Source organism: Artemia sp. Qi Xiang Cuo, chromosome 9, assembly GCF_049724085.1.
Source record: "Artemia sp. Qi Xiang Cuo chromosome 9, ASM4972408v1, whole genome shotgun sequence".
NCBI classification, from domain to species: domain Eukaryota; kingdom Metazoa; phylum Arthropoda; class Branchiopoda; order Anostraca; family Artemiidae; genus Artemia; species Artemia sp. Qi Xiang Cuo.
This window is the reverse complement of record NC_142802.1, coordinates 61,593,511-61,714,727: the sequence shown is the minus strand read 5'-3', so window position 1 is coordinate 61,714,727 and position 121,217 is coordinate 61,593,511. Positions and strand designations below refer to the sequence as shown.

At 35.7% G+C, this 121,217-nt stretch overlaps 1 protein-coding gene across 1 annotated transcript; it reads left to right on the top strand.

The window, feature by feature from the left end:
- The first annotated feature begins 28,134 nt into the window (after nucleotides 1-28,134).
- Nucleotides 28,135-117,714, top strand: LOC148948907 (uncharacterized). Its single transcript, XM_089094134.1, has 14 exons — nucleotides 28,135-28,927; nucleotides 31,798-31,910; nucleotides 36,330-36,435; nucleotides 41,161-41,378; nucleotides 47,226-47,526; nucleotides 60,271-60,361; nucleotides 69,118-69,395; nucleotides 74,832-74,941; nucleotides 84,397-84,591; nucleotides 87,788-88,021; nucleotides 92,906-93,013; nucleotides 101,658-101,810; nucleotides 108,104-108,306; nucleotides 117,577-117,714. The coding sequence occupies exons 1-14, from the start codon at nucleotides 28,846-28,848 to the stop codon at nucleotides 117,587-117,589; spliced, it is 2,205 nt and encodes a 734-aa protein (XP_088950260.1). The 5' UTR covers nucleotides 28,135-28,845; the 3' UTR covers nucleotides 117,590-117,714.
- The last annotated feature ends 3,503 nt before the right edge of the window (nucleotides 117,715-121,217 follow it).

Sequence of the window (121,217 nt, the reverse complement as noted above, 5' to 3'; positions counted from 1 at the left end):
CTATTTAAAAATAGAATATTAATTTTTCTCTCTGTCCTAAAGAACGTTTATCCCTCAGACCTAAGATTAAAGAAGCCTTAATGTTTCTTAATTCCCTCTTCGTGAATCAACAATTTCCCGCCGATTATGTAAATCAAGTTCACAGGTCAGGCCTAAAGATTAAAGAAACCTTAATGTTTCTTAATTTTCCCCTTCGTGAATCAATAATTTCCATAGCGATTATGTAAATCAATTTCTCAGGTTAAGCTAACCAAACAACAATGAAGCCATGTTTGTTTCTTAATTCCCCCTTCGTGAATCAATAATTTCCCCTAGCGATTATGTAAATCCACGGAAATTCACTTCCCCCTCGAGTCCTAGATCAATAACACTGTTCCCGTTAGAATTCAATGCGCATGTGCAACCTTCGTCCCCCCGAGTTATTACACATAGAAACAACAAATAAATCGAACTTGGAAAAAGAGGTCATTGAGCGATTACGTAATCTTTCCCCCTAGGGACTCTATGACCATATTGTTTCATAATTTCCCACGCTCGTGAATCAATAATTCCCCCATCGAGTATGTAAATCACCCCTCATGTCATTCGCACGTGGCCAAACAACAACAACAACAGATCGATTGACCTTGACCCACATTAGACTCGATCGATAATCCTTGAATAAATTATGTCCCGTCAGCATTAAACTAAATTGTAGATGGCAGCAGGGGTGGGTGACACGAGAAGTTCACAGGTTATTCGAGCCAAACAAAAATGATTCGTTTAATGTTTCATAAGTCTCCCCATCGTTACTCAAAACGTTCCACGCGCTAGTAAGAAAATTCATTTCCCTTAAATTAAAAATTTCGTCACCGCGTCCGAGAATTTTTCCAAGGCGCATGACATGCGAATGGATCCCAGTTGTCCCCCGAGGTCGAAGACAGAGAGACATCAAATAAATCGATCTTGGAAAAAGAGGTCATTGAGAGATTACGTAATCGTTCTCCCGAGGGACTCTATGACCATATTGTTTCATAATTCCCCACGCCCGTGAATCAATAATTCCCCCATCAATTATGTAAATCACCCCTCAAGCCATTCGCACGTGGCCAAACAACAACAGATCGATTGACCTTGACACACCCACATTAGACTCAATCGATAATCCTTGAATAAATTATGTCCCGTCAGCATTAAACTAAATTGTAGATGGCAGCAGGGGTGAGTCGTGGGGGTTATAGGGTCACTTCTACTAGCAACATTGAAACTTAAAACGAACAGAAATTATTCCATATATGGAATGGGCTGTTCCCTCCTCAGCGGCTCGCTCTTTACGCTAAAGTTTGACTTTGTCTCACAACTTTTTTTTGTATTTTTTAAAACAAAAAAAAATCTGTAGCGTAAAGAGCGAGGCGTTGAGGAGGGGACAGCCCCTTCCATATATGGAATAATTTTTGTTCGTTTTAGGTTTTAATGTTGCTCCTTAAATTCAGTTAAAAAAAATGTTTTTTTTATTTAATAGCGTTAAGAGCCATGTGTTGAAGACATATTGAAGACCACCTCTTATACATAATGGTTTCTGTTCGTTTTAAATTTTAATGTTGTTCCTTACTTTCAGTTAAAACTAAAAATTGTTTTTATTTAATTTTTGATCCTTTTTAAATAAATCCGGCTCCACTTCTACCGAAAACTTCCTTTCTGAGCGGAAAGATCCTCTAGACAATTCGATCCCGAAGAAAACTTACACCGGACAATTACCCTCAACATCTCCACGCGTAAAATTGAGTTGGCAAAGAGAAAGTAAGAAAAAAAAATGAATATCGTTCAGGAATTCTGGCAAATTCTCTTGAAAAGCTCACCCACCGGAAAACTCCCTCCCCTTCGAAAACTCTCCCCTCAAGAAATTCTACTTACAAGTATACTTGTAACTCGCCTGATGGTGTAACACGAAATGAAATAGACCATATCCTAATTGCGAGGCGCAGGCGACGATGTCTAGAGGATGTTAGAACCTTCCGAGGTGCCGACTGTTATTCCGATCACCAACTTGCTGTTGCCAAGTTCAAGTTGAAACTAAAAACTGTGACAAAGCCCCAGCGGCCAGTGAAAACCTTCAATTTGAGGAAATTGCAGGACCCGAACGTATTGCAAAAGTATACTACAGCTTTGTCAAACAAGTTTTCCCTTGAAAGGGACGAAGTGTCGCTTGATAGTCAGTAGTAAAAAATTGCAGAAACTGTGAAAGAGGTCGCACAAGAAGTTGTGGGCTACAACAGGAAGAAGAAAGAGCAGTGGATATCTGAAAGTAGTTGGGATATTATTAATCAAAGGGCACAACTCAAAAGCCTCGTAGATAAGTATGACCATAGCACGACTTGTTCTAGAGAATATATAGATAACCTGAAAGTACAGTACAAGCGTCTCCATAAGCAAGTCAAAGCAGCAACCAGGGATGATTAGAGGATGTATTTAGAAACTATGCCCCAACAGGCTAAGGCAGCCGCTAGACGGGGAGATAGCCGTACTGTGTAAATCATAGCGAAGCAGTTAGCGGGTATTTCAAAGGCGTCGTCGACCCAAGTTGAAAGCAAAGATGGCATCTTATTAACCCAGACTGATGACATAGTCTGATGCTGGAAAGAGCATTTTAGCGAGATACTAAATCAGATACCTCCCACAACTACTTTAAATATCCCTGAAGAACCACTGTTCGATCTCGGAATATGTTCCGGACCTCTTATGCTTAGTGATGTCAAGGATGCCCTAAAGACTTTGAAAAACGGAAAGGCTGCAGGCAATGATTGCATATCACCAGAATTACTGAAGTACGGTAGAAGCGCCCTAGCCGAACCCATATTTGAACTTCTTTCCCGTGTTTGGGATGAAGAAAAATTCCCTAGTGAATGGTCGAAGGCAGTAATTGTAAAACTCTTCAAAAAGGGACAAAAGACTAAGTGTGATAATTGGAGAGGTATTGCTTTACAGTCAGTTGGCAGCAAAGTCCTGTGCCAAATAATTCTTAACAGGATTCTAAGTAAAGTGGAGAAAGTTCTGAGAGATGATCAGCACGGATTCCGCTAGAATAGATCATGTTGTGACCTGATATTTAGCCTGAGAGTCCTGCTGGATGAATCCAATGAATGGCAAGTTCAGATACTTATATTATTTATAGATTTTCTCAAAGACTTCGACTCGATACATCGCGGAACCATGTGGAAGATTTTAGTGCATTATGGAATTCCGACTAAAATTGTAAATATAATTAAAGCGCTATATCATGATATCATTTGCGCAGTACAGACAAAGGGTGGCCTAACGGAGTGGTTTTATGTTCAGTCAGGTGTAATGCAGGGCTGCATTCTATCACCATTACAGTTTGCCATAGTGATAGATTTTGTTCTCCGTGGATGCAGTTTTAGTGGCGGTCTACAATTAAATCCACTGAGAGAACCCGATGATGGTGATTTTGCTGACGATGTTGCACTTATTACCCACGACCCAGAAGATGTGCAACGCAACATTAATGAACTCGGTCGTATGGCAAATGCAGTCAGACTCTCCATAAATGCTAACAGGACCAAATCAATGTCGAATGCAGTCATGCCTGACTTAGCCGAAGGACTTTTGGTTAACAACGAGGAAATTGAGGAAGTGATAGAGTTCAAGTATCTCGGCAGCATTCTTAAGCAAGATGCCAATTCCGAAAAAGAAATACTGTGCCGAATAACATTGGCTGGGTCTGCTTTAAGCTACCTTAGAAATGTTTGGAGAAATAATAAATATTCCCAGAAGTTAAAGCTTAAAATTTATAATAGCAATGTGTTCTCTGTCCTTACGTACGGCTGCGAAACTTGGAGTATCACTGCTCAGCTAGAACGACGACTCCAGGCATTCGACAATAATTGCCTAAGGTCTATCCTAAATATACATTGGACGGAAAGAATACGAAATGATTAAGTCTATCGTATGACAAATCATACCCCCATCCTTGATCTCATTAGAAAGCGGTGATGGATGTATTGGGAGCATATGGTGCGAATGGGGGATGGGAAGCTGCCGCACAACGCATGGTGTTGGACACCCCCCGGTCTCCGCAAATCAGGGAGACCGAAAATGATCCTTGGCAGGTCGCTAATGAAGGAGGCGAAGCTGGCGAGGTCCTCGTTAGAGGAGCTATGGTTGAAGGCTCAGGACAGGTCGACTTGGCGAACCACTGTTGCTTCCTTATGCGCCCCCAGGCGTAGGAGGACCTAAACTAAAACATAAACAAGAAATTCCCCCAGAATAAAATCCATCCCTCCACCTAACAAATGGATACACACTTCCAAATTACAAATACTATACGAAAACAATGGGCAAAAGTTTTATTTTTAATATTTTCCCCCAGAAGCTGTGGAGGGGGGCCATTTTTCCTCGAAAGGCACAACTATTGGGCCTTTCAACTATGTTGAACAAATGGCTATCTCAAAATTTTGATCAGATGATGATGGGGAAAAAAGAGCCCAGAAGGGGGCCTAGTTACCCTCAAATCTTTTTGATCACTAAAAAATTGCACTCAAGATTTTAATTTCCCTTCTAAGGAGCCCTCTCCCGATTTTCTAGCACCATTGGTTCCTTGCGATAACCCCTGGTAAAAAGAACAACGACAACAAAAGAACACAAATAAACAAGCATCCGTGATCTTCGGCAAAAAAAAAACAACATTCCACATTTTTGCAGATAGGACCTTGAAACCACTTCAGTAGGTTCCTCTGATACCCTGGATAATGGAATAATTTTCATTACGATTATTTGACTTTTAAGGGGTGTTTCCCCCCTTTTTCGAAAACCAGGCAAATTTTTTCAGGTGAACAGACGTAGCCATTGATGGGTAACACTAAACTTAAATATTAATTTTAAATATTTAATATTTGGAATCTTAAATATTTGGAATCAATTCTTCAATATATTTATTGATATTAAACTTGGAAAGTGGAAATTGGCAGTATGGGGAAACCACGCAAAAACATATTGGCAAATATATTTGAAAACATTTTGAGACATGCATCAAAGTTCGAAGTTAAAAGACTTTTAATAGCTCCTGTGAACTATTTAATGTTTATTATGCTGTTATTCATAAAATTATGTATTTACAAGCTATAAAATAAAAAACGAGTTTTATCTACTGCAAGTAAGGAGCAACATTAAAACTTAAAACGAACTGAAATTAACTTGTAGATAAGGGTATTCCCCCCTCAATACCCCTCTCTCCATACTACAGATTTTAAAGAACTTTAAAAAAGGTTCAGATTCTAAATACACAGCCCCAGTGTTTGAGCAATCGTTCTTAAAGAATTGAGACAAAAGATCGAACTTTAGCATAAAGAGCAGGGTATTGAAGAGGGGGCAGTTCTCCTCATATACAGAATAATTTCTTTTCATTTTAAGCTTTAGTGTTACTCCTTACAGTAGAAAAAAACTTGTGTTTTTTATTTAATTTCTGATCGTTCTTCAAATAATCCCAGGAAATCCGCTCTACTCCGTGGAGAATCCCCCGTTAAAAAATTTCCCCGTAGAGAGTTCTTCCCATTTATATTCTTCCGCCGGGAAATTACCCAGGACAATTCCATCCTCACTACGATTTCCCGGCAGAAAATTTCTTGCTTAAGATTCCACCTGAAAAAGCAGTAATGCCTATATTAATACCACGGCAGCCTTTCGGGTGCTCAATTAAAACCACGGCACCCTTCCCAGTGCTTCCATTAATACCACGGTAGTCTCCCCGGTGCCTCTATTAATAACACGGCACACTCCCTGGTGCCTCCATTAAGACCACGACATCCTCCCCGATGTCTCCATTAATACTAAGGCGCCCACCCCGGTGCCTGCATTGATAGCACCTCCGGATCCGGAATAGGCAATACTGACACTGACCATGCTTGCATTGTTAGAGGGCAATGAACTGATGATTGGCTAGTTACCACTATTCCTGTTTTTCCTCTTTACTATGTTAATGGTATTTCGAGTAGGCCCACTCCTTTGTAGGCCTGCTCGAAAGTTCTCCATTGTTCACTAGCCCGCCAGTAACATTTTTTACATTTAGTTTTTTCTACGAGATTTTTGACTGCTATAAGAAACTGCTGCTGGTTAAAAAAGCTGTCACCTAGTCGTTAGCTTAATCCTCTTAAGAGGGATATTCGCTACCCAGGTATTTGGAGTAATTAGATCCACATGCTAAAACTAAGGAATTTACAGAAGAGGTGTTTCGTAACAAAAATTATCGGGACATATTTTGAATCATGGATCGTATATCTCATCGTATCTTGTATAACTTCGCTTTAAATTTCGCTTGTATAATCTACCTTTTTTCAACCGCTTTTTCAACCATCTTCTTTTTCTACTATCTGCTTTTTCAGCCTTATTTAGTGTAAATTTGAAGTTCTAAGGGGGACAGCAGCCCCCCTGCCCTCTCCTCCGTCCGCCCATGCTCACTATCACCTTTCTTATGCAGTATTTTAATTAGGGTTTTCCTAAAATCACTAGGCATCTCCCCTTTTAAAAAATCATATTCATAATTTTCAGTACCTTAGTTCTAACCTCAGAGCCACCACACTTAAGAGACTCATTTACCACACTATCGGCACATGCACCTTATTTTTTTAATCCTTTTAGTACTTTCGCTAATTCTTCCTACACAAAACAAATTTTCTTTCACATCCAAGGTATGAAAAAAACATTCATTTTCCTCTAAAGCTTTTCCATCCACTCCATCTAGGTTTAGCACCTTCTCAAATCGTTTAGCCTATCTCTCTTTAACTTTTTCCTTACTACTAATTGTGGTCCCGTTCCTATTTTTAATGGGGACAAGTCCGGATTGACAACTCCCTTTCAACTTATTAATTGAAAATTAAAAAAAAAGGGTTTAATCTAAATAAAGCAGTGACAAAGAACAAAATGAAAAAAAAAACAACAATGAAACATTAATTAAAAAAACATATCGAATATTTCAAATCCATATCCGGGAACCTTTATCAACGGGAAAAATAAAAAAAAGGAAAAAAACAGTTAAATCATCGAAAGAAAAAGACAAAAAACAACACACAAGAGACAAAAACAAAAGACAAACATCTAAATGAAACTCACATCTTAATAAACTTCTAAAATACGGCAACATTCAAATTCTCACATATGTGCCTTTCAATTAGGAATGCTTAGTCTTGACTCAAAGAAACTAGCTTTCTCCCTGAATAGATTATAAAATAATGCTTAATATGACTTTTCACTGTGTTTTGCAAGAAAATTATACAAGATACGTATAAAATACGATTCATGATACAAATATATGCTTTTCAATTAGGAAGGCATAGTCTTGACTTAAAAAAATGAGCCTTCTCCCTGAGTAGCTAATAAAATAGTGCTTAATATGACTTCACTGCGTTTTGAAACAGAATTACACAAGATACGAAGAAAAATCGATTCATGCTTCAAATAAGTGCCTTTTATTAATAATTCTTAGTCTTGACTATCAAAAAGGAGCCTTCTGCCTGAATAGCTGATAAAAAAGGGTTTAATATCAATTTTCACTGTGTTTGCCACCAAACCAAACATGAAACGTTGAGAAATATGATTCATGATTCAAATAAGTGCCTTTCAATCAAGAATTCTTTGTCTTGGCTCAAGGAAATGAGCCCTTTCCCTGAATAGTTCATAAAAAGTAGTGATGGGTTCCAGGTATCCACTACGCCCATAGTAGATTCCCATAGGATTTCCACGACGCCCTGTTAGGTCAAGACGCCCATAGGAATTTCCCATAGGATTTCCACACCGTCCTGTACGTCAAGACATCACTGGGAAGATTCCCATGACATCCCGTGACCAGGTGTAATAGAGGATTACGCTATCGTTTGTGACTGAATAAATTTATTTAGGATGATGTAATCATACATGGATTTATTGAGAATATCTTAATGACCGCACACAACTTACGCAAATGTTGCGTAATGATGGCACACAGGTGGGTGTTGCGTAACGATGGGACAGACGTGGGTCTTGCGTAATGTTGTCACACATCTTACGTAATGGCGGAGCACACATCAGTCACATACTACTTTTTTATGACTTTATTTTTCACCGAAACGTTCAAAGCGTTTCTTTTTTTATTCTTTTGTTTCTTTCTTTCAAGATGTTTTTTTATTTTATTTTTTATTTGTTTGTTCTTTGTCCTCACTAGGACTCGAAAGTTCAAATTCCTTTCAATGGAAGAGTGCCCCAAGCGCCGGGACTAGCCTGCTACTCTTACTATTTTTTCATATTTAACATGTGCTAGGAATAATCTATTCCACGAAACCTGAGATTCCGGTAACGTCACAAGACACACCCCCAGGATTCCGTCAACATGTCCTGTTTCAAGCGCATGCCATGTTTTCAGGACCATGTGTAACATGGATGACGCAAAACGCGAAGAGGGGAAATATTTCTAGACACTATTGTTTCCAATGTTTTCTTAGAGAATAATACTAGATAATATTATAGATTGCTCTTGATGTATTTTTACTAATAAAGGCGAAAGGAGAATAGAAGAAGCTTAAGTTATGTAAACGCTTAGGTATTGAAGATTCGTCCTAAACAATATATCTAAAACACAGACTCTGTAAATAAAGGTTTTATAAATTAAAACGGGAAAAAAAATCACTTAACAACTCGGCAAATGAAAATAAACAACAAAAACATGGGTGAATAGAAGAAAAATACATCCTAGCAATAATTTCCAGACGGTCAGGGTTGATATTAGATGCAAATTTAGACCATATTGAGGTAATTCCGAGAGCCCTTAACGTATATACAGCGCTTTCTTGAGCCAAGACTATGAATATTCGCCAAGCAGGACAATAAGCCATTTAAATAATATTTTCTCATCATGCCCAAAGACATTTTCAGACATTTCTTTTCGAAAATTATAGTTCAACCCATTGATTCAAGTTTCTTTCCAAGTTTAGCCTTTCATAATAACATCCAAAAGACATCCCACCACCGTGACATTATACGCCTGCCCCCTACCGTCCAAGTGGCATTGAACAACGGAACTGGGCATTTCATTAAAAGAACGAGATACTCCAAGCAATTTACGCCAAAGTACCAAACTATTACTGCTCTATGGCACCTAGCGACACCATCATCAACATTTTAAGTGTCTTCTAGCGTTTGAACACCCTAAATGGATATGCTTTTTCTACCGCTATTATTTTCCAACGATTCCCAGCCCTGTGCCACACTATTACTGCTCTTTGGCACCCTCTTACATCCCATCACTATTCCTAAGACATTTTTCAGACACTATTGTTAAAAATTATGCTTTAAAACCCATTGATTCAAGTTTATTTTGCAACCCTAGCCTTTCATAATGACCTCCAAAAGACACCCCGCCACTGCACAATTACACACCTGCCCCCTACCATCCACGTGGCAAGGGCAACGAAATTTGGCATTTCATTACCGAAACGTGACACTCCAAGCAATTCACGCCACAGTGCCAAACCCTTACTGCTCTGCAGCACCTTGCGACACCCGTCATCAGCATTTTAAGCGTCTTCTAGCGTTTGAAAACCCTCAACTGATATTTTTTCTATTGCTATTATTTTCAAACTATTTCCAGCCCTGTGCCACATTATTACTGCTCTGAGGTACCCTCTGACATTACATCATTATTCCTAATACATTTTTCTGACATTTCTTGTTAAAATTATGCTTTCAACCCATTTATTCAAGTTTTTCGCATGCCAAGCCTTTCATAATAACCTCCAAAAGACACCACGACATTACACGCCTGTCCCCTACCATCCACGTGGCATTGAACAGCATAACTTAGCATTTCATTACTAGAACGTGAGACTCCAAGCAATTCCCACAACAGTGCCGCAATATTACTGCTCTGTGGCACCCTCTGATACCTCATTCATCATTCTTAAGACATTTTCATACGTTTAAAAATTAACATTCAAACCAATGATTCATGTTTTTGCAAACCAGGCCTATCACGACGCTCCCCAAAACATTCCATATTATTATGGCATTACGCGACTGGTATATTTAATTACTATTAAGAGGTATTTCTAAGAACTTTTAACAAAAAAGGCACATTTCTTTGAGTCAAGACTATGAATATTTCAAACCATCGTACCACACTATTACAGACCCTCCACCAACATTTTGTAGTGTGGTTTATCCTGTCTGTGTTACCTCAGTTAATTTTTCAGAATGCATTTTGGAAGTTGTTTTTTCGTTTGAAACCTATGACTTAGGACGTTTTTAAAGTGGTGTGTCGTGGTATAATTTGTCTGTGTTACCTCCGATAATATTTTCAAAGTGCATTTTGGAAGCTTCTCGTTTCAAACGTATGACTCAAGATATTTTTTTAGTGTTGTGGCAAGCTTTATCTTGTCTGTGTTGTCTCACTTGATGTTTCATTTTGGGAAGTTTTTTTCGTTTGAAACGTATAACTCAGAATTTTCTAGTAGTACTTTGTCGTGGTCTATCTTGTCAGTGTTACCTATCTTGATGCCTTCAAAGTGCATTGTGAAAGTGCTTTCGTTTGAAACATTTGACTTAGAACGTTTTTTTATGCAGTTTTATGTCCTGGTTTATCATGTCTATGTACCTCTCATGGTACCTCTCATGTACCTCTCATTTTCAAAGGGCATTTTGGAAGTTTTTTTGGTTTGAAACGTACGACTTGGGATATTTTTTAGCGTTGTGTCGTGGATTTTCGTGTCAATGTTACCTTCGTTGATGTTTCAAGATGCATTTTGAAAGTTTTCTCGTTTGAAACATTTCACTTGGGATATTTTTGTACTGTTGTGTTGTGGTTTATCTTGTCAGTATTACTCGTCTTGATGCTTTCATAGTGCATTTTGGAAGTTTTTTCGTTTGAAACATATGACTTGGGATATTTTGTAGTGTTGTGTCACGCTTTATCTTGTCAGTGTTACCACTGTTGATGTTTCAAAGTGTATTTTTTGAAGCTTTTTTTTGCTTTTAGCGTATGACTCAGAATGTTTTTAAAGTATTGTTTCACGCTTTATCTTGTCATTGTTACCTCTCTTGATGCCTTCAAAATACATTATGGAAGTTTTTCGTTTGAACCATATGACGTGGGATGTTTTGTAGTGTTGTGTCCTGCATTATGTTGTCATTGCTACCTCTGTTAATTTTTTCAATGTGCATTTTCGAAGTTTTCTCGGTTGAAATTTATGACTTATGATGTTTTTATAGTGGTGTGTCTTGCTTTTGTATTGTCAGTGCTAGCTCTTTTAATGCTTTCAAATTGCATTTTGGAAGTTGTCTCGTTTGAAACGTATGACTCAATATATTTTTGTATTGTTGTCTCATGGTATATCTTGTCTGTGGTACCCCTAATAATACTTTCAAAGTGCATTTTGTAAGTTTATCGTTTGAAACGTGTGACTAAAGATATTTTTGTTTTAGTGTTGTGTCACGCTTTATATTGTCTGTGTTACCTCACTTGATATTTGAAAGTGCACTCTGGAAGTTTTTCGTTTGAAACGTATGACTCAAATGTTTTTATAGTGTTGTGTCGCATCTTGTCAATGTTAATCTCTCGATGCCTTCAAAGTGCATTATGGAATTTTTTTCCTTCGAAAAATATGACTCAGAAAGTTTTTTATAGTATTGTGTCCTGGTTTATCTTGTCAATGCTACCTCTATTAATGTTTTCAAAGTACATTTTGGAAGTTTTCTCGTTTGAAACGCATGAGTCAAGATGTTTTTGTAGTGTTGTGTCGTGATATATCTTGTCTATGTTACCTCACCCGATGTTTCAAAATGTGTTTTTGAAGTTTCTCGTTTGAAACGTATTGCTCAAAATTTTTTTTTAGTGTTGCATCATGCTTTTTCCAGTTTGTGTTGCCTCACTTGATGTTTCAAAGCACATTTTGGATGCCTTTCGTTTGAAATGTAAGACTAAGAATGTTCTTACAGTGTTGTGTCACGGTTTATCCTGTCAATGTTACCTCTCTTGATGTTTTCAAAGTGTATTTTGAAATTTTTTTGTTTGAAACATATGACTCAAAATGTTATTGTAGGGCTGTGTTGGGCTTTGTCTTACCACTATTAACTCATATGATGTTTCAAAGTGCATTTTAAAAGTTTTCTCGATTGAAACGTATGACTCAGGATTTTTTCAAAGTGTTGCGTCGTGACATTTGTTACCTCTGTTAATACTTTCAAAGTGCATTTTGGAAGTTTCTTGTTTGAAACGTATGACTCCTGATATTTTTTAGTGTTGGGTCGTGTTTTATCGTGTCAGTGTTACCTCAGTTGATGTTTTCAAAGTGTATTTTAGTTTTTTCGTTTGAAACAATTGGCTCAGAATGTTTCTATGGTGTGTTTTCATGGTTTATCTTGTCTGTGTTACCTCTCTTGATGTTTTCAAAGCGCATTTCGGAAGTTTTTTGTCTGAAACATATGACTCAAGATATTTTTGTAGTGGTGGATCGTGGTATATCTTGTCAGTGTTACCTCTCTTGATGCGTTCAAAGTGCATTTTCGAAATTTTCTCGTTTTGAAATATATGACTTAGAATGTTTTTTGTAGTTTCACCTCGTGGTTTATCTTGTCAGTACCATCTCACCCGATGTTTCAAAGTGCATCTTGGAAGTCTTTTGTTTGAAATGAATGACTCAGTTTGTTTTTATAGTGTTGTGTCGTGATTATATTGTCTAGGTTAACTCTCTTGATGTTTTCAAAGTACATTTTGGAAGTTTTTTCGTTTGAAACATTTGACTTATTATGTTTTTGTAGTGTTGTGCCACGGTTTATCACGTGGGTAACCTCAGCTGATGCTTCAAAGTACGTTTCGGAGGTTTTTCGTTTGAAATATATGACTCAGGATGTTTTTATAGTGTTGTGCCGCTTTTTTTCTTGTCTCTGCTACCTCTGTTAATGTTTTTAAAGTGCATTTTGGAGGTTTCTCGTTTTGAAAAGTTTGACTCTGGATGTTTCTATAGTGTTGTGTCGTATTTATCTTGTCTTTGTTACCCTAGTTGATGTTTCAAAGTGCATTTTGGAAGTTTTTTCGTTTGAAACGTATGATTCAGGATGTTTTTGTAGTGTTGAGTTGTGGTTTATCTTGTCAATGTTACCTCTCTAGATGAAAGTGTATTCTGGATTTTTCTCGTTTTAGATGAATGCAAAACCTAACCTAAACAGACTAGGTTGGGTTAAGCTAGGTTTGGTGACGCGTCATCTAACCTAACTTAACCTAACCTAGCCTTTTTAGGTTAGATTTTTTACATTTTTCTCAAACAAGAAAAATCAAAAATGCACTTTGAAAACATCAAGAGAGGTAACATTGACAAGATAAAAAGTGACACAAAACTACAAAACATCCTGAATCATACGTTTCAAACAAGAAACTTCGAAAATGCAACTTGGAACATCAATTGGGGTAACACTGACAAGATAAACCACAATACAACACTATAAAAACAACCAAAGTCACGTTTCAAAATGACAAACTTCCAAAATGCACTTTGAAAACATTAACAGAAGTAACACAGACAAGAAAAACAACGACACAACACTATAAAAACATCCTAAATCATATGTTTCAAACGAAAAACTTTCAAAATGCACTTTGAAAGCATCAGCTGCGGTGACACACATGATAAACCATGACACAACACTACAAAGTATCTTAAGTCAAATGTTTCAAGCGAAAACTTCCAAAATGCACTTTGAAAACATCATGACAGTTAACATAGACAAGATAACCACTACACAGCACGCTAGACTACACAATATAACCATTACACAAAATATATTGAGTCATATGTTTCAGACGAAAAACTTCCGAAATGCACTTTGAAAACATCAAGATAGGTAACACAGACATGATTAGCCATGACACCACACTACAAAAACATTCTGAGTCATATGTTGCAAACGATAAAAAATTCCAAAATGCACTTTGAAAACATCAACTGAGGTAGCTCTGACCCAATAAACCACGACACACACTAAAAAAAGTGCCTGGAGTCATACGTTTCAAACGAGAAACTTCAGAAATACACTTTGAAAATATTAACAGGTGTAACACAGACAAAACATACCACGACGCAACACTACCCTCCCACGAAGCAAACATCCTGAGTCATACGTTTCAATCGAGAAAACTTTCAAAATGCACTTTGAAACATCAAATGAGGTAATAATGGCAAGTTCAAGCATGATACAATACTACACAAGCATTCCGATACATATGTTTCAAATGAAAACACTTTAAAAATACACTTTGAAAGCATCAAGAGATGTAACATTGACAAGATTAACCACGAAAGTTCACTATAAAAACATTCTGAGTCTTATGTTTCAAGCAAAAAACTTCCAAAATGCACTTTGAAACATCAAGTGAGGTAACAAAGACACGATAAATCGTGAAACAACACTAAAAAAATTTCTTGAGTCATGCGTTTCAAACGAGAAACTTCCAAAACCCACTTTGAAACATCGGTTGAGCTAATACAAACAAGATATACCACAACCCAACACTACAAAAATATCTTGAGTCATACGTTTCAAGCGAGAAAACTTCCAAAATTCAGTTTGAAAACATTAACAGAGGTAGCACTGGCAAGATAAACCAGGACGCAATACTGTAAAAAACATTCTGAGTCATATATTTAAAACGATAAACCTCCATATTATAGCTTGAAGGTATTAAGAGAGGTAACATTGAAAAGATAAACCACGACACAAACATTATAAAACATTCTGAGTCACAGGGTTGAAACATCAAGTGAGATAACACAAACAAGATAAAGCAAAAATATCTTTAGTCATAAGTTTCAAACGAGAAACTTCCAAAATGCACTTTGAAAATATTAGCAGAGGTTACACAGACAAGATTTACATCAAGACAACAGAACAAAAATATCATTCGATCTAAAGGAGAAAAACTCCAGGATGCAATTTGAAAACATTAAAAGAGGTAAAGCTGACAATATAAAAGCATGACAAGCCACTATAAAAATATCCTGAGTCACACGCTTCAAACAAGAAAACTTCCAGAATACACGTTGAAAACATTAACAGAGGTAGCAGTGAAAAGATAAAGCAGGACACAACTCTACAAAACATCCCGAGTCATATGTTTCAAGTGACAAAACTTCCATAATGCACTTTGAAGGCATCAAGAGAGGTAACACTGACAAGATAAAGCGCGACAAAACAGTATGAAAACATTCTGAGTCATACGTTTCACTAATACTTTTTTCGTAGTTTGTTTTCTTATATAGAAGGTCTTATATAGCTCCTAATAAAAGGAGATAAAAACAAGAAACTTAGTTTCGATTCGGCGACCACAAAACGGATAAGAAAAGCTTCTTCTGAAATTTTCAGAATCTCTAGCAGGTTGAAAAACCGTGCTTTTTAATAACCTACAAAATTGTATCAAAACTATATTTCCTCTACCGAGCCCCCATGCAGTGTTGCATAACCTGTAAACCATGGATCACATTCGTATATTCTTTTTCAATTTATTAGTTTGACGTGGAAACTTACAACTTTAAAATTAAGATGCAAAAAGCAACAATAAAAAGGTAAACTGAGTAACGGTAACTGGTTAAAAACAGTAACGGATAAAATGGTAAGGTAAAACAGTAAAAGGCTCAACTGAGGATGGCTCTATAGGGCTCTTTGTATTCACAGTTTTCATTTTCAAATACTTCTAGAAATATGTTACAGAGTAACTGTATAAGAACATAATTTCTTAAACCAAATTGGCCTGCCATAACAGAAAGAACGAAAACGACCAAAAATTGGGTTTTTAAAGGCCAAACGAACATACTGAGGAAAAGCACAAATCGAATACTTCGGGAGAATAATCGCCCCTCTTCTCCAGGGCGAACAAAATAACATGATCAAGGAAAATGCCGAAGGAAAAAACAAAAAACAAACGCAGGAAGTCAACAAAATCAATGAAAAAAAAACGGCCAAAAAAATAAAAGATAAATAAAATTAGATAAAAGACCAAAAAGTATAAGAATTAAATTCAAATACCTATCAGCCGTAAAGTGAGTCATTCGCCAATATCCGCGATTTGCAAAAAAATCCAAAAAACACAAAATAAAAAAAAGTGAAAATGAGCTTTTCCCCTAAATAGTTCATAAAATAGTGCTGAATGTGATTTTTGTTAAATAGGAATGCTTAGAAGTTCTTTCAAATAGGAAGCATTCCTTTCAAAAAAGAATGCTTAGTCCTGACTCACAGAAATGAGCCTTCACGCTGAATAGGTCACAGAATAGTGCTAAGTGTGATTTATCACTGTGTTTTGCAACAAAAATACGCAAGATACGAAGAAAAATAAGATAAAAATATTCAAATATATGCCTTTCAATTAAAAATGATACGTCTTGACTCAAAGAAATGAGCCTTTTTCCTGAATAGTTCATAAAATAGTGGTTAATGTGGATTTTCACTATGTTTTGATAAAAAATCGTACAAAATACGAAGAAAAATATGTCAAAGATATTAGTATGTGTGCTTTTCAATTAAGAAGGCCACTTCATGAGTCAAATAAATGAGCGTTCTTTCTGAATAGCTCATACAATAAAGCTTAATGTGATTTAAAACTGTGTTTTGCGAGGAAATTACATAAGATACGAAGAAAAATACGGCGAAAATACTCAAATATATGCCTTTCAATTAAGAACGATTAGTCTTGAGTCAAAGAAATGAGCCTTTTTCCTGAATAGTTCATAAAATAGTGGTTAATGTGATTGTTTACTATGTTTTGCAACGAAATTGCACAATATACGAACAAAAATACGATAAAAATATTCAAATATATGCCTTTCAATTAGGAATGCTTAGTCTAGACTCAAAGAAATGAGCCTTCTCCCTGAATAGCTCCTAAAATAGTGCTTTGTGTAATTTTTTACTGTATTTTGCAACAGAATTTATTCAATACGAATACGACGAAAAATACGACAAAATATTCATATAAATGTCTTTCAATTGGGAATGCTTCTTCTTGACTCAAAGAAAGGAGTCTTTTCCCTAAATAGTTCATAAAATAGTGCTTAGTGTGATTTTTCACTGTGTTTTGCAACGAAAATGCACAAAATACAAATAAAAATACGTCAAAAATATCCAAATATATTCCTTTCAATTAGGAATGTTTTGTCTAGACTCAAGGAAAAGAGCCTCTTCCCTAAATAGTTTCTACAATAGTGCTTAGTGTGACTTTTCACTGTGTTTTGCAACAAAATTACACAAAATACGAAGAAAAATAAGTTGAAGACATCCAAATATATGCCTTTCAATTAGGAATGCTTAGTCACAGGCAGCGCAATCGCGCTACCTAAGTAAAGAACGATGTTGGCACAATGTATTATTTATTTATTTTTTGGTTTTGACTAGGGTACTTCGTGTCGAAGGAGTTGTCATAGAAACTTCGAAAAAGGCTCATTCAATTGGAAATTGAATGGCTATTGCCCTTTTTAATAGTCGAAAGTGATTGAAAGGCAACTAACACCCCCTCCACGCCCACAATTTCCCCCAAAACATCCAATCAAAAATTTGAGATAGCCATTTTGTTCAGCGTAGTTGATTTCCAGATAGAAATTATTTTTTTGACGAGGACACTACCATCATGCAATCAAAATTTAGAAATATCGATTTTATTCAACGAGGTTGAAAGTTATGTAAATTATGTCTTTGAGGATGATAACCCTGTCAGAGCCCTCGGGGCCAGGGTTGTAAGTTATGCCTTGGGGGCATATAAGGTTCTTATAGAAGGCGTTGTCGTAGAAACTTCAACAAAAGCTCATTTGATTGGAAAATAAAAGGGCTGGTGCCCTTTATAGTGGTCGAAAGGATTGGAGAGGAACTAAACACCCTCTCACGCGCAACTTTTCCCAAAACACATCCAATCAAAATTTTGAGATAGGTATTCTGTTCCACGTAGTTGGAAATTCTGGAAATCATGTTTTTGAGGATGACAAACCTCCTAAACCCATCAGAGCAAGGGTTGAAAGTTATGCCTCGGGGGCATATAAGTTTTTTTTATAGAAAGCGTTGTGGTGAAAACTTCAAAAAGCGCTCACTCGATTGGAAATTGAAAGGGCTAGTGCTCTTTTTTATAGTTGAAAGTAGTTGGAGGGTAACTAAGCCCCCTCTTAAGCCAACCATTTCCCCAAATATATGCAATCAAAATTTTAAGATATCCATTTTGTTCAACGTAGTTAAAAGTCCTGGAAATTAGGTCTTTGAGGATGATATCCCCCTCCCCCCCTCAGACCCTCGGGGTAAGGGTTGTAAGTTATGCCCTGGGGCCACATAAGCTGCTTATGAAAAGCCTTGTCGTAGAAACTTAAAAAAAGCTCATTTGATTGGAAATTGAAAGGGCTAGTATTCTTTGTAATAGTCGAATGTGATTGGAGAGCAATTAATCCCCCTTTTACGCCCACCTTTTCCCAAACTCATCCAATTAAAATTTTTAGATAGGTTTTTTCTTCAACGTAGTTGAAAGTTCCGGAAATTATGTCTTTGAGGATGACAAATTCCCCCAAACCCCTCAGGGCACGGGTTGTAAGTTATGCCCTGTGGGCATATAAGGTTGTTTATAGAAAGCTTTTTCGTAAAAACTTCAAAAAGGGCTCATTTGACTTTAAATTGATAGGGCTCGGGCCCTTTTTAATAGTAAAAACTGATTGGAGGGTGACTAACTCCCCTCTCAAGCCCAACATTTCCCCAAACACATCCAATCAAAATACTGACATTTTGTTCAACATAGTTGAAAGTTCTGGGAATTAGGTCTTTGAGGATGTCACCTCCCCCCCCCCCCCCTCACAGCCTTCATGGCAATGGTTGTGAGTTATGCCCTGGGGGCATATAAGGTTTTTTAGAGAAAAAGTTGTCTTAGAAACTTCAAAAAGAGTTCTTTCAATTCAAAATTGAAAGGGCTAGTGCCCTTTTAAATAGGCTAGTTGAAACTGATTAGAGGGCAACTAACCCCCCTCTCACACCCACCATTTCCCCAAACACATCCAAAAATTTTTTTTTACATTGTCATTTTTTTCAACGTTGTTGAAAGTTCTAGGTATTATGTCTTTGAGGATAATAAAACCCCCAGACCCCTCAGGGCAAGGGTTGTAAGTTATGCCCTGGGGGCATATAAGGCTTTTACAGAGAGCGTTGTCATAGAAACTTTGAAAAGGGCTCATTCAATAGGAAATTGAAAGGGCTAGTGCCCTTTTTAACAGTCAAAAGTGATTGAAGGAAAACTAACACCCCTCCCACGCCCATCATTTCCCCAAAAGCATCCAATAAAAATTTTGGGATAGCAATTTTGTTCAAAGTAGATGAAAAGTCCGGGAATTATGTATTTGAGGATGAAAATCCACCCACAGCCCTCAGTGCAAGGGTTGTAAGTTATGCTCTGGGGGCATATAAGATTTGCATAGAAAATATTCTCGTAGAAACTTCAAAAAGGGCCCATTCAAGTGGAATTTGAAAGGGCTATTGCCCCTCTTAATAGTCGAAAGTGATTGGAGGGCAACTACCTTCCCCCCTCTCACGCCCACCATTTCCCCAAACACATCCAATCAAAATTTTGAGATAGCCTTATGTCTATGGCTATCTCAAGAGGTTTAAAAAAACCTCTTATCTATACCATTCAAGAGGTAAAGATCTTGGTACTTTTTTTAGAAGTTTCGGCAGTTTCTTTTTTCGTTAAGATTAGTCAAATATTACTTGTATTTTGTACAAGCAAGTCAGAAACTAGCAGTCAACTTACCGATTGTCTACCGGAGCCACTTGAAACATTCTAGTGTTCGTACCTTTTTAATAGTCGAAAGTGATTGGAGGGCAACTAACGCCCCTCTCACGACCATCATTTCTCCAAGCATATTCAATCAAAATTTTGGATAGACATTTGGTTCAACGCAATTGAAAGTTATGGAAATTAGCTCTCTGCCAGCGTTGTCGTAGAAACTTCAAAAAAGGACTCATTTAATTGGGAATTGAGAGGCCTAGTGCCTCATTGATAGTCAAAGGCAATTGGAGGGGAAATGCGCCCCCCCCCATGTCAATCATTTTCCCAAACACTTCTGATCAACATTTTGATGCAGTCATTTTGTTGAACATAGTTGAAGGGTCTGTAAATTATGTTTTTGAGTATGACAACCCCCTCACAGCCCTCAGGGCTAAGGTTGTAAGTTATGTCCTGGGGGCATATAATGTTTTCTTATAGAAAGTATTGTCGCACAAACTTCAAAAAGGGCTCTTTCGATTGAAAATTGAGAGAGCTATTGCCCTTTTAATAATTAAAAGTAATCGGAGGGAAAACCCCCGTACGCCCATCATTTCCCCAAACATTTACGATCAACATTTAGATAAGGTCATTTTGTTCAACGTAGTTGAAAGGTCTGGAAATTATGTCTTTGGGGATAACAACCATCCCCCCATAGCCCTCAGGACAAGGGTCGTAAGTTATGCCCTTGGGACATATAACGTTTTTATAGAAAGTTTTGTCGAAGAAGCTTCAAAAAGGACTCATTTAATTGGAAATTGAGAGGACTATTGCCTTTTTATTAGTCTAAAATGATCAGAGGATAAACGCCAGCCCTTTCGACTATTATTTCCCCAAACACTTCCAATAAAAATTTTGATATAGCCATTTTTTTCAGCCTCTCAAAAAGGTTTGGAAATTATGTCTTTGAGGATAACAGATCCCCCAGCCCTCAGGGCAAGGGTTGTAAGTTATGCCCTGGGGACATATACGGTTTTTACAAAAAGTGTGGTCATATAAAATTCGGAAGGGGCTCATTGGATTTTTAATAAGACGCTCTAGTGCTCTTTTTAAGAGTCAAGGTGACCAGGGGTGACCCTACATACGCGGTTGTATTGTCCCAAAATACGTCTAATAGAAATTTCGATATAGCCATTCTATTCAAAATAATCTAAATATAATATAACAAGACTTTTTAGGTTGAAACAAACCCCAGAGATTAGGGGCAAGGGTTGTAAGTTATGCCCACGGGGTATTTAAGGTTTTTATGGAAGGAATGTTTGTTTAACTTCAGAAGAGGCTCAGTTTTTCTCCCTGGAAAAGACTATATCAATATAAAACGAACAGAAATGAATCAAACAAACTTTTTGTACAAACAAGTTTTTCAAAAAAAAAGTGAGGAACTCCATTAAACCAAAATTGAACAAAAATAGAATCAAATATTCTACCAAGCATACAACTACCACAAATCAGTCAGTGGCGGATCCAGGGGGGGCGATGGGGCGCCCCCCCCTCCCTAGCGTAGTCTAAGGAGGTGTAATTTACTTAATTAACTCAAGTTTGCGTTAATTAAACTTGCTCCTAACGCAAGTTTATTGGATCAACCTATTTTGCGCCCCCCTAACATTTTTCGATCGGATCAACCTATTTTGCCCCCCCCCCTATAAAAAATCCTGGATCCGCTCCTGAAATCAGTATCAATTAGTAAATGAAACCCAAAACAAACAGAAATTAAAATAAGTCAAACAAAAAAACGAGCAGAAATTAATCTGAGTAGGGTTCTGAGCCCTATGCTTTCTAAAAGCCAGAATATAATTTGTACTTTACTGAAAAATATCTCATCTAAATGTTTTCACTTTTATAGCTTTAAGAAATCAAAAATCAATTAAGATTTTAAGGAATAAATATCAGCATATGTATATTAAACTGACAATGCACATTTTTTTCAATAAATTCATTTGAATTTTTTTTCAGTAAAGTACATATTATATTCTGGCTTTTAGAAAGCATAGGGTTTAGATTACGTTTATGAAGGGGATTGCCCTCGACAATACTTAATACTTTTAAAAAGGCTTCCTATTGTTCTAATTACACGACCTTTGTGTTTCAGGAGCCGTTCTTAAAGAATTAGGATAAAATTAAACTTTAGCATAAAGAAGGAGGTTTTTAGGAGGGGGCAATCCCTTTCATATATGTAATAATTTCTGTTCATTTTAATTTTTAATGGTGCTTCTTACTTTGAGCTGAAAAAACTTGTTTTTTTTGTTTAGTTTCTGATAATTTTTTAAATAATACCAAGAAATTCTACCCATCCTCCACGGAGAAATCTCCCTTCCCACGAAAAAACCGTCTAGACAATTCAATCCCAATTCAAAGAGATTTCGCGAGGTCATAGTGCTAGAATAGGTTGGAAAATTAATGTTAAGAAGACAAGTCTCTAAGGCTAGGAATAAATGACGATGAAAAGGTAACACTGGGTAATGAAAATATTCATCAAGTGGACAGCTTCACTTACCTTGGTAGTATTATTAGTAAAGACGGTGGGAGTAGTGAAGATGTTAAAAGTAGAATAGCCAAGGCTTGGGGTGTTTTTCACAGTTAAAAAAGGTTTGGAAGAATAGGAAGATGATTCTACAAAACAAGATTGGAATATTGGAAGCTATAGTAATGACGGTGGTCAAATATGGTTCTGAAGCATGAGCGTTTTGAAAATCGGATGAAGATTTACCAGATGTTTTGCAGAGAAATTGCCTACAGACTGTTTTGGGTACCCGACTGACTGACAGCATTTCAAACAGTAGGCTGTACGAAAAGTGCGGTTTAATCTCGTTTTCTAGGGCTTTAATGAGAGAAAGAACAAGAGATTCAAGTACTTTCAGTTAGCCTTTAAATAAGATGGATAAAAAAAGAATTTCTGATGCAAGTAAAGAGCAAAATTGTAGCTTAAAATAAAAAGAATGTGTATTTTCAACTTACGCGACATGCATCAATAAACTGACTCAAATGAAATGACTCATTATATTTTTCTATAGTTGTAAAATTTCGCTAAACTAACACAGTACTTTAAACACAAAAAATATATGATTTCCTCGCTGTAGAAGCATACAGCGCTTGAAAGATGCTTTTAGAGCTGAAGAACTAAAGCATACTAGGATGTTTGCTTCTGAAAAGGGAGTCCAGTCCAACGAGTCTCTTATTTTTTTTTAAACTACGTATTTCACGATTATTCTGCTCACAAATCTGAAGTCAAGGTTTCAAGGCACTCTACAGGCTTACTTAAGAAATTTTCATGATATCACAGAATTATTTATGCCATAGGCAGAGATATATAGAGGTTGTATTATGGTTTATTAATTCATGTTTTTGAATAATGCTAAACTTCATCTCTGCAATTGAAATTCCTATATCATCAGCAGCCGATGGCTAGTGAGACCAACGAGTTGCTGCATTATTCAGCCTGTCAATTCAGTTTAGATTGGATCCGTCCTAGCTGAGTGGTTAGCACGCTAGACAAGACATGAAGACATGAACCCGTGAGAACAGGGGTTCGATTCCTAGTGTTACTCGTTATTTGGTTTAGGGCGGGGGGTAAGTGGCATGACTCTCTAAGCTCAGCCATAGTCAACCCAGCTTTAACTGGGTACCTTAAAAATCTGGAGAGGGCAAACATGCAGGGTATGTGAAAGAATGAAATATCTTAAGTCGGGCTGGCCAGCCATGACAAAAAAACCAACAGAGAGAAAAATCTCAATGAAAAAAAAACGAGACTGCGACCAGTGGAAAGAAAAGACAAAAATGTAAAACAAAGCGGATATTTCGCCTGTATAAAATAAGGCTTCTTCAGCACAAGCTAGAAACACAAGAAGAACAAAAAAAACTAAAAGTAAAAACAAATAAAACCACCACCAAAAAAATATACAATTAGCACAAACTAATCCACGTTTAGTAACTCTAATAGCTGTTTTTGCCTACGTGGATTAGTTTGTGCTAATTGTATATTTTTTTGGTGGTGGTTTTATTTGTTTTTAGTTTTAGTTTTTTTTTGTCTTGTTCTTCTTGTGTTTCTCTTGTGCTGAAGAAGCCTTATTTTATACAGGCGAAATATCCGCGTTGTTTTACAATTTTCGTCTTTTTTTCCACTGGTCGGAGTCTCGTTTGTTTTTTTGTTTTTGTTTTTTCATTGAGATTTTTCTCTCTGTTGTTTTTTTGGTATGTGAAAGCACAGGTTGGCTGGTCCGCAGGCCCTCCTCCCCCAGCACTCCCTGGCTTAAAGAATTATAAAACGGAGATCAGTCCCGTCGGTAGAGACTGCCAAGTCCAATGTCATATTTTTCACCTTTACCTATTCTGTGTCTTATTTACTGGTCGTGCTCTTACCAAAATAGCATTTTTTTTTTCAGTTGAGTTTTAAAAAGAATATAAATTGTGGGCTAAAAATTATCAATATAAGGAAGTTTGAAAAGCAATAGAGAGTTCTGTGAATTAGTCTTGTATTTTTTACTGGCTGCCTAAGGACTTTTGCTCCAAAAGCAGAATCCTGTGTTATATGGACTTTGATTTTTCAACGGGGGAGCACGGAGACAACAATTGCCGACGCCAACCCCCCCGTGGGGTGGTCCCTTTTTGTGATAAAATCCACCTTTGGAATGGATAGTCTAGTTTTTCCGTCGAAGAAGATCAAATTTTAATTGAGTGGTCTATGCTTCGGCGTTGATAAGTCAGATTTAAAATTGGCGGTTTCCTTCAATTTTTCCAGGTCTGGCAAGCAGAAATGTACCCAAAAGTGTTTTTTCGGGATAATCTTGATTGTCTAGTTGCAATCCGGACAGAATCCGGGTTGTAAAAATTGTGTTTTCTGTGGCAGTTTAGGTTGTCGAATACAGAATGTTATTTGGCTTGCTGAAAATGATAATCTCAATTTAGAGCAAGTATCAAAAAAAAAATTGAAAGGTAAACCACGGAAAAAGAAAATATCTTGTTTAAAATTAAAGAATATCAATCAAGAACTTTTGGTTTCCCGTGACATTCCCACAATACGAGTTGTTATTTGGCTTGCTGAAAATGATAATCTCATTTAGAGCAAGGTTCTCGATTGATATTTCTTTAAGTCAAATCGACAAATTTTGTTTTTCCGTGATGTACCTTTCAATCTTTTTTTTGAACCTTGCTCTAAATTGAGATTGTCATTTTCAACAATAATTTCAGTTTGCTTATTCAGTTTTTAGCATTATGTTTGATCATATCTTTGTGGTTAAGTGTAATTATTACTACTTTATTTTTCTAATGTTATTATATTATACAGTGAATATAATGCTTTTTCAAAATGGTCCTTAATATTTAAAGTTTTATCGCAAAGATGGATTTCTTTGTTATCTGTAATTTTCTGAAATTTTGAGTCATAAATATAAAAATACCATCAAATAACCTCATATTGTTGTAAGACTTAAAATGGTGACAGTGAGGTTTTGAAAACTTCGAACTAATTTTTTAATGTAGCATTTATTATTTTTTCCCTTACTGCACGATACTAAGGGCAATAATAATTTTTGAGACCACAGTAGATACTCTGGAAAAAAACAAGCAAACCTCGAGTAACGGATAAAATTGGGATGACTTAACAACCGGTGGGAAAAAAAAGAAACATGCAAGTATATCGGTCGAAACTATATCTAATTTTGTAATGTAGCGTTTATTCTTTTCCCCCTGATTGCACAGACCTAAAGGGCTAGGCACACGTAGCTGATTTCGGGAACCGATTTCAGCAAGGATGTATTCCACGTCAAATTATTATAATTAATGATGGTAGGAGGCGGGGCTTAGTGACGTTTTTCGGTGATTAATCATCATTAATCACGTTCTAGACAAGGAATGTCGTAGGGCTTTAGTGCTTTAGGCATGTAATTAATCGTATTTAATGATTATCGTAAATTAATGGTGATAATTCACCGAAAAAAGTCACTAAACCCCGCCTCTTAGCATCATTAATTATAATCACTCGACGTGGAATACACCCTTGCTGAAATCGGTTCCCGAAATCAGCTACGTGTGCCTAGCCCTTAAGGGCGTAAATAGTTTTTTTAGACCACACTAAATAATCTGAAAAAAAAAACAATCAAAACTAGAGCAATGGATAAAAATAAGATCATTCAATATCCAGCGGAAAAAAACAAAGAAACATACAAGTATATTGCTCGTAACCGCCGCTTAATCGTCTACAAAGAATAAAAATGAAAAAATTATATGGGACAACATAAAAAAAAAACTTCAAAAGCCCAAAATAAAAGAGAAAAACTATTTCTGATCGGCAATTCGGAAATTTGATTTTGAAAGCAAGTTATCGTGATTAGGAATTTTATATTTATCTTTAGAACAATCCTTTTTTAGGTTTTCTCTTTGAAAAACATCATTTCTTTGGTATTTCCATTGAGAAAATACTCTCTTTTAGGCTTAGAAAAATTCGTCCCCTCCCCACGTTTTTGTGAATTTGGGCCACTGTTAAAATGAATATTCGGCTAATAAAAAAGGTTTTAAGTATTTTTAAGTCAAAATGCAACCTAAATAAAAACAATAATAGGTAAATATCTAGGTGAAAAGAGTAGGCTATTCAGATAGCTAAGAAACAAAGCTAGCCTTCCTCTAGCATCAGAATTTCCTTGGTCAATATCTACCAAATCATATTATTGAGTTAGTACTAAAGTGAATACACCATTTGATGCCTTTTTTATGCTGATTACGGATATAATAAGCATTTCTATTGGAGATGAATTTCAGCCCCTCCCCCCTTTATATGCCAATTCAGGGGTAGGTTCGGTATATCCTATAGAGGGCAGGGGGCTGAAATTAATTTCCGATAGAAATGCTTATTATATTCGTAATCAGTATAAAAAAACCATCAAATGGTATATTCACTTTATTACTAACTCAATAATATGATTTTGTAGATATTGACCATTTCCTCCTATTCCAAATATGATGTTTGTTTCTGTTGGAAATTCAATTTTAACCTAACCTTATGCAATCACATAGCCCATATTATATATTTTACATGCATTTATTGATGCTAAGTTTTGTCACTAATGATTATATTTACAGGTAAACCAGTTTTAAAACAAGATTGATGCTAACATAGCCTAAGTAAAGGCTATAAGCTGGATATAAAATAAGAGAAAATGTATTATCTTTGAAGGGTCATGTAGGGCTTAAAATTGAATTTTGCAGTGAAAACAAAGGGTAACATGCATTTGCATCAGAAGTGATTTTTGCCCCCACCCCCTGTATATACCAAATCAGGGTATATATTTGCACATATAGGGTACAGGGGGTGTTGCAAGTTCAAACTTACCTCTGTAGTCAGAATTGTATCCTAAATCCAAATTTATATGTATTTGCATTGGAAATGAACTTCCTCCCCCCTTAATGTGCAAATATATACCCTGAATTGGTTTATGCAGGGTGGGAGTAAAGTTCATTTCCAATGCAAATGAGTGCTAAATTTAGATTCAGGATGCATTTACAGGATTAACTTACAGAATAACCAGTGCTATTAGGGACATGTCCCTGTTTCAGCACTCTGTAGATTACTGTCAGTTGGTTCATCAAAGTTGTGTTCCTGTGATTCAATGACTATCTGGATTCTGCAATTTAAACCAAGGGTACAGGCCTCCCTTACCCTAGTCTATGAGTCAAGTTTGTAAAAATGTTCTTCCCAAGATCAATCTAGGCCATTTGGTAAATTTGCAGGTGGCACAATAATTTAGCCAGGATAAAAGTGAATACATCATTTGATCCCTTTTTTCATGCTCTTTCATAATTCAATAATTGTTTCTGTTGCAAATTGCATCTTGAGCCCTTAAAGGGGCCCCAAAGGTATTTCATTTTTGTAACCACACAAAGAAGTTATCAACAGTTGTTAAGTTATTGAAAACTTGTTAAAAATAAATCACTAGTTTATAAATATGTTGTTCAAGAGAAGTATATTCCAAGAATACTTATTTACAACAAGTCAAATCTTAATTATTAGGCAACTCGAACATAAACCATTTTCCTACCATTTCAAGTTTTTCAAATGCTGTTAACAAAAATAGCACTGAATTTTGCAATTTGAAACTTTGCCATCAGCAATACAGGTAGTATATATTTGCACATTAAGGGGCAAGGTGGGTAAATTTCATGGTTACTTTGCAGTGGACCATATAATTAGCTAGGATGAAAGTAAAAATATCATTTGATGTTTTTTTTATGCTCTTTCATAATTCATATAAAATACCTTTGGGGCCCCTTTAAGGGTTCAAGATGCAATTTGCAACAGAACTGATTATTGAATTATGAAAGAGCATAAAAAAGGTATCAAATGATGTATTCACTTTCATCCTAGCTAAATTATTGTGCCACCTGCAAATTTACCTGCCATTTTTGAAACTTTTTAAGGTTTCAGATTTCAAAACTATTTCTGGAAGTGAGTTCTTGCCAGCTACTGCTTGGACACTCCAAAAATTGGCCCTTGGATCTATTTACTGCTATGGGTTTGAATGTTTTTTCTTTAGTTTGGTTGAACATCTTAGGACGTTTTCCAGGGTCACCAAGTCTGTTTTATAGTGGGGTCCCCAAATCACATTTCTGTACTCTATTGTAGGTCTGACAATCCTCTTGTAGAGTTTCACAAAAGCATTGTTGTCCAAGTGCTTGAAACTTTGTCTGATCAGCCCTATGAGCTGTGATGCTTTGGAAATAGTTTTCTGGGTGTGTCCATGAAATTTAAGCTGTGGATCAACAAGAATGCCAAGATCTCTTTCAGAGTCAACAAGTGGCAGTGGTATTCTACAGCCTGATTTATCATTTATTGTTAGCTGGGGCACAGAAGCAGTATTTTTCTTCCCTATCCACAGGACCTTGGTTTTTGATGCATTGAAGATGAGACCTAGGCTTTGGAGGTTTTCCATTAAGGTGTCAATGCCTTTTTGTACTGTTGTTACATCTTGAGATGATATGAACTTCTTATAGAGTTTTGTGTCATCTGCACAGATTTTGGTAGTGCTGATGATATTTCTGTTGATTTTGTTGATAAAGAGTATGAAGAGGAGATGACCAATCACAGAACCTTGTATCACCCTGCTGGTCACCTTTACTGGATTCAAGATACTGTCACCCACTCTGACTATAGGGGTAAGTTTATTTCTTAGCTACCTGAATAGTCTACTAATATAAACATCACCTGAAACAAATGTCATATTAGGATTCAGGATGAAGCTCTGATTCTAGAGGTAAGTTTGTTTCTTAGCTATCTGAATAGGCCTCTGTTAATCTAAATATTTACCCAATAATTTTAAAATTACAGTAGCTTTCATCAAGTGGAATACCCTACAAAAAATTATGGACTAAAAATTTGCAACCCTTATCTGTGCCAGAAACTTATTCAACAACTATTAGCCTATAATTGTCTTTGGTATATCAATGGCTGATGAGAAACTCTAATTCAAATCATAAGAGTTTAAGAAAAAATATATTTAAACCAAAATTAAGAAAAACATGTTGTTGTTTTTCTGAAGTTAAGAGAGGTAAAGATCTATCTATGGAATTTTCTAGGCCTCAGAAATTGGGAAGGAGTGGATGTAAGAGCTTGAAAGAATCCCTTGGGGACTAATTTAGGCTCTGAATGTATTACTGGAAATTCTGTTCTTCTAAACCAACTATTTTCCAGGATGACTAAAATCCTCTCATCTAGAACTTTATCTAAAATATTAATAAAAGTTTGGGTAAAATTCTAGACAAGCCACTTTTTGCTATCATGGAAAGGGGTTAGGTTTAGAAATGAAACTTTCAGTAACAGATCCAGGGCCAAAAACATACTCTGGGAAGGGGTTACCAAACTACTATGTTAGCCAGGATTTATGCATAGCCCCAGGCCTAGGGGTGCAAAAAAAAACATAAAAAAAAACACTGAGCAAGTTTTTTCTTGAGAAAAACTGGACTGATGTGATTTATTGTCAAAGTGTCTGGTGTAATTGGCTGCTGAGCTGCCTATTCACAGAAAAGTGATTTTGAAACAGCACAGAAATTCTGTAGCTGCTTATAAACTGTCAAATGTCTCCAAAGAATGGTAGCTGAGAGCTTGGTATCACCTCTCTCTTGCATTACTTTTGGCTTTTCATTCATCAGTGGCCTTCTGCTCAGGGCTTCCACAATCCCCAAATTTTTGGGGATTTCTCTTTAAATCTGTGTCTTCCCTATGGGCACCAGAGATTTAAATCTAGCCCTAATGTTAACCGTCTTCTGATTTCTAAGTCTTAGAAATTTGCCTACTTGACAGGCACATATTGGAATTTTGACAAAACAGTATTATACCTTATTTAGTTTCTTTTTCTCTAGTTTTAGTTCTGAAAATGTAATTCCTGTTATTTGAGTAAAATTTTAAGCAATATCATTGGGTTATTTTCTAACTTTTGGAAATGTATTTGCATATCTTTGAACCCTCATAAACTGGGATTGAGCAAAATTCTAATGCTAAAAACAGTCTTCTTGTATTTCATTCAAGAACAAAATCTATTTTGCAAGGTTTCACTTTTATAACACAAAGATTTTGAAAGGTCAGTGCACTCTAAAGGGAGAAGGAGTAAAGATAGGGACATCAAAATGCCTTTGTGGGACCTACTTTAGTCTGTAGATCTATCCCTGAAAGTTTCATTTTCCTAACCTAACCATTTTCCAAGATGTCAAAAAGTAGCTTGTCTAGAATTTTACCAAAGTTTATCAGGAAAGTTATTTACCCTAACCCTGGGTAATGACATCAAAGGGTTGTCTCTCTACAAAGGTAAAACCCTCTTAAAACTAAGATTATTAGCAGAAATATCTCTCTGATGATGGCTTTTCTGTAGGGCTACTGCTTAAAAGTCACCCAAGATGTAAATGTGCTTAAGTAGTGTCTTGATTTGCCTTTTTTGCAAGAATCATCTGACTGATTTCTAACTTAGCAGAAGGTTCAGAGTGCCAAGTTTGTTTATTCTTCAATAAATTTGCTGCAAAAACAGTTTCAACATGACCCTGTAAGGTCCATGGCCAGAAAGAACAGAGGAGAAAAAAATTACAAACAGCTAAACGTGAAAAAACATCCACTCTCCCACTTCAAAATCCCTAAAATCACAAGCTAGGCATGGGTGTAGCACATGATTTGAAATCAAGCCATCAATAAAACTCAAATAACTCATGCTGTAATGAACATCCCAAACCAATGCAGAGACACCAACTCAAGGAGAAAATAAAACTCAGTTATTAACTAGTAATTCTTTAACATTCTTTTGAATATGCTAAACAAGTAGCAGCTTTGTGCAAACTCTAGGAGTGTGTTCCAGAACAGATTATAAGGTATCAGAGAGTTGAAGCCAGACCACAATGATGGAGTATGAATATGTTCTTGGAAGTGCATAGATGATAAAATGATTAATAAAAAAATATATTATTACATAGGACAGCATTAAGGTGGCCATATATTTATAGAAAAGTGAAAAATAAAAAATGACAGAATATAAACTGATTTCAAATTAAATTAGGGTTCAATCTTTAAGAATGGTTAGTTTCCGAAATAATAGCCCTTGCTTTATTATAACGCTTGAAAAGTGGCTTCAGTGACAAGGGAATGGTTGACATCCAGGAGGGGACAGTTGCCCCCTGCCTTATAGCAAATTACGCCCCCTTGTTAAGATGTGATTTGTTTGTTGCTAATAATTGTGTGTTTTAAATTTATTCAAACTACATTCTATGTAATTAAGGAACTAAAATTTATTGATCCAAAAATGGACACGTCACCCTAATTGTAGTTTATCACTCTTTGTAGCATCCTAGTGGAAAATGGAACATTATAATATCCATACAATTTTTACCTCCACCTGGAAGTGTTTTTTGTCACTTTTAACAATATATCCATGATGTGCTCACTGGTCAAGGTAAATTCACATATATACTTAGTAGGGTCATCTTAACAAAATTTATATACAGTTTTCAGATAAAGCAAACTTATTAAAAAAAATCTGTTTTTCTAGTAAGTTTAGCATCAATGGCCAAGATTAATTTGAATATAGTTCTTGAAGATGGGATTGAAAACGAGGAACCTTGTACCAAAACACGAAGAAAAAGTGAGCGTGAAGCATCAAGAGTAAGTTAGTTAAGCTATATTCTGTGAGCCTTGTTGCAAACACTTTGAAGTTGTTACTATTTTACATAAAGGTCTTACCTGGCATTTTCAAAATAGATGTATCTTCTGGTATCTTCTTATTGAGATTAGAAACAAAGTAATTAAATAGGAATTAAGCTCATAACATTAGAGTTGATCAATCCATAAGATTAATTGAGTATTAAAAATGACCAAAAATAAAAAGAAGCAAAGAAAAAGAAAGAGAAGTGAGATCCAAAGAATGTGTTATATGTGATTTTAAAAATACTGAGTTAATTCATTTTTGAACTCAGTTAATTCAAAGAAATAGATAAATGAACTTTATCATTTGATTCATTATCTGACAAATTTAATCTTACAGTGTATAAACCAAATTGCTCCTTTTTAATGATTTGGTTTATTATACAGATAGGATGTGATTATTTTTATAGCTCAAAATTGGTGATTTGTGATTTTGTGAATATCTGTGATTTACCTTGTAAATCGTAGTTTCGCAACATTATTTTTCAAGATTCATTCTATTAAAAGTATCACTTCATACTTTTTAAGTTTAAATATCTAAATTAAAAAGGTTGCAAGATTTAGGTAATATTCAGGGAGACGCAGCTTTTTTCGTATGACTCCCTTTTTTTTCTCCACTGTGGAAGAATTCCAGCAGGTGCTTTGCATTTTACAAAAAAAAGACCATCACAAAACATTTTGCTCTGCAGAGTAATTTTGAAAAGGGACATGATTTTTTTTAGAAATATAGAATATAGTGAAACGTATTCCCTAATGAATTTATAGACTGGGTTAATTTCTCAAGGATTAAACAGCACCATTTAATAAAGCTAATAACAGTAATGCCAGAAACTGTCTTGTGGCTAAAAATTCTGAAAGAAATGTGGAATTGTGATGTGGCCGAAAAGACAAATCTTGAGCTTGATACTAGTTGCCAAATTCTGATTGTGGTTTAACTGGCCCAAATCCAGTGATGTCAGGCTAACCAAATTTCTGTCGTTTCATTTAGTAAACCTGAATTTTTCTATTTAACATCTTAATATTCAGCTTGATTAATATTTAGTAAATTAATAAAGCTTATAGAAGCAAAGTCAAAAGCTGACTTGTGGCTGAAAATTCTGAAAGAGTTGTGATTTGGCTAAGAAGTTTAAATCTTGAGCTTGATATCACTTGCTAAATAATTTCCCAGGTAAGAAAACTTCTCAGCTACATCTCTTAGCAACTAAGGTGTGTCCCCAGGTGCTGGATCGGAAAGGTCCTTTGGATATCTGGGATACCCTCGAATATCAAATAAGAAGGCTTGGACTAGGGGGGACCCAGTCTGGGGATCGTGAATAGCCGGTGCGCCCTTTTTTGTGGGATAAATGCAGACAGAAGAGGAGGTGAGCCCCTCTGATAGCAATATTTCTTGGCCCACCGACGAGTGGACATGTCCCGAAGACGGTAAAACTCACCCTCAGTAATGGGATAAATTACTTGGTGATGTCGTGACACCAAGCGGGATTATACTTCCTGCAACGACAATTACAATGAGCAGAAGACAGAGATGAGGATTTGAACGATTCTGCCTAGAAGCAGAGAGGATGGGCTTGCCGTTACTTCGAAATTCAGCCAAGAAAATTTTCCTCTATATAAATTATGATTGGGCAATTAATGAGATCATGAACTAGGGCTACCGCTTCCTAAAAACCGAAGAACAAGTTACTGTGCTCGGGGAAAACGGGAGACAAGTTACCGCACCTGGGGAAACCAATGTATTAACAGCTAACAGGGTTGGACATCTGTTTAGACAACATGTGACCAGTCCGTCTCAATCGGACGGTAGATCGGTTTTCTGTACAAGATTTATAACCAGAATCGGAACATTAAACCTTCAGACACTTGCAAAATCAGGAAAGAAAGACATGCTCTTCCACAAAGCAAACCGAAACAAGTGGAATAGCATTGGTTCCTCGGAGACTTATCCACCTGATAATAGCAAAGAACAGATAAGAGATGCAACCCTCCTACTCTCTGACAGACAAGATAGAATACACAGACAAGGAGTCGTTTCTTTGCTGACGAAAACACCAAGAAAATATTTTTTTTCAGTGGTATCTGTCTCAGAAATATGGAGGATAATCCGACTCAAATGCAAGTTTAGCAACCTCTACAGTTCCAAATAGCCTTTGAAGAAAGAATAAATGTCTCTCACAGTCTCACCCAAGAGGACGACCTCCCGAGCGCTGGCAGAAAAAATTGTGACCACTCCTTCCTAGTAATGCTTAGGACTGCGACAAACAGGGAGGTATACCGGAAATACTATTATGATGCCATTAGAGGAATTGTCCCGAATGGGTCGACCTGGCCGGATAGGAGTTAAGTAAGTAAGTAAACCAGTAATGTCATGCTGACCAAATATCTGTTGTTTCATTTAGTAAATCTGAATTTGGTCATTTAATTTCTTTATGTTCAGCTTGATTAATATTCAGTAAATTACTAAAGCTAATAAAAGCAATGCAAAAACTGGCTTGTGGCTGAGAATTGTGAAAAAGTGATGTGGCTAAGAAGTTCAAATCTTGAGCTTGGTATTACTCGGCAAATTCTGACTATGATTTAACTGGCCCAAATCTAGTGATGTCAGACTGAGCAAATATCTGTTGTTTTGTTTAGTAAATCTAAACTTAGCCATTTAATTTTTTAATATTGAGCTTGATTAATATTCAGTAAATCAATTAAGCAAATAAAATCAATGTCAAAAAGCTGACTTATGGCTGAAAATTCTGAAAGAAATGTGGAATTGTAATGTGGTCGAAAAGTCAAATCTTGAGCTTGATACTAGTTGCCAAATTCTGATTATGGTTTAACTGTCCCAAACTCAGTGATGTCAGGCTGAGCAAATTTCTGTTCTTTAATTTAGTAAACCTGAATTTTTCTATTCAAAATCTTAATATTCAGCTTGATTAATATTCAGTAAATTAATAAAGCTTATAAAAGCAATGTCAAAAGCTGACTTGTGGCTGAAAATTCTGGAAGAATTGTGAAATTGTGATGTCGCTAAGAAGTTTAAGTCTTGAACTTGATATCACTTGCTAAATAACTTTTCAAGTAAGCGAACTTCTCAGGTATACCTCCTAGCAACTAAAATGTTTCCCCAGGGGCTGGATCGAGAAAATCCTTCAGGTATCCGGGATACCCTCGAATATCAAATAAGAAGGCTCAGGGGGGATCCAGTCTAGGGATCGTGAATAGGCGGTGCGCCCTTGTCTAGGGGATAAATACAGACAAAAGAGGAAGAGAGCCCCTCTGATAGCGATTTTCCTTGGCCCAACGACGAGTGAACATGTTCCGAAGACGGTAAAACTCACCCCCAGCAATGGGATAAATTATTTGATGTCGTGACGCCAAGCAGGATTTTGCTCCCTGCAAGGACAACTGCAATAACTAGAAGACAAAGATGAGGGTTTCAACGATCATGGCAAGAAGCAGAGAGGATTGGCTTGCCGTTGCTTCGAAATTCAGCCAAGAAAATCTTCTTTATAAATTATGATTGGGCAATTAATGAGACTAGGACTATTGCGTTTGATTATGATCTAACTGGCCAAAATCCAGCGATGTCAGGCTGAGCAGATCTCTGTTGTTTCATTTAGTAAATCTCAGTTTTGCTATCCAATGTCTTAATATTCAACTTGATAAATATTTAGTATATTAATAAAGCTAATAAAAGCAATGCCTAAAACTGACTTGTGGCTGAAAATTCTGAAAGAATTGTGAAATTGTGATTCTCTAAATAGTTCAAATCTTGAGCTTGATATTACTTGCCAAATTCTGATTATGATTTAACCGGCCCAAATCCAGTTATGTCAGGCTGATAAAATTTCTGTTGTTTCAATTAGTGAATCTAAATTTGGGTATTTAATTTCCAAAAGAACTTGATCAAATGTTGATTCATATCTTTAAAGTTTTTGCAAGGATGATGGTAAAAAAAAAGTTGACTCCGTAGTGGAATTTTAGTGCCTATCATGGTAGAAGTTAACAAATTCGTCAGCATTGCTCTAATATGATGTTTAAATCTCAATGGGAAATTTAATGAACTCCACAGAATAAATAGAAAATAGAAAACCAAAAGATGTGGTAAATGTATTTAATGTAGATTTTGGGGAAAATATCTATATTTTTTGTTTGTTTTTTTTGTGCTGGAGTACACAAAATGTTCTTTAGATCATTTTAGATTGGACTTAGTCAAACTGCCTCTAAAAATTCATTTAGTGTTTAGGCAAACAGGTTTTTGTCATTTACAATATTATTTCTTGCGAGCTTATAAGTTATCAGGTGAGCAGTTTGATGCTAAAACTTTAAAAGTATAAAATGTGCACTTTTTCAGCTTCGCCTTCAGACCACTTATTTTCTGTTTCTTTGCAGGTTGCTGTAAATAAAATAAGAAATACTTTTTTATTTGAAAAGTCAACCTCTAAGTTAAGAAGACCTGATGATGCTTATGGACTTGGAAATGTTGCTGAGGTTCTCCGTGAGTATATTTGTAGGATACTGTACGTTATTATTATTATTTTTTTTTTTTTGAAGTATCAACACCTTTTTATTTTTAAGAATTCTCAGACTCCCCCCCCCCAAAAAAAAAAAATGTGTGTGTATGTGTGTTTAACGGTATCTGCTAGGCAAGGTAAAATATAAATAAAGCTCAGAGTTATATCTATTTATCTTTCTGGTGTACTGCCCGTCAATTTCCCAGGTTTTATACAATTATTGAAAATTCGCTTCAAGGAGTCAATAGAGGGCTTTGACGAAAAACTCAAATAGAGAGACGGCTCCAGGTGAACAGGCAAGCCAAATAAAGTCCTTATTAACTACTCTTATTCTTGTATTTCCTCCTTCAAGTAATTAGAACCTACTGTGTGCTGCTGTATTCTTCTGGCTGCCTGAAAAAAAGGTTGGCATAAGGAAAGAAAGCTCCTTAAAAGAGAGATTTGTGAGAAAGCTCCGGTATCAAGTATTTGTCCTTTTCTTGGCAGCTGTTGGTCCTTGGCGATGCTGCATCCTGCCATACTAGCCCGATTTTGATCCTCTTGAGCAACATCATATGAACTTTGTTAACCTCAGGATTTAGCGGGCAGGAATATTCAGTAAAAGGTGCTATCTAGGACTTAGATAGACAAATGATCGAGTTGAGTAGAAAATGGCTTATGGAGCTAACAAATTATTCTCAGATATTTTGGCATTTAAGAGTTTATATTTAAGAATTATCCTGAGCTTTCTAGTTCAAGAGGATTGGCTTTTATTGAGCTTTAATTGATGAGAATTGGATCTAATTAAGATAATGGGTCCTCTGGTATCTTTTTTTTGGATCAGTATTGGTTACTCCGTAAAACTTGATTGCATGAATAATACTGGCTGTTTTATAAACTATATCTTTTTAAAACAGGCGATACAGCTTGTACTGAACCAAAAGTATACCACTTACGAGAATGCTTTTTCTACCCTAGAGTTTGGAGATTTCATCTTTTCTTGCGATTAATTAAAAAAAAAAAAACACTTTTTCACAAAATAAGTATTTTTGAGGAAAGTAAAGAGCAAAAAATGAACAAAAACCAAAATTAAAAAAACAAAACCAAAAATTAGCAGAAATAAAGCCAAATAATTTTCTAAGCATCAAACTATCACAAATTATCATCAATAAATAAATGAAACCCAAAACAAACAGAAATTACAATAGATAACCGAGTAAAACTCAAAACAAGCAGAAACTAAAATGAGTAGGGCTGACGCCTCCCTTGCCTTCTGAAAAACCTAAACATAATTTGCACTGACTGGTGATCATGATTTTAATAGGGTCTATGCCTTTTCCCGTGAATAGTTTTTGCTACTGGAAATGGTATTTATAGCTATCATCCATTTTGCACAATAGACTTCGATATGCTAGCTCCAAAAAAGAGCAGTTATTCACTGTAAGGACTCTGAGGGGACCACAGAGCTTATTAATATCGGACAATTGCAAGTCATCCAATGAGTTTTCTTCGGAATAAGGAATCACCTTGGAAAAACTCTTTTTCTTTTTTAATTTAAATGTTTCAGCCAGTCATCTTATCCCAGGGACATATTCCACTTTCTACCGACGAATAATTTGTCTTTTCTTATTTTGTTTCAGAACGAAGCAATATTGCATGGAAAAAAGTAGAGATAATTATTTTGTTCGGTAGAAAGGGAAACTGCGGTCCCCTTCCTAGGCGTGTGCATAATCTATGCCTATATCGTATTTATCTTGGGGGAGAGCTCTTTCTGGGCTGGGAGGGATTTAGGAAAAAGAATCGACTTTGTATATAAATTATTAAAAATTGAGAAAAATCCTGAGATTTGATATTACTTTGCAGCATTTTATTTTATATGTGAATTATTTACTTTGACTTTATATGTAAATTATTAAAAATTAAGAAAAATCCCGAGATTTCATATTACTTTGCAGCACTTTATTTTCTATGTAAATTATTTACTTTGTATGTAAATTATTAAAAAATTGAGAAAAATCCCGAGATTTGATATTACTTTGCAGCACTTAATTTTATATTCGAGTGGTTCATAAGTTTGAAATACTTATTTTGTTTAATGAATTTGTTGTTTTTACTTAAAATAAAGATCAAATAACCCCTGCTATTGCACTATTTTCTCCCCAACCACTTGCCACTGAATGAGTTTCTACTGACAAGTAATTGCTACCTAATGCAAAAGTTATCATGAAAGAGAGAGAATGAAATTTGTTATAATATATTTTGAGATCTGTTTTTTTTTTTTTATTTGAATTGGGGTTCAAGAGGGATGACATCCCAGTTCATATAGCTAGTAATTTCTGCTCTTTTTGAGTTAGAGTCAAATATCCGTTTTATTTTGGGTACATTATAAATTCATTACTTGTTTCATTTTTTATTTAGTATAATATCCGTTTCTTTTAAGCTCACTGTTCATTATAATTTTTTTTTTTTTTTTTTTTTTTTTTTTTTTTGCTGTTCCCAAGACAGCTTTGCTCTTTACTTATTTAAACAAACTTTTTTTTTATTTAATTACAAATACACAACAATCACAGTTTAACAGTCAACCCAAGAAGTTAAAAAACTTGTCTGAGGATGGCAAAATATACACTAATATAGACAAAAACAATATTAATATTCAGTTTACAACACAATTCCTAATCAGCATCACAGGCCGTATTACAAACAATTATTTCAAATGAACTATTCTATGTGTATAGTATTCTATCTACATTATCAAATACATATGGAATCACCAGTTATTGCTGGATGAGTAAACCACTGTTCTTACTGAACACGTGATAGCGATAGATATTCTTTCAGTTTGATCATGTATTTTGGGTAACCCTGTCATTTTATTTGTTTTATTCATCTTTTTATAAAATTTAGAAATTGGTTTGATAAAGATCGCATAATCTACCGATTTCGAGATTTCAGCCATCGTTATTTCATTTTTTCATCGTCTTTCACACATCTAACTAACTTATAAATTTTATCCTTCTCTTTTTTTACTTAAACGTTGAGCGGGTAAAACAGGGGCTTTGTGCCCGATGTTACCCGCTCAATTTTTTTTAACCGAATTATAAAAAATATTGTGTGGATTAAATGGGGTCCGAATTCTTGTTGACAGAACATCAACCAATAGACTCGGGTTTGATTTTTTTTTTGGGGGGGGGGGATGAGAGTAAGTATCCTATTTTGGTCATTTGGGTGCCTAGACATAATTCGTCATCTGTTGAAATAGGGGGTTTTTAAATTTGCGTATTAAGACGTCTACCAGAACAGGAGGTTGAATTTTAACCAAACTTTGTAGAAATTACGAGCTAGCGTTTCTGTTAGTAATTTGGGAATCTATAGACAGTATTACCTTCTTACTTGAGAGACGGAGGGCGTGGGGGGGGGGTAAGAGTTGATGCCTTATTTATGTTTTTGGGGTTCAAAACTGATCATATCCCTATGGGTAATAGGACGGGAAGAGTAATTCTTATCATCAGAATGTCGACTAGAACAGGCACAATATTGTGTAAAGACAGAGTTATTTCCATGTTATGCCTGTTTGGGTCACAAACAGGATCTGGCATTTGTTGGGTATGAGTGGTTGGGGTTTCCGAAGTCCGTTTTATTGTCAAATGTATTAGAGTAGGCAGCTGATTCTCAATCAACCTTGATGAGATGCAACCACGAATGTTATAGCTCTGCTCTCTGGGAATTCAGGACCAATCTCGGTACCATTGGGGTAAGGTTCAGGGTTTACCTAAATTTTGGTTTTCAGGATATCTAAAATAGGCACCTGGTCCTCCACGGAAATTTCTCATAGGTAGCATTTAATGTCCTAGTAATGCTTTTTCAGCTTCAAGAATAGATTAGACCTTTTTGAGGGACAAGGCAGAAGGAGGGTCTAAATGCTTATCACCAGCATATACACTAGAAGTGGACGCCAAATCCCAACCAAAATTGGTGGGGTGTAAATAGTTAGGCTGTGCCTCTTTTTGGTTTGCACCAGGTTCAATCTCTTAATGAGAGGGCATTAAAATCTATGTATCTGCCGAACTATTACTTGGGGCTGGTGGCTTTCATATACCAACGTTGGGCAACAGATACGGTTATGGCATTGGATGTTCGTACTCTGTTAGACCTCTGCGGTGGAAGTGATTCATCCGAACTCTGGGAAATCATCCATAGGGAGGACCTATTAGACCTCAATTGAATTTGGTATGAATGGGTACACAGTACTTGAATGGTGCCTTTATGTATTTCAACTTCTACCCGATAGATATCGTTCCCTGTGTTACACCGCAACTATGACTCGTGGGTTGCAGTCTAAGATTAATAGTCAAGGTGTCCCAGTGTAAGATAAATAATCAAATGTAAATAACAGTATCACGTCTGAAAAGCTAAAATTAATTAAAATCGTGGTAGCTCTAAGCTATTGCTACAAATACAGTAACCCTTTTATGTGCCAGTAAGAAAAAAAACTACATGAAATAGAGAACTTGAAACGAAATAACCACTGCAGACTGAGACAAATGATGAATACTTATCTAAAAAATTTAATTCTTTCGTTGTATGAATTAAGATTTTCATGATCGTTCCTACTATTTCATATATTTTCTATATGATCTTGCCTGTTTGTCGGTTTGTTTTTGTTATGTTGTAAAGCCTCCCGAAATCTCTCTCCCAAAAGCTACGTAGCTGATGCAATTTTTATGTTAAAGGACTGGGTGCTGAAACCCCAACACGTAAAGGCCGTATTGAAGTGAAAAGAGCTTGTCTTCGAAAGGAAAAAGAAGATAAAGTGTTGAACAACGTCCCTCCTAGACAAAGAACTAAGAAAGTTCACTTTCAAATTGAAGCTTCTCCTAGAATAGTACAAAACATAGATGTTAGTGAGGTTTCATCAGCTGGAATTGAAGGCTCTACTACACAACAGAAGGTAAGCTATGTTGTGCAGTCATTAATACTATTTTTACTCATTTATTTTTAAATATACTGATTCTCATATCTGCTTGCTTGTCAGGAAACAAACAGTGAATAATTTTTAATTGCTAGCATGAATACTTTAAGCACATGTACTTACATGCTTAAATGAACAAATGAACAAACCTAGTATTCAGGTTATTAGTATTTTAAGGAAGCTGTTCGTCGTATCTATTCAAAGTACCAAGATTAGTGACAATAAATTCTGATTTTTTCAATAGGTTAAGCGGGAATTTACGCAACTATATATATATTTAAAAATTAGGAATCAATTGTGAATTTAGTTTCAATGAAAATACGTCCAATTATTCAGTTCTGAGTAATAGCGGGTGCCAAATTAAGAAAAAAAAAACGTGGTTAAAAAGTCAGCAAAAACAAAGCTAAAAACATATGGTCACCAATAAGGTACAGCTGAAGGTAATTAAAGGTGTAGTGGGTTTTATGAGTTGATAGATTCTTAATGTTTAATTTTTTTGACCGAATAGCATTGTTAAGTTTGACTATTCAGCTTTGTTCATTTCCACGACTCAACGTGGCAACGCTGACAAAAACGGGGTACTGCCTAAAAACTTAGTAGTTTGAAACAAACTAAAAGAAAAATTTTTGGAAATCCTAGTTTTGAGGTATGAATGGACCTAAGATAGATCTAGGGGGCAAAAAGAATTTATTTTGATTTTTTTGGTAGTTTAAGGTAAATTTTGCTACTTTTTAAGATATTTGAAGATGAGGGCCTCTTAATTTTGTAATCGGGACCATAGCGTAATGTTTGTAGCATTTGAAGCAGTAGAATGTACAGAAAAACTGCAGGGTCTTAATCTATATTATCTTAACGTATCTAAGTAGTAGTAAACTGTTTTTGGTATTTTTAGGTCATGAAATTCATCTCAGGGAAAAATACAAAAACGCAATTTTTTGTGCCACGATTTATCAGTTATTCTGGGTACCTAATTCACATAAAGATAAATTCTATTCGCAATTTAAATAATCTTTATGTAGACTGATATAATTGTAACTGGCAAATGTGACACGGTATAAGCTAAGTTGTTTCTTCTCGAATACGGAGCTTTAGCTCTTAATTCGAAATAAATTTAAGAAGTTTCATGGTGTTCTAAACCCATGAAGGAGGAGTGAGGCTCATTGCTTTCAAGGTAAATTTTGCTACTTTTTAAGATATTTGAAGATGAGGGCCTCTTAATTTTGTAGTCGCGACCATAGCGTAATGTTTGTAGCATTTGAAGCAGTAGAATGTACAGAAAAACTGCAGGGTCTTAATCTATATTATCTTAACGTATCTAAGTAGTAGTAAACTGTTTTTGGTATTTTTAGGTCATGGAATTCATCTCAGGGAAAAATACAAAAACGCAATTTTTTGTGCCACGATTTATCAGTTATTCTGGGTACCTAATTCACATAAAGATAAATTCTATTCGCAATTTAAATAATCTTTATGTAGACTGATATAATTGTAACTGGCAAATGTGACACGGTATAAGCTAAGTTGTTTCTTCTCGAATACGGAGCTTTAGCTCTTAATTCGAAATAAATTTAAGAAGTTTCATGGTGTTCTAAACCCATGAAGGAGGAGTGAGGCTCATGGCTTTCAAGGTAAATTTTGCTACTTTTTAAGATATTTGAAGATGAGGGCCTCTTAATTTTGTAATCGCGACCATAGCGTAATGTTTGTAGCATTTGAAGCAGTAGAATGTACAGAAAAACTGCAGGGTCTTAATCTATATTATCTTAACGTATCTAAGTAGTAGTAAACTGTTTTTGGTATTTTTAGGTCATGGAATTGATCTCAGGGAAAAATACAAAAACGCAATTTTTTGTGCCACGATTTATCAGTTATTCTGGGTACCTAATTCACATAAAGATAAATTCTATTCGCAATTTAAATAATCTTTATGTAGACTGATATAATTGTAACTGGCAAATGTGACACGGTGTAAGCTAAGTTGTTTCTTCTCGAATACGGAGCTTTAGCTCTTAATTCGAAATAAATTTAAGAAGTTTCATGGTGTTCTAAACCCATGAAGGAGGAGTGAGGCTCATGGCTTTCAAGTAGCTATGTTTTTTTTTTAAGCCTCCTCGACTAACGATCCTAGTTCATGCTATATCAGAGTCCGTGCAGTAGCATAGACTTGCTAATTTATGATGGGGCCGGGATACTGGTTTGCTGAAATGAAAGTCATTATATTGTTGGTAAAAATAGTCTGACAGTTAAAACTTACGGATAATAAAAACATCGTCCGCGAAAAAATAAGTATACTTACGACGATCTATTTTATCGACAAATAACGCGGGCCCTCTATCAGTCGATGAAAAGTACACCTGAAGGATTCGACTTGTTTGTATGAACTATTCGCTAATGCAGCTGGTAATTATACAATTTCAAAAATAAAGAACTATAATGAAATAATTCGTAGTACTTGATAGTGTTTAGATGAAAAAATATTGGGTATATTTTTTTACATCACCAATCGATACAATCAAATTTTTCTTTTTAGTAGCAATCTCTTGACCCTGTACACATGTAACTTCAAAGCTGATTACCAAATACTTTTTCGTTTTTTCATATTTACTTTCGAAAACAATTTGGAAGGGGGAGCATTTCTCAACTAAACTTTGAAGATTTTTTGGTATTTTCGTTGAAAAATTGACAAAAACTAAATATTTGTTTTTAAAGATTATAATCATAAAAGAAAAACTTTGAAATACATTTCCTTTTCATTAAAGTGTACAAGACGCACTGTGCTTGTTTTGGGTTACTGCTGTGCATTTTAAGCTTGACTTCATCATTCATTTAATGTTTCATCGTTTTAGGATTTACTTATTCATCCATAGCAGTATCTGTTTTCTTCATGTTGGATGTAATTATTCAGTTTAATCTCGTACAGTTTTTCCTTCCAGTTTGTTTCCAGTATCTGTTTCCTTCATGTTGGATGTATTTTTTCAGTTTAATCTCATACAGTTTTTTCCTTCCAGTTTGTTTCCAGTATCTGTTTCCTTCATGTTGGATGTATTTTTTCAGTTTAATCTCATACAGTTTTTTCCTTCCAGTTTGTTTCCAGTATCTGTTTCCTTCATGTTGGATGTATTTTTTCAGTTTAATCTCATACAGTTTTTTCCGTCCAGTTTGTTTCCAGTATCTGTTTTCTTCATGTTGGATGTATATTTTCAGTTTAATCTCATACAGTTTTTTACTTGCAGTTTGTTTCCAGTATCTGTTTCCTTCATGTTGAATGTATTTTTTCAGTTTAATCTCATTCAGTTTTTTAATTCCAGTTTGTTTCCAGTATCTGTTTCCTTCATGTTGGATGTATTTTTTCAGTTTAATCTCATACAGTTTTTTCCTTCCAGTTTGTTTCCAGTATCTGTTTGCTTCATGTTGGATGTATATTTTCAGTTTAATCTCATACAGTTTTTTACTTCCAGTTTGTTTCCAGTATCTGTTTCCTTCATGTTGGATGTATTTTTTCAGTTTAATCTCATACAGTTTTTTCCTTCCAGTTTGTTTCCAGTATCTGTTTCCTTCATGTTGAATGTATTTTTTCAGTTTAATCTCATACAGTTTTCTTCCTTCCAGTATCTGTTTCCTTCATGTTGGATGTAATTATTCAGTTTAATCTCATACAGTTTTTTCCTTCCAGTTTGTTTCCAGTATCTGTTTCCTTTATGTTGGATGTATTTTTTCAGTTTAATCTCATGCAGTTTTCTGCCTTCCAGTATCTGTTTCCTTCATGTTGGATGTAATTATTCAGTTTAATCTCATACAGTTTGTTGCAAGTTCAAATCATCATGGACTTGTTTTGACTCGTTTTGGTTTTTGAATGTGACTCTACTTTTCTCTGCAAAATTTAGTTTATGGAAAACATTTTTATTTATTTTGTTCGTTGTTTAGTTGACGTTGTTTTATTTTTTTTTTTTTTTAGCAATACTTGGTAATGTTTTTTCAGTTTTTTGGATATGAACTAAAACACTGGATTTTCGTCAAAATATTGGGCAAGAATTGAACATTCAGTGAAAATGCTGGATCAGCTATTTATTTCTGTAATAATTAAAAAAAATAAGTTTTATTACTATTTTTAATTAATTATTATTATTATTATATTATTTTATTAATATATAAAATAATATATTATTATATATAATAATATATATTATAATGTATTATATAATTATATTATTTTATTATATTATTAATATATTATTTTAATTAATTAAATAGGTTTTATTATTATTTTAATTAATAATTAAAATAAGTTTTTGGGTGGATGAAGAGGGGGATTTTAGTTCACCTGATTTGAAAATTACTGTATTTGGTCTTATATGAGGCCGAAGCCATCCTGTAAGTATTCTTGAAAGATACATGTACATCAGATCTTCATAATATACTTTGTTATAGCTACTAGTATCTTTAAATAAATACACGCCAGTGCCATTTGTAAAAAAAAAAAAATTTCGCTTGGTGATTTTTGGTCACTTGGTCACACTTTGCCAGGGAGCTACGGTTTTAATTTTCAAGATAAAGGAAGTAAAAGAAGAGAAAATAATTTGACCTTTTTGGGGCTAAGATAGCTTGGACCATAAAAAAAAACAACAAAAAACACTCTAAACCTAATGTGAAGTTAACATTTCAGAGCTATGTATTCCTCTGGTATGGGTGTATTACAATCAAATGTGATAGTCTTAACAATTTATAGATCCGAAAGCTCCGCCATTTCATATCGTTTTAATTCACAACTTTTACCGTTTGTTAATCCATTTGTATCTTACTTATGAAAACGCTTAAGAATTAGTAGAATTATAAGATTTTTAGATAGTTAAATTAATCATATTTGTTTGTAATAAATCTAGGCATGTGGAGTATATGATCATAAAGTATTAGCTTTAACATTGGATATAGAATCGACTGGTATGTTTTCAGCCTTTTTCGATTAGCAAAAAAAAAATATAAAAAAATTAGGAAAGATAAAGGGATTTAATTTGAATAAAGCTGTGAAAAAAACAAAAACAAAAATAAAACACAGCAAAACATTCATTAATAAAAAAATCCAAATATTTCGACTCCACGCCCGGGAGCCTTTCTCAACGGAAAAATAAATAACTTTATATTTAAAGAAAAAATAGGGTTTTTAAAAGAAGCAAAAAATAGGAACATAGTGTCACTTTAAGGGTCTCTTTAAGGGCTCAAAATGGATTTTGTGGCGGGAACGATAAATAAAAAGATGCGCCGAGTGGTGTGTTCATCTTCTATTCAGCAAACTAATTGTAAAAAACTGAAAATTTAACCCCTTTTTCTTATGAGTCTGTGTCTTTTCTTTTCGTTCATCTTGCGAGTTGAAGGTCGTTTTACCCAAGGTTTTTCAGATAGAATTATTAGGCCAGTCGAAAAAAAATGTTATTTTGGCCCTGGTTTTTAGTGGCCCTTATCCCCAAACTAAATTATGTTTTGTGTTTAGGGATTCTCTTGGCCCAGGAACTTGAGGATGTAAGTTTCGTGTCGTTTTTAAAAAAATAAAAAGGTTTTTTGGCCCTTTTCAGTGAAACCGATATTTTCTCAAATTTTTTGTATCTGGGCGTCTCGTGGACCAAGGACTTCAGGATATAAGTTTTGAACCGGTCAGAAAAAAAATATTGACCCGCGGCCGGATATAATAGAAAGAATATCGAACTTAGTGCCTACGGCGTTCTTCCTTAGTAGACTTTTCTTTTATGATTTTTGTATTTATATCTCATATTTTGTTATGTCTTATGTTTATTTATATATTTTTATATTGTTTTTTTGTTGATCAATGTAAAGGGCACTGAACCTGGTAAAGCCTTCGAATGCACCTCACCAAAATCTACAAGAACCAGTAAAATACAGAAAAAGAAGGCTGGTGAAACATCAATGTTAAATATAAACCCAAGTCTAATAAATGGGGTTGCTGTAAAGGTTTGCGATTTGAATAAGAAGACATTGAGATTCAAGAATGATACTTCTAAAGCTGATGATTCAAAAAGAAAAGAAGTGCAAGTGATGTCTGATATTGTTGAAGAGAAGTATAAAGCTCCACGAATCAGGACGAGGCAGAAAAAACAAGAACCAATTATCTTGGAAGGTAAATCCTTTTTATCTGTCGTTTGCCAGATAAATCGACGGAATTTGACTAATATGAGTTGAAGAAGAGATTGTATCCACCCTCATTTTATTCTTTTGCACCAGTATGATAAAAATAAATACAGTATTGCACAATTATAATAATAATAATAATATATTGCGAAAACAGGCTTGCGCCTCTATCCACAAAAATTTAAATAATCAAATGCTTTTTCACTATAATGATTGTCAATCTTGTTCTTAAATGCATTGACTGAATCTGAGTTGACAGTGTCTGATGGTAGTGCGTTCCACTCGGAGACAATGTGGTTGCTGAATGCCCATCTACCAACATCTCTTATGAAACGTTCTTCGGTTAGCTTAAACCGTGACCTCTCAGGTTATTATTCTTGAATGTTATTATCTCTTGTGGAGGGATGTTGTCGTAGTATCTGTTGCATATTTTATATACTTCAATAAGATCTCCTCTCAAAAATCGGTGTGAGAGACTTGGGAGCGACAATTTTTTCAAAGGGTCTTGGTATGATAAGTCTCTAAGTGATAGAACAAATTTAGTAGCCGTCCTTTGGATTTTTCTATTGCATTGCTGTCTTTTTGAAAAAATGGTCTGGTTGTTGTATGACCGTATTTGATCATTGGTCTCACTAACGATTTGAAGAGCGTAGAAAACAGTGCTGAGTCAGTAAGAGAGAAATTTCTTCGAATAATTCCCAAGACTTGTGATGACTTAGAGCTGATTGGCTCGTAGTGCTTGGTGAAAGTCATGTCACTGTCAATTGTCACTCCCAAGTCTTGCGCTTCTTCTTGTATAGGTATCTGTTGTCCTTCAAAGTAGTAGTGGCGAGAAATGTGTTTAGGGCCTAGCCGAACATGACAACTTTTTTCTGTATTCACTTCCATGCTCCATTTTTTCATCCATTCTGCTATTTTGTTTAAGTCTTGCTGTAGTATTTCTGTATCTTCAAAGCTTGTTATTGCGCGAGAGATTTTCGTGTCATCTGCATAAAGCAGTATCTCAGAATCTGTGTTATTTGGGAGATCATTTATGTAAATATTGAATAGTAAAGGCCCCAGAACACTACCTTGAACTACTCCACTTGTGACTTTTGTCTCATTGCTGCTCCAGTCCACACCGATAGACTGTAGTTTTCGAAGAAGTTGACTTTGTGAGACTTTATCAAAGGCTTTTCTGAGATCTAACTGCATCTACCTGATCTACCTGTATAAAATATCTACCTGCACCCAACTATCCATATAGTTTCTCCAGGCGTTTGTAGCGACAAGTAGCTGGCTTTCTGCTGATCTTTTCTTGAGAAATTCAAACTGTGCGGGTGAAATGAGGCTTCTTTCGAGTAGGTACTGTAATATGTTATCGTGGAGTGAAGATTCTTGCATTTTGCATGTGATACAGGTTAAACTGATAGGTCTGTAGTTACTCGGATCTGATTTGCTTCCTTTTTTTGAAGAGGGATATCACCGTTATGCAATCATCATGCAGACTTGTTAAAATAGTATATCGGCTTCCTGTTCCTTAGTATCCTCTAAAAATTAGCTCAATATTTGAGGCATGAGAATTGATTTTAAATGAAAAGGAAGTCCAAATTGTTTATATGTAAGGGTATTGTGTTATATGTAAGGATTATATGCAAGACATTCCGTTGTTATTATTTTTACCTGTTGTTTGTACCTTGCAAATATTTTTTTTACTAAATTTATCTATATAAAGGGATTTGTCTTAAAGCAAAATGTTATTTCTGCATTCCATTTTGTAAGGTGCTTATGCAAAACATTCTTTTAAACAATTTATAATAGTGAGGGCAGGGGCAGTACTCATGCCCCATTCCCCTCCTCCCAAACGTGTATATAGCTGAACAGGAGGACGGGTTGTATTTTACGATAATTAAAAACATATATTTAAATGTTTCATAAGAAGTAATTCTTTTTGGAGCTGTGTTTACTTGTTATTTTCCTCCGAACCTTTTCCCCTAAATGAATATTACCTTTAATAGCTAGTGCGCAGACCTCTGACTCAACGGGAAATCTCGAAGAGTCTATATATACTATTTCTTATAACGAGCAATAATTTTTTTTTTTTTTTTTTTTCAAAACGGCTCTATTTTTTCGGGAAAATTTGTATCCTGGGATATTTTGGCCTAAAAAAATGGGCTATATAGGTCAGAAGTTTGACAAAATTCGTTAGGATCCTTAATTTTGGAAAAGAAAAATTCATGAGTCAAGTGACGCCATATTTATGAATACATTCGAAAAGCATACATACGTGATGTTTGCCTCAGTAGTGGTTTTATCGTTTTCAGTGTCTATGATACAGGCAAAATTACACAAGAAACATATGATTGACAACAACAATAATATAATTGACGTCATACTTAGGAGTACATTTCAAAAGAAAATTGCATCATCCCCCCCCCCCAGGAGCAAACGTATCATTTTATTTATATGACGCATGTAACATTACAAAAGGAACATAGCTAAGATTAAAATATCAAGTATAATTAGTTTACTTAAGAAAGGCATTTGAAGTTGTTTCATAATGCCTATAGGACAAATCAACAACCTTACTATCAAACCTGCCAAGACCAATCTGAGCAGCTAAGGTAAAGGTTATTGGAAAAATGTCTAAAGTAATGATAAACGAAAATAAACAACCAATATATACAGTCAGAATACTTCCGTCTGCTACAATTACAACGAGTTAAAAACATAAGTGAATAACAAAAAACATACGGTTCGATGATAAGCGGCAGCAAGAATTAAAACTGCTCAAAAACAAAAATGAAGAAAAAAGAAATATGTGGCTAAAAGACATGCCACAGCAAGAGCAAGGAAATATGCGGTTAAACGATAAGCTGCAGTGAGGATTACAAAGAATTGCGAGAAAGCGAGTATCAGAACCTGTCAAAAATAGGGTGAAAAACAAAGAATTGTACTGTTAGAAACAAGCGACAGCAAAATTCAGAACCAGTCAAAAACAAAAGTGAAGTAGAAAGAAATTTTACGTTAGAAGAACAACGCTATCACAATCTTCGACGCCAACAAAATCTGGCGAAAAACCCAGTACAAACCTACAAAGATGTCATAAACAACGCAACTGTTTATTACAACTCATTGGGACCCTTCAACGTTCTATGTGTTCCCTGGGGAGCCCTCTATTTTCCCGTGGAAATAGTAGCAAACAAAGCTGACTCATTCGGATGTTGCTATTTACAACGAGAATCAACATATACAAGCCTACTATATGCCGAGTGCCACGGTCCGGCTTCGAAATCGGCTGCACAGTTTTTTTTTCTTAACTAGCATATTGACATTTCTGGCCACTAAAACCATCTAAAAAGGTCAAAACTTTAAAGGGAGAATTTGGATTTTGCACATGGTGGATGTATCGAATCTATGGTGACGCCATAACATCAAGAAGAGGCTCACATTGTCTGCGATTACAAGATAAGTGACAACAAGAATCAATATAGACAAGCATGTGATGCAGCCATGACGGGGCCTGGCCTCAAAATTGGCTATACAGTTGTTTTTTTTCTTAACTGGCATGTTGACATTTCTGGCGACTAAAACGATCTAAAAATGTCACGACTTTAAGGAAGAATTTGTATTTTTCCCATGGCGGTTGTATCTAAACTACGGTAACGCCATAAAATCAAGAAGAGGTTCCCACTGTCTGTGGTTACAAGACAAGTGACAACAATGATTAATATAGACCAGCCTGTCATGCAGCCATGAAGGGGCCTGGCCTGGAAATCGGCTACACAGTTTTTTTTTTCTTAACTGGCATATTGACATTTCTGGCCACTAAAATGATCTAAAAAGGTCACGGCTTTAAGGAAGAATTTGTATTTTCCCATGGCTGGTTGTATCGAATCTATGCTGACGCCATGACATCAAGAAGGGGCTTACATTATCTGCGATTATAAGACAAGTGACAACAAGAACTAATATAGATAAGCCTGTCTTGCAGCCATGACGGGGCTTGGCCTTGAAATCTGCTACACAGTGTTTTTCCCTTAACTGACATACTGTCATTTCCGGCCCCTAAAACTATCTAAAAAAGGCACAACCAAGGAAGATTTTTTATTTTATACCATGGTGGTTGTATCAAAACTATGATGACGCCATAACTCCAAGAAGAGGCTCACGTTGTCTGCGGCTACAAGACAGGTGACAACAAGAATCAATATAGAGAAGTCTGTCGTGCAGCCATGACGGGGCTCGGCCTTGAAATCTGCTACATAGTTGTTTTTTTTCTTCAAACTGGTAAATTGATATTTCTGGCCACAAAAACGATCTAAATAGGTCAACCTTGAGAAAGAATTTGTATTTTTCCCAGGGTGGCTGTATCGAACCTGTGGTGGGCCCCGGCACTCGGCACGCGGCAGGCTTCTATATATAGATTCTCATTATCGCTTGTCTTCTAACCGCAGACAGTTTTATACAATTTGTTGTCTTCTCATATTACAGTTTTTTTAAAGATATTTGAGTATTATAGCATGTCCGATTTCAAACAACGATATCAACTAAGTTTCAAACTTTTGGTTTTCTTTTTTAAGATTTTTGAATTGTTGTAATTCCTTGTTAATATATATACTAATATTTTTGCAACTACCAGTATTTTCCTCTTTGCGCAATTTAATGTCTTTTCACACTGTGTCTTTTCAAAGATATTTGATTATTAAAGCAAGTCCAATTTCTAACAACGATTTCTACTAAGCTTCAAACTTTTAGTTTTCTTCTTTAAGGTTTTAGAATTGTTGTTATTTCTTTTGAAATATATACAAATGTTTCTGCAATTACCAGTTTTTTGCTCCTTACGCAATTTAATGTATTCATACTGTTTCTGTTCAAAGATATTTGATTATTGAAACTAGTCCAATTTCTAGCAACGATATGTAATATGCTTCAAAATTTTGGTTTTTCTTTTTTAAGGTTTTTGAATTCTTGTAATCCCTTGTCAATATAGGGAATCATCATTTGTAATAATTGCAAATTTTCGTTTTTTGGGCCTTCCTACTGACATTATATAAATGGGCGTGTTCAAACCTGAAAAGCTTAATCATTTAGCGAGTGGATTTTATATAATAAAAAACAAGGTAATTTTAAAATTTTCTGGTATTTTTGTAGTTTGAATTAAAACATTAAAATTATTGCTCAGGCATCGTAAATATTTATGCAGTTTACATAATAACTTTAGCGATTCTGAACTGAACTTAAAAATTTTTTCAACAGTTTTTCATGTCTTAAAAAGACATTGCTTATACTTATAAGAAAAAACATTCGGTAATGATGTTTTTCTAACAACGATTTGTACTAAGCTTCAAACTTTTAGTTTTCTTCCTTAAGGTTTTTGAATTGTTGTAATCCCTTGTTAAAATATATACAAATATTTTTGAAATTACCAGTTTTTTTGCTCTTTGCGGAATTGAATGTCTTTTAATACTGTGACTATTCAAAGACATAAAATTATTACCGCAAGTCTGATTTCTAACAACGATTTTTACTGAGCTTCACACTTTTTTTTAAGGTTTTAGAGTTGTTGTAATCCCTTGTCAAAATATATGCAAATAATTTGCAATTACCAGTTTTTTGCTCTGCAATTTAATATAAACTTCTCCATGCAAAGATTAAAGCTCTTAGCGAATTTTCTCAAACTTCTGACATATCTAGATCGTTTTTGAAGTAAGGATAAACGAAAATAAAGAACAAAGAAATATACAGCTGGAATAATTGCGAGGATTAAAACGAGTCAGAAATGAAAGTAAATAACAGAAAAATTTGTGGTGAGAAGATGAGTGGCAGTGAGAATTAAAACGAGTCAAAAACAAAAGTGAAACAACAAAGAAGTATGCGAAACAACAAGACATGCGACAAAGAAAATCAAAACAAATTAAAAAGCAAAATAAATAACAAAGAAATATGCGGTTAGAAGATATGCAACAGTGAGAATCATAACGAGTCAGAAACGAAAGTGAAGAACTAAGAAATGCGCGGTTAAAATATAAGCGGCAGCGAGAATTACAACGAGTCAAACAAAAGTGAAGAATCAAGAAACATGCGATTGCAAGACATGTGATAGCGAGGATCAGAACGAATCAAAAATGAAAGTGAAGAACAAAGAAATATTCGATAGAAGATATGCGACAACGACAATCACAACGATTAAAAAACAAAATCGACACCTCATGACTTAAACTAAAGAATAAAGTGATAATTATGTTAATGCGTAAGAGAGAATGAGAATGAATCAAAAACGAAATTGAAGAAACATGCGGTTTGATCAGAACGTTTCAAAAATGAAATTGAAGAACAGAGAATTGTGCGGTTAGAAGACAAGCAACTGCGAGAATCAGAATGTGTAAAAAATAAAACTGAAAAACAAAGAATTTTGCGGTTCGAAAGCTTGTGAAAGGGAGTTTTGCGGTTCGAAAGTTAGAATCGGAACGAACCAAATGAAAGTGAAGGAAAAAGAAATATTAGTTTAGAAGAATAGCGTCGTCGCAATCTTCAGTGCCAACAAGGTGTAGCATTAAACCCATTACAAACCTACACAAATGCAGTAAACGACGTAAGTGTTGCATATGAGCTATTGGGATCCTTCAACATTGCTTATATTCATTGTGGAGCCCTACTTTTTCCTGAGGAAAGAGTAGCAAACAAAGATAATTCATTTGAAGATTGCTGCTTGCATGGTCAAATTGCACTACCACCACCACAATTTCCATAATGAATTGGTTTGCCTCACTTGCTCTCTAAAGAGTACCACAAACGAATCCGAAACTTGACCTCATTTTTTGCTCTAGCTTCATTCGATGTAAGCGATGATCGAACTATCAATAGTCGTAGTGTTTTTAGCTTTAAAGTAGCTGGCCGAATTTATCACAAAATCACTTTAGTGGCACATCCAATACGAACCACTGAATGTGATTTTGAACCACCTTCATATAGCCCCATGTACTTTATAGACTCCGATGAAGCTATTGAAGAACACCTTGTAATCCTTTAAATTGTGGGATGACTCGTAATTTAACGAATCTCTTTAAAGAAATATTGCGACACACAAACAACCATGCTCAAGGTTACGAGATAATACGAGAAGTGGAGAGTGATGTAAACCGAAGTGCTGCTTTACTGGGACAATAGCCTCCAAACGTGCAGCTCATTTTTACTGTGCCAGGTGGTGTTGATTGTAGATGATTGTACCCTCCTGCATGTAATGGAGTATTTGCTGTGATTACTCTTAATGCTGACCATAGTTTTCCGTCAAATGAAATGGTTGTAAAACAACGTGGCAAAAATCTTGTCAGTTGAAAAAATTCCAACCATCGTGTGGAGCCCTTTACCTGTCCATTCTTTTGTCCAGGTGGAACATCAGGATGGACAGTCGATATGCCACTTCAAATACCTTATGTAAGTCGTCCACATCTAACACTGCTTTAATTAGTGAGGTATCTTATTGCTTTTCGATCTGAACATGCCAAAACCCTTTCTCTGCAAGTTGTGATACCCAACCTGCGTCGGATTGGTTTTAATGCTTTACATTTCGGTGGAAGGCTTTCACCAGTATCTTGTTGATACCGAGATTCATGTTGAGCGTGATCGCATCCAATGGATAAAACTCAACCAGAATGCCATTATGGCTGAAACTACATAGGTGTCACACGACTTCTCAGCGACTTTGCCTCGAAACAGAATGCGGTCGTTGGCCAAAAAGTAATACTACAGCTATAATAATACTAAGTAATAATACTCATTCATCGGTTCAACACGCTACTTTGGTGAACATTTTGAAGACGCCTTGGATATTGTTTGTCGCCTTGGACCCCCCGATTTCTTTATAACTATAACTTGCAATCCTGATTGGCCCGATTTTAAAGATGCAGCAAGTGCTAAATCTGACAATAATCAAATTATCATAGGACAGTCTACTTGAGATTATCCCGATCTTGTTATTCGAATCGCAAAACTGAAATTTGAAGAAATAATCAATGATATTTTCAAAAGACAGATATTTAGAAAATGGCAGTATATGTGTATACAATTGAATTGCATAAACATGGACTACCACATATGTATTTGTTATTGATCATGAGTCTTCGTGATTGAATCCGTAACCAGTCAAAATTGATGATCTTATTTCGGCTGAAATTCTAAATACCGACGATTCTTTACTAAGAGAATCTATCTTAAAGTGGATGATTCGTAATCCGTTTTAGGAGTTAAATCCAAATGCAAGTTGTGTGATCAATAAAAATGGAATATTGCAGTGCCGCTTCAGTTTTCCAGTTACATCTTTAGCGAATGATGAAAATACGAAGTATCGGCGTCGTTATGACCCTAAATTAGACGAAATGAACAAAAACTTTCACAAGACCTTACTGTTTATCAAAGAGACTCCAGTAATCATCGAGTTACTCGTGATAATCATCTTGTCGCCATTTTAAATTTTAATGTCATATCAATATCGAATATGTTGGCAGTATTCATCCGGTAAAGTATTTATATAAAAACTGCTACAAAGGACATGATTGTGCTTCGGTAAAGATGGTCGAAAATCAACGGTGCTGGGTTTACAAAGAAGCAGATACCTATGTGGAGGACGCTACATTACACCAACTGAAGTATGCTAGGGTTCATTTAGTTACCGTATCCAAGAAAGGGTCATGTCATTCAACGTTTAAATATTAATTTACCTGGACATTACCAAATGAAAGATATCAGCCAAGCCCAAGAAGATTTGGTAGATATTGGACAACAAGGCTCAATGTCGGAAGCGCATTTTGACACGACAAGGCGTTGACAAAAATGAAAAATCAGGAATTTCTATATTATTGTTAAATGCCTGGACTCTTTAAATCGAATGGAAAAACGAGTACATGGGGACGACGAATCCGTCCATTGTGTGTCAATGGTCGAATTAACAACGTAAATTTTGTGGCTCATCCCGAGTGCTTCTATTCGCGAGTACTTCTCTATCATCTGAAGAATGCAACAAGTTTTGAAGATCTCAAAACTGTGAATAACATTCCTTAAGCTACATACAAACAAGCATACCTGAATCATGGCCTTGAATTCGACGCTAAACAGTGATTTGATTCCCCATAAGAATCAGCTGAAGGTGATGGTAATTTTGAAGAATCGACTAGAAGATGATTTTAGACAACCCTCATATGGCCAATTATGCTTTTTAGAACCCGATGAAGCTGTTGAAGAACGCCTCTAACATCTTTTAAATTATGAAATCTCTCATAACCTTATGGATCTCTTAGAAAAAATATTGCGAGACACAAACAACTACGCCAAAGGTTAAGATATAATGTCAAAAGTGGACGATGATATAAGTCGACTTGCTGCTTCACTGAGACAAATGCATTCAAACGTACAGCTCATTTTCACTGTGCCAAATGGTGTTGAAATAGACGGTTTGACCCTCCTGCATGTAATGAAGTATGCCCTGTGTTTAATCTTAAGGCTGACCTTAGTTTTCTGTCAAATGAAATGGTTGTAAGCGACATGGCAAAAATTTTGTCTATTTGAAAAATAAAGACCATCGTGTTCAGTCCTTTACCTACCCATTGTGTTGTCCAGCTAGAACGTCAGGATGAACAGCGAATATGCCACTTCAGGCACCTTATGCAAGTCGTCCAAACCTGACATGGCTTGAATTAGCGAGGTATCGTATCGCTTTTGACTTGAACATGCCAAAAGCCTTTCTCTGCAAGCTGTCGCAAGCTGTAATCCTGATTGGTTAGGTTAGGTTATTTGGATGTACTGTTGAACGACATCAATTTCCATCTCGACCTGCATTTGCCATGACAATACACAAATTGTAAGGCCAAACTTTTAATTTTTTTTTTTTTTGGCGCGGACCTCCGTACCCCTATTTTTAATCATTTTACGTTATACGTGGAATTTTCTCGTGGTAAAAGACAACTTAGCTTAAAAGTTTTGCTATCACCTGAAATTGAATGACAAACATATAATGCTCTGTGGGAGCACTACACCGACAACTGCCAATAAAAGACCTTATTGTTAGAATTATATGTAAAAATAAAACAAATAATACAGCATTGGACTTTACGGTTCCTACCGGCGGTGCTGATCTCCGTTTCTTGACCCTTCAGCCAGGAAGTGCAATGGGGGGGCCAACAATCCTGTGCTTTCGCGCACCCTTCCTGTTTACTTTCCCCAGATTTCTCCAGGTATCCATTTAAAGCTGGGTCGACTCTGGCTGAGCTTACAGAGTCACACCACTGACCCTCGTCCAAACCAAATTTGGGTACACTAGGATTCGAACTTTCGCCCTCTCGGACAAAGAATCCTAAATCCAGCGCACCAATCCACTCGGCTAGGATATATGTCTTTTTTTAATTAGTTAATTAGTTTGTGTGTGTATGTGTGTATTTATGTGGTTCTGTGCGTGTTACGCAAATAATAGCTGTTTTTTTCTTCTTTTTTTCTTCTCTTCTTTTAGCTGGCATCTGGTAAAGAGTGGTGGCCGCACATACTCGAAGAATAATCAGAACCAAGAATAACTAGTCTAAAGATCTGTCCTAAATGTAACCTTTGCTTGCTGTGAATTTGTAGGAAAAATTTAATCATTTGATATTTTGTTCATGAATAAATTACCCTGTTTCTGTATTTTATTCCTGTCTTTTAGGATAATGTCTATTTTTAGGAATAGTATCAGAATTAATCTTCCTTTAAATCGTCTCCACTATTTTTTTTGTCAATCCTTATTTTCTTCGTTGTTGGCCTCTTTTCTTAACCCTTTGATTTCCTTTCGCCTCCAATAGGTCCTCTTTGATTATCTGCTAATCCTGGATAATGTGTCCTGTAAAGCTCATTTAAATCCAATACCCAAAATGTTTTAGCATCCCTCATTTGACAGAAAAACTCGCCTTTAACATTTTTCTTGAACTCAACTGGTAAAGTAATTGTCTGCAAGGACATTGGAACCGGGTATGGATACTTAGGTTCTTGAAGTGACTACAAGAGGTTTGACAGATTCTACGCTACTAAAGTGTTGTTCCTGAGTGTAAATTTCAGACATGGCGGTTCTAATGGTGTACTTTTTGTTTTGATCTGACTTTTTTTAGGAGCTATGGGTTTTTATATTTCTTAACATTGGACGTGCTCGTCTCTTACTAGGTTGCTATCTACCGCTGCAACCCGGATTATATCAGTTTGCCAAGTCTCTTGGGTTTAAGATACAAACTTTAAAAGAACACCTTACTTTAAGTCTTCTTCGCCATCATCTACGATGCCCTCAATGCTTATTTTCTTCACTAATAATTCTTTTCCCTAACCCTCTGCCGTATTTCCTCTTTGATTACTATAAGAAAATTCTGAATAATGCGTCAAATAGCTCATCCACTGGAGCTCTATGCTGTGTCTCCACTGGATGCACAGCAGCCCTGCTACCCATGCTAAAATATGATTTGCTTCAGTGTTCAAGGTGGGGAAAACCTAAACCTCCAGTTCAGGGCCACATGGAAAGATTTAAGGGAAATGAGGACTTCTTGGGAGAGTGTAAAGAGGAAGGCTTTGAATAGATTAGGATGAAGAAAGGATGTTTGTAGCTGTGTTTGCCTCAGGCCGCTTGTTTCTGTAGTGATTTGTTAGTATTACTAGTAGTAAGGGTCTTAAATCATGACAAATAAATTGAGTTATGCCAGAATTCACATTCTTGGATAGTTTGTGTCTATTTGGGCAGAAATTGATGCTTTGCAGGAGGAAATATTTAAAGATGCCCCATGGGTGCTACTCTATCTATTTTTTTATTTGAGAAAGGGCACTGTTTAATATCATTTCCGTCTAACCGAGCCTTCTCCGCATCCTATGATTTCATTCTTGCTGTTCAAGGTGGTGCACTGTAAACGCCGATCAAGCTTTTCGAAAATAGTGATTTAACGTTGTTTTTAATTTCAACTGAACATCGTTTTTTACGGATTTAAGATTGTTTTTTTTTCAAATTCTCAAAATTTCTTATAAAGTTTCTATTGTAATTTTCGAAACAGTGTCATGTGGGAAGTATTTGTTGCTTGGCAGGCTCTTTAAAAATCTGTTTTTCCAATTTCGTTTACTATGTGCCGAAGTTCACTCTTCACTAAACTGCAGCTATTGCTTCACACAACAAAATGGCAGCAGAATATCCACTTTCTATTTAAAAGAGCCTTTTTCCGATAATATAAGACAATTGGCTAGATATGGTCACTCCTTCTAGAAAAAACACACCCGTGATCATACTTTCTGAGAAACAACTAAATTTTGTATTTTTGTTCGTGGGGACTTGAAGCATCTGCAAATAGATTCTCTAATTTCGTGAATCTAATGGTGTAATTTTCATCATTATGATTCTCTTTTTTTTGGGTTTGTCCCTCTTTGTTCAAATTCAGTTAAGTTTTCTTTGGTTTGCTTTGGATGGGCAACTCTAAACTTAATGATTTTTGCACTATTAAAATTAATCACAAATTCTTCCCATTATTTTTGTCTTCCTTTTTAAGCATAGCTGCGCACAGGTCGAACCATTAAAATGAGATGGGGTGTGTTAGAGGGTCTTACTGTAGAGGAGGTGAAAATCCAAAACATCAAGCACTAAAATTTGCTGAGGAGACTCCCTCCATCCCTTCGCCTATATGTATGTGTATTTCTGAAGTGTAAAATATGCATTATGTTGTTCTGAAAGCTAGCTTTTTTAAATATTTATATTGTGTTTTATTTTTAGGCTTTAAAATGACTCGTAAGACCCGGCAGGAAAGAAAGGTTCTTTCAGAAGTTCGAGTTGTAGCTGCTATTCCTAAAAGAGCTCGAGCTGGGTAATAATGTTTTGTACAACTTCTTTTCCAACTAACAACTGGTCTAATCTCTCATATTCTGACAATCCTCATAACAACCATATACTGACAATCCCCATAACAAAGTTTGAGTTGCAGCTGCTATTCCTAAAAGAGCTTGAGCTGGGTAATAATGTTTTGTACAACTTCTTTTCCAACTAACAACTGGTCTAATCTCTCATATTCTGACAATCCCCATAACAAACATATACTGACAACCCCCATAACAAAGTTTGAGTTGCAGCTGCTACTCCTAAAAGAGATTGAGCTGGATAATAATGTTTTGTACAACTTCTTTTCCAACTAACAACTGGTCTAATATCTAATATTCTGACAATCCCCATAACAACCATATACTGACAATCCCCATAACAAAGTTTGAGTTGCAGCTGCTATTCCTAAACGAGCTCGAGCTGGATAATAATGTTTTATACAACTTCTTTTCCAACTAACAACTGGTCTAATATCTAATATTCTGACAATCCACATAACAACCATATACTGACAATCCCCATAACAAAGTTTGAGTTGCAGCTGCTACTCCTAAAAGAGCTCGAGCTGGATAATAATGTTTTGTACAACTTCTTTTCCAACTAACAACTGGTCTAATCTCTCATATTCTGACAATCCCCATAACAACCATATACTGACAATCCCCATAACAAAGTTCGAGTTGTAGCTGCTACTCCTAAAAGAGCTCGAGCTGGGTAATAATGTTTTGTACAACTTATTTTCCAACTAACAAAAGGTCGAATCTCTCATATTCTGTCAATCCCCATAACAACCATCTACTGACAATCCCCATAACAAAGTTTGAGTTGCAGCTGCTACTCCTAAAAGAGCTCGAGCTGGGTAATAATGTTTTGTACAACTTCTTTTCCAACTAACAACTGGTCTAATCTCTCATATTCTGACAATCCCCATAACAACCATATACTAACAATCCCCATAATAAAGTTCGAGTTGCAGCTGCTACTCCTAAAAGAGCTCGAGCTGGGTAATAATGTTTTGTACAACTTATTTTCCAACTAACAACTGGTCGAATCTCTAATATTCTAACAATCTCCATAACAACCATATACTGACAATCCCCATAACAAAGTTTGAGTTGCAGCTGCTACTCCTAAAAGAGCTCGAGCTGGGTAATAATGTTTTGTACAACATCTTTTCCAAATAACAACTGGTCTAATCTCTAATATTCTGACAATCCCCATAACAACCATATACTGACAATCCCCATAACAAAGTTTGAGTTGCAGCTGCTACTCCTAAAAGAGCTTGAGCTGGGTAATAATGTTTTATACAACCTTTTTTCCAATTACCAACTTGTCTATTCTCTCTTATATTGACAATCCCCATGACAACAACTGGGCTATCCCACTTAAATGATTTTAAGAAAATCAATAAGAGAAAATGAAAATTTCCTTAGTTTTGTATCATCATTGCTGTTTTTCTTCCTATAGCTTCTTTTCTGGCTCCTTGGGCTCCTCCCTTCTGAAACAAGCAAATGTACGACAACTCCGCAGCTGTAATTTGCGCCAAAAGGACAAGATACATATATCACTGAATTCAAATAGTCTCAGATCTAACCAATCACCAAACCAGAATTATTATTATACTTGACTTTCTTGAAGAAGAATCTAAACTTACTTAAAAATTAGGGAAACCATAACAATATGTTCAATACCAAAGATAGCTATACCTTCAATTGATGGTTACATCCAGAGTTGTGAAGTCGGAGTATTAGTAAATTTTTGCTCAATGGAGTATGAGTTGCAATCGGTTGAAAATGTCTGGAGTTGGAGTTGGTTATAATAACTTTTAACCGACTTAGTAGCCCTGGTTACACCTCCTTAAGCTATTGGCTGCCGTTTGTTTTTAGTTTTGTGTTTGCTGATTTGTCACCTTTGTTGCATGATTTGTCACTATGTCACATTTCTAGCCATTTTCCCCACGATTTTCAACGTATTTTTATTCCAAAAAATAATGTGCATCAATTTTGGAAAATATAAATTGCTAGATGGATATAGGTGAATCTCAGATATTGAACTATAGCAAAAGTGTCAACTTCGGTTGAGACACAACAGCCGAAGGAGAGCAGAAAAATAGTTTACCAGGCCTCGCATAGGGAACATAGCCCTTGAATCACTTTAAATTAATATTTTGTTGCCAAAGAGAACACAAAAAGGTCCGGGGTGGAGTACAAGCACAATCATATTAGTAAAGAAAACATAGAAAATGAATACGAAGAAAAAAAAAGTTAGGCTTTGGAAAAAAAAACTCTAAATATGAAGCAAGTATAACTAATTTTCTGAACCTCAACTGTATAAAAAGTATTCAACTAATTTAGACTAAAAATAAAATAACCTTGGCGCTGATGAGCCGTGAGTCAGTTTTCCCATAAGCGGAAACCAGGCGTTTATTGCTAGTTGATAGGGCATACGAAGTAGAAACTTCACATTCCGGAAACATAATGAGTGGATATTTTCTTATCATTGTCTATGAAATTTTTTCAAAAAGAAGTCAGTGCAAGAACATGGGAGATTATAAACACGTAAACGAGGGAAAGAACACGTCTACTGTATTTAGTCGTGTTATAGACTAGCATACCGAGCGGTGTCTCACTTACGTGACACTGAACTGTGCCCTCTGGGGTTGGCAAAAATATAAGTAGTTCAGTTTCTCTGAGACCAGCCTCCTTGCTTATCTAACTGTCTGGCAAGCAAAATATAGGTCTATAGGCGACTCTCATTATCCTGATGAAGCTTCTAAAACTATTGGTGCGTGTGACAACGGTTTTTTTCTAACTGTGCATTCACTCTTGATTTTATTCTTCTTGTTACCATCTTCAGAGTATTCATTTAGTATGCTAAACCAGCTTAAAACGTACCTCCGTAATCAGACAGGAGACGGCAGGTTGAATGGTTTTGCACACATGTATATTATTTGCAACATCAAGTTGGATATTGACGATGTTTTAAGTTACTTTGGGAAAAAATCAAGACGGACTAAAATACCAGAAGTATTTACAGTGCTTATGCTGTTTTGTATCTGATTCAAGGGTTTGCATGATTAGAGCTCTTCAGTTTGGTTAATTGAACTCACTATTTTATCTTTTTTAGTAGCGTCATAATAAATAAGCTGAAAAGGGGGCAATGACAGTAATATACTTAGTTGCTGGTAAGTTTCTGGACTTCCGGTAGCACTTAGCTGGTACCCCCCCCCCCCCCCCCCGACATTCTAAAAACACCACTGTGCAGGAGAGCTTTGAAAGGGAACAGTAGTAATATCTCAGGAATGGCTAAGGCTATTAAGTAGAAACTTCAAAATCATGTTGACAGGGAAGTTGAAAAAGAAACGGAGAGCAACCATCCCCCCTCCCCCTTCCTCATGCCCTTTTAGATGCTACCATTTATACTGATAGTAATATTAAAAAGCCTTTTTATTCAAAATAGTAACAAGGTCCAATAGATTTGCCTCCACGGATGCCATGCCCCATGGGTAAGGATTGTAAATTATCCAATTTTCCATTTTTATCAAGCAGGATTTACCGTTAGGAAACGGGGGAATATTTGATCCTGGGTGCGTCCGAAAATACTAAAGGTTTTACGGCGAAATTTCGGGGAAAATTGAGGGGCATGTTGAGTTAAATCAAAAGACACTGTCTGCATCCAAGTTATTAAAAAGGCATATCTGCAGTATCTTAGGAACGGGCAAGGGTTAACTTGGAGCTTTCAGGGTCATTACTACTACTGCAGTTGCAAATGCAACTGGTTGCGGCTGCAACATTGACTACTTATAAATGTGAGAACTTGTGACCGTGACTGCTTGTAATTGGCACTACATTTACTTGTGACTACTTTCAGAGAATGTTAGAGGATGTGGAACAAAATCAAACCACATTATGTGCATGCTGATTGTCACAAGGACGCATCAGCAATATCTCTGGAATGGGATATGGCATTAAGTTGAAACCTATTGGGAATTTTGAACAGTGCTTTAACCTTCAGGGAATACCGAGGGGAATTTTAAACTAAATCAAAAGACAATATGTGCATCCCGATTACTAACAGAGTATATCTGCAATATCTTAGGAGCGGCTATGGGTCATAATATTCAATCAAAAGATATTAATCGCATCTTGGTTGTCAGAAGGGTTTGACTGAAATATCCGAGGAACGGCTAATGATTGTACTTGAAACTTTCAGGGGATGTTAAGAGGGTGTTGAAATAAACAAAGGCCACTAATTAGAACTATTAAATTAGAACTAGATTTTTGTAATTCTTACACCAAAGACATGAATGTAACATGAGGACATGTTACATTCTTAGACCACATGAAGACATGTGGTCTAAGAATGTATTTACCAAAGACATGAAAACTGGGGACATATTCACTATAATACCCAAAACTTTGGCAATCAAAAACGAACAGAAATTAACTAAAAAAACAACCTTCTGAAAAAAAAGTTTTTCAAAGAGAGAAAGAGAGAGAGAGATTTATTATAAACAATAAAAAAATTTAAAATCATTTTAACGGTCACCCAAAGAATTAAACTTGTCCAAGAGGGTTGAAAAAATACAATCAAATAACAAAAAATGAAAAAACGAAAAAAAAATAAACTATCTATATCACAGTCCCCTAACAGCACCACAAACCTTACACCTTAACATTTTCATTAAATTTACTATCATATTCATAATCATCACCCCAAGGAGCCATAAATATTTACAAATATCTTAAAAAAAAAAAAAAAATTCATACTTACTAAAAAGTATCCCTTTAATTACTATCTTAAACGAAGAAATATCAACTATATTTTTATATTTTAATCAAGATGGTTCCAACTTCTGATCCCCCTGTGAAGCAAAGAAAACATCGATCGGGCCGAAACAACCAGCGGAATATTACTCTCTACAGATGACCTAGTATCATAATCATGGTCGGAAGATCTCAGGTTTGCCAAGCTATCAAAACACGGGAGGTTTGTACCCCTCTGAATCCTAAAAATGAATAGAAGTGTATACAACTCCCGTAATCCGGAAGCTGGTAATATCTTTACACGCTCATACGCGTTTCGTCCCGAATCCCGGGGTTGTAGGCCTTCTAACAGCCGAACAGCGTTGTTTTGTAGAGCTCCTACTGGCCGAACAATTGGAGGAAATGTTCTAAGCCAAACACCTCTGCAATACAATATATACGGATGGATAATAAAAAACTAAAAAAGGCACATAACCAAAGGAGGAAAAAATGCTTAAGTTTTCTAATTATACCCAGGTTAGGAGACACAGTTTTACAAACATAATGTACATGGCGCTTGAATGATAAAACGTCATCAATATAAACCCCCAGGTACTTATAAGAACACACCCGCTTTAAAGCTCCATACTGTGTTACAATATCCTGAATCCATGGATACAAATCTGGTGAACGGGAAAAAATAACAAAATTAGTCTTACCCAGATTAATCTTTAACCTATTTACCCTCAACCAGGAATATAACCTTTCAATAGCACCTTTCATCGATGTCTGAAGTAATTCTTCTGTCTTCGCGGTACTAACAACAACTGTGTCATCCGAAAATAATGATACCGTCTCATTCCTATATCACTAACATTAAAACAACAACATGGGATACAATTAGGCATATCATTAATATACAATAAAAAAAGAATTGGACCAAGAACTGAACCCTGCGGGACACCACTAGCCACTGGGCAGGGTCCTGATTATATACGAGTCATCTCAACAAACTGGTACCGGTTACTAAGGAAACTCCGTATAAGGTCAAGAGCTTTACCTCGGATCCCATAGACCTCGCATTTTTCCAGGAGTAGGCCATGGTCAACTGTATCAAAAGCCTTCTGTAGGTCAAGAAACACTGCACCAACCTTAAATCCTTCATCTAAAGCTATGTTAATTATACTAGTCAAAAATATCAATGCATCCTCTGTCTTCCTATCTTTTCTGAAACCAAACTGATTATTATTCAACAAATTAAACTTCTCAAAAAATGGGTCAACCGATTGCTAAAACATTTTTCAATAAGACGAGAGATAACTGGCAAGACGGATATTGGGCGATAATTACCCAAATCATTTCTATCACCACCTTTATAAGCCGGTGTCACTCTTGCATTTTTTAAACAATCTGGAAACCTTCCTTGACGGAAGCAATCATTAATCAATGATGTCAAAACACCAGATATACAAGGGAAAATGCATTTTAGAATTTTTAGGCTCACTAGGTCACTACCAGACGAACTATTTTTCACACTATAGATAATATCCCTTAACTCATCTAATGTAATCATCTTTAGATGTAGTAATACATTTGCAGGAGATGGTAGAGAATATCCAAAGGGTGGGTCTTCTTGAGACGAGGAAATAATCTCGGCTATTTGTAGGCCTTCTGAAGAAAAATGATTTAGAAACTCATTACATATCCCAGTACCATCTGCAATTATAACCTCATTAACAGTCACTTCAGTTGGTAAAATATTAAATATTACGGATTATTTGCCAAGTTTTCAACGGGTTACCTTTAACATCCTTAAACTTCATACTAAAATATTTTTGTTTAGCCTCACAGAGGAGATTATTCAAACCATTACGAAAAGTACGGTATCGCTCTTTATTCTCTTCCGCAGGTTTTAAAGCTTGTAACTTGAACAGTCTATCTCTTACATTTATTTTTTGAAGAAGATCATACGTTATCCATAGTTTCCTTGCATAATTTTTTTTACCTTTTGAACTCTTCGCCACTTCTACTTCCTTAACCACTTCTAAAAGCTTACCATAAAAGAGTGAAAATTTAGTATTTACATCACTCTCATTTCCAAACAGAGATACCCAATCAATATGATCCATATTATTTTTTAGTTTCAATAGGGCACTACGATCAAAAAATACAACTCTTTTACTTCGTTCAGGAGTTTCTCGCTTAGGGATTGCTACCTCAAATTCTGCAAAAACACCCAAGTGGTCAGATTCCACATTTACAAGAACTCCTGGCGATCTAAAAGGTGTATTGGAAAAAATATTATCCATAAGTTTTGCAGACGTCCTAGAAACTCTATTTGGGATGTTAATTGTTGGGAACAGACCATAAGACATTCACAAATATAATAACTGAGAAGTCACTAAAGACTCCATATCCAGCATGTTAATATTGAAGTCACCTAAGACAATACAGGGCTTATTACTAATTTTACTTATGCCAGCTGTTCGGGAAAAATTTCAAGAAAATCTTGAATAGAACCATAAGGAGCCCTGTGTACAATCTCTATTTGTGTATCAACATTATTCAATTTAGCTTGTAATACTAGTGTTTCACACAACATTTCCTTATATTTACTTAGATTGTCTTGGACTCTTGCATGGAGATCTTCACAAACATAAGCTGCAAGACCCCCGTGTTGACATAACTCCTGGTTCTGAGTAAATAAAGTATAGCCAGGTATATCTAAAAGAGCAGAATGGTGGTCCCTCAACCTGGTCTCCGTCAAAGCAATCCAATGGAAAAGATTAAGTTTGGCTAAATTCGCTAAAAAATCAAATGTCGTATTTAGGCCCTGGCAATTCAAATGAAAAATCCCAAAATCTTCCAATTCACCATGCCGACACTCAAGATCCTGAAAATCATAACTAAAAACTTATTTAGAATCCTCAGGGGGGTCAAAAGCTGGAACCACAAAGTCCAAATTTCTATTAATACATTCATTAAAATAATTCTAAAAATTTACCTTCTGATTTTCTAAATCAATTATACTACAAGCCGCCAGGGATAGAGCAAGATATCTAACCACTGTCTATTAAAGATTCAAATGGCATGTGCTAACAACTAGGGCATGTACCAATCACAATTAAAGATAATCTCTCAATTCTCACTACAAAAAATGAAACAAAAATAATCAAAAGAAAAAACACAAAAAGAAATAAGGCATAAATTCTAAATAAAGGCAAACGAAGAAAACAATTATTATTAATCATCAAAGAGCACAATACAATCACACACGAGGGTATCCAATCTACACTCTAACAGCCAATTAAAATTACTTAACTTTACATCACAAACTATAAAAACAAATATAAAAAAAAGTAGAAACCCAAGACCAGCAGAAATAAATTCCTAAAATAATTCAAGCTCAAAACAACCAAAAATTAACATTAAAGAATAAACGAAACCCAAAACGAACAGAAATTAAAATTCAAGGCAGGGAGGGAATACTTTTGATTCTACGAAGTCTTTGAAGTCTAAGGTAAAGGTAAACAATACGGCATTGGACTTTACAGTCCCTAACGGTGATGCTGATCTCTGTTTCATGACCCTTCAGCCCGGAAATGCAATTGAGGAGTTGGGGGCCAGCCATCCTGTTCACACTCTACCTGTTTATCTTCCCTAGATTTCTCCAGGTACCCATTTTAAGCTGGGTCAACTGTGCCTGAGCTTACAGACTCATGACACTGACTCTCATTCCAAACCAAATAATCAGTGACACAAGGAGTCTCACGGACAAAAGATTTCAAGTATAGCGTGCAAACCACTCGACTAGGATGGTTAAACTAGGCTAGGATGGCTAGGACTCGGCCAGAAGTATAAGGTTTTGAATACTATCTAGTATCTCCCTCTATCTGTGCTCAGCTTTGTCGTTGGTACAGTGATAGTATTATTTTGTATACTTTATAATATATTATTCATGCAGTTCATCTCTATTCTTACTGTTTTGATTTTTTAGGGCCCCTCCGTCGCCACAAAATCCGATACTGGATAAATCTGCAATAGCTTGCCCTGATGTTGCCAGGCAAATAATAGCCGGTTCACCAGTCACTGTTGCTGAAATGTTACCAGTAATACCAAAAACCGCAATCGTCCCTATGATTCTGCTAAGATCACCAGTATCCCCTAAAGAGTGCACAGCATCAATAAAGACATCGCTTAAGGTATTTACGTCAGCTAACGCACTGGGTCAGGCAACGGATGCCACACTTGCTGCTATTAATATTCCCATCGCTTGTAAGAATCATGTATATATTTATTTGTTTTTGTATCTTTATATGTAGACTAAAATGAACATTGTTTAGCTGCTTAATAACATAATTATGGCATATGGCATATTTCCATATTTCCATTTTCATATACCATAATTATGGTATATGAAATACCCAATATCACTAGAGACATAGTTACTGGACAGTTCAACTATTCTGAACAAAATGGCTATCTCAAAATTTTGATGGGATGTGTTGGGAAAATTAACGGGTTTGGGAGGAGGGCCGCTTGTCCGCCAGTCCCGTTTGACTCTAAAAAAGGTCACTAGAACTTTTAATTTCCAATTGAACTATTGAACTTTGAACTTTTAATTTCCAATTATGGCATAATTTGTCAAGAGGATGAAGAACGTGGTATTTCAAATAAATCTATGGTTAAATCGAAATTTTAAGTTGGTTACAGTATCTTAATTTAAAGGACGAAGTGGAATTTCATTGTGGAACTATTGATGATCCTATAGATACCCTTCCCAACTAGCTGCATTATCATTAAATGTTTAACACGTAATATCGTTAAAGGTTTTTTTATATGTGCCTTTAATTTAAATCCTAGTATTATGTGTCTTTGTCCAAAAATAAGTTTCATGTTTATGTGCTTGCTAAACTTTTAAAAACTATGTTTTAAAAGCTAAATTTTAGAAGGGCATGCTGAAAATGAATGATGTAAAAAGTGATCCTTGAAACAAATTTTAATCAAATAAACAAAGCCAGCTTTTAAAGCAGTTTCACAGCAACTTCAAACGGAGTGGTGTTCAATTTCAATTCGTTTACAGTATCAGTTATTTAGCAAAAAGAACACAAACCAAATCCCTCTAAATCTCATGGTATGATATGGAGGAGGGGTGAACGAATTAATCATAGGCAGCGCAGTCACGCTGCCTAAGTAAAGAGCGATGTTGGCACAATGTATTATTCATTTATTTTTTTTTGTTTTTTTTTTCCATACCAGGGCACTTCATATCGAAGGAGTTGTCTTGGAAACTTCGAAAAGGGATCATTCGTTTGGAAATTGGTGTGGCTAGTACCCTTTTTAAAAGTTGAAAGTGATTGGAGGGCAACTAGCCCCCCCCCCCCACGCCCATCATTCCCCAAAAAACATCCAATCCCAATTTTGAGATAGCAATTTTGTTCAGAGTAATTGATTTCACGATAGAAAAGATATTCTGAGAAGGAAACTCCCCCACAACACTCAAGGCAAGGGTTTTAAGTTATGCCCTGGGGCATATAAGAACGATGTTGGCACAATGTGTTATTATTATTTTTTTTTTCCTTTAGAGCAGGGCACTTCGTATCGAAGAAGTTGTCGTAGAAACTTCGAAAAGGGCTCATTCAGTTGGAAATTGGAGTGGCTTGTGCCCTTTTTAATAGTCGAAAGTGATTAGATGACGACTAACACCCATTCCACGCCTACCATTTCCCGAAACACGTCCAATCAAAATTTTTGAGATACCCATTTTATTCAGCGTAGTTGATTTCCACATAGAAATTGAGTTTTTGAGGAGGACCCTGCCCCACAGCCCTCAGGGCAAGTGTTGTAAGTATGCACTAGGGGCATATAAGGTTTTTATAGAAAGCGTTGTCGTAGAAACTTCAAAAGAGGCTCATTCGATTGGAAATTCAAAGGGCTAGTGCCCTTTTTAATAGTCGAAAGTGATTGGAGGGCAACTAACCCCTCTCTCACACCCACCTTTTCCCCCAAACACATCCAATCGAAATTTTGAGATAGCCATTTTATTCAACGTAGTTTTAAGTTCTGGAAATTAGGTCTTTGAGGATGACAACCCCCTTATATGCCCTGGGGGTATATAAGGTTTTTATTAAACACGTTGTCGTAGAAACTTTAAAAAGGGCTCATTCGATTAGAAATTGAAATGGCTAGTGCCCTTTTTAATAGTCGAAAGTGGTGGAAGGCAACTAACACCCCTTCCACGCCCACTATTTCCCCAAACACATCCAATAAAAGTTTTGAGATAGCCAATTTGCCCCACGACGTACAAAGTTTAGGAAATTACATCTCTTAGCAAGAAACTCCCCACAGATTCTTCAGGGTAAGGGTTATAAGTTATGCCCCTGGGGCATAAAAGGTTTTTAATAAAATCTGTGTCTTAGAAACTTGAAAAAGGGCCCATTCAATTTGAAATTCAAAGGGCTAGTGTCCTTTTTAATAGTCGAAAGTAATTTGAGGGCAACTAACCCCCCTCTCACGCCCACCTTTTCCCCAAAAACATCCAATCAAAATTTTGAGATAGCCATTTTGTCCAACGTAGTTGAAAGTTCATTAAATTTGGTCTTTTAGGATGATAACCCCCTCAGAGCCCTCAGTGCAAGGGTTGTAAGTTATGCCCTGGGGGCATATAAGGTTTATACAGTAAGTTGTTGTAAAAATTTCAAAAACGGCTCATTTGATTGGAAATTGAAATTGCCCCTTTTAATAGTTAAAAGTGAGTGAAGAGTAATTAACCCCCCTCTCATGTCCACCATTTCCCCAAAACATTGAATCAAAGTTTAGATATAACCATTTTGTCCAACGTAGTTGAAAGTTCTGGAAATTATGTATTTATTGATGACAAACCCCTCAGAGCCCCAAGGGCAAAGGTTGTAAGTTATGCCCTGGGGGCATATAACGTTTTTATAGATAGAGTTGTAGTAAAACTTCAAAAGCTGGTCATTCTATTGGAACTTAAGAGGGCTAGTGCCCTTTTTAATAGTCGAAAGTGATTGGAGGTTAACTAACCCCCTTTTCACGCCCACCATTCCTCCAAACACATCTAATCAAAATTTTCAGATAGCCATTTTGTTCAACGTAGTACAAATGTCTTGAAATTAGGTCTTTGAGAATGAAACCCTCTCAGCCCTGAGGGCAATGGTTGTAAGTTATGCCCTTGGGGCATATAAGATTTTTATTGAAAGTTTTGTCGTAGAAACTTCAAAAGGGCTCATTTGATAGGAAATTGAAAGATCTAGTGCCATTTCTAATAGTTGAAATTAATTGAAGAGTGACTACCGCCCTTCTCACGCCCACTATTTCCCCAAACACATCCAATCAAAATTTTGAGATAGCCATTTTGTTTAACGTTGTTGAAATTTCTGGAAATTAGGTCTTAGAGGATGACAGCCACCCTAACAGCCATTAGGGTAAGGACTGTAATGTGCGCCCTGTGGGCATAATAGGTGTTTATAGAAAGTGTTGTCGTTTCAAAAAAGGCTCATTCGATTGGAAATTAAAAGACCTAGGGCCCTTTTTAATAGTCGAAAGTGATTGAGGGCTTGATATTTTTATAGTAAAGATCGATGTGGGCATAATGTATTACTTTTTTTGTTGTTATTGTTGTTTAGACCAGGGCACTTCGTATCGAAGGAGTTGTCGTAGGAACTTTGAAAAGGGCTCATTCGATTGAAATAGAAAGGGCTGATGCCCTTTTTAATAGTCAACAGTGGTTGAAGGGCAACTAATCCGCCTCACACGCCAACCCTCCCATTTGCCCATTAAGCTTAAAAATTAAGTATTACCTTAGAATTAAATCAAACTGCGTTGTGTTAATGCTAGCCTTCTATAATGTATTTCAGCAGCATTTGAAAAATATTTGACGGTATTATTTTCAAACTAGCGAGGCTGCTTCTTCTCTAAAAATTTAACTAAGCCAAAATAGCCTATGTGTATCCAAGCTATCAAAGAAAGTAAACAGATTTTTTTGTGAATTGTATCAAGTTTTCCATTTTAGGTCAACTAGAGGAGGTATGAAACTAAAGTAAATACTACTATTTGTGTCCAGATTTTGAAAAGGTATATGTAGTTAAAAATTGCTGAAAATTTTTCTCCGGCATACAAATAGCAGGCCAACGTATAAAGTCTTAAAAAAACGAAAAGATTTAAAGTATTATTTTCTTTTTCCCCGAAAAGACTATGTCAATATAAAACGATCAGAAATTAATTTAAAAAAACTTTTTCCACAAAATAAGTTTTTCAAAGAAAAGTAAAGAACTCCATTAAAAAAAAAAATAGCAAAAATAAACTCAAATAATCTACCAAGCTCTAAACTATCACAAATCAGCATCGATAAATATATGAGACCCAAAACGAACAGAAATTAAAATAAATAACCGAGTCAAACCTAAAACGAGCAGAAATTAACATAAGTTAGGCTCAAAACCCCTATGCCTTCCCAAGGCCAGAACAAAATTCGCACTTTACTGAAAAAAATACAAATGAATGTGCATTTTCAGTTTAATATGCATATACTGATATTTAGTAATCAAAATGTTAATATTATTTGATTTATTAAAGTTATAAAAGTAAAAACATTTATATTTTTCAGTAAACTGCAAATTATGTTCTGCCCTTGGGAAGGCATAGGGGTTTTGAGCCCAACTTTTGTTGATTTCTGCTCGTTTTAAGTTTGACTCGGTTATTTATTGTAATTTCTGTTCGTTTTGGGTTTCATTTATTTATCGATGCTGATTTGTGGTAGTTTCATGCTTGGTAGATTATTTGATTTTCTTTTTGCTCATTTTTTGTTTAATTGAGTTCTTTACTTTTCTTTGAAAACTTATTTTGAAAACTTATTGTGGAAAAAGTTTTTTTAATTAATTCTTAAAAACAACAAAAAAAATATTCGTTTCACCTCAGATGCGATTAAAAAAAAAAAAACAGATAAGGTAAGAACTGTGCAGTTTTTAGAGCTAGTTAAAAAAAAAGAAGAGTTTTTCCGTAAGATTACCGAGCTATTTAATATTTAATAACTGACTAGTAATTTAATAGTAATTTGATTTAATAATGATAATACTAATATTATTAACTATTATTATTATTATTATTAATTATTATTGCTATTATTATAGTAATAATAATTATTTTTATTAATAATAATAATATTAAAAATAAAAGTAATTTAATTTACTAATGTAATAATAGTAAGTAATTTAATAGTAATTTAATAACTGACTGTTTCAGCTAAAAGAGACGATTTCAGCTATTATTTGTAGACAAATATAATTCGTGTGGCCAAATATTCAAGCCATAGACCCCTTTCGGTAACTCTTTCGGCTTAATTTTTAACTGTATTATATTGAAAACAATGTTCGTTTATTCACTTTTACATTTCATGCTAATAAATATCAGATTTGCCATTTTTCCTTTTCGTAAAAAATATAATTCTTGTATAGCCAAGTATTCAAGTTTGTTCCCCTTTTGGCAACTCTAATATTTTATTCTTAACTGTGTCATGCTGGAAAAAATTCGTCCGTTTGTTTGCATATTATTTTTATACAGGCTTTTTATGACTTTTGAAGGATTTTGCGTTATCTTGTACGTACTGCATTGATATGTTGTGGGGCTAGTCGCCTACTTTAAGCTGTGGAAATTGTGTTATATTTGTATTTTAATAATTTTGCTATTTTTTAGGTTATGAGACTGAACCAAGAGTTGCTAATAATATATGCTGGGTCCTGAGCACACTGAAGGCCCTCCAAGACACTTCAAGTGAGAACGAGATTTCTTCTGCCTGCGCTTTGGTAATTTACAAAATTTCATATTAATAATTTTCTTCTTCGTTTTAATTTATAGATGTCTGCACGTTTTAGCTTGATTAGTCCACTCAGACTCAGCATGAAAGTTTCATTACCAAAAATTTTTCAAATAATCTAGTTTTAACCAAGAGTATTTATACTGAAAGAAAATTTTTCTATCTGATCTACAACCACTGCCTTTAAAGCTGTTGTCTGCGGTTCTATTTTGTTTTTAAGTGACCTAAAGTTGGTAAGATAGAATTTTTAATCGGACATGTTCCATTAAAGAAATAAATTTTTTCAGTTTAGTTTTCAAAAATTACGAGTTATTCGTAAAAATTGTAACCTATTTAGATCGTTTTGTGGCCAGAAATGTCAATACGCTATAATAGTTTTAAGAGAAACAAACTATGTAGCCGATTTCAAGGCAGGGTGCCGGCATTCGGTAGGCTTGTATATATTAATTCTCGTTGACGCTTGTTTTCTACCTGCAGATAATGTGGACTTATTCTTGATGTCATGGCTTCAGGTTTGGTCTGATGCAACCACCCTGGGAAAAATGCTAATAAGATATAATTCTAACAAGAAGATGATTTAAATAAATACGCAGTTGTTCGTTTGAAGGGAGTATATATATTCCTTATCCGTTTTTTCAAAGTCATGATGTGTCAAATAAGCAGTATTGACTGAGTTAAGAATTTATGGCGTGAATTCAATACCTCCTTCCAGTTAGTTTATAAAAGAGTCATCCATTTTGTGGGATTTGTTTTCTTCTGTAACTCATAAATATGACGTCACTTGTGTGAGTTTTTTCCCAAAAAAATAAGGCTCTAAAACGAATTTGATATGATCATCCCCTTATTCTTCTGTTTTAAGTCATGAGGTGTCAAATCAGCAATTTCAATTGAACTAACAAATTTTGGTGTGAATTCAACTCCTTCCTCTTAATACTTCAGAGAGTCATATATTACATATGATTTTGACTCTTCTGGGATTTATCGTGATTTTTACTGTTGCTCCTCTTCCACGCAGACTCCATTTACGATTCGAAGTGATCGTCGCTGTCACTTTTCCAACCGTAGGTTTTGTTGTTCATTTTCATTCGTCATTACCTCTGATGGTTTTTCTATGCCTTTTGGTTTAGCCGTGTAGATTCATGCATCTCCGTGTATAGTTTCTTATGACGTCCTGGATACCAAAAACGTCTTTTCCAGTTTCTAACCATTGATCGTTGTTCAAAATTTTCTTTTGTAAATCAATTTGATTCTTGCTATCGTTTGTTCCATGCCTTTTGCTTTAGCTGTTGCGATTTTCAATTCGCTATTTTTCTAATCACATTTATTTATGCTTAATTTTTGTTAAGGAATCCCATAAACATTTTTTTCACGCCCTTTGCTTTAGCTTTTTGGATACGTCTTGTCACAGTTGGTGGTCCAGGCTGTTGGACAAAATTTCTTCTTGTTGATCAAATGACGTATCTTTTCCAACTGTTGAAAATAAAATCATCTCATGGTTTTTTTATTCGGTTTAAGCAAAATAGACCTTAGATTAGAGGTAACACTTTTGTAAAATTACAACTTTGTAATTTACTTGAAGGATCGTAATAGCTGGTAACCTAGTAAAAGACGACCACGTCCCATACTAAAAAATGAAACAGCCCATAATTTCTAAAAAATGATGTCAGATTTTCCAACAATCTAAAGTCGAACGAAAAACGGGTTGCCCCCGAATGGGATGTGAGGATGCCGTTAGAAAAGAGAGGGAAATAGGATCTTCTTAGAAGGATTTAAAGGAGGAGGCTTTGAGTAGAGTGGGAAGGTGGAAGAGAGTGTGTAGATGGGTTGGCCTCAGGCATTTTGTTGCTGCAGTGAGCTGGTAATGGAAGTAGTGGTACTTTTGATTATTTTAAGGACTATTTTTTTTGTCGTCGTTATTTTAAAAAACAAAAGCACACTGTTCAAGAGACAGATAATTAATGAAACACAAATGACGCAATAGGCTTTAGACTTTAACGGTTAGGTGAGGGGTAAAAGGAAAGTAGCCAAACTATGGTGTGTAGTTATTTTTATTGGTTTCAAATTTGACTTGTATAATCAATTTAGCTTTTATTCGTTTAAATATTTACTTATTCATCTGTCTTATTCAGATGTCAAAAACATCTATCGGTAAACGATAGTTTAATTCGTGCAGTTCGTGAGGGAGACCTAGAAAGAGTAGCTTATCAACTCTTTTGGGTTATCTTTCTCAAAACATTGGTTATATGGATACACATTACTTCGTCTAGCTTTGATCCATAAGCACGTAGCAATTGCTAAATTACTTTTAACTTACGACTGTGACGTCAACAATGAAAATGGAAAGCCTTACGATACGCCACTTCGTTTGGTTGTTATTCTTGGTAATATAGAAGTTATTAAGATAGTTTTGAATAAAGGTGCTAGGATTCATGCAGAAATCAAATGCGGTGAAACTCTACTTCATTTAGCAGCTTCTAGAGGATCGTCACAAACCACTGATTTTCTTTTGAAACATGGTGCTGATGTTAATAGAAGGAACGAAGATGGTGCAAGTCCACTTCATTTGGCTGCTATTAGCGGTAATTTAGAAGTTATTAAGATGATTTTGGATGAAAGTGCTAGGATTCATGCAGAAAATTAATGGGGCAAAACTCCACTTCATTTAGCAGCTTTTAGAGGATCGTCACAAACCACTGATTTTCTTTTGAAGCATGGAGCTGATGTTAACAGAAGGAACAAAAGTGGTTCAAGTCCACTTCATTTAGCCGCTATTAGTGGTAATTTAAAAGTTATTAAGATCATTTTGGATAAAGGCGCTAGGATTTATGCAGTAAATAAATGCTGCAAAACTCCACTTCATTTAGCAGCTTTTAGAGGATTGTCACAAACCGCTGATTTTCTTTTGAAGCATGGAGCTGATGTTAAAAGAAGGAACAAAATTGTTTCAAGTCCACTTCACTTAGCCGCTATTAGTGGTAATTCAAAAGTTATTAAGATGATTTTGGATAAAGGCGCTAGGATTTATGCAGTAAATAAATGCTGCGAAACTCCACTTCATTTAGCAGCTTTTAGAGGATCGTCACAAACCACTGATTTTCTTTTGAAGCATGGAGCTGATGTTAAGAGAAGGAACAAAAGTGGTTCAAGTCCACTTCAATTAGCCGCTATTAGTGGTAATTCAAAAGTTATTAAGATGATTTTGGATAAAGGCGCTAGGATTTATGCAGAAAATAAATGCTGCGAAACTCCACTTCATTTAGCAGCTTTTAGAGGATTGTCACAAACCACTGATTTTCTTTTGAAGCATGGAGCTGATGTTAAAAGAAGGAACAAAATTGGTTCAAGTCCACTTCACTTAGCCGCTATTAGTGGTAATTCAAAAGTTATTAAGATGATTTTGGATAAAGGCGCTAGGATTTATGCAGTAAATAAATGCTGCGAAACTCCACTTCATTTAGCAGCTTTTAGAGGATCGTCACAAACCACTGATTTTCTTTTGAAGCATGGAGCTGATATTAATAGAAGGAACAAAATTGGTTCAAGTCCACTTCATTTAGCTGCTACTAGCGGTAATTTAAAAGTTATTAAGATGATTTTGGATAAAGGAGCAAGGATTCATGCAGAAAACATATGGGGTGGAACTCCACTTTGCTGCACAGTAAAACAAAATAATGTCAAAATTACAGAATTACTTTTTAAGTGCGGAAGTGATGTTAATTTGAAAACCAAAAAGAATGGTAGTATATTTCATGTAGCAGCTTCTAGTGGATTGTCTCAAACCGCTGATTTTCTTTTGAAACATGGAGCTGATGTTAATAGAAGGAACAAAATTGATTCAAGTCCACTTCACTTAGCCGCTATTAGTGGTAATTCAAAAGTTATTAAGATGATTTTGGATAAAGGCGCTAGGATTTATGCAGTAAATAAATGCTGCGAAACTCCACTTTATTTAGCAGCTTTTAGTGGATCGTCAAAAACCGCTGATTTTCTTTTGAAGCATGGAGCTGATATTAATAGAAGGAACAAAATTGGTTCAAGTCCACTTCATTTAGCTGCTACTAGTGGTAATTTAAAAGTTATTAAGATGATTTTGGATAAAGGAGCAAGGATTCATGCAGAAAACATATGGGGTGGAACTCCACTTTGCTGCACAGTAAAACAAAATAATGTCAAAATTACAGAATTACTTTTTAAGTGCGGAAGTGATGTTAATTTGAAAACCAAAAAGAATGGTAGTACATTTCATGTAGCAACTTTTAGAGGATTGTCACAAACCGCTGATTTTCTTTTGAAGCATGGAGCTGATGTTAATAGAAGGAACAAAATTGATTCAAGTCCACTTCACTTAGCCGCTATTAGTGGTAATTCAAAAGTTATTAAGATGATTTTGGATAAAGGCGCTAGGATTTATGCAGTAAATAAATGCTGCGAAACTCCACTTTATTTAGCAGCTTTCAGTGGATCGTCAAAAACCGCTGATTTTCTTTTGAAGCATGGAGCTGATATTAATAGAAGGAACAAAATTGGTTCAAGTCCACTTCATTTAGCTGCTACTAGTGGTAATTTAAAAGTTATTAAGATGATTTTGGATAAAGGAGCAAGGATTCATGCAGAAAACATATGGGGTGGAACTCCACTTTGCTGCACAGTAAAACAAAATAATGTCAAAATTACAGAATTACTTTTTAAGTGCGGAAGTGATGTTAATTTGAAAACCAAAAAGAATGGTAGTATATTTCATTTAGCAGCTTTTAGAGGATTGTCACAAACCGCTGATTTTCTTTTGAAGCATGGAGCTGATGTTAATAGAAGGAACAAAATTGATTCAAGTCCACTTCACTTAGCCGCTATTAGTGGTAATTCAAAAGTTATTAAGATGATTTTGGATAAAGGCGCTAGGATTTATGCAGTAAATAGAAGGATAAATAGAGGATTGTCACAAACCGCTGATTTTCTTTTGAAGCATGGAGCTGATGTTAATAGAAGGAACAAAATTGGTTCAAGTCCACTTCACTTAGCCGCTATTAGTGGTAATTCAAAAGTTATTAAGATGATTTTCGATAAAGGCGCTAGGATTTATGCAGTAAATAAATGCTGCGAAACTCCACTTTATTTAGCAGCTTTTAGTGGATCGTCAAAACCGCTTATTTTCTTTTGAAGCATGGAGCTGATATTAATAGAAGGAACAAAATTGGTTCAAGTCCACTTCATTTAGCTGCTACTAGTGGTAATTTAAAAGTTATTAAGATGATTTTGGATAAAGGAGCAAGGATTCATGCAGAAAACATATGGGGTGGAACTCCACTTTGCTGCACAGTAAAACAAAATAATGTCAAAATTACAGAATTACTTTTTAAGTGCGGAAGTGATGTTAATTTGAAAACCAAAAAGAATGGTAGTATATTTCATGTAGCAGCTTCTAGTGGATTGTCTCAAACCGCTGATTTTCTTTTGAAGCATGGAGTTGATATTAATACAAAGAACAAGGATGGTGCAAGTCTGCTTCATTTTGCAGCAGCATGTGAATACTTACAAACTGATGTCTTTTAAACTATAGCGCTGATGTTAACATAAAAAAAATGTTTGTGCAAGTCCACTTCACTTAGCAGCTGTACGTGGACGCTTCCAAACTGTTGAATGTCTTTTAAAGTATAGCGCTGATGTTGACATAAGAAAAAATGATGGTACAAGTCCACTTCATTTAGCAGCTATACGTGGACGCTTTCAAACTGTTGAATGTCTTTTAAAGTATCGTGCTAACGTTGATATCAGAAAAAAATGATGATACAAGTTCCCTTCATTTAGCCGCTTCTGCAGGAAATTTGCAAACTATGAAATTGTTGCTAAAATGTGGTGCCAGAGTTAACTCTAGAGACAAAGACGGGAGAACAGCACTTCATTATGCTTGTTATAAAGGGCGTATGCCTTTGGGGGCTGTTGAAACTCTTCTGGAAATGGATCTGACATAAATACTTTGAGTAAAAATGATTCAACAGCTCTTGATAACATTGTTGCTAGGATAAGGCTCCCTAGCATTATGGCTAGGAATTATTATTATAATTATTTTGATTTTCTAGCACAGAAACAAACTGCTAGACATATTGTTTGTCATCTAGTTAAAATGAAAGCGGCAAATTTATATTTATGTGAACAAAATATATTATCGTTAGGTAGGTGCTACAATACAGTATGGCACTTAATTGATTTGAATTATGACAATTAAAGATACTTTCAGGATCAATGTTTGAGTGAACTAGAAAGCATGATGAGTGAGAAAATTGTTAATTCCAATATCTCATTTTATAACATTTTGGTAAAAGGAGCTAGCTCGTTAGCAGCATACATGAGGAATGAAAATGTAGTGGAGGTATCAAAACAGCAAACTATGAAACACAATTTCTAATATATGCTAACATACTGAAAAGTCATTTCAGAAAGGGTATGGAAAGGAATGAGTTACTTGAACCAGCCCATAGGAGTTTCAATTCTCTCTTTAACAACCTTACTGAGTTACTATATGAATGAGCTGAAAATGTGTTGAGCTGTTTAAGCAATGATGACTTGAAAAATTTGATAGATGTTTTTGAGCCTCATTGCATCAGTTAAGGAGAAGTGGCAAAATTTAAGGAGGAATGTCAAAATTTAGAACTTCTGGCATAAACTTGTCAATTTAGTAATTGAAAAAATGTTTTAAGAGTGTAGTGGCAACTTTTGTAAAAGCATGCGCATCAAGTTTAGGGAAAAAGAGCGTATATAATGTATTTAAGTATGGGCAATGTTAAATAAACCATTGGCAATATATTTGGAAATAGAAATAGAAAGGCATTTATTTAAAGAGAAAAGGATAAATTTAAGTTGTAAGAGCAACATGTAACATCTCCCTATATAATCGCAATTATCTTTGTTCTGTCTTATATTGCAAATTATAGTAAATCTAAATTTTTCTTTTAAGAAATTTTTTTTTTTGCCCTGAAGTTAGTTTGATACGAAATTTATGCAATTAAATCTAACTATTAAGAAAGGCGAATGAAATATAAAATGTTTTAGACAGAACAATAATAATCAATATTTTTCTTAAAATAAAAAAAAAGATTACTGTTTGTAATAAAGCTGCCATGTATATAAAAAAACACTATTATAAACATAATTTTAAATTAACTAGTAATTTAAAACTCATGAAAAATTGTATAAAACTTGACAATTAGGCCGAAATGAAATTTAATAATTGAATGTTGAAATTACTTTAAGTTTCAGCATTCCTCTACGACAACTCCTTCTGTACGAAGTGCCTTGGTCAGGAAAACAAATAAAAATAATAATACATTGTACCCCCATCGCTCTTTACCTAGGCAGTCCTATTACGCTGCCTTTGAATCAATTTTTCTTTAAAAGCGAATATGACTTACGAATTCTAATCATCATTGTCATTTTTAATATACGATGTTATTATATAAGAATTAATTTAGGAGAGAAGCCGGCTTAACATTGATTTCTGTCGTTTGGCCAAAATCACGATCTCTCTCTGTGCTCGAAGTAATGATTGCGATTAGCAGCTCTGAATTTCGTAGCGCTCTCGAAATCTACTATATTGGTCACATGGCATGGTCAGTGCAATAGCGCTGGGTCCGCAAAGAGTGATGTGGGCACAATGTATTATATTTTTTTTTTTTATGACCAAGGCACTTCGTATAGAAGAATTTCTCATCATAACTTCAAAAGAAGCTCATTCGATTGGAAACTTAAAGTTCTAGCGCTGTTTTATAGAGTTGAAAGTGATTAGAGGGTAACCATCCCCCCACGTCCATCATTTCCACAAACACATTCAGTCAAAATTTTTAGATAGCCTTTCTGTTCAGCATAGTTGAAAGCTCCAGTAATTATGTCCTTGGGGAGCAGAACCCAACCCACAGTCATCAGGGAAAGGGTTATAAGAACTACTAGTTGCCCGATATCAGCATATGAGATTTCTATGGAAGGAATGGTCGTATAAATTTTGTAGGGGGTCCATTCGATTGAAAATAAGAAGTTCTAGTAACATTTTAAAGATTTTAAAGTAATCGGAGGGTAACTAACTCCTCCTCTCATGTCTTCTTTTCCCCAAATGCACTCGATATAAATTCGAGATAAAGTGCAAAAAGTAATTAGGGCCAGTGTTAATCAGAGAAAGAAAGTTAGTTATAGTTTCAAAGTAGTCGAAAAGACTCTGGGTGGCATAGATAGTAAAAGGAAAACCTTCGTTACAGTCTCAACTCGTAACGAAGGTTACAGCCAAGACCCTGTAAAGAACAAACTACGTTATCATCCAATAAATTTTAAAGCGTATCTTATTGATAAAAAAAGCAGTTTTTTGTAAAGTCAAAAAGATTTTGTTTTGAACCTATGTTTCTAATTATAAAAGTGACTATATGCAGCAATTTGCTTTAAAATGAGTCCTTAAACAGCTTTTTATGATATCCCAGTGTCCCGCTAGCTCCGGAGAAGATAAAAAAAGAGAAAAAGATGCCTCCCGTACAGATTTTACTAGGTTGCAGCAACTTTCCTCGTTTTTAATGCCTAAGGATTTTCCTTGTTGTTTCAGCCAAGAGACTGTAAGTCTCCTGAATAGGATTTTCGGCCAAGGCAGTTCTAATGGTGTAATTTCTGTTTCGGTCTTAAGTGTCAAAACCAAAGCAGAATTGAAGTATGGACTGTAAATATATGCTAGAATTTCTTCTACCCAATCCAGAACGTACTCGTTACGGCACGAGTTTTTAGAAATCCATTCGTTTAAGCTAAAACTCTGTCTTTGGTTTAGTGAATAAAACTAGTAAATATTGTTTTAAGGCAGAAGGGAAAAATGGAATGTGGTTGTCGGGTAATTATTTTAGAAAATAATTTTCTAAAAATTATTAGAAATCGGAAATGTATTTTTTTTTTTTTTTTTTTTTTTATCACCACACGCCGTTATTCTGTCCTGGGCAGTGGTGGGTGCGAAATTAAAAACAAAAAAACGTAGGTGAAAATTCAGTATACAATAAGAATTAAAATGTATGGTAAAATGTATGAAACAGGTGAAGAAGATGTTGCTCTCATTTGAAGATGTAGGTGTCTCTGGGAATCAATATATTGTTAATTTTTAACTTCTACAAACTAAAAGCGTCGCCAAATTTAACTAATTATTTTTCTTATATGTTTTCAAAGTTTAACCTGACAATCCTAACGAAAACTGCAGTGATACTGTTGTACAAAAAAAAACACAATTTTGAAACGACCAAAAAAAAACGTCTTAGAAAATCCTGGTTTTTAGGTAAGAATTGGTCCAGAGAGAAAATGTTTTAATTTTGATTTCGTTTTTTGCTTAATTCTTTTTTTATCATTATTCTATAATATCATTTCTTAGCACAATGGATTTTGTCAATCTTCCTTCAGATTATTCCAACCATTTAAAGTGAAATTAATTTCTAGAATAACCTCTGCATGGCTTCCTATGAGGCATTTGTGGAGATCGTCGGAATTTGCCCAAAAGATTGCTATATTCATGTTGCACGTGCTACTGAGAGTATATTGACTCAAATTCTTCGAATGGAGGAGAGCATCATCAATATAACAGATGGATCACAATATTTTTATCTTCAATCACTTCTCTGTGCTACTCTACAGGTAAGCTACTCACTGCTGGGTGGCAGTGGTAGGATGCGGTGGCTTTACTTATTTTATTTCATCCAGGTACATCATCAGCATAGTAAATGAATCATTCTGGTTTTGTCTTTATTTACATCCCTTCACTATGCAGGTAAGGTGTTTGATGAGGAGGTGATTTTATTTAATCCCAGTAACTCATTAGCACAGCTACCGGATCGATTTATTTTTACGAGTGATTTGACGATCCAACAATTTTCTTTTTTTCTTCTTTTTTAACGGAATCGATAACGAGACATTCCGAATAAAATTTGGTATTAGATATCCTTCAGATGTTATAGATGAGCATTACTCATTTTCTATTTTTGATTGTTGGGTTTAAAAAACAATAATAAACACCACGTCTGTAAAATAGCAACAACCAAACATCTTTTATGCGACTACTGCTAGCAACTTATTCCAGTACAAAGCTCCCCAGGGTCAACACAATTGTGGAAAGCTCTACTAATTTCAAGACTATATTTACCTCACGGAAAATACCTCCTTGAATTAGCTTGTTTTGCAACACGCACGTTCAAAGTTTCCGGGTGCGGCTTCCCCCTGTGAGTCTTGCAAAAATCCTTCAGCTGCTTGAAAAGCATTTTACCATGACATATTTTCCAAAAGTATAGAGTTTGTGGCCGATGATGTGATGCTAGTTGCACGATGTGGTTTTTCATTTACTTTTATTCTCTATAGTTTTTTTATCCTTTCTTCAGTTTTTTTCATTTTTTCCCCTTTCTTTTTTTTCTTCTTTTCATTCATTATCAGTTTACATGATTTGCTTCATGAGTTCGTTGTAAGTTTTTTTTGTACAAAATTAGTCGCAAACAACGATAGCTACGTCTTCATATAATAGTAATAAGACAAATTTTGATTCTTCTTCTGTCTCCTGGCCCTGCTGAACACAAAATCAGCGATTCAAATGTTAATAGAATTACGTATGGAACTTGAATGATACCCACACTTGTACTCTACAATTCATATAACCTGTCGCATCTCGAGACTCACCTAATCCACCAATCAACATTTCTTGTTTGATAACAATGCTCTCCTTCTCTATAAAAATCAGAGAAACATACTTGTAGCAAATTAGAAAAAAAAACTATATTTGAACAAACTAAAATAAAATTTAACCAACCCCCAAAAAACAGTAGAATTTCTAATTGTAGTCTCCTAGATGTTACTAAACCCCAGGACAAATCATTTGTCAAAACTCTTACAGCATTATTTAGTAACACACGGTGTAGGTATGTCCGGCTAATGAAGATCGACGACCAAACTGTAACACAATACAAGAAGCACTGATGAATAAGAGAAAAATGCTGCATCCTGGCAACCTTTTTGAAAAAAAAATCGCCAACATCCTTAGCCTATTTTAATACTATGAATGTAACATGGTTTTTAAAACTTACTCATTCATCTACCATAACATTAAGTAACTTGACAATACTTGTCCATTTTGTATATCAACCTTCCAACTCTATTTCTTTAGCCCGGGGATAGTAATTGGCACTTTTGGCATATAAAATGAACATTGCTTTCTTCCGATTAACAGGCATTTTGTTCGTTCGCATCTCTTATAGCTTTCTTTTGTAACACACGGAGCGGATACAAATGGCTAGTGAACGTCGACGACCAAACTGTAACACAGTACAACAAATATGGATGAATAAGAAAAAAGTATAACATTCTAACAACCTTTTTGGGAAAAAAAATTTCAGCTTCCGCCGAGTTCCAACATTTTTAGCTAATTTAGTACTTATAAATACAATATGATCTTTAAAACTTAGACATTTATCTACCATTACACTAGGATACCTTACAATACTTATCCGGTTTAAACTTCCATTTACAAGCTCAATTTTTTCAATCCATCGATAGTAATTTGCACTTCTGCCATATAACATGAACATTGTTTTCTCTGATTAACAAGTTTGTTCACTCGCATCCATCTCTCGATTATCACCACTACTTGTTTCAAGTCATTTATCAAATCAGCAAGGCCGTATCTAGGTGGGGGGGGGGGGTTACCCGGTTTGAACCCCCCTCCCCCCCCCCGAAATTTTTGACCGAGTCGAAAAAAAGTCGAAAATTAGTAAAACCTAGGTAAGAATCAGTAAAATTAGTCGAAAACTGAGTCAAAAATTAGTAACCCCCCCCCCTCCGAAAAAAATCCTGGACCCGCCCTTGCAGCTTGTTTGCACAGCCATTATAAATTGAGTATCGTCAGCAAAACTTGGAAGTATTACCTATACCTGGCCGTCATTGCACCCCAGCGTTGACAGCTGTTAATCATGTCTATTTAAATGATTTATATATATACTAGAAACAACAACGGACCCAAAAGAGATCCCTGAGAGATACCACGCTTTTTTGACGTAATACTTTAAATTAGGTTTTTCTTTTTCAGACCACACTGCCTTTCTATGACGAACAAATAAACGTTCAAATGAGGATAAGTCCATTTATATAGACAGTAAAAAAGGTGCAAATTCTAGATATTTCGTTCACATATACAGCGATTGTCATCAGTAGAAATATTAAAGTATTAACATTAAAACTAACTTATTTATACAAAACAAAACAATTAACTTCCGGTTCACTCACTTAATTTTTTTCGGTAGAGTTCAATAAACTTTGAATGAGACCTGATTCTTTTCCTACAATGAAAAGAAATTACCATAAATAAAAATTGCGTTAGTAACCCCCTTAAACCCTCGATAGGAAGGTGTCATACTACAACTTTGGTGCTGGACGGCGTGCAAGAGAACGGACGATTTTGCTCCGTCTTGTTGTGTGTTTTTATGACGGGTTCGCAAATAATTAAACTGTTTTAATTACCTGAGGCTACAAGTCTAGGTATTATTTTTTTTTTAATGTATGAACTGATTTTCTTTTACTTGTTTACTATGGTGTTGGTCAGGCATGTATTAATTGGGGATGGGGGGCTTTTGGGATTCCCCCTTGAAATCTCTAGATTTTACAGCTCGCACGATGATTTCATGATTTTTCATATTTTGTTTCGGTCATAGTTTTGAATCCCCCGCCCCCCCCCCCCGAAGTATATTTTCTATTACCTGCTCGTTATCCCTTCAGGAACTGCTAAAAATGGACTCGCTGTATTTTGATAATAACCAGTCATTTTGATTACTTTTAGTTTCTTATTTATTTATAGAAATTAATAAAGGAAATGACAAAGGAGGACACTATTTGCATTGGGGATGCTGTAATGCAAGGACTTCTCCAAATATTCTCCAGTCCCATGCAGTTAGGATCACCTGACGTCCAAAAAAATGCTATGATGGCTGTTGCCTCTCTTGCTGAAGTCTTAGGTGAAGACTTCCTGAAGTATTTGGAGGCCTTTATTCCGATCCTTTGTAGTGGAATTAAAAACGTTGATAAACCTGATGTGAGTTCTTGCTATTTACTTTTATTAATTAAAAAACTTTTTCCACAAAATAAGTTTTTCAATGAAAAGTAAAGAACTCCATTAAACAAAAAATGAGCAAAATCCCTATGCCTTCCCAAGGCCGGAACAAAATTTGCTCTTTACTGAAAAAATACAAATTTTTTTGCTTTTACAACTTTAATAAATCAAATAATTTTAACTTTTTGATTACTAAATATCAGTATATGTATATTAAACTGACAATGCACATTCATTTGTGTTTTTTCAGTCACTCCAATTTCCAATCGAATGAGCCTGTTTTGAAATTTCTACGACAACTTCTTCGATACGAAGTGCCCTGCTCTAAAGGAAAAAATTAATAAATAATACATTGTGCCAACATCGTTCTTATATGCCTCCAGGGTATAACTTAAAACCCTTGCCCTGAGGGTTGTGGGGGAGGTGTCCTCCTCAAATACCTATTTTCTATCTGGAAATAAACTACGTTGAACAAAATGGCTATCTCACAATTTTGATTGGATCTGTTTGGGGAAAAGAAGGGCGTGAGGGGGGGGCTAGTCGCCCTCCAATCCCTTTCGACTATTAAAAAGGGCACTAGCCCTTTGAATTTCCAATCGAATGAGTCTGTTTTGAAGTTTCTACGACAACCCATTCTCTAAAAACATTATATGCCCCCAGGGCATAGTTTAAAACCCTTGCCCTGAGGGTTGTGGGGGAGTGTCCTCCTCAAAGACACATTTTCTATCTTGAAATCAACGACGCTGAACAATATGGCTATCTCAAAATTTGATGGGATGTGTTGGGGGGACTGATAGGCGGGGGGGGGCTAGTTGCCCTCCAATCACTTTCGACTATTAAAAAGAGCACTAGTCCTTTGAATTTCCAATCGAATGAGCCAGTTTTGAAGTTTCTACGACCACGGCTTAAATAAGAACCTTATATACCCCTAGGGCATAAATTAAAACCCTTGCCCTGAGGGTTGTGGGGGAGTGTCCTCCTCAAAAACATATTTTCTATCTGAAAATCAACTACGCTGAACAAAATGGCTACCTCAAAAGTTTATTGAATGTGTTTGGGGGAATGATAGGAGTGGGGGGGGGGGGCTAGTTTCCCTCCAATCACTTTCAACTATAAAAAGGGCACTAGCCCTTTGAATTTCCAGTCGAATGAGCTCGTTTTAAAGTTTCTACGACAACGCCTTCGATAAAAACCTTATATGCCCCCAGGGCGTAATTAAAAACCTTTGCCCTGGGGGTTGCGGGAGAGTGTCCTCCTCAAAAACAAATTTTCTGTCAGGAAATCAACTACACTGAACAAAATGGTTATCTCAAAACTTTGATTGGATGTGTTTTGGGAAATGGTGGGCGTGGGGGGGGGGGGAAGGCTAGTTTCCCTCCAAACAATTTTGAATATTAAAAAGGGCACTAGCCCTTTGAATTTCCAATCGAATGAGCCTGTTTTGAAGTTTCTACGACAACGCTTTCTATAAAAACCTTATATGCCCCCAGGGCATTACTTAAAACCCTTGTCCTGAGGGTTGTGGCGGGGTGTCCTCCTCAAAAAGACATTTTCTATCTGGGAATCAACTCCGCTGACCAAAATGGCTATTCCAAAATTTCGGTTGGATGTGTTTGGGGGAATGATTGACGGGAGGGGGTCTAGTGGCCCTCCAATAAGTTTTGACTATTGAAAAGGGCACTAGAAATCTCGATTTCTAATCGAATGAGCCCCTTTTGAAGCCTCTACGACGACCCCTTCTATATGAAGCGCCCTGCTTTAAAGAAAAAAAATAATAAACTATACATTGTGTCAACATTGATCTTATAAGCCCTCAGGGCATAACTTAAAACCGTTGCCCCGAGGGTTGTGGGGGATAGTCCTCCTCAAAATGATATTTTCTATCTGAAAATCAACTACGCTGAACAAAATGGCTATCTCAAAATTTGGATTGAATGGGTCTGGGGGAATGACGAGCGTGGGGGGGGGGGCTTGTGTCCCTCCAATCACTTTCAGCTATTAAAAAGGGCACTAGCCACTCCAATTTCCAATCGAATGAGTCCTGTTCGAAGTTTCTACGACAACTCCTTCGATACGAAGTGCCCGGGTATGGAGAAAAAACCAAAAACACATTGTGCCCACATCGTTCTTTACTTAGGCAGCGCTAGCGCGCTGCCTATGATTGATTCATTAGTTTTATTTTGAAATACTTTTTGCTGGTTTGCTGAACTCTTGAAGAAAAGGGGCAAAAAACGGCTATTGCGGCAGAAGAATAGGGGCCATTTAGTGAACTATGAAAGATTTACTGAATGCATTTGGGTATATAGTAGCATAAAGAAAGAAAAACGAGCAAAAATGGGGTTTTTAAAGGCCAAATGAAAATACTGAAAAAAAACAACAAAGCGAATATTTTGAGGGGACAAACGCCCATCTTCTTCATCGCAAAACGAAAAAACATAATCAATGGGAGTGCCGAAGAACAAACCAACAAATAAAACGCGGAAAGTCAAGGTGAATGTGAAAAAAAAAACAAAGAAAACAACCCAAAAATTAAAAGATTAATAAAAATCAATAAAAGCCAAAAACTTTAAGAATTAAAACCAAATACCTAACAAGAATAAAAGTGAGTCATTCACCAATATCCGTGATTTGCAAAGAAATTCAAAATTGAACCGCCATCAACGGATACTAGCGAATAACTTTTCCTTCGTTTGGGGTTTGTTCTTCGGCACTCGCATTGATTATATTTTTTTTTTTGTTTCGCGCTGCAGAAGAGAGGCGTTCGTCCCCTCGAAATATTCGCTTTGTTGTGTTTTTTTAGTATTTTAATTTGGCCTTTAAAACCCCCATTTTTGCTCGTTTTTCTTTCATTATGTTATGTCAAGCCAATGTGGTTTAAGAATTTATATAGTAGCAATTTATAAGTAGTGAAAGTTGTTTTCCAACATTGAAGTATTCTGCTTAAAAATGCCTTAGAAATTCCCACTAGAGTATTTGTCTCAGGATGATTAATTTTTAGGGTCAGAACTGATTTACATGCACTATGATATTGTATGCTATGTACTATATGTATGTCTTTACTGTGGGAATAATGGAATGTGTTACTTGTAAGCAAAAGCACACTAAAAACAGAATTATGTTTTAAATTTCTTCATTGGATGGAAGAGGGATGGGATGGAATGGGGATGGAGGAAGAGGGGTGTGTTTAGCTCTGTTGGCCGGTTGGTGGCTTGTTGCTGCGGAGAGTTATTAGTAGTAGTAGTAGTTATTAAGTATTTAACACTAATATTAGTGCATACCGTTTTTAGAACTCCAAACGAATTGTACTCTTAGAATTTTTAAATGTCGAAAACGCTTTCACATAAGCCTATTATGTGGAATTCCGAGGAAAATGAGCTAAAAAGCGTTCGGGACAACTCCACCGTCTAATCCTCTTCTATCATGTGTCCAGGGCATTCCTCACGCGCTACGAAAAAATCACTGAGAGAGTTTCCACATGAATTGCTTTCGCATTCACCTTATAGCCCAAACTAAGCTTAATCTGAAATTTGTTTATTCCCGAAACTCAAATAAAAGTTGTGAGGCGTCCATTTTAATAGATGAAGTAGGACATGCACCGAAAAAATGGCTCATATAGGGATCTCCATGTTTCTTCAAAATGGTCAACAAGGATGGTAGCATTACCTGGAGCAGTGCACTCGCCTTGACGAAGGTTATGTCGAAATATAGATCCATTGAAATAGAAAAATTAAAAAGAATTACAGAACTCCGCGTATATTTTGGATGTCTGTTGTATTTGAAAACTGTTCAGTGTTTGAAATCTTACGTACTCTGCTGTGTATATATACATAGATGGCATAGACGTGGCGTTAACTCGAGCCTTACTGGAACAAAACTTTCTATATCAGTTTTTCCAGGGACAACCAGGACATCATTATTTCGCTGAATTAATGATTCTGGGACTGTTTCAGTTTTTTAATTTTAGTTTTAAAGTTTGCATTTTATTACTTTATTGTACATGTAGTTTGCTGAGGTGACCCTTTGATATGGAGCTGAAATATTCATTTAAGGTTTAAACAAATTTCGCTGTCATATATTAATTCTTTATTGTTTTACTTGTTGCTTTTCTTTTTTCTTTCTTTTTTTACTAAGAAAGACTTGCAGAAGACTTTAACCTTAGGTTAAAGCCTTTAACCTAACTTAAAGACTTTAACCTAACTTAAAGACTTTAACCTACATTAACCTTAGGTGCACTGAGGTCCATTCTTTCAGGATATGGGTAAGAAAAAAACACAGCAGTACCTTTTTGGGCCCCAATTTCTGAAGTTTTCAAGGGTGACGATCAAGTAATTCCTATAAATAATGCAAATAAGTTCGTATTTGACCGATTTTTCGGATTTTTGGCCTTTCTTCTTTTGAAAATATGCCAAAGGCAGCGCTAAAAGAGCGAAGTGGGCATAATGTTTTTTTTTTTTCACCAAGGTACTTTGTTTTTAAAGAGTTGCCGTAGAAACTTTGGCAGGAGCTCATTAGATTAAAGATTGAAAGTTCTAGTGCCCTTTAAAGAGTCAAAAGTGATTGGAGGGCATTGATCCCCCCCACGTCCATCAATTCTTCGAACACATCCAATCAGCGTTTTGAGATCGCTATTTTGTTCGGTATAAATGAAAGGCCTTGTAACTATGTCTCTAGGAGTGTCGACTCTTCCCCCCATATGTATATATATATATATATATATATATATATATATATATATATATATATATATATATATATATATATATATATATATATATATATATATATATATATATATATATATATATATATATATATATATATATATATATATTTATATATATATTGTGCGTTCTTTTTGTCTTATAGGTTTGTCGAGCGGCTATCGGAATCGTCAAGAATATTTGTCGTGCGATGGGTTCAAGAGTCAATCCATACTGCGAGGACATTATGAGCGCCCTTACTGAAAGCTTGAACGTAAGAAATTTATTATCTCCTTCTCCCCCAGTTTCTGTGATATGAGCAGATTTTCAAAACAATCAAGAAGTACCAAGGACGTCAACTTAACAACATGCTGTGCTCCCCCCCCCCCCCCTACGGCCATCTTGGGTCCATTCTTGTCTGAAAACCGTTATTTTCAAAGCTTTTTCTGTTAGTTTTCTAAAATTTCAAAGTTATTGGGACAGTACCATATTTCCATCTATGTTGCCGTTTTGGATGATGAAGATAAACAAGCAAAGCTAATTAGTTAAATTTGACATACAGTTGGAAAATAGCCAGTTACCAAATCTTGATGGTTCAACGGAACAGCCTGAATGTTTCCCTGTTCTGTCTGATGGTATTTTACTCCAAAATTTGCTGATTTAATTCCACATTTCTTTCTAAACTTAAGAGAAGTAAGGAAATATCTAGCCTTAAGTTGTTTAAAATGAGAGAAACTTCTTTAGCCAATAATGTTGAATTACTTGCCATAAACATTATAACAAAAATTAGAGGCCTAATAATAAAATCACTACACCATCAAACACAAAAATCAATCAAAATAAAATTACAAAACAGCCAGTTGTAAACATTTGTAACGTATTGAAAATACAATACATTGAAACATGTGTTGCCGCTTCTTTTGCGTTTTTAGCTTAAAACCGTTTATTTTCTAAGGATTTCTCTATTAGTCAGGATTGGCCAGTTAAATTCATGAAATTTGTGCTCATATTCTATTAATTGGAAAAGCTCCAGCCTATTTTGTTTTCTTTCCTATTTTTGTAAATATGCTAGAGTTTATTAAGGGTTATGAGGCGCCCCACCGTCATCTAGTTTCCGAAATTAATTTTAAAAACTTTTTCCACAAATAAGTTTTTTGAAGAAAAGTAAAGAGTTCCATTAAGCCAAAAATGAGCGGAAATAAAGTCAAATAATCTTCCAGGGGTAAAACTACCGCAAATCACTATCAACAAATAAATGAAACTCAAAACGAACAGGAATTACAGTATATAGAAGAGTCAAACTCAAAATGAGCAAAAATTAAGATTAGTTTTCAAAGAAGGAATTAAAGTTGGATATGGATTTTTTCAAATTCACGAATTTAAGGAAATACCTAAATGCTGCTTCAACTGCCAGTCACACGATCACTTTCAAAGTGCTTTCACCAGCAATATCCCGAAACGTGCCAGATGTGCTGGGCCACATTTTTCTATTAAGGATAGTCCTTGTAGTGCTGTTCCCAAGTGTGCTAACTGTGGTACAAATCTTGCTTCTTATAGTCTTTCTTGCCCAGTATTCAAGGAACTAATGTTGCGCTCCCCCATTTTGCAATGATTTCTGTATTTTCAGTAATATTTTTTAATATTCATGGTAAAAAGAATAAGGAGTTCGTTACCGATGAGCTCTACGACGATTTTGATTTCGTCTGTCTACTGGAGGAATCTCCTTACAGACTTTAGCATTAAAGTTTTGCGTCAGAGCCCTCATCATGATGTGTTTTTTACTACTGCCAGAGCCACAAGAGAGCGCCGTCCGGTGGGCTAGCTTGTGTTTTTAAGCGCAATCCGAATTTGGTTTGCCGGTGATTTCTTACTCGGATGAGTTTTTTTTGGCTGTTCGTATGGGCACTACAGTTTTCATAAATTCTTATCTGCCTTATGATGATCGTTCTGCCAGATCAATGACTAGATATGCTAAAGCATGTGACACGTTGAAGTTTTCAGTGGAAAAAATTCTTTCTATTTCTCTAGATTATATTATCATTAGTGACCTCAATACGGATATAAATAACTCATCAGTGAGAAGTGATTTGTTGTTATATTGCCTTCCATCTTATCATATTATACCCAAGACCCATCCGTTTTCTTATATTCACCATTCAGGCAGTAAGAGCAATAATGATCACATTATTTGCTCACCTAGTATTACTGCATCAATAGTGTTTGTACATGCTGAAGAACAAGACTTAGACCATCTCCCTATTTCGCTTACTCTTACGCTTAATATAAACCTTGCAAGTATTTTTAAAGTACCCCGGTTTTCAAAATGGTTTGAAAAAAGTAATTGGAAGAAAACTGTTGCCCTCTCTATGTGTTTACACTAACAAAACTTCTGTCTGCTATACGAGTTCCCTATCATTTGCTCCACTGCTCTATTCCAGCTATACAAGTGAATTGCAAAAAGGACCTGGATTGTTATTATAATCAAATAATTAAATGTCTAAAAGATACCGAGGCAGTTGCAGTTCTGCTGCAACGTGTTAGATGTGGTACGCAAAAGCCTATTTGGTCTTTAGATCCTTCTATAAAAACTTCGAAAAATAAAGCAAAGTTTTCGTTAAAAGTGATATATGATATATTAAAAGTGAATGAATGTGATATACCGACTTGTGGAATTGTATCTGACCTTAAGCGTAAGACGCTCAGTGAATATAAAAAATATCCTAAGTCAATGCGTTATCGTGGTATGGATTTTCCAGCGTCAAAGAGAGAATGGCAAAAAGTTATTAATTCTGAGTCGATTAGAAGTGATGTGCCAAGTAGTGTTTGTCTTCCTGCATCTGCTTGGCATGGCCATTACTTGTCTATTTTTTCTAATTTTAATTACCGTGTGCATTCTTTGTTTTCTCACTCTCTTTGTGCTATTTTAGTACCCCCCCCCCCCCTATCCCAGCGTCTTTGTACTCCCATTTATCTTTCATCCGTAGTTGAAGCACTTAAGAAACTTAAATCAGATAATGCTGAAAATGATGGTATATCTAGATTTCACCTTTTATTAGATTGCTCCCCCTTATTGACCATCTACACCTGCTTTTCCAGATGTGTATTTGTACTTCTAGTGTACCGGAGAGTTTTTTGTGTGGTACTGTCTCTTCAATTTTAAAGAAGGGAAATTCTCCTTTTATTTGCTCTTCTTCCCTATTTATTACTGTCTCTTGCACTTTTAGTAAAGTTCTTAAGCATGTTTTACTACCTTTTGTGGCCAATAATATGCTTGAGAGAGATAACCAGTTTGGATTTAAGCCCGGAGTAGGTTTTCAGCATGGACATCGTTTATTATCTTCTTTGCTCCTTGAAAACTCTTTTAAAGAAAAGAGTATATAGCTTTTTCCTTTAGATCTATCAAAAACTTTTGATACTGTATATCATAGTCAGCTTTTTTCTGCTCTTCGTGGTTATGATGTCAATCTGTTCGTTATAAGGCTTTTTTTTTTCTGGTACATCAATTCTTTTCTTCGGAAGAGATTACTACCAGATACCGCTATCAAGGTGAAAAGAGGTTTAAGAGAAGGGGAAGTTTTATATTCAAATCTATTTAATGTATATATTTCAGGATTTCTGGCAAAGATATTGGCTTCCTCTCATTCTGGTTTTTTGATGTTTCATATCTTGCCTATGCTGATGACCTGCTTCTTATAAGTCGTACTACAACTGGTCTACCTAACATGGTTTCTCGTGTTTCTACTCCCTGTTCAGACATAGGCCTTTCTCTTAATATAGATAAATGTAAAATTTCTTTCTTTTAACAAAAATTCTAGTACTCTGCTTCGTTGTAGTGGCTTTACTATCCCTCTTGTAGATTGTCTTCAATGGCTTGGTATTTCTATTACTAATAGTCTTCCGAGCTTGCGCCAGTGCACAATCTCAGATATTAATTTGAAAATTTAATTAGGATATGGTAAGATTGTTGCCAATAGAGGTAAATATAATAAACTAGCGTTGGCCAAGCTCTGCTCAACTTTTTGTTACCATTCAATTCTTTTTGCTTCTGGATTTTTCCCCTTAAGAAAAATGAGTTAAAAAGAATCCGGATTAATTATTTTAGATTTTGTAAATTTTTGTTGCTTCTTCCACCTTGGACTAAAAACCGGGTAATTATTAATAAATTTCTTTTTCCTAATATTACTGTGAAACTGGAAGCACTACACAGAAACTTTCAAATACTGCTTGTATCCGTTTTTCTCCGCACCATCACCTTATCAGGCTTTTTCAGTCGTAAGTTATTCTTCCTTAATTTTTTTCTTTGTTTTTCTCTCTTCGATAACTCCATAGTTTTTAGTATTGTAAAGAGTGAGTAAAAATCAAATAATGATAACAATAATGACAGCTTTTGTCCATATATCTGTATGTTACTGCTTATTAGATTCTGCAAGTTTTTAGTTTTTTTCCTTTCTTCTTTTTCCCCTCCTTATATCTTATTTCTCTTTCGTTTTAGTTTCTTTTAAATTTTATGTGTTACTCTGTAACTGGTATTCTTCGATTTCTATATTGATTTGCATTGCATTTTTGTGTTTTTCTTCGTGATACTCCACGTATTGTACCTCTGTTTAGTGTGGGTTAGAAATAAATCATAATATTAATAACTCCCATAGCTTCTCAAGACCAGAACATAATTTTCGCTTTACTGAAAGAAAAAAAAACGAATGATCGTGGATTGTCAGTTTAATTAAAATATACTGATATTTATTCCTTAAAGATTTAATCATTTTTTATTTATGAAAGTAAACAATTAAAAACATTTAAAACTTGTTTTATTTTCCATTTATACTTTATGACAACCTGGATACACTTACACTCTTTTTATTTATTTAAATTGTAAGAGAAGAAGTAGTTATAGTATTACACACAAAAGTTTTAACTTATTAATCCCAGTCGTTCTTGATATGCTGATAAGGTGTCTTTTTGGGAACCATAAACGCAATGCCTTTTAATTTAATTTAAAGCAACATTTAGTTTTAAAGCATAATGGGCCAATTGCATGATTGTGGGGGGGGGCTCATACCCAATATCCTTAAAGACATAGTTGTTGGACCGTTCTCTTAAGCTGAACACAATGGCTGTCTCAAAACTTTGACTGGATGCGTTTGGAAAATGAATAGGCTTGAGAGAAAGGCTGCTTGCCCTCCAATCTCTTTTTACTGTTAAAAGAGGCATCAGAACTTTTAATTCTGAATCGAATTAGCTCCTTTAAGTTTTCAATGATATTTTTTGCTATTAAAGAGTGGTGCTGCCTATGATATTGCTTATATGCTCTTTTGAAAACCTGCATGCATACAGTTTTTTCGTCTTACTGAAACTCCTTCTAAACTTTCCCTAAAAATTTCACATAAGTACCCTTATCGTCATTAGTTACAGTAACTCTAGTGGCAGTATTAAAAGTATACACATAGTTTCTTCTGGCTAGTTCAAAATCCCCCACAACTTGCCCTTGAAGGTCTAACATAATCTTCAGATAATCTTCAGATATTGCTTTGTCACCTTTTTGAAAGTGCACATGCTAATAGTTTGTTTTAATTCAGTTCAAGATCCGCCTAAATATTCCTTAAAAGCTTCACCTTAACATCCTTAGCTTGCACAGTCGCAACAGTTGTAGCAACATTAGCAGCAGTATGCACATAACCTCTTTGGCTTCTTTAACATCCCCTTCAACACACGATGAAAGTTTCAGCTTAATACCGTCAACCATTCCTGAAGTATTGCTGATGTGTCCGCTTGACAACCTGTGTGGGCATAGTGTGTTTCGCATCAGTTCCATTTAGTTTTTATATATCCCAAATTTTTCACCTTAATATCCCTAGCTGTCATAGCAGTAGACGTAGTATTAGCAGTAGAATTAATTGTAGTAGCCTAAGCTTTAGTGGCATTAGTAGTAATAGAAGAAGTAGTTATATTGGCGGCATTAATTGAAGTATGAGAAGAAGCAGTAACAACAGAGTGCAAATGTTATCTTTATGTTTGTCCTACATTCCTCACAACAAGCCCTGTTAGTTTCAGCCCTCACACACCAAACTGTTCCTAAGATATTGCTGTAACGCCCTTTTGACAACTTGCATACAGACGGCGTGCTGTGATTCAGTTCACCTTCCCCCTCAAGATTCCTTGAAAATTCCACTGTCATACCGATATGCATAGTTGTAATAGTAGTCACACTAGTAGTTTTGATATTTTCATCAATTCCTAGAAGTTTCAACTTAATACAATTAGCCGTTGCTATGACATTGCTGATATGTCTTTTTGATAACCTGTATGTTATCAAATTTTCCTCTTAATGCTCTTAGCCTTACAAGTAGTATCAATTGAAGTAGCAATAGTAGTAAATGCAGCAGTAACAGTATTATTAGCAGTAGTGTGCACATATTGCCTTGCGCTGAGATGATCTTCCCCTCTAAGCATTCTCTGAAAGTTCAATTCTTGAGATACGCTATTTTGACAATTTGCATTCACATAGTGTCTTTTGATTTAGCTTGAATTTTCCCTCAATACTGTAAATAGAGTAGTGTGCTAGCAGCAGTGGCTGTAGTTGTAGTAGTATTGGTAGCATGCAAATATTGCCTTTCTGGTCCTTATCATTTTTTGAATTTTCCAAATTAATATACTCAGTTATTCATGTATTTGAATAACCCTTTTGACAATCCGTATACACGTAATGATCTTTAATTTAGTTGAACACTTCACTCGACATTCTCTGAAAGGCTTACCTGAATGCCCTTCGTCTTCTTGGAAAGTAAAGTTCAAACATGTATACATTTCTCAATAACATATACTCTGTGTAAACAATGAACAAATTGCCTAGCTTACAGCCCTTGTCCTGAGGACTGTGGGGAGGTTCAAATCCCCAAAGACGTAATTAATGGACCTTTTAACAAGGCTGAACCAAATATATCTCTTGAAATTTCGATTGGGTATGTTTTGGGGAATGATAATCTTGAAGGGGGTCTTATTGCCCTCCATTCATTTTTTACTCATAAAAAGGACAATAAAACTTCGGACTTCCAGACAAATGAGTTCCATCCGATCCAAATCATATACGACCACCCGTTCCATAAAAACCTTTAATGCCTCAGGGCATAACTTACAACCCTTGCCCATAGGCTCTGGGGGATTGTGTCCACCCTAAAGATATTTTATAGGATTTTCGGACTATTGTTTTCAAAATGGCTATCCCACAATTTCTATTGCATACGTTTCGGGAAAAGAGGATGTCAGGGAGGGGGGGCTAGTTGCTCTCCTTCATGTTTGACTCTTAAAAGGGAGCTAGAGCTACATATTCCAAATTAAATGGGCCTCTTCTAAAGTTCACACCACCATCCCTTCCATAATAACGCGAGCTTTGTATGCTCCTGTGACATAACTTAAAACCCTTACCCCCAGACTCTGGGGGATTCTATCCACCCCAAAGGCCTTAGTATATGATCTTTGGCGATTTTTGAACAACTGGATATCTCAAAATTTGTATTGGATGGATTTGTGGAAAATACGACGTAGGGGGGAGGCGGCTACCCCCGATCATTTTGACTTTTAAAAAAGAAACTAGAACATCTGATTTCCAATTCAATGAGCCCCCTTCAGAGTTTATACGACCACCCTTTTCATAAAAACCTTATATGTTCTCGGGGCATAACTTACAACCCTTGTGCTGAGGGTTATGGGGGGTGGGGGGTGGGGTGACATCCTCAAAAACGTAATTTCCAACCCTTTGAACTACGCTGAAAAAAAATGCCTATCTCAAAATTTTGATTAGATGTGTTTTGGGAATTGATGGTGGGAGGAGGGGGCTTATTGCTCTCCATTCGCTTTTTGACTATTAAAAAAGGTCCTTTCAATTCCCAATCAAATAAGCATTTTTTAAGTTTCTACAACAACAAATGGCCATCTCAAAATTTGTATCAGATACATTTTGGAAAAATACGAAGTGTATGGGGGGAGGTATCCACCCTCCGATCACTTTGAATCTTAAAAAGGGTATTAGAAAATATGATTACCAATCCAATGAACCCCCTCCGAGGTTTATATGACCACCCTTTCTATAAAAACCTTATATACCACCAGGTCATAACTTAAGACCCTTGCCTTGAGGGCTGGGGGGGGGGTGCCATCCTCAAAGACATAATTTCCGGACTACACTGACTACACTTCGAACTACACTGAACAAAATGGTTATCTCAAAATTTTGATTGGATGTGTTTGGGGAAATGGTGGGCGGGGGAGGGGGTTGGCTGCCTTCCAATATTTTTTTACTATTAAAAGGGGCACTAGCCCCTTCAATTTCCAATCGAATGAGCATTTTCGAAGTTTCTACGACAACAAATGGCCATCTCAAGATTTTTATCAGATGTATTCCGGGATAATACGAGATATGTGGGAGTAAACATCCTCCGATAACCCTAAATCTTAAAAGAGGCACTAAAATTTCTGATTACCAATCCAATGAGCCCCCTCCGAAGTTTATACGATTACTCTTTCTATATAAACCTTATATTCCCCCAGGGCATAACTTACAACCCTTGCCCTGAAGGCTGTGGGAGGGGTTGTCATCCTCAAATACATAATTTACGAAACTTTCAACTACGTTGAACAAAATGGCTATGTCAAAATTTTGATTGGATATGTTTGAAGGAATGGTGCGCATGGGGGGGGGGTTAGGTGCCCTCCAATCACATTTGAGTATTAAAAGGGCACTATCCGTTTCAATCTCCAATTGAATAAGCCTTTTACAATGTGCCCATATCGCTCTTTGCTTAGGCAGCACTATTGCGCCGCCTATGACAAATTTGGCATGGCAAGAATCCGGTTAAAAAATTCAAAGGCTATTTTAAATTATTCTTCTTGTAATTTGAACGTATATATTTTTCTATTTATAGAACGTAAGTTTCAGCTCTTTATTGAAGCCTGAAATTATGGTCGTTTTTGGAGACGTAGCCTTGGCAATTAAGACCAAGTTCCAAATTTATTTAGAGGTCGTCCTCATCTTGATTAGAGTTCAACTGGGCTTTATAAATAAGAAAGCTGATTGGGTAAGTTTTCTGGCTCATTTTTCTCTTTTTACAGAGAATAGGTTTGACTGGCCCTTCGAGGGCACGTACCCAAGAAAGGAACTCCCTTCAGTCTGGTTAGATCTAGTAGGCTACTCAAATGCAAACAGCATTTTTGATTTAACATAATAGTGTTGGATTTGCAATGGCGTATATTACTATGTCTCCTTAATACGTAACGTCTTAAGTGTTTGGATGGTTAAGCTCTGCAAATCGCGAACTATCGTGGGGAGATGGTTGGGAAATCCTTTTAAATCTTTTTGTCTTGCTGAGCTTATCATGGCTGTGTTTGGCCCTAACCGGATGGGTAAATTACGATAATTAATTGATAATTATATCCTCAGATAAACTGCCATAACGGTTTCTTGGCCTATAGGCATGGTCTTGGAAAAAGTGATACCATTGCAAAATGCACCTCCTGGAGATTTTGAAAATTCTCACTTCTTTCAATAATGTTGAAATATAATTTTTATTTTCTCGAAAACAGAGGAAATTAAACAGCCGATCAAAGTATGGTCAATCAAAGTATCAAACAGCAAACAAAGTATCAAACAGCAAACAAACAGTATCAAACAAAGTATCAACAGCCGATCAAAGTATGATTAAACAGCTGCTCAAAAGTGCCCATAGTTGCAGAAGTACCCGAAGCTACTTAAACCTCGAGAAAGCAGTGCGAAATTAATGAAATACGTGTGCCAATCGTGGGTGATTTCCAAAGTAATTTTAAATGCTGATACGTTGCATTTTGAATTTTTTAATATATATGCCATTTCAAAATGGCAATTTTTACTCATTTTACTGAAAACCATTTTCATTTCAAGCTTAGTGTTTTATTTGTTTATAATAGCAACAAAAAGGAAAGAAAATAACCATAATAACCAAATTTCTAAAAAGAACTAACAAAACGTAAATTGACAAGTCAATATATATAATTGTAGAAAGCCATTTCATTCTTCAAAGCCAATTTTGATTTACTTGCATTATGAAAGAGATAACGTTCAAAATGCATTTTGTTTTCAGTAAGTGTGATGGTGTTCTGGTCTTTTGAAGGCCTAGGGGGGCTAGCCCTTCTCCTGTTTGGGGTAGTTTCTGTTGGTTTGAAAATTGACTTGATTATTTATAGTGGTTTTTGTTTATGTTGGGTTTCGTTTATTTATTAATAGTGATCTATGTTCGCTTTACGCTAAAATTCCTCTTCGACTTTATTTCTGCCCATCTTATGTTTAATGCAGCTCTTTACTTTTCTCTGAAAAACTTTTTTCGTGGAAATTGTTTTCAAATTAATATCAGGTTTCGTTTTTGATTGAAATAGTTTTTTTTATGGTTTAATAAAAGGATAATTTGTGAAGTTTTTGTTTTCGGGTTTTCAAACAGTTCGTGATGACGAACTGTGATAAGGAGCGATTCCGGCTAATAGTAACCGAAACTCTAAAAAGCAGAATTTATAATAATTGATACGTCAAAGAATTTTCTTTTTATGCTGATTCAAAATACATAAAATTCATTAAGTTTAAGTTTACCCATCAAAAGTCATGAGCCTGGAAAATTTGCCTGATATTTTTAAAAGAGGCCCAAAACACGCCCAAACTCATGAAATCCTAACGAAAATCGCACGGTCAGATTCAGTGTAGCAGATTCACCTACTGGAGACGTTTCAACCTCACACCTGCAAAAATGTGGGATTTCGCAATTTTTCCCTCAAAATGATTTTATTGTCAAACGCCTTACGGGGTCATGCCGATCAGTGGCAGTTATTGTCATAATAAAAGATAAGGCACTAAACATGTAAGAATTACAGCCATAGCCGTTGTAAAAAAAAATTATATGTTGAATCGAAATATTACTGAGTCAAACTAAAACCAAAAACATTGAAATATTTTACTATCTTTAAAAAAAAATAAAATAACTCCAAGTTCAAATTAAAGAAAAAAAACCTTTAAGTCAACAATGAATAAAAAGAATAATGAACCAAAACAAATAAATATGTACACTTATTGAAAGGTGAGTGTGTTATTGAAATTGTTGACAAACGAGGGAACAAAACTAGTTGCGTAACGCATATGTCGTGCTGGTACCGGCTGAATTTAGGTGCCGGTTCGGCTACTTGTCGCAGGAGCCGTTGGTGCGAAGGGAGATGCTAATGAGGGGGGGGGGGGGGGATAGGATTTCGCGAAGCCATAGATTTGCCAAAATACCAACGCCAAATTTGAAACAAAATTCATCACGACGTCTCGAAAGAGTTGTAAGGGAAATTTGTTTTAAAAGGGAGCAATAAGGGACTTTGGGAGATTTAGAAACTACCAGAAGAGCTCGGTATTGGATACTTTCCAGGCGGTCCTTCTGATCCGAAGTCAGGTCGTAATGCCAAACGGGACAACACATTCTACCAGTGGTCTGATAAATGTAAAGAAAATGCGCAATAAGTGGGGGGTTCGGACACTATTACGAGCAAGGAGTTTTAAAGAAAGGATACCCAGGTTTGCCCGTTTGATCATCTCCTGTCTCCGATTTTCCCAGTTCAGGTCATCTGAGATATATGTGAGATATATTCCTAAGAGTTTAGTATGCATGATGCTGCAGCCTGAAACATTGTATAAAGCAAGGGATGAGCGATTTTTCGCGATTGACGATCATTTTGCCCTCCTCAGCTTGGCGTGATAAACCCGCCATTATTCTTTCTGCCTTGCTTTAAACATTTTTTTCACCCATATCCAGTACGGATAAACCATCAACGAACTTAAAGTGATCCGACTCATCATTTGCCAACTCATTTACCATAACCAAAAAATTAGAAGGCCTAAAATTTTTCCCTGGGGAACTCCACAGTAGATTGGCTGTGAATAAGAATAGGCTGATTTGTACTTATTTTTTTTTTTTACTTTTATCTGAAAGAACTATTGGCAACTATTCTTGCCAAATATGCAGTGAGGTAGAATAATGAAGAGAGACAGAGCTTTGTGTAATAGTAAAAACTTTCTTCGACGAACGAAAAGTCAGAGGGAAACAAAATACTACCCTTAAGGCTGGACATTGAAAATGTTTTCGTATCCCTCGAGCCACTAAAACCAAGTACCGGCCAAGGTTGTTGCTTATTGTTTCTGCAAAGCTACAAAATGTAATTTCCTCACTGACAGGGTAACAACGAGCCTGGCACTTGGGGGAGGGGCAGAGGATTTTTGTCTAAGGGAGAGGGAGGGGTTGAAAGTTCAGAAAATGTCGTGATTTTACACAATGTGCCTATGTGGGCTAAATGGGGTCCTTTAAATCAATCTTAAAGGAGGTCATCTTCCATCCCCCTCCCCCTATGTCCAGGTATGAATATGTAGTAAATATTGTCTAAATCATACACATAATTTCCACTCTTACGAGTCTCATTTTCGTTTTGGAGAGGCCAGTGTTAGTTTATTTTGGGTTTTGAGGAGCTTAACTATGGGGGAATCAACATAGTAACGAGGTGTGTCACTAGCCAAATTTTTTTTTTTTTTGGGGGGGGGGCTTAAAGATTTTGCCCTATGGTTGGTTATTTTTACCGACTGATTTGGGTGATATTGCTGTTACTTCATTTTCACAATTATATTCCACCAACATACTCCATTTAATGTCTCACAATTAGTTAGCCTGCCATGGCTTGCAGAATAGAGAAATAAATAAGAAAAAATATAACAAAATAACTTAAATAAAAGTAGAAATAACGAAATGTCAGTTTCAAGTGACGAAATTTCATATATAAATATTATTGCACATACAGGTGCTGACATTAAGAGACTTAAATTAAAAGGTTAGCCGCCTTGGCTTGTCAGACATCCGTATTTTGAAACAGTTCTTTAATGTTCAGCACCTCGGCAATGCCAGCCTCGTAGTACATCAAAACAAGGTGACCCGAACGGCCATCTTCCATTGTTGCACTCAAGGATTTCACGACCAATTTCAGCTAACTAAAACTCCTTTCTTCCGAAGCTGCAGTTGGTGGTTCTATCTTAATCTACAGGTAAATCAACCACAACTGAGCTAGAGTCCTTTCACTGACCAAGCTCTTAAACAGCTAACTAAAGCTCCTTTCTTCCGAAGCTGCAGTTGGTGGTTCTATCTTAATCTACAGGTAAATCAACCACAACTAAAGAGGCATTTCTAACTAGAGCTCCTAATTTCAACTAACTAAAGCTCCTTTCTTCCGAAGCTGCAGTTGGTGGTTCTATCTTAATCTACAGGTAAATCAACCACAACTAGACTGGAGCTCCTTTCACTGACCAAAGCTTCTAAAACAGCTAACTAAAGCTCCTTTCTTCCGAAGCTGCAGTTGGTGGTTCTATCTTAATCTACAGGTAAATCAACCACAGAGGATTTCACGACCAATTTCAGCTAACTAAAGCTCCTTTCTTCCGAAGCTGCAGTTGGTGGTTCTATCTTAATCTACAGGTAAATCAACACAACTAGACTGGAGCTCCTTCACTAACCAAAGCTCCTAAAACAGCTAACTAAAGCTCCTTTCTTCCGAAGCTGCAGTTGGTGGTTCTATCTTAATCTACAGGTAAATCAACCACAACTGAGCTGAAGCTCCTTTCTCTAACCAAAGTCTTAAAACAGCTAACTAAAGCTCCTTTCTTCCGAAGCTGCAGTTGGTGGTTCTATCTTAATCTACAGGTAAATCAACCACAACTAGACTGGAGCTCCTTCACTGACCAAAGCTTCTAAACAGCTAACTAAAGCTCCTTTCTTCCGAAGCTGCAGTTGGTGGTTCTATCTTAATCTACAGGTAAATCAACCACAACTAGACTGGAGCTCCTTCACTGACCAAAGCTTCTAAAACAGCTAACTAAAGCTCCTTTCTTCCGAAGCTGCAGTTGGTGGTTCTATCTTAATCTACAGGTAAATCAACCACAGCTAAGCTGAAGCTCCTTTCACTGACCAAAGTTCCTAAAACAGCTAACTAAAGCTCCTTTCTTCCGAAGCTGCAGTTGGTGGTTCTATCTTAATCTACAGGTAAATCAACCACAACTAAACTAAAGCTCCTTTCTCTAACTAAAGCTCCTAACACAACTAACTTAAGCTCCTTTCTTCCGAAGCTGCAGTTGGTGGTTCTATCTTAATCTACATGTAAATCAACCACAGAGTTGGAAATATCGACCCGACAGCATGAATATTTTTAAATAGAGCTTCAAGACTTCTTCCAAAAGCTTCATTCAGGTTTTTTCCTGGAAACAACTTCGTTACTTCAGAAAGGTTTTCATGGCTGTCATCCATTTTCCCCGCTGAGCTCCAGAAAAGAGGAGTTGTCTTGAATTGCAATATCTAAGCCATACACAAGGGCTCTGAGAGTGCCGCAGAGCTCCTGAACGTTTTTCAGTCATCAGATGAGTCTGCTCCAGAATCGGAAATGACTTCTGAATAACTAGGAGGCGGGCGACTAGTGCGGTTATTTAATCAGAACTCATCTTTGACTATTGATAATATATTATTGAATACAGGTTAATATATCTATCAGCGTATGTGTGAATATAAATATGATTTTTTTTTTTTTTTTTTTTTTTTTTTTTTTTGAGGTCTCAAATGTTGTTTCCGGTCGGTAAAAATGAAGGAATTTACTGACTGAGATTGTAATCTCAGTAGATGCTACGTCAATACTTAAATCTTCTTTGATGAATTCTATAATCATGTTGGTTTTATCCATCATTTGTAACCAGTTCAAAAATAAACTCGGCAAAATCATTAACCGAGACCAAGATTTCAGTAGAAACGTCAATATTTTCATATTCTGCTATTGGTTGTTGTTTCATTTGTTTTCTTTTCCTCTATTTATTTTAAAAACTAAGTCGGTAAAATATTGGCATTTACCGACTGGGACCAATCTTCTTCCATTGATTTTATGTTATTTATTTCCATCAGCCTGTTTATCTACTAAAACAAAGAAAATTGAGCCAGTAAAATAGCGACGCTTCGCGCTGCCATTTTACAAACATATTTCTTGCTGACTGGTTAAAAACACTCGAAGGGGGAGAGGGATTCACCCTCCCCCCTCTTACGTGATACCTCCTCATACTAACTATGATGACCCTTCTAGGAAAATCTTAGGGTTTATCTAGAAGGTATTATTTTGATTCCATTATAACTAGTCTCCACCATATCAGAAAAAAACTGATTAAAAGTAATTAAAATTAATCTAATAATTTAGCGTACAGCTGTTCTAGGAAAAGAACAAACAATATCCCTCCATCTTCCTCGGGTATTAAATCCCTATTTACCTATGATCTCGGTAATTTATTTTCCTCTCTTTTCAGCATAGCTGTGATAATATTGAGTGTTTACCTCGACTCAGGGATAGCTGTTTAGTGACATATACATGTATTTTTAAATGTTTGGGAGAGGAAATGGGTACACAGGTGTTCATGTCATTCCTTGCTGATTACCCAACACTTATGGAACCCCTGGCCTCTATTGCCGAAGATATAGATAGGATTATCGCGGCTACGAAACATGTTGGGTAAGTCAGGTTTTCTAAAAATATTCATTTTAATTAAAGGACTTGTGTGTATATTTAATCAGAGAAAATACTGTAAGAAATATTGTTTTGTTTAATGAAGACATGTTGAGGCTCTTTAAATGCTGATGTACCTTTTCATAAAAATACCATACTAGGTTGGACACCCCGCCCCCACCCCACCGCGATAAAACAAGAAAATTACATGGCAATTCAAACTTTTCAGATAAATGCTTAATGAAGAATATTTAAATAATTACCACATCTTGGCCGTATCTTCTTCGGTTATTTAGTAGCTTGTAGTTTTCGAAATCTGTTTATACGAGGAAGCAAGAAAATCCGTACCAGAAGGCCATTCTTTGGTATAACTAAGGCAAATTAAATAATTTACTTAGTTTTTTTTTTCAAATATTAAACTTGTTAACATCACTTAATTGATCGATTTATTCTGATCTTTCCAAAAGGAAAATCAAATAAATAAACATGGCCACTACTAGAAGGTCAAATGATCTGTTTTTAGTGGCTCAAAATTTTATAGCTATCACTTGACAATGTGTGTATTATGGTTTAAGGTGCAGGAACAGAAAACAGAGATTTTACTTCTAAAGAATGGTGCGACTCAAAAGTGTTCGTTTTTGTTACTGGCTCAAAATTGCATATGAAAATTTGTAAGCTCATAAAAATTTATAACGTATAAAACAAATCAAAAATGTTTTTTATAAAAACTTATTACTTGAAAATATCTGCATTAATTTTACTATTTAAAAAACTAATTAATTAATTCTTAATTAGACATTAATTCGTTGTTGTTTCTTTTGTTTGTGAAGATCTGCTGTAATTTTTTTCCTTATTATCATCATGAGGCTCATTTCCTTATGAGATAATGTATGAGGCATTTTTCTTACGATGTATTGCTGCCTCTTAAAATAGTGAAACAAGATTTTATTTCTCAAATTCATTTATTCTAAGATCTTAATTTGTTTTGTTTTTTGTTGTTGTTTTTTTCAGTAAACTTGATTAGCATTTTGATAGTCCCTTTTCGGTTTGTAACAAGTAAAAAATAAACTGTTTAAATTCCATAGAATCTTCAGTGAATTGGTAATGGCTTTCTAGCCTTCCGAGAGCTCGAAGGGGTTCTTGTTCCTTTTAATCAAAAGGAACCCATTAGTCTTTTTTTTAGTATTGTTTCAGGGTTCAAAGTGATAACAACTAAAATCGGACACTTTATGGACATTATTAAATCACTGAGTTTTTCTTTCAAGTGAATTAATTTAGCATTTTGCAGTAATTGGCTTGGGATTATAGTGACTTATATTCCTGACCTATATTTCATAATTAATCCAGTTACCTTCTATTATTTCCCAACAATTGGCTTGGGATTATAGAGACGTATAATACTGACCTATATTTATATTTTGAATTATTGGGTAGTAACTCAGACTGCAAAAAGTCTCTAGAGGTGGCCGGAGAAAATTACAAGGTCCAGAAAAATGGTATCAGACTTTTGTGAAAATATTACTCGCTCAAAGAGAGGTGTGCAGTGCTCCGAATGCCATGGCTGGTATCATTTTCCATGTGGCAACACGACTTGGGGCGAACTAAACACAAAGAAAATTTGGGAAAAATGGAAGTGTAGCAGGTCTAAAGGAGCGAAGAATAGCTCAAGTCCCATAACAAATTCTAGTACACCCAAACAACTCTCTCCAACAAAACAACCGAAAGTTCAACTTTTCCTATGTTTCTTCTGTAAAGAATGGGAGCACGCCTTCTGTAAAGGTATGAGTGCTGATTTAGTATTCACTGCAAAGGCTCACGACCCTAATCAAACACTTTAAATACGAATGTCAGGTGTGTAGTAAAAGGCTAGTTGCCCAACTACAGCTCTAAGTGCGAGAGCTAAGTGATTTTCTCGGCCCAACCGCGAATCCAACATCAACAATAAATCTCAATGAGCACCTTGAGCCCTAGCTCCGTCAACCTAACTGCTCAGTCTCGCAGATTTATCCTACTATCAATGCAATTATTCGTGCTGATACAGAAAAAAAAATTAAGAAAGGAATAGAAAATGAACTTTGTGATTATGGGTATACCAGTGTCCTCAAAAATTTTGGATTCTGCAAAAGAAATCAATCTAACTGAAGAAAATAACATTGGAGCCATCCGATTGACAGATGATACTGTTGAAGTCGTCCAAGCTGGTAGATCAAATGATAAGTCGTCACCTCGTACACTACGTGTGAAATTAGGGAAAGATTCCTCTGAAACTGAAGGGAAGCGTCAAATCATCCCTAAATTAGCACCGCGCCTCCGAGTATCTAGCGATGAGTACAGGCGAGCCAAGGTTTACATAAATCAAGACCTAACTCCCATGGAGAGAGGAGTCCAATCAGAAATTTTTCTGTCGAAAAGAAATGGTCAGAACCAACCTGGCTTTCTCTCCAACTAAACACGAAAGGACCACAAAACAACAATTAGAGCTTAACAAGGTACTAATTGACTCGAGACCAAAAATCTAAAATCCAGAGAGAAAAAGAGCCTCAAAATACTCTATCTAAATGCAGACTCCCTTCCAAATAAACTTGAGGAACTGAAGCATCTGATTTCCCTTGAAACCCCACATATTGTTGGAGTTGTAGAAGTTAAACCCAAAAATAGCTGCCACCCAACCACACTTTCCGAATTTCAGTTCCCGCCTACACAAATAACTATAAATCTTGAAGATAAAAATAGCAGAGGAATATTATGCTACACTCGTGAAAAATGCAACATAGCTACTGTTAATGTAAAAACAAATGGATTAGAGAGTAAATGACTACAGGTAACCCAGAGAAATAAAAAAATAATAAATGTTGGAATTAAGTACAGAAGCTCTTCAAGCACCCTTGAAAATTATGGCCTTCTTCTCTCACAAAGGTATGAACATTGCAGACCAAATAATACTAGTATCATACTGGTTGATTTCAACTACCCACTGATTGATTGGGATGCACAATATACACAAGAATCACTTGGGTCACCATCCCAAAAAAAAATTCTAAAAGCAATAAATGATAACTATCTAGACCAGCATGTAAAGCAGCCAACTTGAATTCGGGGAAAAGATAAACCAACAACACTTGATCTGGTTTTGTGCATCAATCGCTCAGAAATCGAGATAGTTAGAGTTGAGGTGCCTCTGGGCAAGTCGGAACATGGAATCATGATGCTGTTACTGTTGAATTGAAAGCTGAAACAAAAATACAACAATGAAAATAAACTTAATGATTATAAAGCAGACTACAAGTGTTTTGAGTAAGGAGTATGGTAACATAGGTCTTTCTTTCAATCCAGAAGAGTGAAGTTCTCGTATTTAATAGACGCGTTAAAGATAGTGTACCAGTTGATGTTATTTTCGGTATTTATACGATTAAGTCTTCTTCTAAGATTATGTACCTCGGCCTTCCAATTTGTAGCGATCTTAAAGAAACTCGCGATTGCCTTGTTTCATTGTTTGCTGTAAAGACACGCAGAGCTTATGGAATTCTCGTTTCAATGAAGTGCCACTTTAACCGTTTTCTACTTGCAAGGGTGTATAATGCTTTTGTTTTGCCACATGTGCTAGCCCTATCTCCGTTTTGGAAAATATTTACTTCGTCTGATCGCCGCAATATTCGGTCTATTTTCTACAGATATGGCGAGTATCTGCTTCGTCTTCCAGTTTGGATGAGGAATTCGAATATATATCTGAAGTATGGTATAGCCGACCCGCTTATAGCTGTACTGAATCTCCGTGTTCGATTTACAAAGGCGTTTGAACCAAGCCTCTCTTCATTATATGTCGCAATAACTTAAATTTGTCTTTTTTGTTTGTCCTAGGAATTTTCTTAATCTTGTTTTTCTGTAGTTGAGTTTTCTTCGGATATTTTGTTGTTATTTGATGTTACTTTTTTTCTTTTCTTGTACTCCATTTACAACATTTTGTATGTTTAATAATGGGTAATAAAATAATAATAATAATTCAATGCGTGAGGCTCTGAGTGAAGTGGATTGGCCTAAAGAATTTAACAATCTTGTGACGGCGAAGGATATATATGGGTTATTTTGTGATAAAATTCATAAATTGGTAAAAAACACTTTGTGCCAGCTAAAATAAAGTACACAAGGCCCGCGCTGAACCGATAAACTGTGGAGCTAATCAAAAGAAAGCAGCAGGCTTTGAGAAAGTTCGCCACAACTCATGCCGATAAAGACTATAAACTATTCTGCCACTTAAGGAATAAAGAAAGAAAACTAACACGTTATTTTGCTGCTCAAAGAGTTGACTTCTCAGTGATCGATTTCGATGAAGAGTCCTTCTACCAAAAAATTAAAAACCTAAACACAATTAAATCGGAAGGCCCAGACGGTAAACACCCTTGCGTTCTTAAAGAACTTGCAGTATAAGTCACGAGACCCCTATATCTCATCTCTATGGCATCTATAGATTCGGGAAAACTCCCTACAATCTGGAAAAAGGCAATTATCACCCCAATCTTCAAGAAAAGTGAAAAACGAAGCTCACTCAACTACAGGCCCATATGTCATCAACCTTAGGCCACGTACGCTCCTCCTCCATCCCAATTTATTCAAAGCCTCCCTTTTTACACCCTCCCACGAAGTTCCCATTTCCTTTAAATCTTTTTTTATGATGTCCTCCCACCCCAGACGAAGACGATTTACTGTCCATTCATCCCTAGACGGTTGGCCAAAATGAACAATCTTCGGCAATCTGTCATACTTCATCTACACAATGCGTCCAAGTCACCTCAACCTTTCCTTAAATATAGCCCTTAAAATTGGTATTGAACCATATTTTTCGTATTGCCTATTGTTTGAAATACGGTCAGTCAGCTGGGTACCCAGAACAATGCTTAAGCAATTTCTCTGGAAAACATCTAGCTAATCTCCGTCCGCTTTTCGGAGCGCCCATGCTTCAGAGCCATATTTGATCACTGTCATCACTGTAGCTTCTAATATTCTAATCTTGGTTTGCAGACTTATCCTCCTACTCTTCCAAACTTTTTTTAACTGCGAAAAACACCCTAAGCCTTGGCTATTCTACTTTTAACATCTTCACTGCTCCCACTACCTTTACTAATAATACTACCAAGATAAGTGAAGCTGCCCGCCTGATCAATGTTTTCATTACCCAACATCACCTTTTCATCTTCACTTATTCCTAGCCTTAGTGACTTAGTCTTCTTAACAATAATTTTCAAACCTATTCTAGCTCCCTGAACCCGCAAAACCTCTAAAAGTTCATTCATTTTGCTCACACTTTCATCTAGGATGTCGTCAGCATAATCTAATTCCAGGACACTTTTTCCTCCCCATTTGATTCCGTGGTCTTCGATTGCCTTTCCTGTGCTCCTGAAGACAAAGTTCATCAAAATAATCCATATAAAGGGGGATAAAACACAACCCGGCTTAACTCCTGATTTAATGCAAAACCAGCTGCTAACCTCATTTCCTACCTTAACCGCAGCAGTGTCATTCTCGTACATAGCACCAATCACTTTAATGTATTTGTCTGGTATACCATACAAGGATAAAACTTTTACTAAAGCTCTTCTATCAACAGAATCAAACGCTTGCTCATAATCTTCAAACTGAGGACCAAAGGTGTTTGACAACTCAGGCACTTCTCAATTATTAACCTAAGAGTTAAAGTTTGGTCGACACATCCTCCAGCTTTTCAAAACCGCACTGTTCTTCTCTTAAAACTTTGTCTACGGCATCTCTCAGTCTAAAAAGTATCATTTTAGAAAGCAATTTACTACCTACAGAGACCAGACTAATGCCTCGATAATTACCACACTCACTTTTATCGCCTTTCTTATAAAGTGGCTTAATTAAGGTTTTCATAAAATCTTTAGATACTTCCCCTTTTTCAAAAATCATATTCATTATCTTGAGTAACTTTTTTCTAACCTCAGAGCCACCATACTTAAGAAGGTCATTTACCACCCTATCAGCACCTGGAGCCTTATTATTTTTTAATCTTTTTAGTACTGTCGCTAAATCTTCCTCACAAAACAAATCTTCCTTCACATCCAAGGTATTACAAACTTTTTCATTTTCCTCTATATCTTTTCCTGCAACTCTATCTTGCTATAGCAAATTTTCAAAATATTCTGTCCATCTTTCTTTAACTTTTTCCTTATCACTAATTATGGTCCCATTCCTATCTTTAACTGGGCCAAGTCCGGATTGACTACTCCCTCTCAATTTATTAACATACCAGTACAATATTTTACTATTATGCCGTCTAGCTGCATCTTCCAGATCATCGGCAATTTTATCCATGACCTCCAGTTCACACCTATTTAGTTTATATTTTAATGCTTCCTCCACTTTCTTTACATTCTTTTTGTTTTCATATGATCTATCACTCAGATAGTTTTTTTTACAGCTTTTTCACTAATATTCTTAGCTGCAGCCGTAGCTTTCTTCCCTAAGACACCTTCAGCAACTTCACAAGTTATTTTTCTAAAATTATCCAACCATCTTCCACATTATCAAATTTTAAACTCTCAAGTTTAGTATTCAACTGCTCCTGGAAACTTTCTCTCAAATTCTCATCCTGGACTCTACCAACATCATAACTTCCCAGGAGGTAGTTACCCTTCCGAAATTTCAGCTTTAAATTAACCCTTCACGCTACTAGATCTTTACTTTTAATTATTTGAAAAAAACTACGTTTTCTAAAGAGTTAAAGAGGCTGAGTTACAAGGTCGAACCTTAAAACGTACAGGGATTAGGAGGCACAGTTGAGGGGCTACCACCCCCAAACCCCCCGCTTTCGCAGCCTTTAAATAAAAAAAAAATTCTTTAAACTGAAAGTAAGGAGCGACATTAAAACTTAAAAAGAACAGAAATTATTCCGTATATGAAAGAGGCTGTGCCATCCTCAACGCCTCGCTCTTTACGCTAAAGTTTGACTTTCTCACAACTCTTTTTTTAAACAATAAAAACTTTAGCGTAAAGAGCGAGGCGTTGAGGATGGCACAGCCTCTTTCATATACGGAATAATTTCTGTTCTTTTTAAGTTTTAATGTCGCTCCTTACTTTCAGTTTAAAGAAATTTTTTATATTTAAAGGCTGCGAAAGCGAGGGTTTGGGGGTGGTAGCCCCCCAACTGTGCCTCCTAATCCCTGTACGTTTTAAGGTTCGACCTTGTAACTCAGCCTCTTTAACTCTTTAGAAAACGTAGTTTTTTTCAAATAATTTCTGCACGTTTTTGTACAGTTTATTACTTATTATTGCTTGACTAACTGTTAGCTGATCGTGTCAGGAGTTAAAGTTGGGGGGCTTCCGCCCCCCAAACCCCCCGCTCTTGAACATTCTTGTGTTAAGGCTTTTAATTCCTGAATACTCAAATCACGTCGTACAGGGTGCCTCCTAATCCCTGTACGTTTTAAGGTTCGAACTTGTGACTCAGCCTCTTTAACAGCCCCCCAACTGTGCCTCCTAATCCCTGTACGTTTTAAGGGTCGACCTTGTAACTCAGCCTCTTTAACTCTTTAGAAAACGTAATTTTTTTCAAATAATTTAAAAAAGAAACTGAGTTTCTTTTCAAAGTATATAAAAAAGTTGCTCTGATGGTGAATCGAACCCGAGTTTTCCGCCTGAAAGTCTAAAGTCTCAGCCGCTGGAATATACAAACACAATAGTAATTGTTGTTTAGCAAATATAAGGTATTTTCGACGCAAACAAATTCCCAAAAATATTGATATGTGGTTTTTGGAAAACAGGGAAGGAGTGATCAGATTGAGCTGAAATTTCGACGATAAGCTCCCAGGCCCCAGGAAAGCTTATCCTCAAAATTTCAGCCCGATCAGACAATGTTACAGGGGGGGTGGTGGAGGGAAAAATTAACATGGGCTAATATAGGAAAACAAGGTTTTTCGTAAATGTAAATTCGGGGGATATTTTTTTCGGTCTGAAAATATCAAAAGGCCCTAACAGGTCGAATTCTGCTTCGAATGAGTCCTCATTCAACCGGATCCATTGCCAACTGTGGCCTGTAGGCGTGGCTAACAAAAAAAAAAGAGATGAATTTTAAGTGGCTATATTTGGTTTTTTGAAAACAGGGAAGGAGTGATCGGATTGAGCTGAAATTTCGAGGATAAGCTCCCGGGCCCTAGGAAAGCTTAACCTCTAAATTTCAGCCCAATCGGACAACGTTAAAGGGGGCTGTGGTGGGAGGGTCCAAACTTCCGGCCCAGTTTACCCCATGAAGATAAAGTCGGAGGAGGATGAAATTTTGCAAGTTTCTTAGTTTGAGCTTGGGCTACAAAATGCAATTACCGCCGTCTCTCTGCGGCCTCTAGGACCTGAAATCGCTTAACATTGTGGTGGGTCGCCTCTTTATAGAGGCACAAGTGTGCCTCCTTGACATCAATAACAGCACTCCTATATACCCTAGTATCTTGTATTGATCCTGCCAGTCCTCGGTTTACAATTACATAATCAATAAGGTTTGCTGTCTTACCATCACGTTAATACCATGTTAACTTATGAGCCATTTATGACCAAATACCGTATTGGTTATGACTAGATTGTTACACCTAAAAAATTGCAAAAGTCTGTATCCATTACTGTTTTCTTTTCCTACACCAAATTTACCTAGGCTAGGGTACCATCTATTTTCAGATTACCCTTGAAAAAACTGACGCAACATAAACATAAAACAAAGTATTATATACTCAAATACATAACATTTTAGATTATTGACGGCTATCCTGTTATAGAGCATTAAATTTTTCTGAAACACTATTCTTTAAAGCATGCTTTTTGGAGCCTGGATTTAGTTGAATTTATGATGGATTTGGATTTATTTGGATTTATTTTTAGTTGGATTTATGCTGGATTTGGATTTATTTGGATTTATTTTTAGTTGGATTTATGCTGGATTTGGATTTTTTTGGTTTTATTTTTAGTTGGATTTATGCTGGATTTGGATTTATTTTTAGTTGGATTTATGCTGGATTTGGATTTTTTTGGTTTTATTTTTAGTTGGATTTATGCTGGATTTGGATTTATTTGGATTTATGCTGGATATATGTTGGATTTATTCCTGCATGGAGTTGGATTTAGGCTTTGTGTCTAAAAATGAAACCTGTTTTCAAATTGAAACAGGATATTCTCTAACGATTTAATACCTTTAAATCTTTGCTAACATTAGTTTTCATTGTTATTATTAGCTAACGTTAGTTTGTTTATTAGTTTTCAACTTATGTTTTCACTTTTTAGAAAGTCAAAGTGATCTGATAAAGAATGTGAGCTGAAGCAACTAGTTTTAACTACACTGACACGGGAGTACCTGAACTTATATTTATTTTTGTAATGCGCGTAATATATTGTTACTTTTTTGAAATGATTAATAAAGATTTTTAGCATATGAATGAGTAAGGATAGAAAATGTTCTTAAATCACATTTCTAGAATCGATGCTACTACCCTCGTTTCAATGACCTCCACGCTAGCCACTTACCAACCTATGCTAACCATTGTAATAAACCATTTTACGATCACACATGGCAAAGAATATTACCGGAGATGCTACTACCCTCGTTTCAGTGACCTCCACGCTAGCCTTTTACCAACCTAACCATTGTAGGCTAATTAGCCATTTTACGATCATACATGGCAAAGAATATTACCGGTGAATCATCGTGTTGATGCTAATGTCTCTTATAAACTTGGTCATTGTTACAACAGAATAAACGGTTTCGTTTGTCTCCTTGAAGCTTTAATTTTAGAGCTGTTTAAACCATCCACAAAATTAACAGCAACAAGAAAAAACATGCTACTGCTGCTACTAACAAAAACTTGCTGCCGCATTTAGCTATCTGAGGCAAACACAGCTGCACACAGTAGCGTAGGAAGAGAAGTGCGAGGAGGGAGGTGGACCACCCCGGGTGCCATCCCTGCAGTGGTGACAGAAATTCGTCTAAAAGGACTTACGATTGATTAGGGCCCGCCGTGCAAAAAGTGGGGCAGCAAAGTAGCAACGCTACTTGGCAGTTTTCAAATTTGTTGGCAGATTTTGTCTGAAAATACCATTTTTATATATAAAGATAATTTTTGCTCAAAGAAAAGCTGTCAAAACACAAGTTGTACTCCGCCATGCAAAACGTGGGGCAGCATAGTAGCAATGCTACTTGGCAGTTTGCATGGCCTAGTAAAATTTGTTGGCACATTCTGTCTGAAAAAAACAGTGCTTCCACTACCCTCGAATTTTTGGGGATTTCCCCAAAACTCTGTCGTCTCGAAAAAAGATCGGTTCCCCAAAAATCCCCTTTCGTTCAGTGTTGCCACCCCTAGTGATTTATCACTAGTGACCATCCACCCCTAGTAACTATCACGTTCGCTTAACTTAACTTGACATAATTTTTTCACTACTTTCCAAAGTTTTTGTCTCAGTTATTTACTACACATCAAAAACCAGACATAGATAATTGAATTACTGATCTTTCTTCCTATGCTGGTAAAAGCATAATGATTATAAAACTGTATCATTTCATCAAAGATTCTCTTGTGACTCGTGGTAAAGAATTTCATTTGAACACGTTTACGCTCTTTGTAATTCCGAGCATCGATGCAAAGAGAGTTATTTTAGACAGCTGGACCGTAAGTTTAAATTTTGTTTTCTTTTGCGATTCTGTTTAATTTTCCAAGGTCTGAAAATATAAGAGAGTTAGATTGAAAAATTATTCTAAAATGAAGAAGGGAAATGGAAGAAGAACTAAAAATATCAATGTTAGAGTGCATTGACACGTTTCAACAAGAAATCAACACGCGTTGCCAAGGCATGGAAGGAATATCACTTCGGTTTGCTATCTTGGAGCCTAGGAACTTGCTAAACAGTTCAGAAATTGAAGTGCTAAAATTAGTGGGCTGATTAGTTGAGAATTGCGAAGAAATATCTTCAGGAGACATGTTAAACGAAATCCCACGTCTGAGGAGGTTTTTACAAGTGGCAAACGGTCCTGAAGAACTGGCTCTGAAGTGGAGTTTTTTTTTAGACTACTGCAGTTTATAGTATAACGTGAGCTTCCAGACTCTATTCCTAATCTAACTTTACAATAACTTACATAAATTTAAGAAAAATACAACATTTTTATACATATTAACATTATTATTACAATATCAAATAACACCATTTTAATTCGTGGCTTACATTAAGTAAGGCTAAAAAGGGCACGGGTTTTATATATATATTATATCATTCAATCACCTGGGTCTTTGAAGTCAAAGTAAAAAAAAAACATAGATAGGCCTATAGTAAAATACGAAAGCTAGAGCTATTCTTATATTTCCTCTTAAAACGTTTATAATATAAGTCCGTGCCCATTTTGGACTTTCCTAATGTAAGCCACGAATTAAAATGATGTTATTTGATACTGTATTAATAATGTAAATATGAATAAAAATATTGAATTTTCCTTAGATTTATGTAGATTATTTACATTAAATTGTTTGCATACCGATGTTATACAGCACGCAATTTACTTTTCTTTTCACTCCTTAATTTAAACACTTCAAATAGCTTTTTTAAATCGTATTTTTCCACCATAAATAAAAATGACTCAACAATGTTTAAATGTTTGTTGGTTGGGGATGACAAGTGGAAATTTCGCCCGGGGTGTCACACGACCTTGCTACGCCACTGGCTGCACAACTCCATTATCCCAACCTATTCGAAGCTTCTCTCTTTAATCGCTTCTATGTACTCCCAATTTCCTTGAAACCGGCTCTTGTGATCTCTTATCATCCCATTTATGAACGATCTACTTTTTGTTTCGTCCCAGATGGTAATAGGAATAAATTGAAGTTTTAACTTTGATAATATTTACTAATGCTATGGGCTGCCAACACAAGATCTGCTGAGGATGCATAACTTTGGTATCCTAGATAGCAACGGGAATCACTTTAACTAGATTTGACTGTGCTTACTGATGTAAGGGTTGCCAATATTAAGGCTACTGAGAATGTTAAGAATGATGCAGCCTCATGTTTGGCACAAGTCCTGCTGACCAGATACGTCAATTATTTGATGCCACTTTAAACTGTTGCCGATAACATTTTGACAAGTATACCTTTGAATTATCATTTTTGTTATAAGTTCATTTCGTCCTATGCTTTATTTATTAAAATGTTTTGCATTAATATTCTGTATGATTCATTGCATGGGCTAACAGAATCCTGGGCCATTGATTCTTAATTTACGGAAACTGTAAATTTAGTTTGGGGCTCCATTACGCTATATATATATATATATATATATATATATATATATATATATATATATATATATATATATATATATATATATATATATATATATATTGTTGGTGGCACAAACATGTGACACCTTAGGCCAATTAGTCCATGAGCATGGGCGTAGGCAGCATGAGGCAGCATATTGTCTAGGGGGGGGGCAGTCGATAGTGTGATGGAGTTTTATCAACTGCTTTTTCCAAACCATATGCTTTTTAAGCCATATCTAATGTAAATTTTAAGGTCTAGGGGGGGGGGGCAGCTGCCCCCCCCCCTCCCTACGCCATTGTCCCTGAGGGACCGTGGGCCGTGTTCTTTACACTAGTGGCATGAGTGGGTTTGCTGGGGGCGCTGTGGTACGTACACTAGTGGCGCTAGAGGACTTACATTGAGTAAAATGGCTCGAAACAAGTTTCGAGAAAGCCATTTAACCAAATAAAAGTAAATTAATATGAAAATTGTGTTTTAATTATTCATGTACGGTGAGCCAAAATAAAAATCTTCATTAATTTAAAAACGTTCAAAAACTAAATAAGAAAAAAGTTTTTTTAACTGAAAGTAAGGAGCGACATTAAAACTTAAAACGAAGAAAAATTATTCCGTATATGAAAG

Bases quoted from the DNA above. Each gene is read 5' to 3' on its own strand.
- LOC148948907 (XM_089094134.1), top strand. From the start codon at position 28,846: ATGACCAATCACAGAACCTTGTATCACCCTGCTGGTCACCTTTACTGG. The intron at 28,928-31,797 runs GTAAGTTTATTT...CTGTTTTTCTAG, and splicing joins CACCCACTCTGACTATAGGG to TAAGTTTAGCATCAATGGCC. The intron at 60,362-69,117 runs GTAATAATGTTT...TTGATTTTTTAG, and splicing joins CCTAAAAGAGCTCGAGCTGG to GGCCCCTCCGTCGCCACAAA.